At 39.5% G+C, this 129,572-nt stretch overlaps 2 protein-coding genes across 7 annotated transcripts; one reads left to right on the forward strand and one right to left on the reverse strand.

Moving 5' to 3' along the window:
- Nucleotides 1-19,781: 19,781 nt before the first annotated feature.
- On the reverse strand, nucleotides 19,782-101,428 carry CTPS2 (CTP synthase 2). 5 transcript variants are annotated; one of them, XR_009485479.1, is made up of 20 exons: nucleotides 101,126-101,428; nucleotides 99,528-99,733; nucleotides 98,015-98,185; nucleotides 97,589-97,689; nucleotides 95,689-95,805; nucleotides 94,911-94,994; nucleotides 92,318-92,398; nucleotides 91,961-92,112; nucleotides 91,202-91,334; nucleotides 89,023-89,111; nucleotides 88,158-88,252; nucleotides 87,284-87,346; nucleotides 86,620-86,663; nucleotides 58,852-58,948; nucleotides 56,991-57,046; nucleotides 56,163-56,259; nucleotides 54,615-54,759; nucleotides 46,265-46,375; nucleotides 32,118-32,198; nucleotides 19,782-21,417 (listed from the first exon to the last, which is right to left on the reverse strand). XR_009485479.1 is itself a non-coding variant. In XM_059839820.1 (19 exons), exons 2-18 carry the CDS (start codon nucleotides 99,709-99,711, stop codon nucleotides 46,306-46,308), a joined length of 1,779 nt encoding a protein of 592 aa, XP_059695803.1. In that variant the 5' UTR covers nucleotides 99,712-99,733; nucleotides 101,126-101,428; the 3' UTR covers nucleotides 19,782-21,417; nucleotides 46,265-46,305. The 5 variants fall into 5 exon arrangements, 4 of the variants coding, with proteins under 4 accessions (XP_059695803.1, XP_059695802.1, XP_059695801.1 ...); XM_059839820.1 differs by lacking the exon at nucleotides 32,118-32,198; XM_059839819.1 differs by lacking the exon at nucleotides 19,782-21,417 and having other exon boundaries at nucleotides 32,107-32,198.
- Nucleotides 101,429-101,463: 35 nt separating this feature from the next.
- SYAP1 (synapse associated protein 1) lies at nucleotides 101,464-120,512 on the forward strand. 2 transcript variants are annotated; one of them, XM_059839824.1, is made up of 9 exons: nucleotides 101,468-101,727; nucleotides 104,886-105,004; nucleotides 107,297-107,363; nucleotides 108,721-108,794; nucleotides 109,092-109,231; nucleotides 110,791-110,936; nucleotides 114,757-114,815; nucleotides 115,783-115,927; nucleotides 117,382-120,512. In XM_059839824.1, the coding sequence occupies exons 1-9, from the start codon at nucleotides 101,535-101,537 to the stop codon at nucleotides 117,507-117,509; spliced, it is 1,071 nt and encodes a 356-aa protein (XP_059695807.1). In that variant the 5' UTR covers nucleotides 101,468-101,534; the 3' UTR covers nucleotides 117,510-120,512. The 2 variants fall into 2 exon arrangements, with proteins under 2 accessions (XP_059695808.1, XP_059695807.1); XM_059839825.1 differs by lacking the exons at nucleotides 114,757-114,815; nucleotides 115,783-115,927 and having other exon boundaries at nucleotides 101,464-101,727.
- The last annotated feature ends 9,060 nt before the right edge of the window (nucleotides 120,513-129,572 follow it).

The following is a 129,572-nucleotide window of genomic DNA, read 5'->3' on the forward strand; positions in this document are numbered from 1 at the left end:
TATATCAAAGACAAATTAATCATTTGAGTTTTCCACTAGAAAATCTGATGTTTGATTGTGAACCACATTTCTGAGGGCTACACAGCACACAGAGATAATAAAAATATTTTCTCTGAAACCCAAAAATATCTTTAAACATAGGTTCTAGAGAATTAAGGAAGACAGATATATAGATGCACTTGCCTTGAACATTAGAAATTCCCTAAACCCTCCATTACTTTCAAGTAGTAGTTTTAATCTCCAAGGAGTTTTTACAGCAGATAAAACTAAAATCTACTTGGAGTAGGTTTTTACTTTCCTCTGATGCAAATTAATAAATTGTTCTGCTCACATTTCACAACAATTCCCAAGGCACGTCCCACAGAAAGGGCATGCAGACACCTTTGGAAGCAGAAGACTACAAGGAGCTCATCCTGTGGCCGTGGCTTCCACTTCACTAAAAGCTGCAGACTGTGTTTCAGGGTGCTGGTATCCCCCCAGCTTCTTGGGGAATTTGGAACACAAGCCTCTCCCCAAAGCAAGGCGCTGCCAGTTTGCTGCTGGGCACACCTGCAGCTCTGTAAGGGCAGGTGCCCATAGTCTGAAGATCCTCCCATGCTTTGGCCTGAGCCAGCTCTCAAGACACTGCCCTCCAGGGAGGAGAGAGCTCCTTTCCTACCAGAGCATGTGAAACAGTGAGGAAGACATAAATGATGGGTTTGAACATCTTTCACTCTGAAGCAAGAGTTTTTACTTATGTGGAAATATGGAAACTTCAGTGAGAGCAGCCATGGTTTACAAAGAGAAATGCACTGCAAGATGATGTTAAAGATTTTTTGTTAAAGATCTCACATCTTCCAGAGTGAGGATCTGCTGTTTTCTACAGGATGTGCCCAGGTGAGAGAATATGGCTCCCAGCAGCTTTCTCCTACACCTTCCTCTGATGAAGAGGAAAAGGGTGACTCCCCTGTCCTTGTACCCACAAGAAACAGCATCCACATCTCCCTGACCTTGCAGCCCCAGGGCCTCCCTACTGGACCCCTGTGGCCAGCATGAGAGAAAACCTCTGGTGATGCCCAGCTCTGTTTGTATAAATGGATTAAGACAGGCCTGCCCCAGGCAGCTGAATCACTCCAGAAGCTCTTGTCCTTGACCAAGAGCAGTTTTTTCTCTCCTTAGAGAGCTGTGGGCCACCTGCGGGTGTCTGAGTCAGCCTCATCTTCTAAATTTGCAGAGCTCCTGGCTGTAGCCAGTGCATTGAAAGAAACTGTTGGTGTTCCAGCAAGCTTTAATCTGCAGATTTCCCATGCATGCTGTGATTAGCTTGTTACAAAACTGAATGAACCATTGCAATAATCCCATGTACTAAGGAAAGGAATTTGGCACCTCTGTTCAACCCCTGTTGAGCAGCATACCTCTGACTGCTTGGATTTACAGCCTCTTTTCTGACTGAAAACAAATTTACATATGTCCAGGCTCTCCATTTTCCACTCAGCAGAAGAAAGATGACTCACTAAATCCATTGTCTGCACTAATGAGGTGAGTGCTCATGAAGTTTCTGATCACACTCCCAAAAATACTTCTGAGTGCAGGTATTTAGAAACTGCACTTATGTGGACAGCTTTCATCCTGTTTGTCAGACCTTTGAACTGATCAGTACAATTCTAGGGGACTGAGCTACAAGCCTGGAAGATGCTGAATGTGAAGGAGCAGAGTGCCCGTGCTGTGGCAAGGCAGGAGCTCAGCCCTGACAGAGCTTCTCTGTACATCCCTGCTGCCTGTGGTACCAGCAGCCTGTCAGAAGGGATGCAGGGATCTGAGAACACTGTCAGTGACATGTTAAGTACTCAAATTTATCTTTGTTTTATGCTGCTTAAGATAAAAACCTTTGCCATCTTTTCAATAGACTGCTGTCAATTAATCTACTGCTGAGGCTATCTAAACTTTCAAACAGTGCTGACATTTTCATTATTGGGCAAACTTGCCCTTCATTATCCACTTTGCCTCTCATCCAGGCTCCATAAGGCCTGAGATTTACCCTAAGTAACAGCTAATTGAATACATTTCTCAGTGCAAGAAATCTTTTAATCTGCAGAGATCAAATAACAGAATACTTGCACAGCAACTATTCAGCTGAACATTGGATTGCCACATGCTTGCACCATCCTAATGAGCAACAGCAGACCAACAGGAAGCAGATACTATTTCCCAGCTCTCTTTCTTTAATCTACCAACCAGGGGTGGAACCATAAAACAGGAACGACAGCTCAATAGGTAGGGAGGCTCCCTTTTCATGTTTTCTCCAGGCCCAAGTTTTTACAGCCACATGACAAAGACATTTTCCTGCCTTTGCAGGTTTGCAAACATAAGGATTAATTGTCATCAACACTTGCAAATGGACTGAGGACTCTTGTCTTGACTTTTGGAGAGCAATAATAAAGAAACTTGTTGACAAATTTTCCCCTTATTCTTACATAAAGCTACATTCCTTTTCAGTTTCCTCCTATGAAAAAGTCATTAAGACCCAAATTCCAGGCACTTTCAAATGCATGTGAGCAGCACAGGGAAAGAAAATACAGCCTTGTAATGTATATGATGTGAGTACAAAACCTTGTCAAAATTCTTTAGCCATGCTAAGCTAGAGAAAAGGCAGGAAATTTTGAATTCACATGACTTAAGGAATGCAGTTCAGCTTTCTGCTGCCTTTACTATGGACGAGGTTGTTGATATTTTTCTCACAGAATGATTTTTCTTGAAGATCTGAAGGGGCAAAAGATATCTAGTGGAAACACATTCATTTCCAAGAAAAATTGTTTTGCCCTTTTCTGCTTTATTTTCTCTTAACACATAACTTTCATTATACAAAGGTTAAAAAGCTTCAGTGAAATGCTATGGATTATTTTTCCTCATAGGGAAAATCCACAATTTCAGCTTTTAACTAGACAAAAGAGAGCATGGTTCAAATTCCCAACATTTCTCTTGGGACAGATTTTGCAGGCTCCCTTGGAATGGCAGTGATCTGTGAGAACAACCTGCAGAATGGGCAGTGGCTGGCAAGGGAAGGCAGAGCTTGGCAGGTGCCAAGCCCAGGCACAAGGCTCAGATGCAGACCTGCAGCTCCCACTTCCATCACCCTGCTGCTGTCTGCAGGCCAGGCAAGGGTCCCACTCAGCCCTGCCTCCCACAGCTGGAGGTGGCAGCATCCTTCTATTGTAATATCACCCTGCTCCTGGCTCTCTGCTAAGATTTTGAGCTGCTGTTTATAGAAGCTCTTTCATGTATTTTCTTCCAGTCATAACCTCTAAACAGACAGTAGGAATTTGCCCAATATACACAAGATTTACAATCTAGTCTCATCACTAATTAATTTATTTGCAAACTTTGAGTCATTTATGGAGACTTCTGCAAAGAAAAGCAAAGATCAAATGCTTTTTTCCATTTTTTCTTCTTTACAGGGGACTGTATGGCTTTTAAACACAATACAGAAGGGCATTTTTCACACTGGTCTTCTACTGACCGATAACAAGTGTGGGGAAGCAGAAAAAGTACAACACTGTGACAAAAATCATTCACCCCAACAGATCCAAATCCTCAGGAAACCTATTTTCATTTGCAATGTGACTACCAGCCTGCAGGGTGTAGGGGAGCAGTGTTCTCTCTCCCAAGAGGAAAAGGTGCCCCTTCTTCCACAACACCACAAGAGCTGTGCTAACATCATGCCTGAGACATGACAGAAAATTTCTGCTAGCTAGAAACTACAGTGAACAGGTTGTTGAATATTGATGTGCACCAGATGCTGCTGCATATCCTAAACAAGCAGGGAGTGCCCAATTTCAGACATCAAATATAGGCTGTAGAACACAGAAGGTATGGATAGAGTGAATCCAAATTGAAACTAAGCCACACAACTTCAGTGGGCTAAAGCAATGCACCTTTTCATGCAAAGCCATATTAATTGAAATGGCAAAATTCTAATCAAAGAGTCATTACTAGCCCAGTTCTGATGATACTTATTGTCCAAATTGTATAATTATTACAGGAAGATCAGGAACAGACTTTTCAGGAGAGACCAGCAGGACTGGCAAGGTAAAGCAATATGACTCTACTTAAGGTAAAGGTTTTACTTTAATTCTCTGTAAGGATCCCTTTAGGGATCCATAGCATTTGAGAGGCTGTGGGTTAAATTAGATAGAGGCAAAAGAAAAATGATGTTGTTATTGATGTTCTCTGTGATTCACCAGCCAGTTAACTAACAGATGAGTGAGTTATCCTACAGGCCTTTAGGAAAAATCTCTTGATTCATAACCCTAATCCTTATGGGCCATTTCAATGTCTCACACCTTAGCTGGAAATACTCTGCTGTTACTGGGGGGAAAAGTAAGCAGAGAATTCCTAAAGGTTGTTTACTATAATTTCTTTTCACAATTAGTCAGCAAGCCAGCTAGGAAAGGTGCCCTCCTGGACTTGACTTTTGTGAGTCAAGAAGGGCTCATGGGAGATGCCAGATGAACAGAGCAATCATGCTTCCACTGCTCATCCAGTCAATGTGACTAACTTTTGGAATACAGCTTGGAGTGTGTAGGATGATGTTTTGCTGTTCTTACAGACAAGGGTATTTAGCTTTTGAATAATGACACCTTTCTTGTGGCAGCATGAAAAGTCTCACTTTGCCAGCTGCAGAGGATTTCAGTTTGTCAGCTTGTGTGCCACCCAGCATAGTACAAAGAGACAAGTGACATAATCTTTCTTTCATCTCCTGCTCAGTCTTGATAGTCGCTCCTGGGATTCCTCATGCTGCTCTCAGTCTGTGGTTTTCTTCCCCTGGGAATACCAGTGTAGAAGAGACAAGATAAGTGATGCTGTTGTGTGCCACAGATAGCTCTGCTCTGCAGGACCTCTTCATTGGGTGCCAAGGCCTTTCCTGCCTTTCCTACTGCCATGCTGGCAAGGGAGCTGGGATTGCATGGGGGTCTGGGGGGAGACACAGCCAGGACAGGTGACCCCAACTGACCAAAGGAACATTCCAGACCATCTGACATCATGCTCAGTGTACAAAGTGGGGGGAAGAGGAAGGGAGCAGGAGACATTTGGAGAGATGGAATTTGCCTCCCCTTACACGTGGTGGGGCCCTGCTCTCCTGGAGATGGCTGAAATCTGCCTGCCCATGGGAAGCTGTGAATTAATTCCTGGTTTTGCTTTGCTCGTGTGCCTCGCTTTTTGCTCCCCCTATTAAACTGTCTTTGTATCAATGCATGACTTTTCCAGCTTTCACCCTTCCCATTCTCTCCCCAGTCCTGCTGGAGGATGAGCAGCTGCCTGGGGTTTGGCTGCTGGCTGACCAAGCTGCGATGACACAGACAGGGCAGGGACACTTCCCTGGCTGCAGTGGCCAATCCAGATGCAGAGATTCAGAAGAAGGATGCTCTCCATGGCTTGCAGCATGGAGTGACTAAAGTGGCCTCACATTCAGAATAGTCAGAGCTCTGCAATCGTGCTGCAATCCAGCTTCCTCTGGGAAGATGCAGTTCTAGCACCAGGCTAAAGCTACAATGTTCAAGAAGATTAGGAGTAGTGTTTGGAATATTTTTCCTCATGATAGGATAACAAAATAAATATAGCTGGAAAAGCCATAGTCAATAAGCAAAAGGTGACTGCAGAACTCATTGTTAAGGTGAAAATAGTAATTATCTTGTTTATGAAAGAATCCCCCAGTCCCTCAGTATTTATGATGTGTGTCAAAGTTCACTAATAAACTTTTATGTTTCAGAAATTTTGAACAGTATTTTCACTGGCCACAATATTACCCAATTATAACTTTCACAAATAATATAATCACCTCATTCTTCAAGTTGCTCTTGTTTTTCTTTTCTTTAGGAAGCACTAATAAGTGCACTCAGAAATCAGCCTAAATGGTTTCACTTTTTTGTTTTTATTATTATTCAGAAAATATTTTTTTCTGGACAGGGCAAAGGATTCATGTAGGCTGAACAAACAATGCCAGTGAAATTATCAGAAAGTATTCTTCTCACCCCAATAGGAACAACTTCTGGTGCATTCAACTCACATTCCATTACATTTCCTTCATTGCAGTATGGTGATGGAGAAAGGGAATTAATTTCATATCTCTTCAAGCCTTTGCTGTCACTAAGCAATTGGTAATGTTGATTCCCTTCTTCTTGAGTGGTTAAGTTTTACTGGCAGTAGTAAAATGTTATTATCTTCATTCTGCTGTAGTTCTAGGCTATACCTGGTCTCCCAAACATACCAAGACCATAAAAACTACTTACCAAAGAAATTTCAAACACATATATACATTAAAATTATTTATTAGTTTCAACAATTCCTTTTCCCCTACAGCAACAAATATGGCCTTTAGAAACTAGTATTGTATGAAGAATAAGCTGTCCATTCAAACACAAAGTATTCCTTTGCCCAATTATATTTTTTCCCATTTGAAATCCATTTTCAGGCTTTATTATAAATACCAGGTCCCAATTCATGTTCAGGCAGAATATTATATTAGCATTCCTGGAACTCTGTCTCACTATTGAACCTGCTTATATAAGATGAGCATTTTTCTTTAGACACAGATGTCAACCTAAATTGATGAGATTCTCCCATTCCTAATAATTGCTATGAAATTTTTCAACAGTCCCTGCACAGAAATTCGCAGCCCATGCTGTAATGGGCCATTCAGCTTCACATGAAAAGCTAGCAAGAAAATCACCTTCTCCAGAACTAAAGTGACATATTAACACTTGCAAAATGTGGTATTGTATCAAAGAGAATGAAAATGTTCTCTAAGGCACTGAGCACAGTAGCACATGCACAGCCCTGAGTGTGAAGTCCCTTGATCTCCTCTGGAGTGATACCAAAGGCCAGAATTTAAAATTGCTTATTAAACATTTTAACAGAAGAACAAGTCAAAACTGTTCAAGATTGCACAGGGTCTATATACAGCCCTGGAGTTAAGAACTTGTTCATTTTTTCCTCAGAGCACCATTGTTTTCAATTTATTTTTCCTGTTTTGCTTTGCTATTGTAGTGGATTGGGCTGCTCTACTGGGAAACTGCTTGTGAATACTGCTATAATCAGCTGGGGAGAAAATCACCTGCAAAACAGAAATTCAAGAGGCTATTTGGTCCCTGCCCACACTGATAGAGGGACAGCACTGTCAGATCAGTCAACACTGTCCAGTCACTTCTTGAAATTTTCTGATGAGGGGTATGCCATAGTCTCCCATGTCTCTGTCACTATATTCCTATAGAGTTGATTTATTTTCTCCAAAATCAGACTTACATCTTCTTTTTTGTATTCAAACTGAACACATCTCGCCATCTGTGGAAAACAGCTGAACATGGAAAACAATTAATTGTTGAGCTTATTTTATGTTACCTTTAGAAATGTGAGTTAGAAATCTTGTTTTGATCTTCACCATATTTATCCTTTCTGCCTAAGACTGAACAAAGGCAGTACTTTCAACATATTCTTCAGCAGTGACCTCCTCAAGTCATCCTTCTTACCAATGCCACCTTTCAGCTTTTGGCATGTTCTGGCTCACCCATACCTTTCAAAGGGATTGAAAAACCCAGGTGGGAAAAGGCCAAACACCAGAGTGAAACAGAAGCTTCCTGTTTGGTTGTTAATTTATTCCAGAAAGGATCCTCTTCAAGGCAGTGGACACAGTTCAGTCACCAGCACAGAGGTAGCTGCTGGCCTTTGGACTGTCCTACAGATGTCCCCAGCTGACAGATGCTGCTCCACAGGACACAGCTCTCCCATGGCTGTATATTCCCTTGTTCCACAGAGATGTTTTGGGCATCAAAAGCAGCAGAAGTGACACCAGGTTCAGGTAACTCAATTTATTTCTCTCTGTCTGCATACAGAGCTAGATGAAAAATAATATTCCAAAATACAAATCAGCATCAGTTTACTTCATTCATTTTAGAAATCTTTGTGTCTTTGCAGACCAGACAGATTTCTACTGCCTCATGTAATGAAGGTTTATGCTTTCTGAGGATCTGCAAGTACAAGAAGCATGATTGCCTGCTCTGCTCAAATAATAAATGAGTTCACTTTTAACTTAATCTATATATTCACATATGACTTACTCTCTGCCTGAGTACCTTTTTGTTGTATGACTCATTCCATAGGCTCTAAATATTGCTGATTCTATCAAAGAGTGTTATCCAGCCCCAAAATAGACTTCCATGAAAGTTTTACTGGAGGAACTGGGTGCAAAAATTAGACTTTGCTCTTCATTTGACTGGTCCTCTTTTCTTCCAATTATGCTTATACCATGTTCATTGCCATCTATGTAGCTATGTAAGGATATGGCCTTCCTAATCTTCTTTTGCAGTTAACAAAAAAAAAGATAGACCCTCCATACTCCAGGACTGCCAATGCAGAAAATGCAAAAGCCCAGGAAGGAAGTTTATACACTGAACCTTTGAGCATCTATAATTTTCTTTATCCCTTGATGTGTCTTTATTGTTTCAATTAATCACTCTAGTATTTCACCCATGCCCAGTCCAGATGATAGCAGAATCTCTCTCTTAAATAGATGTCCCACTTTAGGGCACAGATCTTTTACCTCACTCTATGAAAACACAACTCAGATGGTCTAAAACACAGCCTTCCAACTGCCTTATGCTTAGAAACTGAATTAACCACAAAAGAGCAACTCCAGCTTTGGGGCAGAGGAGCATCCACATGGGTCCAGCAGAAACCCAGGGCCAAGTGCTGTGCAGCTTAGATGGGACCAACCTGCACCAACAGTGGGACCAATACAGATATGAGCCAGGAAAGTAATTTACCTGGCCTCATCATTGAAAATTTACCATCTTCCCCAATAGAGACAGCTTAGGACAACAATATGCTTATTTTAGGAGTCACTGTGTACCCAAAAAAAGCCAGCTGAAAGCCATATATTGATAGTGGCTGCAGCACAGTCTTGTGGATCCCATCCAAAGAGATTAAGGGGAAGTTACTAACCACAGGGATTTTTTTCTTTTCTGCTCCTGTCCTCAATGAAGTCCCAGGGAATTTCTGCAGGTAGTTCAAAGGTGAGGGCTGATTAACCATCAGAGAAATATCAATGTAAATTTTAAGTGGAACAAGGAGGAGCTCCAGCTTTCTGACCATCTTCATGGCCTCCTCTGGACTCACTCCAACAGTCCCATGTCCTTTTTCTGGGAGCTCTGGAGCTGAATTTATTAACATGCAGGAATTGCAGTGTATAAAATTACAGTTTTAATTGAAAACTAGCACTGATACAAGTATGTTGCTGAGAATGGTTGCACTTTGATACTGGCAGTGTTGAACTCCATAGTGGGCTGTTATTTGCTAATGTTTATATATATACAAAGCATACACCATTAGCAAGCCACTTCACTAAATAAGTAGGGTACAAATGTAGTTAACAATTACTGCAACTGAGAGAGTAGTGAGCACAGGCTTTTCTCATCTGCTCTTTGGCATACAGACAGCTTATGCATACGTGTGATAAAATGAACTCTTTCTTTATATGTTTTGCCTTTCTCCATTATCTGCAGAATACAATAATAGCAGCAGGTACAAAACCCTCCAGCATGACTCAGAGAGCTAAGAAAAGCCACAAGCCCCCCTGCTAACGTGATGCCAATTCTCTTGCAGAGCTGCTGACTGCTTTGTGCAGAAATCCTGATGCATCTCTGCTCACTGCCTTCGCATCATCCCTTCCGTACGGATGTGGCACAAAAAGAGCCGCCCCACTGAAGGCAGTTACAGAATTCCTGGTGAGTTAAACAGGGAGCAGTTTGCCTCAGGTGCTGAAGTCAGTGTGCCTGTGCAAAATGACATCTTAACTGCAGGTCTGTGCACAGTGTAGGACATTTGCATTTTGGTTAACCCTGAAGGAAATCCCGGGCAAGCCAGTGTGTCAAAAGATTGACATAGTTTGGATACATCACAAGTCTGTGGCTGAGGAATGAAGATCATGGCCCCACTACACTGCTGTGATCCATGAACCACCCATCTTTCCCTGCTGCAGCCCAGCCTTTCACCAGATGGGCTCTTCTGTTAGGCAGAGGATCCCCCAGTGTCAGCTCACCTTGTAACCCCATTTAGTGCTAGACCCATCTCAAGGGAAAAGTAAAATCACAGTAATTGTCACAGAAGACAGGAGTAATGTACTTTATTTATAGAACTGGGAATAAAACTACAAAATAATAAAAAGGAAAAAAAAAGGGAAAAAAAAGGAAATAAAGGAAGAAGAATATAAACTAATTATTAAAGCCAATTAAAATATTTCTCTGTCCTTGTCTGCTCTGTCAGGAGTTGTTTGCAGATGTTGCCATTACTGATAAATTCTCACGAGCAAAACTCATCAGAGAACGCTCTGATTTTGGAGATCCCACCTCTTCCTCTGCTCACAGTGTCCTGTTGAGATGTTTTCTTAAAAGAAAAAAATCTCTAAATATTTATGAACCTCCAAAATCTATTCCATCTCTCCAGTATTCCCCTTTTCAGCTATTATTGTGACAGTTTGCATCATGCCTCAGTTTCATTTCTTTCTTTTCCCCCTTGCCAGTCAGTGCAGACAGGTCCCTCAAGGCTTGGGTTTTTGTGTCACTAGTGCTGTACCTGCTGCCCAGAGCAGCTGGCTGGGTCCCAATTGCTGTTTAACTACTGAAGTAAATGCATCAAGGTAGGTAATTTCACTGAACTTTCATATTTCTGCTATGTGTTTCCACCACCAGTTCAGCCAGAGCTGTGATTTATCACAAAATTTCAAACATTTTATCTTTACTGTTCTTTCAAATCTAGTTGCACTACACTAACACCCAGATCAGCATGTTTCCTCCCCACTCAGATAACAACACCCAAAATGCTGCACAACAGAGACAGAAAGTAGAGCAGAGCCTGTTGCATTGGGCTGGGTGCAATCTGCCCTAGGCAAGCCCAGGACTCAGGCTGAGGCTGAACAGGCTCACAGCTGCGGAAAGAAGACTGGAAAAAAGAACAGGGCTCATGCACATGCCTTGCCAGGGATGCCTGCAGCCTGCAGACCCCCACCTGCCTGCTGCAAAATCCAAAGCTGAAAATTGGGAAATGTTAATCCCCATTTCCTGGTGTCCTGTGTGAAGTCTTGGCCCTGAGCACCCAGCGAGACAGAGGGAGGTCTCACTGCCCCTCCATGCCTAAGGAGAGAGCACTGTCACTGTGGTTCAACTCATTGTGGTTCAGCAGCCACCCAGGGATGCTCGTGCAGCCCAGCCATGCAACACTGCTGGATGTCCTTCCCTCCACACCAACTCACTGTGTGAAGACAAAACCCATCACTGGGTGCAAAACAAAGCACCTCAAAGGCCAGCCCTTTCTGCAGGGACTATGAGTTTATCTAAGTAGGGCACCTTCCCAGTAACTCTGTTCTTAAGTGCAATGGCAAAAGCCAGTATGAACATTAACAAACCAAATGGAATGGGAGGGCAGGCTTCCAAATAAAAAGAAAATCCACATTACAGGAGTGGACTGAGCAAAAGGACACAAAAGCCAGCAAGTCTAGAACAGATTTAAAATGTGGTATGAAACAGGTTCAAATTTTTGGGTGTAGTAAATAGGGTAGGAGAGGTAAAGGCTTGTCAGAGGAGTCCTGGTAAGTTATTTCCCATCTAATTATCTTGGCACCCTCCCAGGTGTTCACTTGCCTCTGCAGAGTCACAGGACTGTGGCTAGAAACAAGTTGCCTTCTCCATGGCAGCACAGCCACCCTGAGTGTCCATCAGCACTGCTGCCCATGTCCTCTGTCTGCTGACCCAGACCTCCACCAACTCTTCATGAGCTGCCAACACAGAACCTTTGTACCAGGTTCTTGAGCTGGAAATAAAGACTGAGCTGTGTTTTGGCTAGTGATGATGTTTTCCGCCCTATACAGCAGCACAGTAAGAGTAGAATGTTCACAAAGTGAAGTTCTCCACGGTCTACTTCATTGGTTTCAACAATGAACCTTGATCTCCCCCAGAAGACACGCTGAGTCCTCACAGTGCTGAATAAATTAGTATTTAGTCAACATTTCAGAAAAAGAGTTTTATGTATTTAAATTTAAAATTCATATGTATATGAAAGAAAAGGATGGAATGTCTATGGATCATGGAAAACACGGTCAGTTTTGTTTTCTGAGTATATGGGCCCTATGCTCAAGAAGTTTGCTATGTGTAAAGTTTTCAAAATCCCTTCTAACAGATATAAATAACCTGATTTTTAGTTCACAGTGTTCCAAGTTTTATCAGCAGAATACTACATCTCATGTACTCTTCCAAAGTCCAAACACAAACATAGGCTGAAAATAAACTCTGCTACTTTGCTATCTCTGCTTATGGGACGTCCTTGCCTGCTTTTTAAACTCAAGCTATTGCTGCATATTTATGGGTTTGAATACAAGCAGCATGAAAAGGAAGGCAAGGGAGTTTTCTAAGTACCTTCTGTAAAGACACTCTTAAACAAAACTCTGGGAAAGGCTGACCTTCTTGCAGGTTTGCCTTTTCATCTGTCACAGTTGCACAGCGACAATATTTTTCCAGGGTTTGAAAAGGAGATACTGGACAAAGGGAATTTGCTGTTGATGGGTTTACTTTCCTTCTGGGTGAAGTTATTCAACTGCTCTGTTATGTTTCATCTTGTTTCCTCTCCAAGTGTCAGGACTGCATCTAGAGAAAATGCTGCCAGGAGTGATGACAAAAAAGGCAGCACATAACCACTAAGAAAATTTGTGGAATCATTCCCATATTAACTTTCAAATCTGAAGATGAGTCTTAATGTAAAATGACTGGACTTCTTTCAAAACAGGAACTGGCTGCCCAGGGAAGTGGTCATCCCTGGAGGTATTTAAAAGATGTATGGATGTGGTGCTGAGGGACATGGTTTAGTGGTGGATTTGGCAGTGCTGGGTTAATGGTTAGACAAGAGTCTTTTCCAGCCAAGAGGTCTACGAGCCTATGTGCTGTGCAGGACTGCAAAGGTGAGTGCTCCCAAGGAGGGCTGCTGTGGGCCCCTGAGCACTTTGAGCAGAGCTGTTGTGAAAGGAGACCAGCCTCTGAGGTAAGGACACTCTGAGCAGTGGTGTAACCAGCCCAGCTGAGCCCTTGTCTCTGCAGCAGTGCAGGCTGTCCCAGTACTCTTTCCCCTCTGAACCAGGAAGGTTTTCCCAGTTTGCAGCTACCATTAGCTACCCGGACCACAGGCACAATATGTGCTGGGGGCTGCTTCCCTGCCAAGACTGCTCTGGAGGGACTGAGGCATTTTCCCAAAAGAGTTCAGTGTGAGAAGCCACAGTGCCTTCATCAAGCTGCAGCTGTCCCCATAGGTCTCCCCACCAAACCAGCACAACCCTTGCTGGTGGTCCTTGACCTGCTCCCCCAAACCACACAGTCGCAGATCCTCCATTAGAGAAGCAAGGGGGAGTTGCCCTGCTTGCAGCTTTGAGCTAAAGGTGGCACAGATTTCCAGGCTTTCTCCTCCATGCTTCCCACTTTGGGCTAAATTTCCTGTTTCTCACTCCTCAGTCTCTGTTCCCCTGAAGCAGCCCATTTTCCCAGGCAGTGGCTGGGCGAGCTGGCAAAGACAGCCCTGTGCTTGCTCTCATGCTGAGGTCCACAGGCAATCAATCACTGGAGTGTCTGTTTGTTGCTGGCAGACGGATAAGTGCCTCCTCTTCTCTGTTTTCAAATTATTCAAGCAACAAAAACAGATACACAAAGCCAATCTCTGAATGCTACCTGAACAGCAGAGCCAGGGCCTCCAGAGAGTGGAAGAGCAGCCCCTGAGCTGGTGATGTGGGGAGAGATGGGCTTGGGGCAACCTCTCTGAAATGTGACACTGCACCAGCAGGGATGACCAGGGAGCCCCACTTGAGGCATCTGGGTCAGAAAATCACTTACCTGTTTTATAAAGTCTTGACCATAGGAAAGAGTCTTTACACATGACAAACCTGTGGGGAGAAAGAGAAGCAGCCTGTGGGGAAGGATTGTCCACAGCTCTGGCGTGTGGAGGGAGAGGAGGAGTGCAGGAGCAAGAAGATCCGAGAGCTGATGGGTTTGCTACCATACATTGCAGATATGAAAAATCTTACTGATAACAGCTATCATCTAGATAAAAGAGCCATGCTCTGGAAAAGTCTGAAGGCCTTTTGCTGGAAATAAGCTAAAAGGGGCCTAGGGAAGTTTTTCTGTACTTTATTAAATTCTGTATGCTTTATTCTAGTTTTTGTTGAACTTCATGTTCCCTGTAGTTTTAAAACATAAGCTCCAGAATTGTATAGTTACAGTTTGCCTTTAGTCTAAAGAGAAAAATTGGTTCAAAAATTCTTTTCAAATATTCTAATTTTTTATGAAGATTATTGAGTAACATCCTGAAAAAATAATATGGAGAGAAATATCAATTGCATTAACATCAGATATGGATATTTTACAGGTGTGAAACCAAGTGGAATATCTCATATTATACAGGATTCCCAGGTCAAACAATCCATTGGAGGAAATGAAGAATTATTTTCTCTACCAAATGCTTTTTTATAAAATTTCTTTTGACAAATTAAAAGTAAGCATATTAATACATATAATTTGTTCTAAATAAACATAGAAATCTATTTATTTTCTACAACTTCAAGATATCATTCATTACTGTCAGGTCCTGCCACCTCATACCAATTAATTTATTAATTTTTAAGCAACCAAAGGGAATGGATTTAGATGATATTTTGATATATAATAGATGAGCTCTGTATTACAGATGCTTTTCAGTCAAATAGCTGGGCCAGCCTGACTGGAATGTTTTTTAGTGAAATATCACAAGAGCACGTGCTGGGCTATTGCCTGTCCACATTGGCCCTGAGGCAGCAGGTCAGGGCAGGAATGCCCAGAGCTGCCAGCATGCTTGGCTTCACATGAAGAGAGAAGTTCAGGGGCTTGTCTAGACATGGTTGCAGTCAAAAATTCTCCATCCTGAGTAGGAAGAGAGAACTGAGTGACCTGAGACATTTCCAACGCCACTGGCCAAAATTATAAAGGAAATTATTTTTCAACTGGCAAATCCTGTCTGAATATGTTTTTATGTAGCATGGCAGAGGAGGATGGCCTAGAACAAAAAATAAAGTGAAATTTCACAGAACCACTGACTCTTCTGAGTTAGAAGGGACCCCTAAAGGATCATCAAGCCCAAATCTGAAGTGAATGGCCCATGCAGGGATCAGCCACACAACCCAGTTGGTGTTATTAGCACCATGCTCTGACGGACTGTACTGCAAGACATCTTCTGTGGAAATCAAGGCCATGACTGTGGATTCAAATTTCCCAGAAGAGACCTTTAGATAGTACATTAGAAACATTTTCCTAACACCAGCAACCCCCTTTTCAATTTCTCTCCCAGTTCCTCTCCCAGGGAGACTGAAATTTAGCTACTACAGGGCAACACAGAAATTCTCCCTCACAAATCAGGGTTTTATTTATTTGTACTTTGGCACTATTGTCAGTAGTCATGCAGGGAAAAACACACATTTTCTTTTCCATGCACAGGGTGTGACATGGTCCTTTCCTGGAGAAACAGATTCAAGTTGAATCAGATGGGGTGAGGGAAAGTCAAGTAAGACACTCCACAACACTTGAAAGTTTTTCACTGCTCTTGGGTCAGGCAAAGAGATCATCAAGGGGATAAGAAAGCTCTGCCTTACCCCTCTTTTCTCAGTTTGGTCTGACTAGTGTAGTTTAAAGCAATTGTTCTGTATCAGCCAAGGGAAAATCCATCAAGGTCACAGGGAACTGGTGATTTCACAGTGCCATGGAATAGATCCATGTTCATGAAGCTTCAGTGGTCTCCACTTGGTCTTTCCAAGCAGTGTTTGCTCTCACCCTGGCCTCTGACAGACAAAGTTGGTAGAAAGCCTCCTGTCATTACCCATCTTTAAGATGATGTTACATTTTTCTCATTCCCACTGGCAGAATAAAATATCTGGGAATTGTTTGCACTAGTAGCAGCATGAAAAATGTGAATACATTTTTTCAAAAGCATAGGAACAAACTCCAACATTGGCTTGGCTTTGATTTGGTGGTAGGGGGTGCTGATGATCGTATCAATGAGAGCAGATGTTATCATCTGCAGAGAGATTTATTCTGAATAGTGAAAATATATTAAAATTATAGAATAGTGGGGAAGGAAGGAAGGAAGGAAGGAAGGAAGGAAGGAAGGAAGGAAGGAAGGAAGGAAGGAAGGAAGGAAGGAAGGAAGGAAGGAAGGAAGGAAGGAAGGAAGGAAGGAAGGAAGGAAGGAAGGAAGGAAGGAAGGAAGGAAGGAAGGAAGGAAGGAAGGAAGGAGAGAGATCAAGTTGGTCTAGCAGGACCTGCCTTTCCTGAAGCCAAGCTGGCTCAGCCTTATCCCTGGTTAGTGTGTGATGGCACTGAAGATGATCTGCTCCAGGTTCTTCCCCGTCAGTCTGAGTGGCCTCTCATTCCCTGGATCCTCCTTCTGGCCCTTCTTGTTGATGGGTGTCACATCTGCCAACCCCAGTCAACTGGCACCTCCCCAGCTAGCCAGGACTGCTGATATATGACTGAAAGTAGCTTGGTGAACTCTTCATGCACAGGGGACTCTGCTGGCTTTATACAAGATCAGGCCCTGGTACTGTAAATAGTGGAGCAAGAATCTCACTCCCCTTGTAGGAGAAGACAGGGACATGATTTTTCTTTCTGTGTGTTATCTGCCTCATTTGTAGATCCTATACATTCAATTCACTTGGAGCTATTTTATTCCAGCAGTGGGTGTCACACAACTTGCCTCACAGCTGTTGTCAATTAATAACAACGGGATATTATAGTGAAATGAACAGCCTATTAGTGCATATCCTGATTTATTTGCATGCCTCGCTCTTGAGAAAACCAACAGGCAGCTGCACTGTGACTTTGAACTGGTCCCTATTCATTTCCTACTGGGGTGTGCTTGGACATCAAAATGTATTATGCATGCACAGCAGCTCAAAGGAGCCTCGTTCTTGCTTCAAGCCTGTGGAAATAATACATTGGATCGGGTGGTTATACAAATAGTAGTAATTATGCAGAAATCAGCCCATGTTCCCTTGGTAATGGTACCTCATTAATTTCGCTGAAACCTCCCTAAATTATACCAATGAATTCTCCTGTTAGTTTGGGTTTGGAGTTTTTTCTGTTTGTTTGTTTTTTTCCCTTTCATAAGCAAATTGTGCCATAGAAAAGTAAGAAGGGAACATTTCTGCTGGGTTGAAATAGATAAATTTCCCATCAGATAAAACAGCGGTGGTGAGAATAGGAGTTGTGATGTCTAGTACACACTAAAACTGTGGATGATAACTGCTGTAGAGAAAGTATCACTTTGACAAAAAAAGTTCAAGAATAATGGCTTCCAGAAGTGGCAGAGCCCAGTTTCCAATGGATTTCTGTAGGCATTTGAATTGCATGAAGGTTGCAGCATGAACTCACCATGTCAGTAAACATAACAGAACACAGCAGGGAGAAAGTAATAATATTAATTTTGACAAAAACTTCTTTTAGCCAGTTGGGTTTTTTTTTTATTAGTAGTAGTTAATACCAGATAATTTCCTTAGGAGACAATCTTTGACAGAGGAGAGGACTCTTCACTTCACCCTCTGCATTTAGCAGCTGAAAATCAGCCATGAAACACAACTCACAAGAGGCCTTGAAGACAGAGCATCCATTGGCTCTTCACATGGATCCTCTGGCAAATGGTACAGTCTGAGCTCTAGTTGAGTAAGAAAATAAGTGGAAATGCAGTGTCTTTGAGACCTTCAGAAGTCTGACAAATCTGTTTAAAACTAAACAGCAAGTTTGAAAATTATTGATAAGGGAGCTGATGATTGACATATCCCTGCAGTAAAAGAGTTTGAGCTTAGTTTCTTCAGGAACCAGGCTAATTAAAAGATACATTTTATTATTGTCAGCTTTCACATCAAGTTTTCTTCACATTTTGTCACCCTGTCCTGTTGATGGAGGGGGTTGGTGGGTACCTGGCAGCTAGCCAAGGTAAGCCCAACACATTCACTCTTATGTTTACTCTTTTTCAAAATTCCTTCTCTAACTATTTACTCTGATAGTCTCCATATCTGATACCTCTTATTTTCTCTCTCTCCTGCTGCAGTGTTTCTTATGTAAATACATGATCAGCCATGTTTTTATTAAGCTTTTGGTTTTTATTTGCTTATTTTTAATTCACCAGCTGTACTTAATAATTTTATTTTGCTTCGCCTTTCAAAGTCCATATTCAGTCTTTACAAGTGCAACACAATATTAATTTAATTCTTGAGATACACATAGTACTTCCAACAAATGTAACAATAGTCTTTCCTCTAACAAGCTTACAGCTCACATGATAGATGATAGAAGAAGCCTGAGCTGGGGGCAATCACAGAATGATAAGACTTTCCCTGTACACTTGAGAATGAATTGACCACAGGATGTACATAGATCATCACATCCTTGATGGCATGTAACCATGTAATCAGTGTCTGATAATGGCTTCAAGACATCAAAGCAATGAGGTTTTAGAACAACCTTCTTGTTAGACTTGTGGGAACAACAAAATAAGTCATCCTTAAGCTGGAGCTTGGTGTGTTCCTGAAAATGACTGCGAGATGATGCTGCCTGCAGCAATGGGAGAGTGGATGTTTTTTTCTTAATTTTACTTTTTCCCACAGTATTTTTTGTATTTGCTTGTTGTGAGCAGGGAGGGAAAGGGGCTTTTCACAGTGTAAGCTTACAGAAGGTGAATGTCAAAGCTGCATGCATAAGGGACAGCAGCCAAGCACAACATCCTGGGAACAGATGAAAAAGTGCCAGCACAAGATCTAGCAAGAAAGCAGGGTCATTAAATGCCTTTCCACTACCTTGCCCCTTTCCACCACCTGCCCACGTGGTAGCTCCCATCCATGCCTAAGAGGTGAAAGTATTTGGTTACTGCACAAGAGATGGACATTGTGCATGAGACTGATCCCAGTCAGTCACAGACTAACCCAGTGACAGCTGTCAATCTGCCTGCAGAGCAGACAGCACCTGGCACTGCTAACTTGCCAAACCACATTAAAATAAACCATAAACTATTTTCCAAATGAGCAGTTGTTCTAGCTTTTAGAAAGCAAATAAAAGCAGGGAGGAGAAGGAAGGTGGTCTGCCGGTCAGAAAGAGAAACAGGGACACATGGCCAGAAGATGATCTCACAATTGACTGTGATCTGCTCTTGAAAAATAGTTTCTACTCCATCTGCACCAGTATATTTGATGATAACTGGTACTCCTGGAAGAGTGGCTAGACATCCTAAGACAAAATTAAAGGGTTTATTTGATTATATGGGGATAAAGCATTTGTGCAGGCAAAGCATAATTAAATACCATGCTCTCTTCAGCCCTCGGAATGTTGCTGCGAGGTTAAGGTATTGTCTTTTTGCCTCCCTTGTGCACTGATTGCATATTGCCTACACACATGCTCACACACACACACACACACACACACACACAGAGTCTGTCAGCTTGCTGGATTTGCCACTTCTCCTAATTTGAAATAGTCTTTCCTTACTGGAAAAAATACTTTTGTACCAATGCTGATAGCTTCCCAAATACTGCTAGTATTCAGGGAACAATGACAGGGAATGGTTTATTCATCCTGTGTGTTTCTGTCACTGATCACACCTAGAGACTGAATCCTGCTTGAAATACAGACATGCTTCCTGACTGTCTGCCTAGAAAAACAGATATCTGAATGACAAAGGCTGAAAGGGAACTGTGGTATAACTGTTGTCTTTACAATTTTTATTGGATTTTAAGTAGGAAAAATATTTCTGCAGTGCTATATGGCAGGGAAGTCAAGGAGTTTCTGCCCAGCACCTGCTTGATGGCTTTGGAGCCCCAGATCCCAGGAACCAGACTGTATGGAGTCTGCTTTCTCCCTGTGTTCTGCCATATCTGACCTAACACAACTGAATGTTTCATCATCTGTCACTGCACAGAAGCCAGGCAACATTGTTTTGATGGAGTTTTTAAAGCACATCTAAGAGCTTTGGCACATAATTATTTCTACAAAAGCTTTCCTCAGCTTCTCCATTCTGTGCCTACTTCACTGTCCTTTTCAAGTTGCCTTTTGCAGCACGGCTGCTGAAACTTTGACACGGGAGAAGGCACCTGCTGTTTCTGCAATCGCTGTCTACCACCCCAGCCATGCCTATCCAGGGAAGCTTGTCAGCTTGTTATATTGTCCAGTGGGGGGCAAGGATGGCCTTTGGTGAGCACCCAGCATGCAGGGATCTTTCTCTAAGCAAGCACTTCTGAGCACAACAGCAACACAAACATATTGACAAAACAGTATTTGAAATAGAAACAGGATTCTGCCACAAACACTCTCAAGAGCTGCTTTCCCCTCTCTGTTGTGAGGAGTTTGATCTCTCTGTGCACCACTTCCACAGCACACTCAGGGGTTCTGAGTAATTTTAAGAGTTTCAAGTGCATTCCTCCTATGTTTTGAATGCAGACCTAATAGTAACATCTCCTCCTTGATTTTCTTGAAGAGTTTTGTTAATGCATTTCATGGTGATTTGACTTGCTCTCTACTCCATATTTTTAGGTGGTTTTCTGGCAATAAAGACATATTTTCCCTCATGAGAGAGTGAGGAGTGTTTATTCCTCAGCTCTTTAGATCTGCTTCACCTTACTCCTTCTCTTTCAGGATAAGCCATTGATATCAGGGTAGGGGAAATACAGTACATTAAACTTTCTGAAACAAGGCAGAAGCAAAAAAATCTGGGGTATGCTGGTTCTAGCATGGGGTGGCACAAAACTGGTGCCACATCTTGGTGATGGAAAGAAGGATTCAGCAGTCATCACAGCTGAGGCCCTCAGAGACACTTCTCCTTCAAATCTGGAGTTGGCACCCACAGCCTGTTCCCCAGAAAATCACCAGCGGTGAAACACACGACAAACTATAGCATATGTCTCTAAATTCTTGAGAAAAAGTACTCAAAATCCCTTATGGAGGGATACAACAATCCAAACTCCCTGAAGGGATGGAGAAATGGGGTAAAATGCAACATGGATGAGGAAGCAAGAGAACCAGATGGGACATCCCCTGCCAGCAAGGTGTGTGCTCAGTGAAAGGGTCTCCAGAACAATGACCTGGCATCAAACATCACCTTGCTGTTGACCAGATATTTTGGCAGTCAATTTGGTGGGGAGGTTTTGTCCTGAAAACTGTTTCCTCATTGCTTCATGTCTGGAATAAAAGCAGGGAGCCTGAGGGAAATTTCATCCTCGTAGGTTCAAAAGCCTTCACATAAAGCATGACTGGAGGTGCCATCAAAGAAAGTTCTTCTTGCCCAGCCTCTGTTTGGTGATCCAGCTTCCCTCTTGCACTCCAGATTCCACTTCATTTCAGTCACCTGGAACAGGTAATGCATTATTCCTTCATGTCCATATACAGATAATGGCCCAGAAGTCTCAAAAATAATGTTGGTTTCAGATTAAGCCAAGCTTAGCTTTTGTCCTGAGCATGGACTTCAGACCAACCCAAGTTACAGGTAAGCTCTTTGGGAGGCTGGTTCTGAACTTTCCAATAAGCAAAAGGCCTCTTTGGATACAGACCCGTGCCAGTGTGTCTGCCTTGATTTGAAAGAAAAAGATTGCTAAGCTCTTGAATCTAAAACATATTTTTTGCTTCTTAAACTTAAAAACAAAAGAAAAAAGGTATGTTGATAGCTGCTGTTAGGCAAGAAGAGATAAAAATGTGCTAAAATAGAGTTTCTTTAGCAGTCTGCCAGAGCCTTCAAATTTTTTTCACCTAGTAAGAATTTGGGATAGTAGCAAAGACTGATTCAATCCAGGCAATGAAGGAATTTTTATAATGTTTTGCCACTTTTTGAAGTATCTTAAGCCATATGTAATTCACCGTAGTTCTAACATCTGTCATTTCCTTGGGAATACTTCACTTGTCAGAAATTAAAATGCATTACCACTAATGAGATATTCTGATTTCAGATTGTCATTTCCGATTCTAAATATAAAAGTAATTACCAGCACATATGACCCCCCACAACTGAACAATTTTATCATCATTCTCAGAAGCAGCAACAGTACTTTTGCTTTTTCTTGTAAAAGAAAAGCCTTTACCATAATGACACCCTTATAGTCAAGTGGAAGACATTGCATAGACACAAAGGAATGAAATAATTGCATCAGTGATTTCACTATATTTTCTACATAAAAGAGAAAAAAAATACAAAAGGACAGTTATTTTAGTTCTTATGTACAGTCATATAAGACAGCTTTTGGGTTTGTTTCCAAATGCATGGAAAAAGTACCTGAAAGAAGAGTCTCTGAAAACTGAGTCTCAGTTTAGTCTCTGAAAACTGCAGCAACAGCAGGCAATGTATGTGCTATTTGTAAATCTCAATAAATGAAGTGTTGTTTCTTTTCATCATACCAATATCTCAATTTGCAAACAACACAGCTATCCATGAGAGAACTTTTAAAACACAAGCAGCAGATTCATGAACAAGCTGGATTTCAGGGATAAATTTTGCCATATGCAAACCTCATATCCATCTCCTGCAGTGCTTGTCCTTTTTTAGCAGACCCCTTGCAGTAGGCAGAAGTTCCTGTTGGAATCATCATCCATCTTACTGTTTGGCCCTCTCAACCCTGGATACTCTATATTGGATATCCTGCATTTGATATAGAGTATAAGATGTCTCAGAAGGGAGTCAACCAATAAGCAGACTTTTAAAGACTCTTCCTTTATCTAGCACATGTAGTTGGAATTATCTAAATAATTGCTGCATTTAAACAGCCTGTTCCCATTCTGTAATTTAATGCCTCTGCACATGTCTATACATTATTACACTCCTCTGCACAGCCCCTTCAGTGTTTTACAAGTAGTTTTTAGATGAGTATTAGGAAGTGTATTGATAATGGTGACTAAATAAGTAAGAATATTTCTTCACTACTTACTACTTGGTACTGAGAAACTGTATTTTGAACAAACTGCTCAGGTTTATACTCATAGGAAAATATTTCAGAATAAAGCAGACTACTGGATATCTGGTTACATCAATATTCAGACAGACACTAACTATGTCCCCTTTTCCCATTTCATGTCCATTTGAAAGACAAAGGGATTTGGGTGGATTTTTGCCCAAATTCTTCTCCTTTTCCTGAGGATAAGACCATGTGAGGAGATTAAGAGAGAAAGGATTTTCTTGGGTCATCAGATCTAGCTTTCTGTTATCCCTATTAGCCATGTCACACACATTTTTCCATACAGAGACAAGTATCTAAGTTTATTTTTCACTTATATCAGTGATTATCTACTGGTTAGGAACACTGGGCTCATTTCCACTGGGAAATTATTCTTGTCCTTGTTTATTTCCAGTTCTTGTATCAGCATTTAGGTCGGTTAAATGCAGTGAGGTCCTTTGGTTAGCTGCCAGAAAATGGGCTTTCCTTTCTTCTGATTCTCCTCTCCTTCTTAGCCCTTGTTCTTCAGAAAGAACAGATCATCACAACCATGTGCTGTGTTTTGGGTGGGACCTTATCAGTGGTTCTCAGAGGGTAAATAAGACTTTTCCAGTGTCTGCTTGATCCAGCCACAGGCCCCGTGTTGGCCTTCCCACAGTTCCATCTCAACCTGCTCACCCTGCAGCTGCCTAGAATAACAAGGTCTTGTTCCTTCTTCCTTTGTTTCCAGCTGATGAGCTCCAGCCCACAGCAGGAATTTTAGCTACTTAGCGACCTTGTAATTTTGACTTCTATAATGTCATTATTTCTTTATTACGTCAAGGTTTGAAGTAATCCTTTTGTTCCTGTAGTGTTCCTCCCTCCCAGCTGTCACCACCAAGAACTCATCAGCATGTTTCTACTTTTTCTGCCAAACTCCTAGATATTTCTGAGTCCCCATATCCAGTACCCAAGGAATTCAGTTCTTCTTTTTTCTACTACTGATTAATTCCCCTCGCCCTTTGCATTTTGTTTATCAGACATTTTCTTAGATATCATATACAAATTAACACACAAAACTGCACCCTTATTAATAATTTCCAGTGAGGAAATGTTTAACCTAAGTCCAGGCAGATTGAAGCTATTTCACTCCCCTTTTATCAAAATTTAATTGAATCATGAGGGAAAAGTATTAAGTTAGACTGACAAAATCTACTGTCAGGAGATGGCAAATCTACATTGTGTTTTATACCATTCCCCATCTAGTTCCTTGCCTTTAATTATGCTTTTAGAATTATGAGATGAATATTGCCTAAGTTTCTAGCTTGAGTGCATTCAGCATTTTGAATTCAAATTTGTTTATGGGAATGGACATTTTTTATCATCAAGTTAAGAATTACTGGGCTCACTTGAAAGCACAATAATGCTTAATTATTTGTGTGGTTTTCTGTGATGTAATATATCTATTTGAGCACCTATTCTGCTGAATAAACTTCTTATTTGATTTAAAGTACATTGTGAAGTCTAAGTGAGTGCCATTTTTCCACTGTCATAGCCTTCTTGATTTTCAATTTGTCTTTTTTTGTTGTTGATCTGCTCTTTCATTTTTATCTGATCAGTCTAAAGAATGCCTGCTTCTCTATACAGAGAAAATTCAGGAAAATTGTGCCTCACTGTTTTTTCAATGGTTCTTCTTTCTGCATTTGAGAAGGCAGTTTCCTCATTCATATTGCAATTCTTGAAATGTTTTTAACTTGAAGAAGTACTCAAATATTAATCTACTCAAATGCATTCACACAAGCAAGCACGGATATTAACACAAGGGGAAAAAAACCAGCCAAAGATGTATGTGAATTAATTGTGAATCACACAGTACAATAGCACATTTGTTTTTTTAAAACTAGCACAAAAAGCCTTTCTCACTGCCATCCTTACAAGTGTCTCCATAATCACCTGGAGCATTTAGCTTCACACTTTGGAGAAGTGGAGGATTTGACCCAGTTGCTAGATTTAAGGGAAACAAGATATACAAAGGAAGAAGCTGGAGGTTTCCAAGACAAGATGTTGCCAGGGTGACAGGAATTTGCTCATGCAATCCTCTCCATCACACTTGAACTATTCCAGAGCTGCTTCATGTGCCTGCACACAGAAGTAAGTGCATACACCCAGGTCTTGAGAATGTTATTTCCAGACAAGGAGAAACACAAGATGCTGTGTTCAACAGTGTTTTCAGCTCATTTTGTTCCTTATTCCTTATCAAACCAAATATTCTATGGAAAAAAAAAAAAAAAAGAAGAATGAGGTGATCTTGGTTTGAGAGAGCTCTTCAGGTGGTCAAGGTTTTTTGTTACTATTTCCAGAATGACATCATTTGAGCAGAGACTTAATATTTCATACTGGACTTCATAGTACTGAAGAGCTGTAGAAAAGTAAACATACTTTTTAAGTGTGTATTCATTCATATTTCACCTTATCAGTATCCAATCAGAATAAAATATTTGTTATAAAAGACTACATGGTAAAACTCCTTAAGAGTAAGACAAATGTTAAGATTTGAACAATGTGGAGCTTCCCTGGCCCTGCCTGGACTCATACCACAGGTCCCTGTCTCCTGTGGGACACTCAGCATCCTGGGCATTGTCACGTCCCAGTCCTGACTGCCCCTGTGTCTTGTGTGAACCTCAAAGTCACATTGCAGCAGTTCCTCTGCTGCTGCCAGGTGGATTCTAGATGTGACTCACTACCTTGCTTCCTCTGGGACTGTTGGTGGATCCTGCCATGGTCACCAACCCACCCCTGCTCAGAGCCTGTGGGACAGTGCCCAATGCAGGGGGCAAACTAAACCCGAGCTCCAAAGGCACCAAGGGATGGCAATTCTGTGCAAAGAAAGCTCAAGCCCTGTGGGAGCTGTGATGAGAATGAGTCTTCTTCTCTCTTTCATTCCTCTGGACAGCTCTGATTTTCCAGGCTGGGGATCAGTCCAACTCAGCCCAATCTGTCGGGAGCCTGACACAGGTTTTCTGTTGGTCTGTCCTTTGAGCAGGAAGAATTATGGTGGCATACACCTTGCAAGCCTTGCAAGCCAGTGGAGAGGTTTATTCTGCCTGGGAAGGTGCTTCTCTTGTCATATTACAACCACCACACCATAGCAGCTACCAGTCATGCTTCTGAGCTGCCCTGGGCATCCACAGGGCCCGGGAGAAGCCAGCAGCATGTGAAGCTTGATTTCATCTCAGAAACACCCAGGGAGGTCTCTGCATTCTGATTGCTACAGACATTAGCACACCACAGGGTGTAAGAAACTAACCCCAGTTTCCATAGGTGCCCCATAAAGCATCCCTTTCCTCAGACTGTTCTTCTAGTTCCAGTCTTTGCTTTGTTTTTCATGGCCAGTCATTAATTACCCCATTGGGTGGTGCAGAAAGCAGTGAGGATGGGGTGCTTTTGGCATCAAGCAACTTTTAAAAAAAAACTTCATTAGGAAAGCCAGTGATGTGGTTTGTCTGAGGCCCATATGGACAGAACCAAAAGACCTGTTAGACCCCCCCAGAAAGGTTGAGACCAGAATGATCTCACATGCTATATTTTCATTATGAAAATGCACCTCAGCAAAGGTGCACTGCTTGAGCATGTCTTACCTGGGTTTTTGTGAGAACTCTCAGTGAACTTCTCAGCACACCTAAGTTTTGAAGGACTCACACAGAAAGGGGCAGAAACAGGTCCAGCCTGCTACAGGCACTCAGCCATTGTGACTGTATTGTGGTGTTACACAAATGCAATCCAAACAGTCCCAGAGCTGTTCAGGCACGTACATCCAAACAAAATGCAGTGTTCAGAACAGGGGCATTACACCTTGCCTTGCATCATGGCATACAGCCCAGCCCAGCTGCCCCAGAGCCTCTGGATTCCTGACTGCACAAGGAGCTCCCAGTGCTCAGCAGCAGAGCAGAAGGGCAGAACACAGCTGTGCATTCCCCACCTGCCCCTAAAGGCAGCTCTCCCAGTCCCCAGCCCTGCCTTATTACGGAGCAGGGTTGCTGTAGGGCATAGAGGAGGGTTTCTGAATCCCTGGAGGAGGAGGAGATGAGGTCAAAGATGATGCTGGAGTGAAGAGCTGGGGCAAGAGAACTCATTGTATGACCTTGAATTGCATTGTTCACTGTGGAGACACATCACAGGCTCCTCACCTCTCCTTTGTTCCTGCTCCAGCTGAGCACTCAATGTTCCAATTCTTCCTAATCAGCATCACTCTTTGTAAGCAACACAAAACGTTTCCCATTTTCTAGATACATCAAAATAATGCCTTGATTTAATCTCCTTCCTGCAGAGAAACAGAGGGAGAAAGACCTTCTTCCATCTCTGTCCCTATACTAAGAGCTGTTTAGTGCAGCCTTATTGACAACACTCAGGAAAAAATCTAGCTCACTGCCTTCAAAACTGGAAAACAGGACAGTCAGGAATAGCATAAAATCTATGCTGTCACCACTTAAAAAGCCCTTTAACAGACAGCTCTTAAACCCAGCATCAGAACAGAGGCATGTCCAGGCAGAGAATGGCTTAAGATGCTGTGTGACAAGGTTACAAATCCTAGGCCCTCCATCTCATTTGCTCTGAAGTTTTTCTCCATAGTCTTGGACTCACTAAGTAACTGCAAACACCCACTGAAGAGAGATTGTCTTCTTGAAATGAGGGTCTAGTACTGGGTGACACTCAGCTCTGGTAGAACCATAGTCAAAATACTCCAGCTGGATAGAGACAATACATGTCTGCTAGACAATAAATGTATTTTTGCAAGCATTTTGTATTGGAAGTCTTGAAAATGATGCAATATGGTTACTTAAGTGCTTGGCTCAGCTACTGAAAAGAGACAATTTCAGATATAAAAAGACAGTGTCAGTTTGTGGGAACTTTATTCCATGGTCTGATGGTCTTTGGGGCAGCATAAGAGAACATAAGCATAAGTAAACAGGCAAGTAAGCAGTGATCCTGACAAATGGCACAGCAACTTATTATAATTAACTAAATTTAATTACTGCAGTCAGACAAACTGTCTTTTTACAACGAGCCAACAAAATCAATACCAAGGATTAGTCATAGCAAATTTAGTAGTGCTGCCTGTTAGGAAAGTGGCCGGACATTTCTTATTAGAAAACCTGCTTCTGATCTAAATATTCCTTGCACAGCTTCATCTGTCTGAACTGAAATTGTCCATATGTGATATCTAATTTTGACTAATTTTTCCAGAAAATGTTATCAAAAAGAGTATAACCATTTCCAAGAATCAAAGCAGTGAACAGGATACTGCTAAGCCATGTAACTTTCCAGGACAATTATTTTCACCTTCTTACCCTCTGCTTCAGAGGGGGTACTTAAAATGCAGTAGAAAGTGGAAGCTGGCATCAGAAACTGGAACTGTGCTTCCCAAGGGTCCAGCTAAACTCATCTAAGCTTCACAGTCCTCAGACACTCCACAGATGCTCTGAAGTGTTTGACAGCTGAAATGCCCAGAGGTACAGCCCTCCCTGAGGACAGTGCACCCATTTCCCTCACTGACGCAATCCAGGAAACTTCTCGACATGCAGGAGCTCTGGGAAACTCCCCTGAACAGCTGCTGTGAGTCATTTGGGACCTACCTGGGATAAACAAAGAATTTGTACTTAATTGTACCTTAGGTGGCACTCAAGCAACACGAGGGAGGGACCAGCTCTTTATGAATAAGGGATGCAAATCAAAATAACAAGAAATAAAAAGGCTGGCCAGGTACAGCAGATTCAGACCTAGGCCTGGGACAGGAAGAAGAGGAGGCTGGGGCAGAGGAGCCAAAGGACCAAAAGCTCAAGAGCTGGGCCCATGGGAACCTCATGAGGTCAAACAGGGCCAAGTGCAAGGTGCTGCACCTGGGTCAGGGCAATCGCCAGTATCCAAAGGAAAGCTGGACACGAGCTGGCAAAGTTAGACTGACAAAATCTACTGTCAGGAGATGGCAAATCTACATTGTGTTTTATACCATTCCCCATCTAGTTCCTTGCCTTTAATTATGCTTTTAGAATTGTGGGATGAATATTGCCTCAGTTTCTAGCTTGAGTGCATTCAGCATTTTGCAGCCCAGAAAGCCACCTGCAGCCTGGGCTGCATCAAAAGCAGTGTGGCCAGCAGGGTGAGGGAGGGGCTCCTGGCCCTCTGCTCTGAGCTCATGAGACCCTGCATGCAATGCTGCATCCAGCTCTGGGGTCCCTGGCACAGGAAGGACATCAGCTTGCCAGAGTGAGTCCAGAGGAGGCCAAAAATGACCAGAGAGCAGCAGCACCTCTCCCATGAAGACAGGGTGAGAGAGCTGGAGTTGTTCAGCCTCGAGAGAAGGCTCAGGGGTGACATTATGGCACCTTCCAAAAGGGGACTACAAGAGAGCTGGGGAGGATGTGTAGCGATAGGACAAGGAGTAATGGCTTTAAACTGAATGATGATAGGTTTTGATTAGATATTAGGAAGAAATTCTTGACTGTGAAGGTGGTGAGGCACTGGAACAGGACGTCCAGAGAGATGGTGGATGCCCCATCCCTGGAAACATTCAAGGTCAGGCTGAACAGGGCCCTGAGCAACCTGGTTTAGTTGAAGATGTCCTCGCTCACTGCAGAGGGGTTTGGTCTAGATGACATTCAAAGGTCTGTCTCAAACCATTCTATGATTTTATCTCAAGACAAGCACCCAGGTGGTGTCTCTAGGCCATACTCTGTGGAGGCTCTCACACATATCAGGGTCTTCTCCAAGGTGCTTTCCATGTGGACAAAATTCCCTCAGCGAAAGCCAGACAGAAACTTCAATGCAGTCTAAGAGGTTCCTGAGTGCAATGAGGAACTCCAGGACAAGAGGAAGAACAGGGACTGGAAGGAAGGAGAGAATATGGCACATCACAAGGCAGGAGAAAATCCTGCTGTGAGTGACAGAAAAAGATTAATATTTCTTATAAAAGCAGAATTCTAATCAATACTTGTTAAAATGTCAGGCAAAATAAACACATTAATTTTATTAATCCTCTTCTCTTCTAGCATGTGTGCTGACTATTCTTGGCCCACAACACAAGAGGCAACCAAGCTTTATCCAACCAGGCAACGAAGCCATCAATAACCCTGTCACCACTATGCCTGAGGGAATTCTCTCCTAACCCATTTAAGTCTCAGTGAGCTTAGGAATAGCTGTCAGAGCAGACCTTGACGATCTTTCTAGTAATCTTTTCAGGCCACTGGGGAAGAAATAAAATTGAACATTTTATTATCTGACGTGCTGGGGGTTTGGGCTTGGTTGTTTTTTTCATTTCATATTTGAGAAATCCAGCCTTCTAAGGACTGTCTTCAAAATCTTTCTATTCATCTCCTTGGGTGATGCCTTCCAAGGGAAATATAACCATGATCATACATGTCTAAAGAAATGACTGTTGAACCATTTTTTGTCACTTCCCTGCTGGAGAGAAACACTCCTCCATCCCAGTGAGGAGAACTGATTGGAGTTCTTAATCAGTACCACCTGTTATGTTGATTAAATACTCACTAGAAGACAATTTAACCTGCTCTGGCTTACTTTACCCTGAGGTGGACAAAAATACCTAATATTTCTCCACCTGGGGGAGCAATCACCTCTGAAATGATCACAGGTGTTCCAGCAGGAATGATCTGTCTTCAGCCTCAACATATATTGCGCAAATTCTTAGGACAAGTTTGTGCCCCAGAGCATCTCTTTCCTGCCAAAATTTAGTCCTAGCAATAAAATAAAAAATTAAAAAAAAAAAAAAGAGAGAGAGAGAGAAATGAGGAAACCACAATAGGTGCTGCTGTATTTCAGTAGTTGTCCAACATTTGGGCTGGAAATGTTGGGTGGCATACAAACACTGAGAGGTGAACAAAGTAATCTCCAGTCTTTATTGATACTAGGTTTCCCTGTAATATCTACCTGTTGTGGGAGAAGGCCAGCTTATTTCCTGTCTCTCCTCTCCTGTGAATCTAAATCCTAAAAATGCATGAAAAAAAAACCCAGCAAAAGCAATTCAAACATGAATTAAGTCATGCTTTGTAAAAAAGTGACATAAATTTGCATGGACAAGAAGGCCAGGCACAGGGAAAGCATTAGAATGCAGCACACAGACAGGCAACTCTCTTAGTTTATTCTCAAAATAATTTAGCTTTAGTGTTCTTAAAAAGCAGGTGTCATTGTACAATACTGAATCAGACATGCAGAGCTGTGACTGATGGGAAGCTCAGCCAGCAGTCCAACCTGGCATTCCTGCTATTTTGCTTCATCAGACAGAGCCCCTGATGTGTCTGCTCCTTGTCCATAGCAGTGATGAAGACAGGCATTGCCAGTACTACACCATCTCCCTTCAGCTTCCCTATCTGCACTGGTGGGAAAGGAGCCATGAAACACCTGGAGACACACTTAATGCTCTGAGAATCTCAATTCATTCTTCACAAAATAGATTGAAAACCTGCAATTTTGTTTAAATGGATGCTAGCTATCAGATAGCCTGATTTTTTCAGGGCAGGTTTTTAGCTGACTCCCATCTTGGGGAAAAGCCATGGGGCAAGGACTGTTCCACAGCCACCATTAGAAAACTGCTGCTGTGGTTTCAGATGCAGCAAAGGACTAATCCCATTTCAGACAAGTATAAGGAGAGGGAGGGGAGAACAGAAACCCCCTTTCCTCTCTTCATCTCTAATTGCAGCATTTAATGGTGTCAGAAGTGCAGTGGTCAAGTCTGGCCGAGAGCCCCTCACATAAGTTGCTCCATGGCAAAGAAGGAACCTCAGGAGATAAAAGCCCAGGCAGGCATCACACCTGTGACTGTCTTCCCTTGGCAGGCACACCTGGCTCTAGGGAGTGGAAGGGTCTCCTTAAGGAAACTACAGCAAGCAGTGCCAATAACTTTTTTCCCTATGCTAGGTAGGTTTAGATTTGCTGCCAATTTTTTTATTTGGAGTATTGTTACAACACTTTGATACAAGAAAATAATCGCTGATGGGAGCTAGTAATTATCTGTTGCAGAGATCACAAAAAAAGAAAGAAATGATCAAACACGGCTGCGGCGTAGCCCATTAACTTGATGCCTTCAAATTCTTCTCAGCTTTCATCTCTTTTTATTTTAGTTACTGCTACTCACATCTGTGTGGCCTCCTGTGGTTCCTGATCCCTTCCATCCAAAAGGCATATTTTAAACCTTAGAACAGTGTCAGGCTTTTTCCTAATGAACAATTGTCAAAAAAAAAAAAATAAAAAAAGAAAAAGAAAAATAAGAAAAATACAAAAAATTGACAACTTTTTAAAATCACTGCATAGCCTTACCCTCTGGCTTATCTTACTTCCAGCTCCCAAACATCTCCTAGTCATGTAAGAATCAAATAGGGATTATTTTTGCTTTCATACAATGTGTCTTCCTCATCTTATTCCAAAATACATTTGTTTTCATCCTTGTAGAAATAAAAAATGCAGCTGCTCTTTATAAGAACATGAAGCTTTAGCAGAAAAAAAACCTCATGGGGCTCATATGTCTCTGTTCCCTCTAGTCCTAGTCTCTTCCTTTCATCCTTGGGAAGAGAATACAGACAATACAGCTGTTTGAAGGACACTAAAACCTTCTCTTTTCCACCCCCAGGTGGCTGAAATGCTCCCCAGTTAATGCCATGAGGAGTCCTTCCTTGCAGCTGTCTTGATGCACAGGTGCTTGGCTCTCTGCACAGGACTGGTTTGCTGGTGACAGGACAGGGCTGTGTGCTCTGTGCCCCACCCCTGAAAGCCCCCAGATGAAACAAGAGCAAAGATTTGGATATTTAAGCAGCACATGCTCTCTAACCCTGATGCCTGTGAATAAACACAAAGTTTAAATGCCAAAGCTCTCTCAGCCTCATACTTTTGTGATCATGAGCTATTTCACTGTGATAAATTGCATTAGTGCTTCTGTGTCTCTGATGGCCAAGGCCAGCCTTGATCTACAGACCCACCAGTTTTGGTGACACTCATGCCCAGATTTTCAGAGTGTGCTAAAATCTTTGTAATATCTCGTTCCATTTATATCAAAGAGGAGATCTGGCTTCTTAATGGGCCTATCATAGTGAGACCAGAGAAAGTCTAATGAAATCCATGCTGGGATATTTCATTATCTTGCAGGCAATAAAACCATCAAAACAAAGCCATTCATTATCTTTCCTATTAGGGAAGAAAACAAGTGATCTATATCATTTAGATTATCTCATTGTCCTCCCTGTTCAAAAGTGATGGTGGCATAATGAACATTAAAAAAGGCAATGTATATTATTCACTTGTTTCTTTCCACAGTAAGAAAGCAGTGCCTTAGAAGGAAGAATAAGCTGGAGGGCTCAGCTGCATAAAAATTGCCTATTTTACAGCTCATTGCATTGTTAAGTAACATTATAGTGTAATTTGGCCTTTGGGATATAGTTTTACATAGGGTAGACTAGCACTTGCAAATTTTTTTTAATATTCTTTTCACCCAAATATGTTACACAGAACCAAATTCAATATTTGGATTTTCAAATCTGCACTAAGTGGAAATGATTATGAGCATACATGACAGTAGGCTGCTTCTGGACTCCAAAACCATATTTTTTTTCTAAAGTGATATATTAAACACTTCAGAATTGCTCATCTCTACTGTCTATCTTTTTAAAACAGATTGTAGCATCTTTATGATAAGAGCTCTGTCACATTGACATGCCATAAGGCTGTGATTCTAGTAAGATATTTGGGAGGTTAAAAAAATACAATTATTAGAATAATTTTTGTCCTGTTTTCATAAGAAAAAAATTATTTCTATGACTGCAGCATTTTCCCCTATCCCTTCCTCAGTCTGTCAGTTCTAACAACTTTCAGGAAATTTTCAAACAAGTGCAGCAAAGAAACATGTGTGTCAGAAATGTTGAATTCCTCCAAGCTTCATGGAAATAGGTTAGAAATACCTAGGTAAAAGGCAGGTATTACTGCCAAAAGACACCAGAGAGTTGGGCAAGTGCATTGGCTACACTGCTACCAAAGCAAGCCTTGGTAGGAGCACTTCTGGCCTGAAGTCACAGGCAACTGCTCTGGGGCTCACCCCTCATCTCTGATAGCAATGAGAATTTTAAAAAAAAAGGGTTTTAAAAGGGCATTTAATGTGCTCCAAAGCACACATCTTCCACAGCAGTCTAGAGCACTGGGCACAAATAAAAACAACACCTCAGCTGCAGAGTCACCACTGGTAGATTGGGAAAGAGACTCAGTATGGACCCTGTGTTTAATGAAGATTACACTAGAAGTAGACAAGGCAGCTGTGGAGTAGGTTTAGCCAGAGTTTGAATTCAGCAAGGCTAGGATTTTACATCTAGGGAATGCCTTTTCACAGTTTCCATGACATTTTTATTTCAATTAAGCCAAAATGAGATTCTAGTCTCCTTGGCTGTGGGAAATAACCTGCAGCCAAAATCTATTGCTTAGAGGCAGTGACTGAAATCAAATGGAAACTCAGAAGAATGTGTCATTATATTGCCCATTTCTAGATGACTAAAGAAAACAGCATATAAAAGAGCAGAATCATATATTTTACTTTCAGACTGGATTCTCCTACAAATAAATAGCAAAATCCCCAGCTGGTAGTAAGGACAACCAGACTGTGTGAAAGCAAATATGTTCCAGGTTCCCCCTAATAATAAATTGCCCTACAAAGTATATGACCAGCACACATCATTTTTTTAGAAAGCTCACTTGCAATAAGACTTTTTTATTTAGTAGAAGAAATTTAAACTAGGAAGCAAATAGTGATATTTCATCTCAGAAGGGGCGGGGAAATTCTGGGTTATGTTCTGGAATTCAATTCTTAATAAACGAATGCATTATTAAATAATTAGTAATTCAGGCATCTAAAATGATTATCCTGTGGTAGCAACTCAGTCCTGTGTTACAGATTCACTGTAATATACAGATCTTTAATTGTAAATTGGCAATAGAAGGTCCTTTGTGGTAATTTACCTTTAAAGCAATTAAGTTCTTAATGCCACAGCAGCATAAATTTTTCCTACCATTTTCAGCTTAGCTGAAGGGAGAAGGCCAAATGTTGCCTTTGAGCACCTGAAGCTGGAGGTAAATAAACCTCTGCCTTGGATTTCTGGAGGTTGTACTTTGGGCTGTTCAGGACACTCGTTCAGAGAGTCCCTTGGGAAACAGCCATTAGGGGTCCATGGAGGCTGGACATACTTTAAATAAGGAAATGGAAATCTTGATGGCACAGGAGCAGCTCATCCCTATGTGCCGAAAAATAAGCCAGAGAGGAAAACCAGTCTGGCTAAACAGGAAGCTTTCCCTTGAACTCAGGGGGAAAAAAGAGAGTTTAAGGTATTTGGAAGAAGGGGCAGGCAATTCGGGAAGGGTACAAGGATGTCATTAGGTCATGTAGAGAGAGAATTAGAAAGGCAAAAGCTCAGCTAGAACTCAATCTGGCCACTGCTGTGAAAGATAATAAAAAAGTGGGTTTATGAATGCATTAACAACAAAAGGAGGGCTAAGGAAAATCTGCATCTTTTGTTAGATGTGGAGGCAAACATTGTAACCAAGGGTGAGAAAAGGACTGAGATGGAAAGGCTGGAAAATGCCTTCCTTGAATCAGTCTTCAACAGAAAGACAGGTTATCCTCCAGGCAACTGGCCCTGTGAGCTGGTAGACAAGGATGGGGAGCAGAATAGACACCCTACCATCCAGAGGAAGTAGTTAGTGACCTGCTGTGCCACTTAGATGCTCACAGGTCTATGGGGACAGATGGGATCTGGGGAACTACAGGCCTGTCAGCCTGTCCTCAGTGCTAGGAAGGTGATGGAGTGTTGCTGGCTGGGGGCTATGTACAAACTGCGAACGGGACGGGACTGCTGTGGAATGTGTTTTGAGTTGTTTTATTTTTCAGTGTCAGTCTCATTACATGGTTATGACAAAGGGAAGATGCCAGCAGCTCACATCTTAAGCAGCACACAAAGAACTTAATGTTACAACTTACTTTATAACTTTTTTGTCTAATCACACAAAGCAAGAGCATATTGACAGTGATTCTATCTAACTACTATAAGCACACGTACTTTTGGTTAAAACAATGCTTCCTTATTTCGAATACAATGCCTACTTGTAAGCCTTAAAACACAATGCACAGAGTTTTATTATTAAACTTCAAACTTTTTAATATCTTGTTAGATAAACTTTTTTGCAGCTTAGGAAGTTATCTTAAACAAGCGTTAATACGCAGACCATTGTTCTACTTGTCCTTGCTTTTCTACTTTTTAAATAATTTTTCTGCTGACCTATCTCATAGCTATTGTTTAGCTCTAATCACAGTTCTGCTGTCTCTGAAGCCTGCCTTTTGCAGCTTTACCAAAACCCTCTAATTTTGTAGATTCCCACAATGGAGCTGCTCATCTTGAGTGCCATCATGTGGCACACACAGGTCCACCAGAGGATCAGGCCCAGCCAGCACAGCCAGCCAGCACAGCCAGCATTTAGGAAAGGCAGGTCCTGCTTGACCAACCTGACCTGCTTTTATGACCAGGTGTGACCTGCCTGGTGGGTGAGGGGAAGGCTGTGGATGTGCCTGCCTGGAGCTCAGCAAACCCTTTGCCACATCTCTCACAGCATTCTTCTGGAGCAGCTGGCAGCCTGTGCTTTGGATGGGTGGCCTATTCACTGAGTTGAGAACTGGCTGATGACTGAGCCCAGGGAGTGGTGGTGAATGGAGAAAATATCCAGCTGGTGGCTGGTCACCATTGGGGTCCTTCAAGGCTCATTATTAATCCTATATAATACCCTTATCAATGATCTAGATGAGGAAATCAAGTGCACCCTCAGTCAGTTTGTAGATGACACCAAGCTGTGCAGGAGAGAGCGTTGATCTGCTGGAGTACAGGAAGGCTTTGCAGAGGGATAGGGATTTTTGGAGTGAAGCTGTGTTTTTATTAGATCAAGATGTATTGCTGGGAACAACAAACTCAATTTCAAGTACACAAACTCTCCTTCAGATAACCCAAAAGCTTGTCAAAACACTTCTAAATAAGTATTTCCATTTCATGAAAACAGTTACACCTGCCATCAAGTTTGCTTCTCCTCTAACTCCACAGCCAGTGTTAACCCATGTGCAAAAAGTCAGCAAAGCAGAGGGTATTAGTTCAGACAGCAGCAATAACTCATTCATTTATCAAGCTCATGTCCCTGAACACTACAGCAAATATTACCAGAATTTTTTAAGCCTGTTCAGCAGAAACAAAAATGACATAAATTAGCAGCCTTGTAAATCAAGGCTCCATGCTGTTAATGACCAAAACAAACAGACTGGGTAAGGGTCTTTTATCTTTTTCACACTCATATATTCTTCTCACACAATGAGATAACCAACAGATGCTGAACAAATCAGCCTGGGAAAAGCAGTTTCAGAGGACTGCCAATGGCACATTTTAATTTGTGCCTAGATTTTTACTTTATACAGCCATATTTTAAGCTGTGATCTTTTACATTTGCAGCACTGCAACAATATAAAAAGCACACAAGCATGACCTTTGTGTGATCCCTCTGACCCACACCTACTAAGCTTTCTGTCAAAATTCTCAAATAAAACAATCCCAGGAGTTCTTCTACATGCTTCTCAAATTAATAGGCAATCATGTCTCTGCTCCCCAGCAAAGTCAAAGCTGCATTACCCTGAGTAAAAAGCAGATCATTACATTTATAGTTTCATCCCTAATTCACTTAGCTATGTGAGTAGCAAATCTCCTAGTCCCTGCCCCTCAGGAGATCTGATTCTCTCCTGCTCACAATATTGCACTGCTATCTAACTTTGTGTAGCCAGGAGAGCTCTTTATCTTCAGTGAGTTGGAGAGAAATCTTTGTTGGTCAAAACCTATCTTTCTTAAAGCTCATGTAAAACTGAAAGGAGATAGTCTCAAGAGTGATATCCCTGTAAGTTTGTAAACAAAAGTTTGGCAGTAAGATAACATACACAGAACAATCTTTAAATTGTTAACCTGCTTCAAACTCAACTATACACTGCCACTGTCCAAACTTTGTAAAAATGGCACATTATGTTCCCAAGACTAAACACAGGGGCAGTACATTAGCCAGCCACAAGCCTTAAAAGTCAATGTTTTGACTGTTCAAAATTTTGAATGCCTTTTCAATTTCTCAAACCTAGAGACTCAACCAAGGCATATTATTAGGCATGTTAAGAAGAGTTCAAGCTCTTCCAGGCATTGGAACTATGCTGAGAACAGTTTACTGTTATGTGTACAGGCTTCCTTCTATACCTTTTTGGGATAAAATAAATTAAAATCCTGGGTAGGACAGATGATGAGTAGCACATCCAGCAGAGGAAAAGATAATAAGCTAGTGCCTGAGGCTGGACTAGCAGCAGCACAAACTGGCACAGGCTCTCACAAGCCAGCAGGGACAATAACTGGATGGACAAAGCAATGATGCAGCAACTTCCATCCACAGGGGAGAAAAAAGAGGGGAGGTGTTGTCACTCCTTCCTGTTCAGACGGGTGAGTTTTTTAGTCCCATAGGAAGAACTACTCAGTGGTATCTTTGTAAGGGTCCTGGCTGTTGATACTTGCAACTGAAGAGGGAAATGGAGGAGCATCCTCTGGATGAAGTGAAATGTTGAAAAAACAATGCTTCAAATCAATGATTACAAGTGGCCACTCTCATTGAAAAAGAGGGATGTCCAAGTTGAAGTGGTCCCATTTCCTCTATGACCTCGTTAATTCCTCTAAGGTCATGAAGTAATCTCCAATTAGAAGTTTTCTTGTGAATAACAAACACTGGAGGATTCCAGGGACTGTTTGTTGGATTAATGTGGTCTTTCTGAAATTGTTCTTTCACTAAATGTTTCAGAACACTCATTTCCTTTTCTTCCAGGGGCCACTGGTCCACCCATACTGGGTCATTCACTTTCCAGGTTAATTTTAGGGTGTGCCACCCCAGAGAAAAGGGTTCAAGACTGACTTGCCCAAAACCAGAAAGCCTCTTTTTTATGGCACTGGTTTAAGAAAGGGGAGTCCTGTGCGCGGGAGCTCCCTTTCCAATGACAGTCTCTGTCTTTTGTTCAGTATCTATTTAAAATTCATACATAGCCTAAAGACATGGGCTCAGGTGCTCCCCCACTCCCTCCCTCCCTCTCAAGGAACCTTGTGTTGCATAACCTGCAGAATCATATCCTTGCTGGTTTTCCAACACAGGACCAGTGGGAGCAGATGGCCCTGGTATTATGAGAGCCATGAACATTGATACTGAGAACTGGCTTTAACCTGGAGGCAGCCCCCAGAGGAGGGGGTGGGGGCCTGGCTGCTTCTGAAAGTCAGGAGGAAACTGGTCATGTCTCCTACATCCTGGGGGAGTGCCCTGGGAAAGAGATTGTTATTTTTCCAGGGAGGGAAGGAGGCACTACATGATAACTCATGATGACAGATTCTGCTGCTGCTGTGTCTCGTGTGGAGATGGTCCCAGCAAGGGCAGTCAGAGATGTTTACCCAAGCACACACACTGGGGACACACACAGGCCCCTGGCTGGGCTTTAACAAGAAAGGGTTGCTACATTCAAGGCTTTGACTAACACAAAAATGGGTTTGAAGCCTAAGAGAAGAATAAATTTTGTATTCTGGGGAAGTTCAGGCTGTCCGGGGGTGAGACAGCTCAACTGAGCCCCCAGAAACCAGGGAGCCAGATACATCTAGCTGATTACTAACACTGAGTAGATGGTAGTGACTGATTCCCAGTTCAGCACCTACATCTATCAGGACCTATCAGGAACAGAATCATCTGACCAAATATGTGTATCTTAGCCATTTGGGCCAGGCTCTTTTTAAGGTTCATGCCAAGAAAGAAACAATACCCACAGGTAATTCATCTGATCTGCTAAGGCTGACTGAAAAGTTCCTGGTTTGTCTGCTGAGGACAAAAGGAACCTGTGGTGAGTAGCTCACACATAGGCATCAATATTTAGCAGTACAGGTGCTGATACAAGCATGGCCCAGAAGGCCCAAAGGACTGTCTGTGATGCTGTATTTTTGCAGTGCCCCATCACTCAAGTAGGACACTTACCAAGCTCAAAGAGGATCAGATGACTCCAGGATTGTGCTGCCTGGTTTCTGTGAGAACAAATCCCCAGAAACTTGGAGCATGGTGCCTGTGTGGAACCTTGAGGAAGATTTCCACAATAAAAAACCAACCAACCAAACAAACAAGCAAAAAAACCAAACAAAAAGAAAAAAAAACAACAACAACAACAACAAAAAGGCTGATAGGAAGGTGAATACAACACCCATACAGAAGCATTCTGTGGCAGTGTTCTTTCCTGGGTGGGTCCAGAACTGAAATACACCAGGAGTGAATCTTTGAATTTTATTTCCTGAACAGGATCTGAGGTCTGGCACACAACAGCTGCTGTGGGAAATCAATCACGAGTAGTGAGAAAATCTGCTCCAAAACTGCACTATTTCTCCAAATTGCAAATCTATATTTAGGCAATGAGGACCACGTTCCAAAGGTAGCAAAAGTGCTATTCAAACAAAAAGACACTTGAGGCCATATTTTTATTGCTCAGATTGACTCTGTGAAATCAGGAATTATTGAAGCTGCTATTGGATGAGGATATGTTAGGCAGAAGCTCAGAGCAGACTATCCTGACTATTCCTTTAAATATATGGACTTGGGTCAGTCCTTAGGTTATCCAAAGGATGCTACTGTGAACTTCACTAGCATCTCCCCGCTTTTCCTAAATTATTAACTGAGGGTCCATAGAAGCAGAAAAAATAGCCTTACTTTCCAGGAGCACTCCTGAAATACAGAATGTTGTCCACACTTCAGGAAAAACTGGTTTTCTAGGCTCTGATCCAATTTTGTGAAAGCAGGTTACCAGAAGTCCAATAAGGCAACCAATTTCTTCAAATGAATTAGAATGTTACAAGCAGGGAAAATATTCCATATGCAAACAAATCATCAAAGTCTTAAGATTAAAGTACACAATTTTTACAAGATGAAAGACATTTTAATAGACTTCATTCCAGCAGTAGTTCAGCTAGGTCACAGCAGGATGTTAAATCCTGCAATACATGAGGTATTTTCAGAGAGGAAGAAACCAGACAGTACTCAAGATTACTTACTTTTATATGAATAAAGAACAATAGAACTGATGCACTTCTGTGTTCCATGAAAAGTTAATTCACACTCAAAAAAAAAAAAAATTAAAAAAAATGTTTACAGATAAAATCAAGACAATCAACCAGAGACTGGAAAATCAGCATTTCTGGAATTGCTATTCAAAGGGAATTTTCAAGTAAGGCAACATAGATATTTCCTTTGGACAGCTAATAGACGCTGATGTAAATATTCTGAACCATTTTAGGGCAGCTATACAAATATGAGCCTGCTGCACAGTAGAGCATATGCACACTCTTGTAATGCAATTATTGTCGATGAGCTCTCAATTCATTTCGCCTTGTTAGCATATGCTAGTTACCAATTCAGACACATTCTGAAAAATCTAGACAGTACCCAATAAAGGGAGAAATATCTGAGTCACTAAGTTCATTGTCATCAAAAATACAAAGGCTGCTACCTGAGAAAATGTGAACAAAGTACCAACCATGTCAACAGTGGGACAGGGTGAAGTGACAAGAGGAAGAGTTTGTCTGGAAGTTATCTCAGAGCTAACAGCTACCAATTCACTTTGCAAGCAGGGAAAAATGAAGTACTGTATGGGATAAAATGCTGAGGCACAGAAATGAACCACAGCTCTCATGCAGATGTCCCAGAGAAGAAGCCTCCTTCTACTTGTGTGCAAGGATGAGCTGTTATTCAGTCCTAGGTAAAGAAACAACTGTTTAAACATTTGTTTATTTCCCTTTCAAGCTGAGTCAGTGAGTTCTGCAGAATGCTGGAAGAGGCCACATGTTCTCCCAAGAGCAATGTTATTCTGATTGCCCCCTGCTCCACCTCACTCCCTTTCTCAGCAGATTTTGGTCACCTCACGTATGCAGACAGCAAACCTGAAGAAAATAAGCTTCAGCTAGTCCAACATAGGTTTCCACAGCCCCTGTTCACTTGTGCTGATCTGGCTTTGCTGCCAGCTCTGAAGTCCTCTAGGCTGTAGTCACACTCCCTACTGTCATTGATAAACACAGAGTTTGGGGAGGAACTTTCCTTTGCATTGCCATGCAGCTGTAACAGCTCTCCTGAGGAGGTTAGCTCACATTGCTAAGTCATTTGATGACTCTCCCTTACCACACTCCACATCATTTTGGGCAGCAAGACCCTGCCCTTATGATTGTTGACAATCTGCCTCTTCTCTCCTGAAAAATTCCTTTAGCTTTAGGCTGCAATTCCTGCTTACACAGGTTCTTGCAGAAAACTCAATCTCTACTTTTAAGATATTGCTCAAAACTTCCAGGGTCTTCCTGGAAAGCCAGGACTTAGATGCCTCTAGAGGATTTCAGAGGTAGTATGCCAGTGCCATGAATCTCAGGCCAAGTGAGCCTTTTTTGGTCCTACTCTGAATCAGTCACACTCTGTCTGATATTAATATGGCTTCAGAAAAACAGCAAACTAACATAGCATCTGGCCCACCCTCCCACAAGAACTCTGATGAGGAACAGTCTGTTTGGTCAAGCAAACCCTCCTCACTAGATCCAATCTCTGCAGGCATTACCCACTAGCACATGCAAGTTATGTCCCCAAGCAGTTAAATAATGGGAAGCAACCTCAGCTTTGGGGTAGTACACATTAAGTATGCTAGGCAGGTGCTAAAGGAGCTCACCTGCAAAGCTGACAGTGAAACAGGAACCCACACTGCTGAGATGCAATACTGGACTGCAGGCACTCAGTAAGATACAGCTCTGTCCACAGAATCAGTGAAGTGCAATATCTACCATGCAGTTCCATCCAACTTGGATGCTGCTCCCCTTCCTTACAAACAAGCACAGCTTCATGATTAAATGATGAATCCTTTTTTTAACACCACAGTTCACAACTAGCACCATGATTTTTTAGCAAGTACCCAAACACTTCCAAATAACACAATTTATTGAAAATGTTTTGAAAATACATTTGCACATTACAGACAATCTTAGGAAATTCTTCACTTTTCACAAAGCAGTGGCCAGTGTCTCTCATTGGGGAAGACATACAGTGACACCAATTCTGCTGTCAGTATTTCTAAGGCACATATTCACAAACTACTTTAGGAAAGTGCAGCCATAAAAATACATTTTATGTTTCATTACCATTAAAGCTTCTTTAGTGAAAAGACAAATTTGCTGTGTAACCTGAGATTTTCTAGAGCAATGCACAGCCCTCAAACTTGCTGTTTCACAAAGCTGTAATAAGGAACATGGTGCTTCTTATTTTTGTGCAGATATTGACTTTTGATGAATTAAGTAAGACATTTTGCCCAAAACCAAAATGAAACACAACTCTGAAAATTCAGAATTTTTCTTTATAGGAAAGTGTGCCCCAAGCACCTGGAGCCCATCAGTTACATAGTTCAGGTTCAGCTTCTGTGACAGGTTTGATGATGCCCCAATGCTAAAGGGATCCTTACACCCCTTACACCTTAATGCTGCCTTACACCCAGAGCAGCTCCTCTCACCTTCCTCTTCTGTCCCAGCCCTGGCTTTGCAGGGCTGCCTGAGTTGTGATGCAGTGGAATAACTTGTGATTTCTAAATTAAAACACATCATTCCATTCTATTCAGGAATAAGTGCTACGATGATGGAGTGGTCACAGGATGCAGGAAAACGAGGGTGAACCTTACTTAATTTGCTTCACACTTATTTACTGCAACTAACTGGGTGTGGCACAGCTGGAGCCCAGATAACACTCCAGGTTTATGACTGATTTTTCTACAACTTTCACAAAAGTGTTAAAACTGGAGTTTAATATATGAGCGTATTTACTTTCTCTCTTACAAAATATAAATATGAAACCACCTTCTAATATCACTTCTGTAATTTTGTAGGTCAGAATTATGTTCAGCATTATCAGACTTCCAGGAGAAATAGAGCAAATGAATTTATGTGAAATCAAGCAAAGTGAAAAAACTTGTATCCAACATTAATTACTATAATTACATAGAGATGAGATACAGCAACCATTTTTCATTTCTACATATTGAACAGCAAAAAAGTAATAAAAATATATATATACAAGCTTAATAGGAAAAAAAACCTGAAATGGTTTTCTACCGCTCAAGAGAAAGACAATTTTCTCTTAAATGCTTTAGTGCATTCCCCCCCTCATTCCCAAGAGCTAATGCATTTTTTCTTCCTGTTTCAGGGCAAACTGAAACCAGTCAAATCTTTCTTCAAATCAAGAAAGCTGTGAACTAGTGAACTGATACATTTTCACCTGAGATCACTCTGAAATATAGGACAAGATAATAATGATTAACAGCTAAAGTGCACAATCGTTTGGTAACTTTTGAAACAGCATTTACACAGAACAGTTTTTGCTACAGAACAGTAAAACTGTCTTCTGAAATGAGAATTATTGAACATAGCAGAGGAAGAAACAGTATGAGAACCGCAAGCAGCTTACTCTTCTACTTTATTCAATATTGTCCTGTTCCCAAGTTTTCTGTAACATAAAAAGAGGGAGAGGAAGGAAGAACCAATTAAAAAATATCAATCACTAAAAATATTTCATCTTTACCTTGGTTTATTTCATGATTATGTAATTTTCACTGAAATTTGTTGTACTTTACATTTCAAAGTAGTCCTATGTAAATTCTATGAGTAGATGCATTTTATCTAAAGTGAAACCACAAAGTTGAATATAATCTACATGTGTATCCAGCTCTGATTAACAGGTAAAATTAACCATGAGGTTAAAAAAAAAAGCCAATGCTTTTCTTATTTTTTGATATCTGGATTAATTATTTAATCTTTTCTAGAGTAATCTTGTTGAATATCAATTGTTATCCACTAGTGACATGTTCAAACAAAATCAGCCAGGCTACTGATAACCACTTAAAAGCATCACAAAAGTACATTCATCCAAGCACTGAACAAGTCATGCTGCAACAGTAACCAGAGAACTATCATCAATAAATTCCACTGAGGAAAGCAAGGGCTATTCCAGAGGGACTGTCCCATACCTTGTGTTGGTCTCGAGAAACAGAACCATTGTGATGTTTGGAAGTGGGAAGGATCCAGGCAAGAGTGAAAAGGAACATCTTGTCTACTTATTTTTTGGTTATTTTAGCACAGGCATCAGTACTGTATGCACATGTACCAGATCATTAAATCTCTTGACATTCTGTTCTTTTCTCTCATGATTTGGGGAGGGATCATTATCTTTAACATGTAGTACAGGAGAGTGGAAAAGAATTCAATTGAAAATCACAGAAGAAATCCACGCATCTAAGGACTGAACTCCAATTTCTAGTATCTCATGCCACTACTTGGATGAGGAAGCATCAGGCAGAAATGCTGTTCATATGTAGCCTTAATTGTCTGCTCAGCAGAGCTGCCCAGTGTCAACACCATGTGAGACATAATCAGAGGGGAAGGTTGTGCCCTCCTCACAAAAGTGCTCAGAAATACTGAAAAGCTGAATGAGTCATACCAGCCCCAGCTCTGATGAATCTGCATAGGAAAAATAAAGTAAGACCAAGTTTCAAGCTCAGATCCTGCAGAGATCAGGTGTCTCACAGGAAATAAAACCTACAAACTAAAAGGAAATCTATGACTATCATGTTTACAGGTGAATAAACAACCAATCCAACATCACTCTGGCAAAGCCTATGGCAAACAGAGCTACAATTTGATAAAACCTGTTTGTATCTCTATGACTCTGTAGATTAAATACAAGTATTTATGCTGGGATGTCTTTGTTGTATCAATGCACCAGATGCAATTACAGGTGAATATTAAGGCAAAAAAAAAATAACATCTATACAATGTAGCTGAAGTGATTCTGAATTGTAAACTGAAGACACAAAAAAAAGAAATATAATTTAAAAATGCATTTTTAATATATCTCCAAACACTTACACAACTTGGTTTTGTACAGCATTCTACATAAAAGCTGCACTCAAAATATTTAGCAGACTTTAACATCTCAGTTTCAGAGTTAAGCAGTAGAAGAGGAAAACAATTAAATGCTACAGACAAGAAAGAAGACATAAGCTCTCAGATGGGACTTGAAACAAATGGGAGAATTAAGTTAACTTTATTTCCTGATTTAAGTCTAAAATAAATCAGTGTCATAAAGCAGAATGAAAATATTTCAGTTTACCTCAATAGCATCATCCATTTCTGTGCTCCCATATAATCATTTCAGCTTGTGTCCGAATAAGGAAACTCTTTTTCTGGAGAGCTGTCATCACTTAGGTCACTGTAGCTGTCACTGTTGGAACCAATAAGAATTCAGAAAGATCTAAACCAAATATTTCATTTCAAGCCCTCCAACCCATGATGCATATGATCAACACTTTCCTCAAATGCAACCCATTTCCAGAAAACTTCTTTAGGCTCATGCTAAAAACATGGTATTTTAGAATACCTTCCTCTAAAGGAATGGGCCGAAGTCTGGAGTTTAAGACCTGATGCAAAATAATGCTCTACCTGATAAACAGCACATTCAATTTCTTTTTGCTTGACTCCTGTACATTCATTCTGCATTTTGCTGGTGCTGTGTGTCTAAGATCATGGTTAACAAGATAGATGAAAACAGGTGTTCAGAGCTAAAATAAAAGGAATTTCTGCCTTATGGTTTAACAAAAAAAAAAAAAAGTTAAGACAACTTTATTAGCTCACAATTCTACTCTTAAATTACAGTTCTTGCTCTTTTAGTAAGAACACAAATAATTTTCATTGCACCAAGCAACATCCGGACAGTTTTTCTAGAGGTTTTATCTCCTTTTGTTGTGTCCTGAGAGAAGCAGACTGGTTTTCAGAGACCAAATTGCCATGCAAGTGATTGTTTTATAAGTGGTAAGAACAAAGAAACAGTGAAGAACAGGAATCACCACAGTGACTGAGAGAAAGTGCCCAAAACCCACCTTTTCAGTCAGTGTGATGTCTATTGGGTGTCCAAGTTTATCTTAAATTTAAGTGCACTTCAGAAGTGCCTCCAGCCTCGACCCCTCCCTATTATACTTCATTCTACAGTCTGTTTTCCAGATATTCTAATTTCCCCAGATGAGAAGCCTGCAAAGGCAGCTCAGGGAACAGAAAAGCACATTTGAGCAGCAATAACTGTGGTCAGTCCTGTGACCCTCCAAAGCCCAGGCCATGGTTGGCACAGAACAGTGGGGATCTCAGAGCTCATTTGTGTGGGAACACCATGACAGCCTTGGGTGCCAGCTCTGTGCCAGGCACTGACTGCACAGCTGTCTTGTGACATCTCCCCTTTACCACACCCCTTCATCCTCCAGACAACAGGACCCCACTCATGTTGTGTTCCCCATCTCTGGGCATGATCTACTGAGACATCAAGCACATGGCCCACCCAGACAGAGCCTTATCAGGGCCAGAGCCTTATCAGTGACTGCCTGCTGGGCACTATTTCAAGGGAGCCATGCAGCCCCATAGTCTCTGATGAGACTGCACTGTGGAACAGTGAACAAACTGCACTCATCTACTCTGCTGCTTGTTACTGAGCACTGCTTTGTAGCCTGAATTCCACCCTCTCTTCTTTGAGTGAAAAGGAAAAATCAAAGAAAGAATAGGTAAAAAACCAGACACTTAGACAGAGTGGGACAGAGGGAATGGCACCAACAGTCACCTCATTTAATTTCTACCTCTGTTAGGAAAGCTTCCCACAGTTACAGCAAGTCACTGTACCGAATTTGTGTAAAACAGCATAGCTATTCTGGCTGTCCTAACATGAAGACTTTGTCCACAGCATTCTGCCCTTGTCTGCATGACACACACATTGCTGATGTGGTTCTTATAAAGGGTGTGTCCCATCACGCTGGTGTGAAATGCCCAGTTGGATCATTTCATCAGCTGGTGATCAATTACACAGTTCAAGTGAGGAAAGTGTTGTTAACAGTATGATCAAGCATGCCAGATGCACACAGACAAACACAACATCACCAATGTTGTACTTACTTTTTTCTGAAAGTACCCATGGAAACATGGAACAAAAATGCAGTATTATTAAAACAGTTTTGCATTTTCACATCATAGCAAAATAGCAAATACTGGCCACAGAACAGAGAGTAAAACTGATTGTACAGAACTGCACAATCTTATGACAGCCATGATTTAAGTCCAAACTCTTCAGAGAACATTTTTTTTTTAAATTAGTTCTGCTGCCCAGTGGCAATCCCAGCCCAAAACCATGCCAGAGCTCTGTAAACAACACAGTATGGGAGTCAGGTGCTTAAGGATAAGTGCTCACCAACCAAAGGGGTGAGTGGACAACTGCCCAGCTTCATCTCTTGGAGGCAGTCAGGTGCTTATCCCTGATCCCCACCCAGCACTCTCCTCATAGCTCCTCCCCCACTCAGTGACACAGGTTTTAGAGGGATTTGCCCACAGAAGTGGATGCTTCTGTGATTTCACTAACTTACCACCCAAACTTCTTAAGCCTATTTTCAGGCTTTTCATTTGCCAAAGCTGAGGCTCACCTGGCACTAGTGCAGAGGCTAAAACACTTAACTCAGCCAATGACAATTTTGTTCCTGTTCCCACACTGCCCAGTTGCACTACAAGATTTGACACCAAATCCCAGAGAAGGGCTGACATAACCACATTCTTGACTTCTGCAGTAGCACCTCACCGTCTCCCCTACTTTAGGGCTGCTCTATGGGGTGTATGGGGTTCTATGTCTCACAAGCAGGCCACAGGGCAAGAAAGGCAGGGGAAATACCCAGGTAAGGATCAGCCCTTGGACTTCAGACTCAGGTAGCTGTCAGCCTCTCAGTTTCAGCTGCTTGAAGGATTTGTCTAAGCATACTCAGAACCTGTGGCATTATCTTTAAAATAACAACTTGGGCCCCAAAAAAACCTGAACTTCAAGAGTTAGGCTGCCAGTGGACTTGAAAGCAAACAGGGACTGGTGAAACTTGGTGTATCTACACCTGTGTGTTACAGCTTCAAACCAGCACTGGTGTCAGGTTTCTGAGATTTACTCTGATGTCCAACACATTAGTATCATGTGTAATATGAAGGAAAACTGTAGGTGGCATTACCCAGAAAAAAGCCATCTTTTCTCTTTGGAATAAATGTGTACTTTGTTCCAAATTACAAGGAGTTGTACACAGATATAAACACAAAACCCAAATGGATGCTTCGTGCTCACAGTTGGTAATATTAAGTAACCTTACTTAAATCTGCTGGCTGTGAAAGTGGTGGTGGTGAGAAACCAAATAAACCCAGCTTTCTTTAATGAAATTCTTTTTCACACTAAGCCAACCACTGAAAAAATATGCTTACATTTGCTTCAGCAAGTTTTCTCTTAATCTGTGTTCAAATTAATAAGTAATTGTCTTGTGCAGGAGCCCGACACCCACTTCATCTTATTTGTAACAATTCTTACAACAGTGGACAACAACAAAAAGGAGCTACTGAGCAGACCTGAGGCCACCAGTTTGAAGACTTAACCCCAACAGGTTTTGTTTGTTTATTTGTTTTTGTTTGATTGTTTGTTTTTGTGGGATCTCAAGTATAAAGTGGCGACAAATTAAAAAAAACATAACAAAACTCAATGCAGTGTCACTGGATCTAGCCAGTCACTTCAGATGAGGAATTTTGGTTCAACTCTGTGAGCTTTCTGGTTTTCACTTGGAAAATCCAGATCAATATTCTTTAGAAACAAAACAGCAGTTTCAGGGAAGCTTTTCTTTCATTCATTTTTAATGTACAATTGACAAAAAACTCCTTTTCCAGAAACATAAGGAATGAAAATAATTACTACAGTAATGCTATACCCTACAAGGTGCCAAGCTAAGTGCATTTCTTCCTCAATGCAAATTAAAGATACATGAAGTACAGATAAATTTAGTACAGGCTGCAGTTGTTTAAGTTGTTTAGCTTTTGAGGACTCAGCAAAATGAAATCTGCAAATTATAATAATTTATTTCCCCACAAAAAAGCTGAATTATTAAAACCATTGAGTCATTAAAACATCATTTTGAATAAATGAATATTTGATTGTGGAATGGTTATAATTGCAGTCACCCATATTCTTGGTAGATATCTTTATGATTATTATATGGTCATAAAAATCACAGATATCATTTACGGTCATAAAAAATTTATCTATCATTTAAAATCATGATCATCATTTAAAATGATGGTCATCATGATACAACCCTATGCCTCCATAAAACATCACTTCATTTGGGAATCTCTCAGCACAAACTCCCCAGTTCTGACCTGTGAGCCACCTGCCCTCACATAACTGGACCTAGGATAATATCTTCATCTGGGACAGGCACCAGCAGCTCCCTACAATCACTGGAGAGAAACAGGCTCTGGCAGGATGTAATGCATAACTGACCCACAGAATAGTTATAATGAGCTATTTGGTTCCTTAAAGTGCATTTTCACTCAGCAACTACAGAAAAAGACTTGAGGTCACCAGCTCAGACGGGTTTTCACTGTAAACATCTAACATTTTAATGGCAAAGTTAACTGACATAATTAGCCATTACTAAATGCCAGTATGGATAAGAAAGGATTTCCTTTGAAACTTCTCTGTAGTTTTCTGTAAGAACTCTGAGGGTAACAGGGTCTTTGCTGTCCCAACCATCCCCAGCTGGGTCCTGCACCACTGGAAGGTCACTGGAGCCAGAGCACTTGCCTTCTGTGGCAACTGTGGTACTGACTGAGGACACCATCCTCACCAGGACAGCTCTCACCCCTTGCTCCTGGAGTGCCATCTTTCACAGAGTAGCCTCTCTCTTGCTGCTCTCCTGACTATCTTCAAATCACATTTCCATCAAATCACTTCTGGATTCAGCCAATGGCAGAAGCATGATGCTGTGCCAAATGTGTTCTCAACTGGGCACAATGTACAGGGGACATCAGGCACCAGAACTCGTCACACAGGCTGGTTTCTGCCCTGTTCATAGGTGCTTTCCTCCACAGCTGATCTGAGAGATTGCTGGACCATGCTAATGCAGTAAGCACCATATGGGCAAATTTTCTGAGGTTTTTGGTGTTTCATTGAATGCACCATTCCTTCTGTTCTCTGGCCACTTTTGTTCTTTGTCTCTGAACACAGCTCATAGGTCATCCTTCATTAATATTTTTCCTAGAACTCAAGAGTACTCTGTGACTAGATGGCATTGGATTGGTACTTCACATTAGCATATTCACTAATGCTTTGGAAAGGTTTTTTTTGGCAGTAGTCAGTGTTGCCTACACTTACTCACCTAGGAAAACTTCTCATTTCCTACATTTCATCCCTTGTACTGGATATTTGTGTTTAAATTATTTATCTTTAGTTTCTTATCTTCTTCCTCCAAAGATGTCATTATATTCAGCAGAGATTACTAAATTCCCTACATGTTTTTTCATTACTTCTTTGTTCTGAATAGCACTTTCAGCTCTTATTAAAATGACATTATTTGCAAATATAATTAAAGCACTCGGGCTTACTCTTGCAGGCCATTAATAAAGGTGCTGGTTGTAGACAAAGAAGAAATAAAGCCTGGTGATGCTAAACTGGATAAGGAGAAAAAAACAAACCAAAACAAAACAAGCAACATGGCTTTATTGTACACCAGTGATTTTGCAACCCATATTATACTGTTCCCAAAGACAAGTCAGTTTTTATTAATTTTTTCAAACAAAACTACATAAGTCTCAATAAAAGCCAACAATATTACATTTAAGTTCCCCTCTTCATCCACTAGTTTCCTATTAAAACCCTTTGTTTTCTCTTTTAAAGCAGCATATTTGGGGCTATTGTACACTTTTGAGTCTCATGTAGTTTTGGTTTTCTCTGTCCTTGAAAATGAAAATGTAAACTGGCTGCCTCCCACCACATTCCTCACTTCTATATGAAATGGTGACTTCAGTATTTCCATGGAAAGGTTTGGAAAAGGTCATGATCTAAAGCCATTCACAAGGAAATGAAGTGCAGGGCTTTGATGGTTGGGCACTCATGCCATAAAAGCACAAGATGCTGAAACCACAAAGGCAAATCGGGAGCCCAACTACCACTTCAGGTAAATAAGTAACAATTAATCACTGAGCTACTCTGATCCTTTGGTCAGTTCTTGACTGTCTCTTGGTGTATACACTGACTTTTCTAGGAACTAAATTTTCCCCAGAGGATGCATTCCAGTCTCAAACTAGGCATGCCCATGCCTATGTGGGCCTATGTCTGTACCTGACTAGGCCATAAAAAAATTTAATAGACATCTTATTCACTTTCATTTATTTAGGGCACTCCCCCAGAAGTTGTAATGCATCCTTGAAGTTATTATTAGCTTTGCTTACAAGCTAGGGCTTCTGTCCAGGTGTCAAATATTCTAAAATTGCACCCTAATTATGGGACTATTAAATTTTCTGGAGCAATAGTTTCCTGTTAAGACTCTCATGCTGAAATACCTATTTCCTTTTGTCTCAGGACTTCAGCATTCACTCCCTCTTTAGTTTTTTATGGTAGCCTTGCTTTGGTAATCTGCTCAGCTTGCTGGTCTCCACAAATTCTCTGCCAGCTTACTTTGCTCTAGTCCACAGCACAACTAAGATTCACGTGGGTGGTGCTGGATGAGGTGTGCAGAAAATCCTCTCCTCAGATTTCTTTCAGCCTTGCTAGGACATGCCTTAGCTTTACAACTCAATGACATCACCGGCATTCTGGGGTTCAAAGGTTTACATTGGAAAGCTTTCCACTCAGCAGGTGGGTATGTTAATAGGAGTGTGTGTGCTGTAAATAACACTGCAATTCCCTCCTGAACATTTTTCCATACAAAATCTTCCTCTTTTAGCCTCAAAATGCCTTCCTATTCCAGTGATCTTTCTCAAGACACAGGGGTATTGCTTGATTGCTGCATAACTAGGTAAATAGCAAAAATCTGCAATTTGATAAATTAAGTTTTGGAGTATGGATTTTTGTCTTTGCTAAATGTTTAAAATTTGGTAGGAGTTTATTCTATGAACATGAAGAAAAAGAGTTGGGTATACATTTTGAATGATTAATTCAAATAAGTCTAAGTGGGGTAAATTCAGTAATGGCTGAAACTTTAGATCAGAGTTAGATAGCATAGTTGTTATAACACTAAGGGATGTAAATTAGCAGGAGGCATGCAAATCACTTATTAAATAAAGTAATTTTTCTTTATCTCAGAGAAACAAATAGGGTTACTTATGGGACAAAGCAGTGTAAGAAAGGATATTGGGGCCTGTGAAGGGAGATGAAGTGTGACTCAGAGTGCCCACCAAGAGGGTAAGGCTGAAGATCACTGTGATGGAAGACTCTGCCTTGCCAGGCAGCACAAAAATTTGATTTGTGTATTGTACCAGCACATCTTTTAAAAGGTAGCTAATTTTATGACTGCTTCTAACAATAACAGGCTAAAGTAACAGGAGTGTTTCAATCATGCTGATCTGCATGAATTTGCAGATCAGAAATTCATTCTCTTTATATGTACATCACTGCACAACCAGGCAGTGAATAAAAACTGATACCCATAAAGGAGTAGGGAACCACCACAGATTGGTCTGGTCTGGCTTGGCTGTTTTCCCATTACAACTCAAACTTGAATAAAATTTCTATTTCTCTCTTAACAAACAGATTTTATTTTAATAGAACACAAGACTCAGGGAAAAAAAAAAAAAAAAAAAAAAAAAAAAGCCCAACCCAGAGAATTAATAAGTTTGGTGTCTTGTTTAGAGGGAAAGCCAACATCCCAAAATTGGATCTGTTCAATGTTATTATTCAGTCATTTCAAGATTTATTTTTTAATTTTTTGTTACTGTGCCCAAGGCTTTGCTCTGATTTCTTTATTATTGCTATTATAACGAAATTTCAACTGTTATTAATATCATTGAAATAAACAAGAATTTGTTAACCCTGGCTAAAAAAAAAATTGGTACATTTAATAAACCAAAGCCGGTGTGTCCAAGAGGCCAAGGACAGAGTTTTGGCTGAACCATCCAGGTCTGACCTAGATCCAAATCCTTCTGTAAGTCTAAAGGTATCCCAACTGTTTTATTTCAGGCCTGTCTCAGAAAGATAGTATTTATTATTTAGCTACTGCAAAATAAAATCAGTGCTTTCTTTGTTGTTGTTACTATCATTCAAGTAAAACTAGGTACGAATTTCATTTCATTGCTTGATCCTCTAGCAAATCTCTTTCCCTATGAAGCTATTGTCAATGGAAGTTAACACAGAAGGCTGCTATCTTCATTTTAATTTATTAATGTTTTTTTGACTTTTTTCTGATTGTAATGTGGGCTTCTGGCTTTAGCCCTAATAGCCTCTGAAAAGGAAGAAGTGAGGAACTGTGCTTCCTGCTTACAGGTTATTTTATACCCAGGTATATGACAGGCACACAGTCACAAGTAAATCAATACATGAAGAACTCCTTTTCCTCTTCTGGGCTTCTGAATTGAAGGATGGGATAGTCCCTCCAAAAATGTGACTGTCAAACTGCAGGCAAGCAACAAAGAAAGATTACCTTGGAGACAATTTACATCCACGCTGCAGGTATGCATTCAGTGTCCCAGTTGCTGCTAGCAACAGTCCAAGGTATGGAGGTGAAGGTTTCATAGGTCTTGAGGAAAATTCTGGGTGGAACTGAACTCCCACAAAATATGGGTGATCTACAAGATAGACATCAAAGAAAATTACACAATGTAGGAAGAAGAGAGTAGAAAAACTTTTAGGAAAGAACCTTATTGAAGATTTCAGACTAGTGTCCAGAAGCCAGAGCAGCACATGTCAATTTAAGTGTGAGGTAACAGAAAACTTCTTTCCACAAAAAGCAACTGACAACAGAGGCAGAAGATTAGTAGGGCAAACCAAAATAAAAATTATCTTCTGACTCATAAAAACTGAATAATAAACCTGTACCAACATGTAAGGGTGGGGGGAGAGGTGCACAATTGGAGAAGTCACAAAGTTTACATTTATCATGTTATTTTCATGGTATTTTGGTCTCCAGTATCTGTTTATGCATGTCTATTCAGAACACTATGCTCAAAGCAGGGACAAACTTAAAGTTAAATCAGGTTGCTGACAGCTTTGTCTAGTCAAGTTTTGAAGGTCTCTGCTGCAAGGATGAAGATTTCACAGACTCTGTAGGTAATACACTCCAGTAATGTCATATACTTCGGCTATACTGGATGTATACATATTCCATAAATGAAACACAAATTGGGAAAAATGAAAGACATACTGGGACCTGACCAAGAATATTTGAGGGTGTTTAGGGAGCAGGGCACTGTCACTGTGGAACTGGCATATAGATAAAAATCTATAAAAGGCCAGAGGTCTCTGATGACTGGAAAAAGGCAGTCACCATGCCCTTCTTCAAGACAAAAAGAAGGGTCAAAGGAACCACAGAAAATTCCTGACCTTCAGAACATGAAGGTCAGAAAGACTGGCACAACAAGCCTGAGAAGAATCTGTCTTTGGATGCAGGGAGAGCACTGGTTTCCCTTAATTCTGACTTTAGCAAAGCTTTTCATATGATTTCCTACCCTTTAAGTTGGAAGCTGTAGACTATGGGCAGACCACAAAGTGTGTTAAAAAAATGGCCCGGCTTCTGGAGTCAAAGAACAGTCATGAGTAGTTTGAAGTCCAAGCAACAGCATACTTGGAGGTACTCAAAACTTGACTGATACAACTCTAGAGAACCTGACCTATATTTGAAGGTAGCCCTGTGCTGAAGCAGAAGGTTGGACTATATGAGCTCCCAAATCACTCAATGAGTCTACATAGCCAAATCCCCCTGAGCTAGATTTAGGACATTTTGGAAAAGGAGCATATTTGTCCCATATAATCAAATATATACACAGTCTTTGCAAAGTGTAAGACTTTTCCTAACCTACTCCGAATTTTCACCCATTGTAATACACAAGTGGAGTTAGCAGAATCCCCCAAAATGACCTTGGCTGTTAAGGCAGCTAATTATTGTGTCTACATGTCGTTCAACGACCTATAGATTATAGTTCATACAGTTTTAACAGATGCAATAAGTATTACAAACAAGTAAGACACTCACTCTCCAGTTCAATAATTTCCATCCTGTTCCCTTCTGTATCATGACCAACAAATTTCAAACCTTTCTCTTCAAAGCAGTGAGTCAATTCCGGGTTCACCTGAAACATTGAAATCAATAGCAATGGCAGTTCTGTTTATTTTTGGATTTAACAAAAGTAGCAGTTAATTGTAATGGTTTATACATGCATACAAGAATGAAGAGAATTCGGTAAGGTCTGGGAACTTTTGCTTTCTTGTTTCAACAACTCTGGCATAAATTTGTAAAAGTGGACATTTTTATTAAATAAAGAGATGAACCAGTAATTTTAAAAGTTACTATGCAACACTAAAAAATTAAAGCCAGGGTCCCTTCTACTTCCTGCTCTTCTGAATCCAAGCAGCCTGAATTCCCCCTTTTTAAATGACCCACTAGATGAGATGTCCACTGACTTCCCCTTTGAACACTGCATTTCAATGGTTATAACAAAAACTGTGATGCAGCTCTTCCTTCAAACTGGGGAGCTCTGCAGTGAGCTGTCTCATTTCCTTGATGATGTTTTAACCACTCAGTTAATATCCAAACTTGAGCAGGTTTGCCACCATCATATTCTCCTCCCTTTTAAGGAAGGTTAATATTGTCTGAATCAGTTAGAGCATGCACAAATCTGATTGTTCAAGACCCTTTAAAGACACTAATGGAGTCAGATCCCTTCTGAAGTACCTCAAAGATAACTCCAGGAGTCCACCTCATGTGTGTCTCCTTGAATGTCAGTATTCTGAAAGTATTCACGCACCTTATCCCAGATGTTTGCATACGGAGGAGCGGACCCATACAAAGGACAGTGCTTACCTCATAGCGATGCCTGTGTCGCTCCTCTACAAACATTTCATCACCATAAAGCTTCCCTGAATATACAACAAAAGAGAAATGAAAAGCCCATGTGTTGCTTTAATAGTTGCTAAAATTACTCCTTGTAATTCAAACCTCAAGGAAGTCACATTTAACACTTCTTAAACACAACAAGACATTATTCATCTCACTGCATTTTTCTGTTCTTAGTGAGTGATGACTAGTTTCTTTTAATTCACTGTTACCTGAGTTTATTCAGGATTCATATTCAACATTCCTTGACTAGAAATAGCTTAGGCAAACTAGAATCTAAACACACTTTAACTAATTTAAATTGTAAAGCTTTAAAAAAAAAAAGTCTGAGTGAACCAGCAATGTAAAATCCCTTCAGGGTTTTACAACAGTTGCACACAAAAGATGCGAGGAAGGAAGCCTTTTAGTAGCATCTGTTCCATTTTAATAGATTATGCATGGCACCTGGCAGAGTACCTCCAAAGAACAGAGAATATTGCTTTTCTCTGTTTTCCTGATCTCATTACCCAAATGACTCTGGCAGTCTCCTGTGCGTCATCTCAAACACTCTGCCTTTCACAGCAACAAGGAGCAAGTCTGAGATATGCAGTAAACTAGATTTTAATGATATCTCTTACTTATAATCATGGCTCAAACTTTGCTCTCAATTTACACTAAGGTCATGAGAATTACTGTCTTGCTAGGGGATTGGTACATGAACTAAACTGCAAAGAATGTCTTCAAAAATTGTAGAATAATAGTACTGCCATTTTACAAAGTATGGTGTATATCTTAATTTAAAAGGACAACTTTTCAAAAGTATTATTTCCATCCAAGTTGTAAAGCGTAAGAAAAAGAAATCAGATTTCCTGATTAAACTACCATAGCTTTTTCTTATTCTTTCCAAAGATCTAAACAGATCTAAAAAACTCTTAATATTGGTCAAGAGTTACAATACATGTTAACTTTTATTAACTTTTCCAAGAATGTTTAGGTCACAAACAACTTGTACATTATGATATGCATATCTATATCAGACATAGGCAAAGTATCACACAGGCTAGTTAGATCACTAGTATGGGCATCTCTAGAATTGCAGATTTTTCATTAAATGTGCATATGGTATTACACTCTGGTCTCCTGTTGAAGTAGATGTAATTTTTAAGTACTCAGAAGGATAGATTCCATAAGTTTAAAATAGCTAAATAGAGAATACCTCAGATCAATATCAGGGGCAGGGCAATATAAGAAAAACATACCTATTTAGTTAATGGACAAGAATAATACAGCCCTCAATATTACTTTTTACACTTTTGCAGCATCATCTATATTACAATTGTATAATGGATTTATAGGAGACAAGTATTACTTCAATTTCTAAATATATATAGATTTAATTAAATAATTTTTTCTATATTCTGGATTATTTTATTTTGTTATCTGAAGCATCCTGTTACAGCAAATAATTTTCCTTTTCTGCAACAGATACTTTGCTTTCCCAAAACAAGACTGCTTCCAGGATCAGGCTAAAAAACAGGAAGAAAGCACTCTGACCTTCCCAAGAACATAACGAATTAAACTGCCATGAGAAGAATTTCAGTTTTCTCAACATTTTACTCATTGTTTTTAAAAAAGGATTGGCCCCTCAGTGACAGTTTCATAGGGAGCTACAGAGCTCTCATTTCTTTTTTCACTCCAGTTCTCAGTAAATGGAAATAACAGGATCAGAGTGAATGAGCTCAGGGAAGCTGCCACCTAACTGTTTGCTTAAGATTATAGCATTTTTGATTTTCCATGTTGCAAAGCTCCTACCAAAAGGCAAAGTCATAAGAGCAGAAAAATAACTTACTTAAAACAGAATTTTCAGTTTTAAAAACAGTCCTCCTCTTCCCCAGTCTCATTGTTCCTCCCATGTCTCCAGGATTGTGTTCTGGCATGTCAATAACCTGTAGAGAAAAGTTGCTCAGACACTGTTTCATTCAACAAGAAAAAAATCCTAAAACAAACAAGCCTAGCCTAGCAAGTGACATAGAGTTTTAAGTGGCAACTTTACATATTTTACCTCCAACCATTCCAAATCATTATATCTCTCTTGTTTTTCTATGTTTTGTTCTTCAATACTGCATTGTAATAGACTGACAATGTTAATTAGTTCATGACAAATGTTTTCATTTAATGTTATAATTAACAAAAGCAACTTACTAATTTCTTATTTTAATTTTTTGGGGTGGAAAAAACACCTTTCTTTTAAAAATTACACCAAAACGTTACCAATAGGATAACTCTGCCCAAAGCTATACTCTATGCTAGGATAATACAGAGATTTTTAAAAAATTCAAATTCATAGACCAAAAAAGTCCACCAAGTGATAAAGATGCCATCTCTGGAAAAACAAAGTCCCTGAACCTCACAGAGGCTGAAAGATTATACATATTAAATATGGGTAAATATTTTTGGGTTAAAATTTCCTTACACTAGGCCATTTCTTATATTGCTTTTTCTTATGGTAAGAGGCAGAAATAGCTGCGGTATCAAGTGAGAAGACAACTAACTTCTTTCTTGGGAAGTAGGAAGAGGGGAAGGGCGTGCAGCAGCAGAATGAAAAGAGGACACTTGTAGCAAGAGGATAATGTTGTAAAATCAGAGTATGGGAACTCTAAATATGAATAAGGTGACTCCAGTATGTGTGTGCTATTTCAGATTATAGATCTAACTAACTTATCACAGAAAATGGAAAACCATTCCCCCCCTTCACCTCTGCTAAAGGGTTTCTCAGATTGCTGAAGAGTATTAACAGTTTAACAAAATACTGGGTTGCCTTGTATGAAGAATATGCTATTTAACATAAAATTTAAAGACAAGGATATACAAATACTGGGTTTGAGGAGTGAAGCAGATGAGTCAAATGGCTTCTGTGTGCGTTAAGTGAAACCCAGGATAGTGGGATCTGGGGCACGTGAGAAAACACAACTTAGTGGAAGGAGTGCACTTAGTTTTGCTCAGTTTGAAAAATCCTGCAGGGTTTCACAATCCAGTTTAGAGGAAATCTGTCTAAGAGAGGTAAAACAGTTTGAAATTGTAGAAACATGAGCTGAAGCCTCAACCTACGTACTTATATTCACATAAACACAGTCAGTGAGAAATGTAATTGACAAAGAAAAGTTCTAAAAATACAAATATTCACATATATGGGCAATCTCAAAAGGATTTTTATTAACCTTAATTTGCCCTCTGAGAGTAATGAAAACAATATCTGATGATACACTTAATAAAGTGAAGTTATTCAATTTAGGAGGGATGGTGGAAAGTGCTTAACCTTTGGCCTTGTGCCAATGCATTTCAGCTGTGTAATTATCTCTGTAAAACCTCATAAATTCAAAATGTTATTTATAAGCAATATATTCATTATAAAATGTCATGAGCAGGAGTTGTGATCAAACCAATGGGATATTACATTGGTAATCTTCAATTACCTCTCAAATCACAAAAGTGAGGATTGTGCAAGACATTGACCTAAGTCCCCCTCTACAAACACAAAAAAATAAAAGAAAACCCATTCACTGAATCCTTACTATTTTAAAAGTATGAAATTTACTGAATTTATTTTATTTCCTTTCACTTATTTTCACTTTTTTTCCTGAAGCAGTGGCCGCAAAAAAAGAAGGTGTCAGAAGTAGAGCATCTGCTCTGCTGAAGGTGAGTGTGTGAGTGTGTGAGTGTGTGTGTGTGTGTGTGTGTGTGTGTGTGTGTGTGTGTGTGTTTTCAGCTCTCCATCTCTCCCAATACTGCTATATTAGTAAGAAATGAACAAGGTTTGGTATATTAAATTTTGTCATCAGGTGACAAAATGAGCTATTTATGAATTAATGCCTTGGAACTGCTTTGGCTCTGTGGCCTGGATGAGCTCCAGCAGCTACAACAGCACAGCCTTCAATATATTACTTGTTTATATATTACTGAGTTTCTGTGTAAGAAGCTTTTGAAAACAAAGTGGCACTGCTGCCCTACAGCCCAAAAAAAGTAAATCAGAAAAGCAATGTCATATTAATGAAATATTTTGCCATATTATACAGAATTTATTTTATCAGAAAAAGCAGAGGTTTCAAATAGTGGTCATTTTGAACAACTGTGCAACTGAATGGACTCTTCAACAAGCTTATGCTTCCTGGCACAGAATAAATCAGCTCTTCCTATGCATTAGTTCTTTGAAGGGCAGAGAACAGCACAGAACAGGCACCACAAGCAACAAAAAAGTATCAATAGGGAGGATGCAAGAATATATAAAGCATCAATTAGGTCTTTCTTACCCAAATCTCTGAAAACTGCCAACACTAAAGGGATTTTATAGAGGTTTTATATGTATTACACCAGACAGCCAACATGAAATTAAGAATGAATCACTGTAACACAACACAAAGCACATTCTAGATATAAAGCAGTCTGATCACTATTTAATCATGTTACTAAATGAATAGTGACTTTAGCTATCCATGAAGAGAAATCTTCTTTCAGATATCTACTGCTTGGATTGTTTCATTGTTGATGGAAAACATATAAAAGCTAATGAGAAAACCTTTCAAACCCTGACACTCAACACAGAGCAGCCAAGGCTCTGAAAGCCCCACACCTATCATTTTAGCAATCATGCCAGGACCATTACATTTTATCTTTGTTTTGCCTCATGCTCTGCAATGCCATTTTGAGAAATTCATCTACTCTGGTTACCTCGGCAGGGGAAGGGGAGGGAGTGGGGGGGTGTCTGCTTGGGTTTTGTTTGCAGGCTTAGTTTTTGAGGAGTTGAGGAGGGAAATGAGCATTACTTGATTTGAACAACTGATAACTAAGCAGCTCTGAAAGCACATTTCTACAAGTTTGGGATCTAGGTTTTTTTGTCTTTTTACTCAGCCCTTGACTGGTGAGCAAAAGATTTAACAATGCTGAAATAAATTACTACACATATAAGTGCTGATCAAAGCATCAGGAGATGCCACAGCCCTGGAGATTACCTGAGCACTAAGAAGAGGCTCTGAACAAAGCACACAAGAGATTGTGTAGAGGGAAAGCTGGCAGGAGCAGGGAATGCAGTGACAGGTGCTGATGAATACTAATCCCTGCTGAATACAGCTATGAAAAAAAATCCAGCAGCACAAACTGACAAGGACTCAACTCAAACTTAAGGAACTCATCCTTTTATTGACTCTTCCATCATTCTCTGTAGGATCAGTCAGTACTTGGTAGATTTGATCAAATCAATCAGTTCATCACAAGTTCATCAGTAAAAAACCCCAGACACCTACAAATGGGATGTTTATACTAATATCTATTCTGTTTTAGAAACAAACTTAGTACAAATATTTTAAAGAAAAAGTTGACAACTACAACACTACCAGGGGCACTGAGACCTTCCAACTCGGCAAGGAAATCAAAATGACAGACTTTCCCTGTTCAGAGGGTTACATTTTCAGTTACTGAAAGAATATGCAAATATTACATCTGCCTGAATCCCTTGCTCTCTTTTCCCCCAGAGATATCCCACTTCCAAGCAAACTGCATCACTGGCAACCCATCTGAAGCACTCAGTGCCCTAGGACTGAATTAACTGCCAACAAAGCCACTTGCAGATTTCAGACTACTCAGTGCCCCATTACTCTGACTGAAGTAATGTTGTTTTTAAAAGAATGTCCACCATCATGTGTAAGATCAAAGCAGAAATTATCAGTGGCTGATTCATGCAATTACATACTGATACAAGCAACAACCTTGAAAAATCCTGTCCTCTACTCTCTTCAATAAACTACAGCACAGTGTCCAAACACTCCAACAAATACCAATTTAAATTTCTTAAAATTCTGAAAATCCCATAGAATACTACTATCAACTATTTTCCAGTTTGGGTGATCCTCTTCTCCAGAGATCTGTTGTTTCCTATTTTAGAATTAAGTAGCTGCCATGGAGCATTTATTTACTGAAGTCTAAAAGCTCTCTAAGGATTCTGTCTAAGCAGAAATTCTGCTCCAGAATGTTTTGTAACATTTTCTCTAAAAGAATTCATGAAGGGCGTGGCTTCTTTTCAAACAGTGCTTACTCACCTGTAAGCAGAGTGCAATGAACTGAGGAAGTTAATGGAGATGTTGATATGCAAAGCCCATAAAGATATTGCTTAACAGCATTTTGAGAACTCATTCAAGTTATTCCAAACACATGTCCTAGAGTTGGCTTAGACTTAATCAAGCAGAAAGTTTCAGACTGTCAGCATTAGTGAAAAGCACAGGGTCAGAAATACACTGGAGTGTCAGTCACACCATACCACAAAGGACAGGATTTGCCACAGACATGAAAAACTAAAAAGGATGTGCAAGGGTGTTCTCAGACTTCAGACTGGTCCATCTCACATCATAATTAATGACTAAATACTAATTCAATTTCAGAAAGATCAGCAAATTTGTAGCTAGGTGAAATCCTTAATCCTATCATATATATCTTGAAAAAATCAGAACTCTGTAATTGCCTTTGAAGAGGACTTCTCCAGCTGCAATTCCAAGTAGGTGTCATTCTGCTCCTACCAAATGCCCTTAAATCTACACCAGGTATATCAGAAAGAGGAAGGCACAAAGCAAGTCTGTGTCTCTGAGCACCCTAAAGAGAGGGAAGAACCTAGAGTGAGATAGAGTCTGGTGCTCTCTTCATCAAACACCCCACCCACAACGGTGAGACAGGAATCATCAAACACAGCCTGGGACTGCTTGAACAGCACTGTGCTTGGGTGGTCCCTGACTCAGAGAATTAGTATATCCTGCAGGCAACTGCCACAGAAGACTGGGCCACAGAGAAGCCCCATTACCTAAACTACACAAAATAGCCACAGAAACATGAGATTGTCCCTAGTGGACACAAAGCACAGCAGATGTTTTACCCTCAAAATTGTCCACTACCCTATACTTGCTCCTCCCAGAGTTACCATGCCTGAGCAAGCATCCATTCCAGTTGTTTCTCATTCATTAAGAGACCTGTGCTAGTTTGAACTACTTCATTATCAGTTATATCTGCCTTCAGCAAGAAGGACAGAAGGAAAATTGTTCACTTCAAGGAAAGTGAGCAGGAAAGCTGATTATTTCAAGTGGTCACTACTCCAGACCATCACTGAGGAGAATTACTGATACCAGCTTTCAGGCAGTGCTCAGTGCCATGACCTACACTACACTAGTACTTCTTGAAGAAATTCTGCTCATCTGCCATAAAAACCATTATCCTAACAGTGAACATGAGGAGAACTAACAACTGTTTTTCATTCCATTTCCCTAAAGTAATCAGACCACCATCAGACTCGTAAGAGACATTGCCTGGATTCCAGCCACTGATCCTTCTCACAGAATGGAGAAGTCACCACCCATTAGATATTTTGTCCACCTTCCAAATCTGCTCAGTGATGATTTGGTACTCGATAACCAGAGACACAGAAACAGGCATTTCTTTTAGAAAGGAAGTGAACGGGCAGCAAGTAGAAAATTACAGATTGACCCATTTGAATTCTTTTTCTAGTTGGAAAGTGTTTTTGTTGTAGTGTAAAGCTCCCCAGCTAAATGTAGAGCTGAGAAGAAATCCCTTGAAGATCAGCTGAAAGACATCTGTGGACTATTTATTTTATTCACTGGATATGGAAAAGCATCCTATCAAAAGGATATATATTTGAATAGAAAAAAAAGATAAGGTCCCTTAGTAGAAAAGTTGAAAAAGAGACTGAAAATTTTCAAGTAAGAGCTCTACTCAGAGAAGAAAGAAGTGCAAGTGCTATCTAGAGTGTCAAATCTATGTCAGTTTTAAGAACACAAACCTGAACATCCGTATTTTTTGTGGCTTTTCTTCTGTTTTAAGAGAAATTACTTTATTCTCTTTTTGATTCAGCCTGATCATTCATTTTTACATTATCTGACAACACACATTTGACTGAAGCTTAAACAACTTTTAGCAGCTAAGATGATTTCACCAACTAGGTTTAGTTGCATCTGATTAATGTATCATTAAATTGAGGTTTTAAACTGAAGGACAGAACTATACAATCACACTGATTGATACTGACAGAAGAAAATTCCTTACTTAAAATTTGGAGTAAATGAACGAAACAGAAAGAAAGGATTCTAGCTCCATAAGGATTTCTCTGCTACAGATACGTAGGAAGCAGCCCAGTACCATTCCTTCTAATTAGGGTATTATGCTTCATATTATGCCCAAAGATCAGTGGCTGACCATCACTTTAATGGCTGATTGATCATCTTTTGAAATAGACACCAGAATTTAAAATCTGACATTTCTACATCAAAAAGAATTTTCTACTAGTTGGGCTAAATTGATATCTCTGATAGATGAACATTCTATGAAAATCGGCTGAATGGAAGGAAGAACAATGCACTTACTCAGAATAAAAAATGCTAATTTTAATAATGTTAAAAATGCTAATTTTTAACCCATATGAAAAGCAAAGTAGTGAGAAAATATCTTGAAATGTGTTAAAAACTGAGCAAGCATGTTAAACTGCTACAAGGTATTATGCAAGCTGTCTTCAGAAAAAAATCCCACTGAAGACAACTGCAGACAGTTGTGAAAGTAAATCTTGATCTATATCCAGTGCCAAAATCTTGTGCCAATCTGACTCCTTCAACAAGCAGCTCAGCTGAATCCACTCTGGAAAACCACACAAAGCAGCCAGCTCATGTCCACCACTGTAATCTTTAATTGAAGCAATTTGTTCTCATGTGCAAGTCTATTTTCTTTTCAGCTGTTCTTTTACATCTAAGCTGTAACTTTGTAGAAATGCAAATAGATGTAGATAATGAAGCTCTCATGCTAATTAACAGTATAGCCATGCTTCTTCCTACGTTCCACTCCATTCTCTACTTCATTTACATTTTTGCATTTTGAAACAGTATCTCACAGAGGACCACAACCAGGAAGAACACTGTGCAAGCTAAAGTAACTGGTGTTGGAAGGCATGCAGGATCACTTTTACTGTTTACACTGATTCATATCTACCATGTAGAGATCTTGAAATATTTTACACGCATTTTTGTAATGCCATCCTTCTCTCTTCCTCTTTGAAAGCTTCTGGTTTGATTTAACTCCTGTTTAAATATCATGCCAGTTCCCCCAACTCTACTACCTACACCCCATAACAAAGCATACAAAATGAAAGTCCCTCTAGAACTGAAGCTGACCACTTCATTACTTAGTGGTACTTCTACTTAATTTACTAATTTGAGAAATTCTAGTCATGTTAATCTTATGGATTAAGAGCAGAACAGACATATTTTAACAGGGAATATCTAGGCAGAAAGCCTCTGGCTCAATCATTCTAATTTTAACTACTACTCTTGTCTTCCATTGCAGGCTCAGAATAATAAATGTACTTTGACATATCTGGTCTTTCATGTCTATAACTTTTCCTAAATTATAGATAACATGAATGCTGGGTATCTTTTTAGGCATACAGTACTGGCATTTATTTTTCTGGAAAGCTCTCCAGCAACAAGCAATGGGATTTGCTTTCCCCCATGAATTCAACAGCAGATGACTTCCTTGAGTCCTTATCCTCCCTCCCACACATACATCAAAATGTTTCTCTTCTCATTCTGGAAAAACTAAAGCAAGAGCTGGATATAGTGCTCATCAAGGTACTGAATTGTAATTCTAGGATTTTCTAAATCCTATAGTTTCCTATTGTAAACTATATTAGAAAAAAAAGATAGCATAGGGAGATAATTACAACACAACTTTAAACAGATTATCTTGCAAGTACTTTGGTATTTCCATTACTGTCTATCCAACAACAGTAAACATCTTTTCAGCTTCAGAAAACCAAAAGAAATGCTGTATATTAATATCATAGCAGAGATTAATTACCTTGATTACCTCTGCCAGGCATTTCAGGGATGCTTTGAGACACATGCTCTACATTACATTTAATAGCTTCCTGCTTCCATTTCAGAAAAGCTTCAGTTGGCCAAAGACCATCTTGTCTGGAAAACCCTTTATTCTGATAAAACACTTATGACCTACAATACTTTTTTTTCTTTTCAAGTAGAAATCATGAAGTCTTCCTTCTGAGCAGGATCCCTCCCATCTCATTTTGTCTGTCCTACATCCTCCAAAAACATAATAAACATCACTGTTCAGATCATAATTTAATTCTGCACTTCTTGTGATCTTCTCCCCATGTCATTAACTCTATCCTCTTCAACATGAAATGACAAGAATTCTTTAGAGATTGCTTTCATAACTGTGTTTATAAGGTATAATCAGAGGGTCAGGTTCAGATACCATTCAAAGGGACAAGTGGCTTGACCAGTTGCACCCACACCACATACATCAAACACTAATCACTTCCTCTCCCATTCATTAACGAGGCCCAGAGTTAACATGACAGTACAGACGTGCCTGTGCAGTTCTGGCTTGCTAAGAGATCATAAAACCAGAATTGCAAATCTTCATATTCATTTTTAGGGATGGACATGGTACACGCTTTTAGAATACAAACCAAAAGGAAGAGCTACCTGTGAGGAAGTAAGAAGAGAGAAGCAGAGAGGATGTTTGTATGCATATGGAAAACCACTAGCAAAAAGGTCAGAGAGGAAAAGAAATGGATCTTCACATCACTTCTTATTTAGCAACAAGATGGTGAAAGCCTATAGGAAAAAAATTACCAATATTGTTTCTAAGAAAGTAACATTTATAGAATTGACTTTATACTAGTGCAGATCAAGCAGGCATTCAATTAGCATGACATCAGCCAAACACACCCAGCAGAATTTTTCCTCTGTGAAAAGTGTGGGTGGCCAGGTACAGATTAATTCAACAGATAACACAGTGCTCTACTCAAATGCTACAAATGTTTACTGAGCAACCAAAGGACATTGCCACACAGCCAAAGTTCCAGGCTACATCACCACAGTGGCACACAACAGGCACCTAGCACAGCCAACCTCACAAAGTTTCCCAGTGGTACCCATACAAAAATCATTTTTATCCTTCACCTGCACCTCTGATAGACTCCAACAGCAGAATGAAGAGACAGAGAGCATGAGAAAGAACTTTTAGTTTAAAAGCACAGATCTACAGCACATCACTGTCAAATCCATTGCAAATGTAGTTCTGTTTTTCAGTGCCTAACCCCCCAGGATGGAACAATGTATTATCACATACAATGAAGGATGGGAAGCAAACAAATACAGAATTAAGGAAACAGAAAACCTTATTAATAAAAAGGTCTTCCTTTTTAAAAATTAAATACTTCACAATATAATGAACAGGCCGCTCACATCTAATAAAATACACTCTCCAATACATCCAATCAACTCATTTGAATCCCTTATTTTTCATTGCCCATGCACTTCTAGGCACATGTTCAGCTCCAGTTCTCACACCTGGGTGTCTAAAAGGCTGTTAGGAAAGGGGTGGAAGTCCTCAGCTGCTGCACAGACCCTTCTCGGCAGGTATTAAGCCACTTTACAAAGGCAAGTGTGTTTCATTACCTCCATTTGGTATGGGAAAAATAAGGCAAATTAAACAATTTTTTTTTAATCTAGCAAAACCAGGATTTCTGTGATATCTAATCTTGTTCCTACACTTTAGAAACAAGGCATCTAAGCATACAGAAACCACACATTCCCAGGTGACCTTCTAACAAAGCCAATGCCTTAATGTCACTTGGTCCCTTGTCTGAGTGGGACAAAGGTCTACAGAAATGGCATTCATAAAATTGGAGATTTCATGTAGTTTTCAACATATGAACTCCAGTAATCTAATGAGTTATGCAGGAATCTGTGAAGAGGTAAACTATTTCATGTTCCCTAATTTTTAGATTTTTTGTTAATGCACAATTTCTGCAAGCTTGTTTTAAGGCCAGTGGGTGGAGGAGATGTTTTGGAGTTGTTATATTAAGCAATATAATCACAGCATTAAGGGATCTGGACAATTCCCCTTTACATTATTGACTTGCCAAACAGAACAATGGTGAGGAACTAGTTCACTAGTTACAGTGTTTCCCCTGTGTGTGAGAATCATCTCACATAACTTCAACTGCATAACTTCTAGATAAATAATTAAAGGGAATCACCTGAGTGCTTCTCTCTGTAGGGACCACAGCACAGACAGGGGTCAATACATTCAAGCTGGAGAACCTCACCAAAACATATGGCAGCTTGAAATGCTCATCTAAGCCATGAGGTAAGCACTGCTGTTCTGTCCTAACATGTACTACACACCTGCACAGAAAGAGTTTTGTGAATGTCCCTTCAACATCCGTTCTTTGACAACACTCTACAGCATCCCAGAGCATCCTCAGCTCATTCTGAAGTGACACACAATATATTGCAACATTACCAATGCAGACTCAGGCATACAGTTCTCCATTAGATAAAATGTTCTCTGCTTATTAAATCAAACCCTGACAGACACTCACCTACATCCACTTCATCCAGAAATGTTTTGTACACAGCATAAATTTCCCTATTTGATTTACGATTAGTTACACATAATTCCTTTTGTAAGTACTGGAAAAGGCAAAGCTTTTTTGATAATCCAACATACATTTCTACTTAGAAAAATGCTTTTTATGAAGAAAATTTTAAGAAAGGAAAGAGGTGGGAGTTCATTAACAGCAAGAAGGCATTCTTCACAGAAACTAAATGTTCAAATGAAGAAACACAAATACCTTTAAGTTTATACATATAAATACCAAATCATTAACCCCATCACCCAAATATTTAAGACAAAAATTGTAAAAGACATCAATAACTGAGAGTCAATTATTTTTACTCATTTTTATTTAAGGAGAAAAATGGCATTGTGAAGTTATTCAAATATCAGGACTAAAAGATAAAATAAAGCTCATACACAGAACAATGACTATGGCAGAATAAACAGGAGCATTCTGCTTGTGTGCAGTGTCAAGGAGTTGAATGACATTGCCAAGCTAAAATCCATCTTCAGGGGAAACTCTCAAATTGAAGTGTTAAAAGAAGTGGAAACAAAACAGACAGAGTAGACCATAAAAAAAATCACTGAAAACAGGTGGTACTCATTGAATTTTGAAGAGACTGAAGGGTGAAACAGCTGTTCCAATACCTGTGGTGAATAACTACTCATCAGCCTTGTCACCCACCCAAGTGGCAAATGCCCCAGTGGAGATACAGAGACCCAGGGTCTGAACCATCTGATGGCCATGCCAGGCAATGTAGCTGATGCTTTAACAAAAATGTACAAGTACAGGGCACCTGGGCAGCTATGACAGGTTGGGACACTGCCAACAAAGATTTTGTAAAGGGAGAGACAGGTCAAGTCTGTCCAAGGGGGCCTTTGGTCTAGATGGAGCTGTAGTCTGACCCAGTGTGCTCTTGTTAAAGTAAAGGTGATACCATAATATGCACTGTAGAGCACCACACACATTGCCTTCCTGTGAAATAATTATAGGTGTGCTTAGTCACAAATGTATTTCATCAGCTCAATCTGGGTTCTAAGAGGAAAGCAGGCTTCTCTCCTTTTAGTTCCTTATCTAAAATAAAGGTGCTCTCAGTGCTATTTGTCCTCCACATTTTGTTGAGTTTGTAAGTATGTGGTGAAATGAAGAAAAGAAATAAGTTCAGTGAAAAAAATTATTTTTAGAAACTTTTTCAGTTGGTTGCTTAAGTACTGGCTCTCTCATTTCTCCAAGAAAAATAGTATTAAATGTCTCATTACTTAAGATTCAGCTCAAAAAAAACAGGTAAAAATGAGTTGTGTGAGAAGGTGATAATATAAATATATTCACCGCACAATGGTGTTAATGATACTAAATCTCTAAAATGGTAATTTACTCTGTATTAGTTAATTCATACTGTTTCTTTATAGTCTCACTTAAAATTTCAGATTCACAGTGAGAGAAACAGCAAGACAACACAAACCTTGCAAGAACTCTATTTATCACTACTTAATATGGATTATTCTGAGAAAGATTTGAATATTTCTTTGCCACAGGACAAAAAAGTTGTACACAAAGTCAAGCTGTGCAAGAAAGTACTGTCGCTGATCTGTGTCGTTTGCAGGCACAGCATGTCTGCTGTGATTTGTCAGAACTAATTTTTCATTTTACAGTTTGAGCAATACTGAGGTTTTGGTGGTTTTCCCAGGCTCTTGGGCAACTTCCTTCTCATCAATGAAGACCAAAGTTAACAGTTTCAAGGCAAGTTACGTCTCTGATGCCTACACAGGCTCTCTCTAATTAGGCAGGCCAAATGACAATGCCAATGGAAGCCACAGCTAATAAATCTGTATTATCTCTCAGTGGCAATGCAATAATCACCAAGTGGTTTTAGAAATATATTTTCATTTTTTTCAAATGTATAATTCCAGATTCTTCACAGCTAGATATGAGGGATTTTTAATACTAGGATCCAATGGGCAATAGAAGATGACTGTGCAGAGCTGCTGGAAAAAATGGACTTCTCTCAGAAGATATCCAATGTCTGGGAAAAATATCTCAGAGGAAAAGCAATGTTTCTCCTTTTTTGATGTTTCAGCATAGCGTGCACAGGTATCTTGGGGTTACACAGGTCTGCTCCAAAATGGTGCCAGCCTTAAGGCTGAGCTCCACATGATACCTGGTGCATTGCCTCACAAGTTAAAGACACTTAAAACCTTCTTATAAAATTCTCTCCACTCTTGATTATGAATCCTGAGAAATTACTTAAAGCTACATTTTGTTGCAGCTTAGCAGTGAACTGCTGTGTATTACAAGAAGAAAGAAAAAAAAACAAAAACAAAAAAAGAGCAAAGTCCTTTTGTGTTGAAGGGAAGACTAGTCACTAACCCAAAATAAATGAAACTGGCTTTAAGGTAAATTCAACTTAATTGATAGTTGGTTTCCTCACTAGCACAACTGAGAAGCGAGTTATGGCTGAGGTGGATAATTTGTTAATTTCAGTTTACAAAATGCAAATCTACTTCTTCAAAGCTCTGGGTTACAGATGTTTATATATGATGTACTTGTCTAAACTGAGAAATTTGAAACTACTACTCCAGTTACTTATTGAACCTAGAATAATTTGGATTTGATTTAATATTCAAATTGGGAAATTAGAAAATCTAAAATTAAGCAAGTATACAAGCACTACCCTTTCTTAACTACAATTTCTATAAGTAGCAACAGCATAATTTCTTTCAACAGGCCATAATCACATACAAAATAGTTAGAAAACTGCTCTACACTGTTTGTTAGACAACTACTACTCTTCTCATAGGCCTCACTAGTCCCTCTAAATTCTTCGATTTTCCCTCATGTCCCACTCTTACTTGGTCAAAATAGAGGATAGAGGGAGAATTTTCTAGGAGCTTCTTGCTTCCATTGTCCTAAACTCCCATTAACCTTTCAGAGAGACCTGAAAGTTATTAATGGTAATTTTGACAGTTTTCTTTTGGAAGTAATTAAGCAAACATCTATTATATCGAGACACTAACACATCACTAATACATCAAAAAATCATCAAAATCATCAAAAATCATCAAATGCTAACAAGATGAGGGATTTCTATGCCAAAGGTAAAGCCATTACTTTGTAGCATTGATTTTGTTATGTTTCCCATTGGTAATGAAACATACCCCAGAATACCACTAATAATCTGATTTTACAAGGCATGGCTCACTTGCAGACTTCTCACTGAGAATTAGTAACTTCTGGAGCTCTACTGGTGCATATAAGCACCTCTTTCTCCAAATCAAAGAGAGAGGTCTAAAGTTCTTACCACTGGTCTATTTATTCCTCTGCCTCTGCATTTTGTACTGCTGAGTCTGATCAGGCCAGCAAGGCTGCCCATCCAGATAGACAGTGCTGAAGGGGAAGAAATTGAAGGGATTCAGATGTTTCTATCAAAAAATGACCTCCTTTTTTTTCTGCCTAAGGGCACCTCTCATGGTTGCTGCTGTTTTCCCCAAACTTACCTTTTTCTGGCAGAATGTAGGGGGCCATTATCTAGCACAAGCACCTTTAGCTCAGTATTGTGGCACTGCCTCAATAATTCCCTTCCACTTCAGCAGCAAAGTCAGCACAGCTCCAGCAGGGTCACAGGGACCTAAAGGGTCACTGCAGCACAATTCTAATAAAAGACCTCAGTCACTGATTTATAGGGGCTGGAACATGGTTAACTGCTGAGAGCCCCCTGTCCCTGCCCAGTGTACATCCACAGAAGAGTGCACACTGGTCCATGGGGTGTAAACACCAGAATATTCATTCTCCCAGCTTCTGCTCTTTAATAGAAAAGCCACAACTGTTTTAGAGAACCCTGAACCCAGGATTCCCCATCTTTCCCACATGCACACAAAGTGAGTCAAGAGGATCCTATCATGTCACCACACCATCACCACACCATCATCTCAAGCTGTAGGCTTTATAAGAAAGCTACACAAACTAATATGGTATCAGACTTCTGCCTGTCTAGTCATTTTCAATAAATTCTAAGAATACAAAATGGATTACACCCTTCCAGGATCAAGACAAGCAGATATGACATTTCTTACTCACCAGTAGGATTATTACATTGACAGACAGTAGTCCTAGACTCGCATGAAAACAGATTATAACTATTTCTAGCTTAAAAATATGCTGGGCAAGGGAGTTTCTTAGTGGTACATCTCCCCTTTTGAGATCAGGCATCTCAGTGTGATGTAATCCCTAAATTAGGTGCCCATATGTCTTATTAGATGCACCTCTAGACCTCTTTTGAACAATCCATCAGGTTTGCACTGCTAAGAGCAAAAACAATGCTCTGAAAATGAGCTACAAACTTGATTCCAACTCCCCTCATAGATTTTTTCTTCAGGATTAAGAAAGGCTTTTAGATACAGATGTGACATCTGGACACTCCAGGCACCTCCAGTGTCAAAGGGCAGCTGAGAAAAGACCTCATCTCACCAGAGAGATAAACTCACCAGTGCCTCTTGTACAGAATTATTGTACTTATACTTACTTTGCTCTGCCTGAAACTCAGCCAAAGCCAGTCCTCCATAAATGCACATATGCTTTGCTGGAATGGAGATTTACACATTTTTGATCACTCTAAAGAATTTCAAAAAACAATTCTGAATTTAGTATACAACCAAAAAGGTGTAGGGTTTTAGCAACTACATAACTGTAAATTTCAGCTGTGGCACTAACAGCCAGATTGCATGGCTGCACGAGTCAAGATTCATAAACAGAAGGATAAAACCTCTTACTGAAACACATTCTCCCTCAAAACTATCTTGTGCAATACAGAATATCTACATCACAGGGAGTTTCAGTAATAAATTAGTCTGCCAGATGTGTACATATGACAGTAACAGCTGACACATATAGTTACAATGAATAACACATCACCAATTTTAAGCTGACTACAAACAATGCATCTTATTGAATAATTCATCCCTGTAGCAGTCACACCCAGTCCTGTTTAGGGAGACACCTTCAACATCTCATTAGGTGTATGTCACAAGGGAGGGCCTGCAAGAGACTCTTGTCAGGATAACCCATATAGCTCAAGTTTAATTTGTGAGATGAGACAACCCTTTTACACGTCACCACTACAGGTTTTACAAACAATGACAATTTTAACATAGGGAATGCATCACCTGTGACACATAAAGGATTTTACAACTCATCCCCAACTTCCATCCAACAATTCCATCCCTCAAAGCAATGCCATGCTCTCTACAATGGCTGTAGTGCAGTTTGCTGAACTTCTAACCCATAATTATTACATCTTTTTCAGAAAGTTTGTTCACCGAATGTTCCTTTTCTCTCAGTCAGTCCTTTGTCTCCTCCTAGGCTAACAGTAAGAACCAAGTGACAACAGTGAAATGTTCTGTCACAACCCCCCTATTTGCACTACAGAGCTAGCTCCCACATCTGCTAGCCACCACATATCTTGGAAAAATTACCCATGGGTTACACTGGCTTTCAGTATCCCAACTTTAAAGCCCGTTCCTTTTGGTAGACAGGTCAAGAATGCTTGAAGATGAGTGCCTGCAGTTGTGGGACTGATTCTGCAAAACTCACCTTAGAGCTGAAATGAACACAGCAGCAGACATCTGCATCTCCATGGATTTCATTATTTGCAATCTACAGCACAATGTATCCCATATTTAACTTCAGATGCAGCATGGGGATTGGTAAATTACATAGGCATAGAAACACATACATTCTTTATACCAGCACTAGTTCTATACAAATTCTGCTCTGCTTTTCTACTCAATAAGAAATCAAAACTTGACACCTTGCAAGATTTCTTTGCAAATCAGATAGGACTCGTACATTCCACAGAGTCCCCAGTCCAGCCCAATTTACTTTAATTGTCCTATCATTTTTCTCCCACATCTCCCATCTTTCTCTGCTACAAAAAATAAGCAAAGTTAACAAAGGGCTTTGATCTAGTGATGGATGTCTGTAAGCCTGAGATGATGCACAAGCACTATGTAAGTAGAAATAAGTGAACACAAAGCACAAAGCCACTTCCTGCTCTTTTTTTTCAAGTGCTCAACATCCACAAAAGTATGTTCTCCATTGCAGCAAACTTCACCTTGACAGGACACATTTCAATACTCTGGCTAGGCTGTAAAATAAGCCTCACAGAGATCCCTCAAATTGCTTAAAGTAGCTGGGCTTACATACAAGTGGGCCTGGTGCTGCTACAATAAAATATACCAAAGAAGGTGGAAAAATACTGGAGAGTTAGGGCGTTAACCCATCACCAGGGGATTAAACAGGATAATTTGAGATAGTCACTGCCCTCAGGTGACAGCTCCACCCCTGTGGAGGGTGCCCTGTCCCTTCAAACAGTGTCAATGAATGGCATAGAAACCCGCTTTCAGACCAACCCAAATTATTGTCCAGCACCATAAGGAAAACAAAGAGCACAGATTCACATAACATTCAGCCATCAATGGTGGCAGGAAGGATGTGACAAGGGCAAAAGAGACAACACCTGGGTTACCATCCCATTGAATCCATCATTAAATGCACATGACTGTGATGCCATAAACTTCACCCCTCCTACCACTTTGGCGGTGCCCAGACTTCAGCCATCCCTGCAGCTTGTGCTCCCTTACTCCCCAATGCGACTGGAACTGCGTGCTCCAAGTATGACCACAAACCAGATTACTAGGGAAATATTCACCAGTAGCCAGTTTTGAGTGAATATTGAATCTGCACACACTGAAAGAAAATGACACACAGCCATCACAGGGACATACGTGAGTCCATGTTTAGGGATGTGCATCCCTAAACAAACTTACAAGACATCACCAACTTAGTCCTCTTTTTGCTAATGGCTTCGTATCTAAGCTAAAATAAAAATGTCAATTCCAAAAGGATACTGTGCTTACTATGACTTCTCTAGACCAGGGCAAACCCAACTGAATTATGTCAGAAACTGCAGGAATTATATATTTCCATACCTGCAAGAAAGAGCAGCAAGGCCCTGGAACCAAAGTTGGATTGTTGCTTCTACATTGGAAGTCAGCGTGCACAGACATCAAAGGTCCAAGTGCTGTTCTTTAGCCCAGATTAATGCTGCTGTCTGCTAGTCACACATCATCAGGGCAGCAACAGTAACATATTATCTTCCCCTACTTTTGCTCAGATTCTTAGTGGGCAACCAGAATTCCTTACACCTGGATATCATTCTGCCATTGCTGGGCTGTGCTGGGTGAGATGGATATATTTCAGAATAGCACTTAAGGCCTTCAAAAACGTCTTCTGGAAAAGACAATGTATTGGGGCCTGTCAAACTGAGTTCTATGGCTGATTCCAGCGTTCAGAGATGCCACACAAACTACTGGAGGAGGACAAAGAGTCAGGAGATCAAACTGCAAATCCCAGTTCTTCCAATCTCTCATTCAAATAGCCTCATAGATAACAGTGCCTTGTGAACAGAGCTGATCTGAGGACACTGGATTCATCCCCGTATTTGGCACACAACTCTTGAGGAAATCACCCACATTTCCAGACGTTGGTCTCTCACTTTCCCAGAAAGATGTTTCAGTAAAACTGGTTATGCTATTTTGCAATTAGGTGGTGTTCTTTAATGAACCCTTAGCAAATTAACTAGGCTAATGTGCTGAATTCTGAGTTGTGATCCCTCGAAATGTAGCTTTTCCATAGCACTAAGCATCTTACTACTACATTTTGTACTCGGGGAGGTGCCTTAGGTACAAAGAGAAGTCATTTGAATACTTAAAACAAATCTTGTAAATACTGTACTGTCAACAATTCAGATCAGGCACACCAGCTTCCCAGCACTGCTTCCAAAAGGGATAAAGCAGTAAGGATGGTGAGGCCACCAGAGAGGAGCTGCAGGGAGGAATTAGCAGGTGGGGAACAGAAGCATTAGCAGATTACCCAGTCACACAATACTACTAAAATTTGACCACCTACCAAAGGTGGAGAAGAGGATGAAAGGACAAAGAAGCAGATATTTCTTTTTCAGTTTGTTGGCAGAAAGAAAAAGAAGACAAAAAGACTTATGATTATCTTATTGTCATGAACAACCATGGAGTTCATGCCCCAGTTTGGTGTAAGGGACTCACCCTAACTCATACAATGCATTCCAGGCCACAAGCCCCATGCTTGCTTGCACTGCTACTCCCATATCCCATAGCGGCAGGAGAGGTTCTGTTAGTATAGACAGCAGCAGCTCCTGAATTTCTGTAGAGCCAAAAAGCAAACACAGGAGAAAGTGCATTTCCAGCTTTGTCCCTCAGCTGGACTGGGCAGATACTGGGGGAGGCCTTGCCCCAGTTATGTGATTTTCAAGCCAATGCCAAGCTTTACCACTGAATTTTAAATCACTGTATTTGTCCTCTCCACAATCTTGAAATTAACTGTCAAGAAATTAAGTGACAAGTCTTCCACTGTTAAAACCCTGTAGCTGGACACCTCCCTGCAAAACAGCACAGAGATTGTCCTCATCACTGTGCCTCTGGAACTACTTAAATCTGCAACACCATGAACACCCAGAGAGGTGAACAAGTGGCACAACTTTGGACATCACATCTCAAGCAGAATGGGAAACAACTGAAGAAAGTCAAGAAGAAATTACTAGATAGATCTAAGTAGCAGGACTCACAAAGGAAGACTAAACTAGCAAAGATTTCTGAATTTAAAAAAAAAAAAAAGGAAGACAGGGAATTTCACTGATGTCAAAGGCCATTTTAAGAAGGAAGATGTCTGTTCTGCCTGTCTGCAGAGACAGGAGAATCAAAGGGCTTAAGTGCAGCAAGGCTTGGGGACACACAGTAATACACTCTAACAAAACCCAAAAGGAATAGACAAGATAAGGAGGCTGTAGATTCCCCATTATTTACAGCACTTAAGAATAAGTGCAGACATCCAGTATAAATATTGATGACCCCACTCCAGTGAAAAGGAAATAATTAGCTATATGATCTCTAGGAACACTTCTAATACTCTCCTGACACTTGGAAGTGAATGCAAGCACATTCAAATGGGCTGCTAATGCAAGGTGTATATCTACATAATTCATCTACCAAAGTTTGCCTGGTTTTCTCAGGAAAAACTCCTACATACCTGTTATGGAATCCTACACCCATACATCTGCAATTCCAAAAACATCCCTTCTGCCCCATCCATCTCCAACAGACCCACAAAGCTCTTTGTTTAGAGTTATAAATGATGAAATGACACCTGATTCTGAAGAAGTGATGGGCAGGGTGAAAAATCTAGTCAGTGGGCCTGAAGCCAAGCACAAAAAAATGACAACAGACAGCAGGCAGATTAGAAACCACAAGCAGAAACCACAGCCAGAGCCAGCAACTCTGCAATTGCAAAATTAACAGTGTTGGGTCATGAAGCATCTACCACAGGCTGATTATCAACTCCAAGATGTCCCACAGACCATCAACGGAACATGATAAAACCATTGGAACACTCAGAACCTGCAGAACACAATAGTCAGTTATAAAGGTGTTCCCAAGAAGAGACTGTTTTTCAGAACCTCACATTCAACTTTCTCATTTAGAACACTTGTTTTTTACCATTCATATCATGCAATGTTTTGTTTCTTACCACTAGCAACCAAAGTTTTATTCTAAAGGAACTTCATCTTTTTACTGTGCCACGAAACAGCACAAAACGTGAAGAAGTGTGATTAACTACTCACAAAGAGCAAGTAGCTTCTTAATATTTTATTTACATACCTGGATATGTTTAAAAACCCCTTATATTTTCCATTTTCTGAAGGCCACTATAATAACAAACACTATACACATCGCCATAGGAGTCTTTTCCACACTTCTCTGAGTGCAGTTCATCTTGAAGTAAAGAATACACAAATTCAAGCAAGAAAACCTCTCCAGTATCACCTATAAAGACCAAGGAGGTATACACCAAGTGCAGTGGAGGATGATGACATATTTCAGAGATAAAAAAAATATTACTCATTTCTACTGCTAAAGCATCCTATTCCTTTGACTACAGAAAACACAATAACTAGTGCACTGACTCAATGACACAAGCTAGTTTCATAATTAGGGTGGAGCATGCAAGCAACTATAAAGGTTGCCCCAATCTGAGACTCTCACTGCTGGATACATCTGAAAGCTCTGGGTTCTGAGTGAGGTAAGCATAACCTAAGTATATTGGGTCTTTCAAACCTTTAAAACTAACTTAGATAATTTCCTTTCTTGGGAAAGTTGATCAATTTTACAGGGAAAAAAAAACAACTCTTTTCATCTAGGTTAAGTCTTGCTCATTAAATGGTTAATTAAACAATGAAGAGTAAGATATATTTCAAATTGTGATTGTTATTGTCTGTTTTGTTTGCAGTTATTCTTCAAGACAACATCTGAGAAACATGGAACATTTATTCAACGAAAACCTTCTGAAGTATTTTACCCAGTATGCTTTAAAGGAGGGCAGCACCAGTGCACTGTCCATTGGTGGGCTGAAGAGTCTACTTCAGAATCAATTTGCACAGTACCTGAAGGTAAGTTTCACTCTCATTGTATTCACTGTGCTTCTATGGAATGCATGAGAAAAAGGAAATACAGGCAATGATGTTCAGGGCAGATTACTGTGTCCAAATAGTTTCACTAAATCCATAATTCTTAAACAAGGTTTTGCTTATAAAACTTCATTTACATTGGTAACAGTAGCTTTGAACTGATATTTGAGCACAGAGTTTATAACAAAGTCCTATGAAATCAAATGCAAAAAAAATCTAAGAGCTGTTCTGTTTGGGTTTGTTTGGTTTTATTTTAATGCAAGCTGTATTTAATCTGAAATATTGTACCTGAATCTTATAAAATATTTTTCATTTCAATCTAAATAATTAATCTTGAATCTATAAAATATATAGAAAAAAATCTAGAAACCAAGTAAAACAGCAGAACACATTTAAAAGCAAGAGACTTCAGCCAATTTCTATCTAGGTTAAATTACCACCATCACAAAATAAAAGAAGTTTTGCTATTCCAGAACGATGCCAAGTAGAGAAAAGAGATGCCACCAAGCTAGAGAGAGAAATACCCATTTCTTGTAGCTAGGAAAAAAAAAAGCTCTGTTCTGATTTTATATATATATTGTCTGCCAAATCTTTCCTGAATTGTGTTAGGACTCAATTTAGATTTTTCTGCTAGACTAATCTTTAAATACTGTGTTTTGGATATCTCAGAAAAGCAATTTTTGCTGAAGGTCTGAAATAAGTGGCACTCCCATTGAAAAACAGTATTTTGAGAACTACAGTAATCCAATTTAGTCATGTCAATTAACATGAAATGGCTTATTAACAACAGACTCCCCAAAAACCCAATAAAACACAAAGGGTTTTTTCTTTCCCCTAAAAGACAGCCTAGAAATTGATAGTCAAAAATTAACAGAAATGCGATGGCAAATTCAGAAATATAATGCTTTCTATAACACTGAAGACAATTCAGCATCATACACATTTTCCCAGATATGTGGAAATGGAACTGTTCAGTAAAAGCAATATTGATGTTTTCTGTCTGGACCTCAGACATTTTCAAGCAACAAGTCTGTTTCCAAATATTTATGGCACCATAATAAATCAATATCAAAACATAACAGGTCATTAGAAAACATGCAGAGATACATGGTATGAACAAAAGAAAACATTTTATGAATTTAAATTATAACTCCAAATTTGGTTTATATTATTTAATTAGCCGGATCAGGGTTGTTATCAGAATATTCACTGCATCAGGATGCTACATGCACTCTTACCAGACACAACATATAAAAGAAGCTAATAATCTAAACTAAATGTATTACATTAGCAAGATGTTTTTAACAGTGAAAACAGTATTCATACTAAGGAGAGAGAAAAGAAAGGGAAAAACACCCTCAGATCCTGGCCCAAAGCATAAAGAAAGTAGCAACCTTTTTTCAAAACGTGCATGCAGGGCCCAATTTAGTGTCTAATAAAGGAGTAGGTCATACACATATTAATTTTTACAGGTGATTATGCACCTGCTGCAGCTATTTCACCTGCTCCATTTCCCAGATTCCAAATTTACCCAGAAGGCTAAAGTAACCCATCTGAGTAATACTTCACTTTTCTCAAATGGTTATACATCTTTGTTAACATTTTTGGGAGGCAATAGCAGACACAGTCCTACTAGTTTAACCAGTCATACCAGTAAAAACAACACCACCAGTAACACCTTCAAGTAACACTGACTGTTATGAATGCATAATTTCTTGGCAACATGCTTCACAGAAAAATGCTCATGGTGATCTAATAATTTTATTCTCTTTTTCTTTTTTCTTTAATTCTTGTCTTATAAAAACAGGATCAATTCTCACTTGATAACATAATTAAATCGTTGGACAAAAATAATGATGGATCTGTCAGCTTTGATGAGTTTATCATGATTGTAAAAAAGATAACTAGTTCAGGACAGTGAGGCATCTGCAAGAACGAGTATCACTGCTTTGAAGAAGAGCCTGGCATTTGTTTACATGACATGTACATCTAAACCCACAGATTTGTTACTATTTTAAAGCATATGGAATAAAGATTTAACAGAAAAGAAAGCATGTTTGTTTTGTGTTTCATCCACAGTCACCAGCCACACATTCCAGCTAAAATGCCTTCCAGCTAGTTCCGAACTACTGTTTCTATTTCATGCTACATTTGAGGTGTTATTTAACAAATCCTGCTCTGCCTGGGCTATTATTTGGACCTCTAGAGAAATCAAATCACACAGCTTCTAAAACACACAAAAAAAAAGGTGCAGCATTCCATCTGAGGAGTGTTTCCTAGAGTACACTATCCAATACTCCTCACAGTTCAGTTTCATCATTCACAAAAGATGACACTTCATAAAACAAGCAGTTCAAATTTTTCAAAAATTAAGCAACTATTTTCAATAGCAATGTAGCAATGCCAAGTATGATAACTGCAACATGAGATGCTCATTTTAAATTATATTTACGTAAGGATGTACTTTTTTTTGTTATGACTCTGTGAATGGGAACATACAAGTATATATATATAAACTGAGTGACTGTTGTTGCAGTTAAAGTTCATTAGCCTTATTTGGTGCAGTCAATCTTTTCTTTGCATGATTCCTGTAACAGATGTGTTTTCATGGGAATTATTATTTACTTCAAGAAGAAATTAGTGAAAGAGAAATATGAAGAATGGATATTTCGAAGACAAGTAATCCGTGGATTAGGGACTAATCCTACTAAAGAACTTGGAATTTTGGACTGAATTTTAACACCAACATCATCCATTATATTGATAAATCACATAAATCTCTCAAGTTACTCAAGGACTTAAAGACTTGGCTTAATTGCAAAGCCCGTGAAGTCCATTCAAGATCCCATACTACTGTGGTTCCTAACCCTGAATTTCCCCTCAATGAAATGAGGAAAAAAGTACTCCACACCAGTGATGCATGAGTAGAAGCCTTAAAAATATGATGTTTAAACATTATTGTCCTAACATGCTCCCAGGCCATTGTTTTACAAAACCCCTTTAGTTGTTGAAATATGTTATTTCTTGGAAGAAAGAAAATCACATGTATTACTTTTTTCCTGGTTTACAAAAATATTTTAAATTAATTGTATGCTTTGATTTAAAAAGTAAATACACCACATGCACATTATGCTAACCAAGCTCCACTAGCAACTTTACACACACTCCTAAGTACAATCACAGAATTTTAGGACATGCTTTTTGCATGTGTGAGACATACATTCCTTTTCATCTCCTAGACAACCTTAGAAATTTTGGAATTCAATCAGGTTACTGACATCCTGAATAGGAAACATGGGCACTAGGAAATTAACATGTTTTAATAGTGTCACCTGCTGGCAAAAAAATACTTCTGCACAATTTCTTGAGTATATAGAAAGTCCAGTTATTTTACCCAGTGCAGTAAGATCAGGTTCATGATCCTATACAAGGTGTAATTGTTCATGACGAACAATGATCACAATTAAAATTAGCTTTTTCAAATCAAAGGAAAAAAAAAGGAAAATTATTTCCAGAATTTTTTTTTTCCTTCTTCCAAATCAGTATTAGATACAGTTGCAATAAAACTGTCAAAGAACATAATTAAAAGGATCATTTAAAAAAAGCTAAGTTTAATAGTAGAGGAAGATGAGAAAAATGGAACAAAACAAATAACTCTTTATCCATCCAGTGAATCCAGTTCACTAGCAGTTCAGACCATACAGTTTCCTTTTAAAGGAGTTATTTGTGAAATTACTATTTGCATGAGAAAATTCATACCAAGCTCTACACTCAAGCAAATACATTACCTTTCTGAACAGCCATCCTCCTGCACAGAATAGTAAAAATTTACCTATCATTATTTTTCAAAAAGGCTAGGAAGTAAAGCAGAAAGCTTCAAAATATATAAAGGGAACATCACCTGCAAATAATCAACCAAGAACTGATGAACTCAGAGCTCATTTACCTTCCTCATTGCCCTACTGAGCTAGGGCAATGCTCCAGGAAAGAGAGGCTGGAAAGCTGTTCTGGGCAAAAGGGCATTGAGGGGCTGGAGTATGTCCAGAAAATGGCAACAGACCTGAAGAAGAGTCTGGAGCACAAGTCTGACATGGATCTGGGGTTTAGCCTGGAGAAAGGGAGGCTCAGGGGTGACCCTATCAATCTCTACAACTGCCCGACAGCAGCAGGGGGGCACCGAGTGATTCTCCCAGGCAGCCAGCAACAGGATGAGAGGAAAGGGCCTCAAGCTGTGCCATGGGAGGTTCAGGCTGGAAATCAGGACCAATTTCTTCTCTGAAAGGGTTGCTAAGAATTGGAAATGGCCACCCAGGGATGGTGAGGTCATCATCTCTTGAGATGCTCAAGACACAGATATATGTGCTACTGAGGGCTGTGGTCCAGTTGACAAGGCAGTACTTGGTTTAAGGATGGACTTGATTTTGCAGGTCTTTTCCAACCTGAATGATTCTGTGATTCTGTGCAATACTGAGTTACAGGGCTACCTGATAATTGTAGTTTTTATTTGCAGCAAAAAGGTTCAAATTTCCATAGATGCAGTCAACAAAGAGAAACACAAGAGACCAAAATATTTTCTAAGTCTTTTAGAGGAAACTATCAATTTTAGTAGTACAATTCTGAGTAACTGAATGCTTAGCAAATTAAGAAACAATGTAAGTAGCTGCTTCTTTTATGATGCCACTCAGTTCTCTGCCAAACTACATGTCAAGTTCTAGCTCTTTTTTAAAAAATAAAAGGAACTGTAACTACTGCCTCACCAGTATCTTTCTTCTCCCTCTTCTGTTTTCAAAGGAGGGAAAACCAAAAGAAAAGCAAACTGCTTCAGTCCTAAGTTAGTGCGCAGTGGCATCACAAGATATTATCAGTGCTGATATACTCCAATTAACTTTCTTGGATAATGAAACATCTACATCAGTTTGATAGCTCAGTAATCTGCTTCTCTTCCAACTGTTTTTATTGATTATATAGAATATCTAAACAGCTTTCAGCACAAGATGAACTCTGCTAAGGCGGATTATTTAGTGGCTGTAATTATTGGTAGTGCAAATATCCCACATGGAATGATTTACATCTGTTTCTTGTCCAGAACTGAGGTGTCAAAGATCAGATTAAGATGCTGAAATATGACTGTCAATAACCAATTTCAGAACCTTAATGCAGCTCAGAAAAACAGAATATCCATTATACATACTGCAATGATAACACTTCCATCGTCAACAATGTATTAATCTTCTATGACACATTCACTCCATTATTTTCTTAACTTTATGTACACATAATTTTCTCTTTAACATATCTACCTTACTTGCCCTTGAATGTAAACTGCAGATCACCCAGTTAAATACCATTAAATAAAACTGACACTCAAATTAAATAAATATCATTACATAAAACTGACACTCAAAAAGCTCTAGAAATAAGGATGCCCCAGAACCACTCTTCTGTGCTCTATCTTCTCACAACCTAAAATTCTACAGTAAGCTTTCAACATCTTCCACATTTTACAACACATTGCTATTATGAAATTGACTCCTGCAGTGAAAGAGTTCATTCTTGCATAGTCAAGGAGAAAGGAAGAGACCTCTAACTATGGTAAGGCTACAAATTTGATGCCAAAAGTTTACCTTCACTCACCTTCTCCAAAAACCACCAAATTCTAGCAGCAAGTCTCACCCTGAAACTCTGAAGGTCTTTAATTTATCTTCAAAAGTTCAGACTAGATTATCTCTCCTATGCAAACAAGCAACTTTGACAAACAGAGCAAATGCTCTAAAAACCCTCTTATTTGCACATTTCAGACTAAGTGGACATGAAAAAAAGTATGTTTTACTTGCAAATCCCAACAAAATTCTTTTGAAGGAAATTCATACAGAAACAGTAGGTCACATTGTGCAACCCACTTAATTTGCCACTAGAGCAAATGTTTACATCTCACACCAAGATACTGCTTTATTTCTCATATTTACTTCTGTTCTTTTTCATTTTCTTAAAAACCCTCTTTCCCTGATCACTTAAAAGTTTTACTACATTAATAATGTGGTGAATTCCACTCTAAAATGCTATCATCAGCATATGATGCAGAGAGCCCTGCCATATTTGGGGCATTGACATTTTTGTCAAAAGAAGGACTGTAAGACGCATGGGGAGGATGGGTGTAGTGGTTATTTATACTATATACATAGGAAATAAAAGAATTTTTCAGCCCATTTCCATTTAATCCTTATCTTGTCAAATTTTTATTTGGTAATAGCTTGTGCTACACATTTCAGCTCCCTTTTATATTTTATTCCCTAGTAAAGCCAACTTAATAATTATTGTCTACTTCCAGCATGAGTTTACACACAAGGAAACCATTAAAAAAAATTACAAAAATAAAGCTAAGGCAATTCACAGAAGCAAATAGGCAATGGCAAAAGACTATCAAAAGAAAATACCTTTCTAAACAATACTAAGTATTGTTACTTAGGTGGTACAGCAGGTACCACCTCATGTCCTACCACACAGAAATATAGATAGATTTTAACTAACACAGAGTAAACTCCCTTTTATAAGAAAGATGTATGTTCACAAAACACATGCAGGGAAAAAACAGTACTTACAACTGGGTTTTTTGTGTCTGGGTCAAATTCTGTAGAATTTGCATCTGGAACAGAAGTTCAAAGTAAACACAGTACATTTGCTCTACATGCACTATAAACTCATAACAGCTCTGTGGCATTTCAGGGCTTGTCTACATTTATGTTACAATCTCATGAGTTGAAATGCATTCTGCACTTTTGAAGCAAACACAGGAAGCATATGACCTCAGACACATAAGTTCCCTTTCCTGCTTTCCAAAATACTTTCCTCTCAGCTCATAGTATTAGAAATTATTGATAAGTTAAATCTCTTCATACTACTACTGAATGGCTCTTATTTAGCCACTCTGGCTAATGAAGGCAAGTGAGAAAACCACTTCTCAGCTTTTACTTCTCACCACCAGCACCCTTCAGTAAGAGGCTACAGAGGTGAACTCTAAAGCACACTTTCTCTACACTCTTTAGATCAAAAAGCAGGTTTCAAACAATGCACATAACAAAGAGTTCTTACGCCCTTGCACAGAGAGGTAGCACAGGGTACTTAGCTGAAAATGATCTTGCTGCAAGGGCTAAGTACCTAACAACCACAGGATCTGTAAACAGTTCTAATAATAGACATACATTTCACACAGAAAATAAAAATTCCTCTAAATAAATCATATTCACACCAGCCTACTGAGCTCACCTTCCCAATTCAAACAGTTTCTTGCGAATTCCACAACTGCTAACTGCATTCCCAGGCAAACTCCTAGAAGAGAAAACAAAAACTCCAGAATTTTCAGGCCAAAGAGTAGAATTGACTAAGTACTTGCTGCTTTGTCTTAAACTTGACTGCTTTGAAATCTTGGTATTCATTGCATATACACAGACTTACCAAAAAACTAAACTAAAAGTGGCTGCTCAATGTAAAACTCACACTTCAAACTTGCACATTATAAATACACGTAACACAATGTGCTTTAAGACCTTTCAAACATACTTTATTCCTCTCATCTATTTTACCAATAATTATTGCAAAGACAAACAGAACCTAAAAGCCTGGGTATATCCAGATTCAAAGTTTGCTTCGGCAACTACTCAGACACTTAAAAGTAAGAAATGTGGAGTAGGAAGCAAAGCCTCAGAAGTACACAATCAGCACTTAGCTTATAGGCCAGATTATGTCTTTGGACTTTACTGTAATAACATATACCAGTAAATCAAAAAAAAAACATTTAATATAGCAAAAGTGGTTCAAAGACATCTATGTTTTCTGCATACTGTTTAATAAAGAGAATTATAGTAATATAATTACAATGAGAAGCAAAGACTCTCCACTTTCGTACATGCAAATTAAACCTTTGCAGAAGGGATGGGATTTTTTTTCCTTCCTCATACAGCAGATGTGGTACAAGACTATGCTCCTGGGGATTCTTTACATGTCAGATAGTCCCAAATTCACACACACTTCCCTAAGACAGGACCCTTCTCTAATGTGGGGGTTTGTCTTTTTTTAATCAAATCAATTAGCTTGCTATATATCTCCTAACCACAGTAATTTCTCACTCTAATGATCTTACCAAGAAAAGGTTTTTTCTTTGTTCTTGCCCAGGAGATAGCTTGGAGTTTGCCTTCTGTTCCCCTAACTCCAAAACCTCCTGGGACCAGAATGCCACTGAAATGACAGTCATATATAAAATAATTAACGTGTAGAATCAAGCCAGCAGAGGAATCCACACAACTTAAAGACTCTTGAAGTTATAACTAAGCAAGCACAATTCATGAAAGTCATGTTTTATATGACCATTCAGAATACAAAGACATTAAATTTGGATATTTGTTTCATCTACCTACCCCAATTCTCATCTGACTAATATCACACTTCACAGTGAAATTCCCACTGCTTAAATAAATATTGCTCAAATAAACTAGCTATATATTCACTACTTAAAATCCTAACCCAAAGTTTAGATATTCTAATACCAAAAAACCTAAATGTATCTAGACAAGAAACAACATCACTTGAAAAATACAAATTGAAATCCTAGCAATGATTCTTAAAAAAGACATTTGCAGTGTGCATTTACAAGCACCTTTCACTATGCTGCATGTTGACAACAAAAAACCTTTGACAACTGATCTGCTCTGTAAAGAAAAGATATCCAAAAAAGCAAAACAACAACAACAAAAAAAAATCAAAACCCTAAACCAACAACCAAAAAACCTGCAATTTGTCTAAAGAGATTAAGCAGACTTTGAAGATATATGTTGATACTTCAATTGGCTGAAGCTTTTCACCACCCATTCAATTTATCCTTTCACATAAGTAACAAAAGTCTGGATGCATTGAGAAATTATTTAATTTACTGAAGGGAAATTTTCATAATTTTCATGAAATAAATACCATGGTCTGCATTGGGATACAGAATGCCCAATGTCACTTACTCTGCTTTGCACAGTTTGTGCCATGCCTGATGATATTTCACTGAGTTCTCTGCTTCCGTAGAACGTTCAAGTTCTGTTGAATCTATGTACTAATAAAGAAAAACATGCAATGAAATGGTCTCTTCATCCACAGAAGGAGCAGCAGACAGTATATGATCAAGTACTAAGAGAAATTATTAAGAGTTTCAAGTGAATTTGCCAATAAACCTGTAACAACTTCACTGAAGACCCAGTATTTGCTTTCAAGACCGAGTGTTTGCTCTAGCTGCAGCAATCTGTGCCCTTTTCTTTGCACACAGCTCAGGAGCTGTGTCTGCTTCAAGCCCTGTTTGGCACACTCCAGGTAAGCAGATTAACTAGAATGCTTTGCAACTCTGAACCCAGGTTACTTTCCTAGGGCAACCAGGACCAAATAAGGAGTGGTCCTGACCTTATCCTGCCATCCCAATGGGATGTGGCTAGGATGTTTACTTTCCGGGCTTTTGGGTGCCACAGCTTGTCCAATCTTGTTTTAAGACTGGAAAAATCTGCATTGTCTGTGAGAAAGGTGTTCCTGGGGACTCTTGGGTAGAAAGGGAGAAAGAATCATTATCAATGGAAATATCAATGGAATTACTGGAAATAATGCATTAGCATCTCTAGTGTCATTAAAAGGCTCAGGTCCTGATGCACCACTAGAGTGAAGTGAGGGGACAATGTACTGCCCTGGGGACAAAAAAGATCAGAGTTTGATTCTGGGTTCTGTCAGCCTTTTTCTCAGATTAACATAATTAACCACATTCTGATGTAGAGTCCATCCTCCATAAAAATGAGATCATCTGAAATGACAGAACTCACCTGTATTCAGAGAAAGGCAACTGACAAGGAGATTGCTGAAAGTTTCCCAGACAAGACTGCTTTCTAGCAAATATTTTCTACTTTTTTCACATTCCAGAAGGCATCAAAAATACAACAGAAAAATAACTACTTTTGAATCTTGCTATTCTTTACTAGAAGAATATTACACAACCAACTAAAAAGACACTATGATACTGCAAGGTTGGAAAGAGAAACTAATGACAGTTAACTGTAGTTTCCTTGCCAAACATATTAAGAAGAAACATTTATCAGTTAAACGTTTCCTCATTCAGATTAAGGAGTTCCTTCAGAGCATAGGATTATACTGACAGCCTTTGGGCATAAACACTAAAAAGAGGTTTGGACATGCAGTAAAGTACAGTGGGAGCTGTGTCTGTTAACATTTCAGCACTGCACTGGAGCTCAGCAACCATCAGTTTTCATGCTTGTTAATGCAGAAGCCCCACCAAAATTAAGACCAGCTGCAGATGAAGCTTGCTGTGCATTTGCAGACAGGGCACTTTTCACCTTTTTTGCTAAAAGAAAAGCTATTTTTCATTTCATAAAAATTTTCCCCTCTGCAGCTGTCGGTACGAAACACTACAATGACATAATCATGTAGGCCAGGAAGGACATTGGGAAGTCTCAAGCCTCACTCCCTGCTCAAAGCAAGTCAAATTAGAGCAGGCTGATTAGGATCATTTCCAGTCAGGATCTAAAAATCTTCAGGGATCAATTCTGGCTGTTCCCACTTCCTTGTTTCTTCATGCACACAGAAACAACTTTGTTATAGTGTTAGCTAATACTCTTCCCAGGGAACAAGAAAAGGCTGACCATCTGCCATTTTTCCCAAATCGTAATTTTTGCCTTTTCTTTTTTTTTTTTTTTTTTTTTTTTTTTTAAGACTGGTCCATTTGCCCTTTTCTAGTCATAAAATAATTAGGTTGGAAAGGATGGCTAAGATCATTGAATCCAACTGTTAACCCAGGACTGCCATAAGTTCACCATAAAAGTATGTGTCATGAAAACAAGTGAAATCTAACTATGACAGTAAATACAAATTTGCAGATAAAGTCTGCTTTTTCATCAGATCCAGTTTTGGGTAACTTCATTATTCCTTTCAGGTAAGTTTAGTTCCAAATAAAATAATTAAATCTGTAAACATTCCTTTTAAAAAATGAGATGCTTGGCCAGTCTGTATTTATCTGCATGATGCATTTTCTAGTTTTCACATGAATTAAAACTGCCACACATGATGTCAACTAGTAGGTTACCACAGAATAATAATATACAACAATAGAATCAAAGTATTCCTGAAAGCAAAAACCAGAAATAAGCTCACCATTAAATCCAGTTTGTAATTAATTGCCAGTGCAGAGTGTTCCAGAGCTTTGAAAACAGATGCATAGCAGTCACTTAGTTTTGTGTACTTGCCCACGAGAGCTATGGAACACACCTTCAGCAACCTCTCGTATCTGACAAAAACAAGTTCTTCAGTTACTACACCAATTTTCACCAAAAAACCCCATTTTAACAGCTTTTCCTTTTTCATAGTAAAAGCAGGATGCTCCTGATGCCTGGGAATGATTGGCATCTGACTCCATTGATTCAGAAGGCTGAACAATTGCTTTATTAAACTATATTATACTATACTATACTACATCTATACTATAAAGAATACTAAAAGATACCAAAGAAAACTCATGACTGTCTGAGACAGCCAGGACACAGCTGTGAGCCAACCGGCCAAGGAAACAAAACAATCCACAGCAGAATCCAACTGACAAATCACTTCAGGTAAACAATCATCCTAATACATTCCACATGTGCAAAACAACAGGAGCAGCAAGAAGAGATAAGAATTGTTTTTCTCTGGGAAAAAACTCTGAGAAAGAGAGTTATATCTCTCTGTTCACAGAATGTGAATGCCACAGCTTTTTCTTTACCTCTACAATTTCCAAACTGCCTGTGGTTTTAAACCCAGACCATTCACAGGTGTCCACCTCCACTAACCCAGTCAGTCCAGTTTGGTGACTTCAAAGCAGCTAAAACCAACCTTGAATTACAGCACTTCTAGAGAAAGCAGCAGGATGTAGAATACCTGCAAGCCATTTTCTTCCACTTCATTAGAAGATCACTTGGCTGGTCATCAATAGGTAAATTTAGCCTCTGTTTAAAATACTTAAGGATGCCTTGCTCCTCCAATAGGATTGGTACTCGGTAAGTAGAAGAAACATCATGAATAAATATCACCTAACAAAAAAAAAAGGCAGAACATAAAACTTAACATATATACTTAACATATATACTCCTGATATTTTGAAAATGCTATAGCATCCATAATAGCAAGATAAAAACTATAAAAACAACCACATATGAATGAAGCTGTCAGAAGTTGAAAAGAGAAATGCACAGAAATATTTGTATACTTTCCCACATGTAATATTGAAGTACAGACCTGCTCAGGCTCCACATGACAAAACATGGAAATCTTCTCCTTCACAGCCATCTCTATAGGTTTTGCACTTCTACAGACTATCTGTCATAACAGAAGGAAAAACTTCAAATATTTACTACGCAAACTAATAGAAGATCCTCAATATTTCATAGTGAAATTCATCTCCTTTGAAAGCAGAGCACAAACAAGTGTACCTTTTTTTACTCTTTCCCCCCTTTTGGAGTTCTAAGATATAACAGAGCTCACAAATATCTACTAGCAAGGCAAAAGCAAATCCATCACCTGCCCACACTGATCAATTTTCATTCATCTTTCATTGGCATTCTCTGTAATATTCCTTCCTCATATTCTTCTTTCTTGTAGCTACTATTGCAATACTCTTTGTCTCAAGTCTACCAGCTCTAGAAGTATGAATATGATGAATCAAAAGAAATATTGTAATCTTATCAGTAAGATCAGATTTAAATTGAGAGCAACAACACTTAGCTTACATGCATGAGTATTTCAGTATTTCAGCATCTTCTTAATGTAGACATCATGACAAAAACAAAGCCAAAGAAGAGAAAACTAACTCGTAATTGTATGGAGTTTTTACTAGTGCTAGCATTTTGTTGTAAACCCCAGTAGTTTTAGAAAATATTGATAATTTGTAACCAATGAAAAAAATAATTATATGCTTTGGTGTTTGTTGGAAGGGGTCTTTTTGTGCAGTATGTAACTCCAGGCAACTAGATCAAAATGCAGAACTGCTCTAGTAAAGTGCCTACTGATTACTCAGTCTACTCCCTTCACTTATTTTGAAACCAGAAAGTATAACAAAAAGTGGGATGATCCTGTTATGAGGCTAGTTCATTACTTTCCCCATCTTTCAAGCAAATGCAACTACATAATCCATCAAGCCCTTTTGCTCAGAAACTAGTAGCTGCCCTTTGATCACCTTGCTAATGCAGCTTAGCTACATTGATACTGATGGAGTCTAATTAACTTACCCTAACCTTAGAAGTAATTCTAGAAACAGAAAAAAAATGCCAAGTATAAGGGAAAATTGGTGTGCTTTTAAATCAAAAGGTAATTAGGAAACAAATTGTACATTCTATTCAGTTAAGTACAATTCATTTGTAAAATTTGGTACAGTTTGAAGCTGAAGGTATAATTTATAAACCTTGATAGTACAAGCACATGAGTAAACCCACTTTGAAATCTATCACCCGTCTTGCGGAGACAAATTTAAAGTTAATGCAGACACAGAAATCAAAAACATCAGAGCCAGCACAAAAATAGCAAAGTTACAATAAAAATGGGAGAGATGCACTGCTTAGGAACATAACACAGAAGATGAGGAACAATTGAATCCAACAGGGCAGCTCTGACAAGTACACACTCTAAGGGCTGCATCAGAGCACAGGATCTCTGCAGCCACAACACAGTGTCCATCTGGCACTCAGAAGAGCCTGGGCAGAACAGAGAGGCTGGGGCACCCAGAGCTGAGCAGCCCCCCAGGGATGCCTAGGAGCAGGCAGGGAGGCAGCAGCGATTCAGAACTGGATGGAACAGGCTCAGCTGTAGGGCTGCCCCACATGCTGCCTGGCCAAGCCAGCAATCATTTAAATATTGTCCTGAAGCAGCACTCAAGGAACTTTATGAGGGCACCAAGAGGCTGCACCTCGAGTGAGATCTGTTCCTGCTTCAGGTGTCAACAGCAGCAGTCAAAAGACAAAAATGATACTGTGCTCCTGGCAGTCCCAGAACTGCCCCAGGCAAGAACCCAAGATGCAAGACAGTCACTATGTTTTTCTCCTTTTATTACACACACCCACTTAACAGGCTTTTTAAAGAAAATCATTTTTTGGAGGGGAGGGAGAAGTCAGGCCCTGGCAATTGCCTTAAAGGCCTTCAAAAAGAACAGGCAACTTTCCCTATGCAATTAGCACTTCGGGAGGGATTTTGGAGATTAGGCCCTGAAACTTGGAACACAGTACAGCATTACATTAATAAAATTCTTTCCTTCCACAAGCTGGTTATGATTATCATGTTACAGCCACTTGACACCAAACACATCTTTCACATACCCTATTTCCAAATCCATTGGTTTTGTAGTTAAAAACTCATTCATTCATAAATGTAAAATTAAAGAGCTCAAAAAAATACCCAGAAAGAAGCACAACAAAAAATTTAGTTGTGTGACTATCTTAAGAATAATTTTTCTGAGGATATACACATTGCTTTTTCTTAATAATGCAAAAATAAAAAAATCTGAATGTTACAAGACAGAAACATTCTAGGTCTTGCTACAAAGTGAATTGAGATTTCAATTATTTTTAGCAGTGAAGAATTATTTTTGTAAAAAAGATGCCTTTAGAAGAACCTAGCTACAGTCCCAAGATATTGCAAGAAGTTAGTTGAATTAGTTAGCTTAGAGTGATTTTGACTAATTTGATTTCCTGTGGCTTTAATGGAGCTATGCAGCACATATTTTGCATTTCTTCTAAAATTCTCATCTCTCCTGAGAGACTAAGGCTTATTCTTTGAACACAAGTTATGCAAGGATATTTCTAGATGACCTATAAATAAAAATCTGTATTTATTGACTCACCAAATCTGGAGACAAGCCTAGACCCCTCAGTGCTCGAACACTGTTCTGTGTTGGTTTTGTCTTCTGTTCACCAGTAGCATTAGGCTGAAAAGGCACATTTTGAAAGCTCAAATAGCAACTAGCATGTGCTAAAAAAGCAGTTACAGATTAAAAGACAAAATTCATTGCAAGTAAATATATTTGCAAGAAATAAACATATCCAAAGAGAGCCATAATATGCCAGAAACAGAAATGACACCACTGTTATTGACACCACTTGTATATGAAATACTGTGATGAAACCACAGGGTTCCAATTCAGGTCAAGTTTATTTTGTTGTTTTTGTTTTCAGAGAAAAAGTTCCATATAATTGGCTTGGGCAGAAGAAGAATATTCCAATAGTTGGATTTGGCTAAAAAATTGAGAATGTCCAACACAGCAAAAAGCCTCCAGTGACTCTTTCTGAAATATTCAGATGTAATAAATAATTCTGTTCTCAAATACACAAAATTAATCCTACCAATTGCTGTTCAGTCCTCTAATCTACAGCTGTAGTTGATAACTATCTTATTGTCCATAGAAGGTGAAATCTATCATCATTACAAACCTTTGCTTACCAAAATACCTCCATTGAGTAGTGAAGCAAAATTTAGAGTTCAAATGAGGAAATACTTTCAGTCCTGTACAAGGAGTTACAGTGGTCTTGACTTGACTCCAGCATGAAAGGGTTAATGAGACAAGTGAACAAACATAAAGCCAATATAGAGTAAAATTTATATTATTAATTCTAAAAACTTACCTGTGGTACTAGGCTAACATGGATATTACAGAAGTTCTCTCTTTTTGCTTTGAACTGAAACTGTCTAAATGCTTCAACAAATGGCATTCCTTCAATATCTCCAATGGTTCCACCCAGCTGAAAAGGAAATTGATATGTCAGAGTGGCAGAATGCAAACACAAAATAAAAAAAAAGTCTCAAAAATTTCAAGATATTTTCTGAAACTTTTATCTGAAAAAAAATCCTGTCAATTGAAATTTGCAAAGATACTCTACAAAGTGCTTTCACCTACTCTGCACAGTTTTTTTCTTGTGGAAAACATTAAACAATTTTCCAGTTTTGTTATGTTCACTTTCCACGAAATACACAAGCTTCCCATGAGAAGATGTGTGGTGCTGCTGAATAATACATGCTTCACACTGCCTTCAAAGTGGTGAACCAGTAATCAATAGTTAAGCTGATGCAAAGGTTTTCGTATAGGAAAACTTTATTTCCTGTCAGATTAACAAATATTTGTGATTAACTAGAGACAGACATTTCTCAGTATTATCACGGCTTCCCAACATCAATAATTGTTTATTACCAAACCATAATGCAAGACTAAATCCATGCTGAAATTTATTTATAAAGACAGAAATCAGATGCCTTTCAAGGACACAGCGAGCAGACTAAGCACTGAATAAAGCAGCTTTGCACACAAGTCTGATGAAATAGTTGTATTTCAGGATGATCTTTTTGTGCCACCAAGTGGTTTTCAACAGAATTACATATTTCTGTTCATCCAGTACCAGAAAAACTGACAACTATATTTGTACATCACACATATTTAATCTAACTCCTTCAGGATTTTACAACAGAAAAATGTTACAATTCTTTTTAGAATACTAAAGAAAAATAATTTTATCAGGCTGGAGGTATAAATGTAACAAAAACAAACAAAAAAACCCCACCTCCAAACCAAAACACAAAAAACCTGAAAAAACTGTAGTTAAAGGACTGATATGACCATCACTTATTAATGGTGCAACTTTTGTATTTACTTTTTCATATTTGTTTTACATGAAATATTTGACTCCCACTGCAAATATCATTTAAAGGTGTATAGGTATACTGGTAAGCATACCTCAATCAAGGCAGGTTCTTCTGCATAAGAAACACGGAGTAATTCTGCTGCTGGGTCACAAAGTTTATGGTACTATTGATTGCAGTGGTCACTTCTGGCATTAAATCTGTGACATCTTCTGTCAAATTTTCAACTATAATCTTTTTTCATTATTTTCTGCTATAATAGTACTACTAGCAATTACTGGCTTTCATCCAGCTGTCCCAGTGCCCTACTAAGGGTGGGTCAAACTCCTTGTTTCCACTGCGCAGAAAATCAGCAGCTTAAGTAATTAACAAAGTTGCCACCAAAGATCTTAAAGATAACATCAGAAAGTGGGAAACTAACTTACACATTGTTTAAATATATTCCTTTAAGCATGACCACAAGCAACAAGATGAACATTTGAAGTTCTGTGGAAGCTACAATGTTAAAGGCTCTCCTATGGTCCACAGGCGATTTCAGGTATTACACAAGTTTTCTCAATACTATTAACAGTATAAACTTCAGTCAAACATCTGGATCTTGGAATAGACAGTTCACATTACAGCAACTGCTTTAATTCTCTAAGTTAATGAACTCTTAAGAAGCTCAATTTCAGCTGTATTCTAGAGTGGATTTAGTCAAGTAAATGGAAGTTGTAGAGATAAGACCATGCCTGTCTCTTTCAGACCAAACCAAAGAACATAGAACATGTTTTTGAATTTCTGCTCTCCATAAAACTTCAGTCTGACCTCTTTATAGTAAGGAGCAAAGAGAAAGCAAACAAGCTCATTGTGTTCACTGTAGGTATACAACCTAAAAGGTTCTATACTTGCCTCAATTACACAGATTTGTGGCTCTTTTTTGTCATCATCCACAGGAACTTTTGCCTGATTCATTACCCATTCCTGAACTGCATCAGTAATGTGTGGAACAACTACAAAACAAAACCAAAGAAGGCAAGCACAGCTTACTTTAGGTCCATATACTAATTTTTGCATGCAGAAGGGGTAAAGTGAACAGAAAGCCAAGAAGAAACTAGTAGGTCCTTTCTCTAGATCACCTTTCCTGGAGCCCAGAAGCCAAACTATACAAGAATATGCCCATATCTTTTGGAAGGGAGAAAGGAGGAAGGTGGTGGAGCAAGAAGCAGCCTGTTCTAGCTGATCCCTTCTTTTGAGAAGACTGAATGGATTAAAATTTAAAAAAATACAAAAATTTAAAATTAAAATTACAAAAAAATACAAAATTAAAAATATTACCTTGAACGGTTTTTCCCAGATAATCACCATGTCTTTCTTTGTTAATGACATGCTGATATATCTTTCCAGTGGTGATATTGTTATCTTTATAGAGACTGATGTCCAAAAATCTCTCATAATTTCCCAAATCTAAGTCAACCTCTCCACCATCATTCAACACAAAAACTTCACCTAAAAAAAAAAAGCAAAAACAGACAGAAAAACAATAAAATAATCAGAAATTATGAAACACACAGCAGGAATTCCACAAACATCCTAAAATAGAAGAAAAAAAATTTAAATTACGTATGACAACAACATACCAATAAAGCCCATAATGCAACCCAATCTGCACTGTCATTCTGTATGACTTAATATCCAAGTCAGTTTTACATCCAAGGTCCATCCCTCAGATACATATAGTTTTGTAAATAAAATGTAAATTACATTGCCAAAATATGTAAGCAACATAAATATTTAACCAGCATTTCAACAGCAGAATAATCCTTCACTGGAAGAAAACAACCTCTAGGAATCATAAATCAGCCACAAATAAATTTTCATTTATGGGCAGGAGAGAAAAACTATGCTTTTGTTAGCATGAATTATTACACATGTTCAAAGAATTTCACTATAAATTCTTGTTGATTGGATCTATTTTAAAGATTGAGACTTCGATCAGGAATAAAGTTATGATGAAGAAAAATGCATCTTCAAACATAATCACCATTTCTGAGTCAGTTGTTTCATCCATGTCCACAGCAAGGGTTATTCCTGACCCTGAAAAATCCACTTAAAATACCCTTCAGGTTCACACTTTTCTCAGCCCTCCAAAGAGTCTTGAAATTCTGAACCTAGTCAACTTCTGACAGAACTGAAGTTACTAGATCTTGAGGTAAGGCTGGAAAGCTCTTCAGAAAAACTGTAAATATTTTGCCATGACCCAATAAATCAATGGCAAAACAAGTTACATGACTAATGCAGGGGAAAAAAAATGGACAACAGAAATTTATATCCCAATAAAGTACAACACTCCACTTTAATGAACTTAGGTTCTCTAAGCTTCACTAATGTTTTTGAACAGATTTTTTTTTCCTAAAACAAGAACTTAAGCTAACTCTCATGAAGGCACTTCCATTAGAAGGCACTGATACCCAGAGAACAGCATTCTCAAGTAACTCCTAAGGATCTAAGTTTCAAGTAAATTTCATAGCACTATTTAAAAGGGGTTTTTAATCAAGTTGAACTGAAGACAGCATTAACTGAACAAGTCTTACAGCTAGGATTTTCCCAGTAAAGTGGTATTTTAGAGAAAGGAAGCATCTGCTCATAATAGTATCTTCAAAAAACAGGCTTCTCTTTCTTAACTTAGAGCAGACAGTGTCCTTGAGAACACAGAGTAAGAAATAAACTTTCAAAATAATGATAAAACAACTTGTAAACACCATACTATTGGTTTTTAAAAAATAAAACCAGAACACATTATTGTAAATACAAATGTTTATGTGAAAAGGAATAGCACTTATCTTCATACCATGTTCATATGGTGAAAAGGTTCCAGCATCTATGTTTATGTAAGGATCAATTTTGATTGCAGTGACACGAAGACCACATGATTTCAGAATGGTGCCAATGCTGCTTGCAATGATCCCTTTGCCAATGCCCGAGATGACACCACCAGTTACCAGGATGTACTTCATTGGAAAATCAGCACACATGCACAGACCTTGAGCTGGAAATCTAAAACAACAAAGATGTAGATCTGATGAATGTAAATTCATGTCTGGGAAAATCACAGACTCAATCTGCAAAGATCTAAATTGAAATGACCTTCAGCAACATACAATAAAAATGACCATTCTGGAATCTGGGAGCAGAATTCACCTCTCTCAGGTTATAGACCAATCTGTAAGATAAACACCTGTCTTGTCCTGATGAGGCTAATCGACACACAGAGCTGAGGTATTAATTTACATTTCTAGACAGAAAGGGGTGTTGGGTGGCAAATCCACAAAAGTACTGCAAAACTTTTTACTATTTATACATTTTAACAAACAAAGGCACCAGTGTTGATCAGCTACAAGCTGGATTTTTCCACCCATCTGAGACAGGACGACATGCATCTATCTCCTCTGTAAACAAATTTACATTCCATTCCGGTGGCTGTGGAGGCTATGCACTGAATAATTTCTGAACAGTGACAGCATGGCTAAACATAAAGCAAGAACTCTAGGGCCAAGAAAATCTTTCCTTACTTAGATACCCAATTCACCCAAAACAACATGCAACTGCACTTGATCTAATGGACCTCAATATAAATCAAAGCAGTGTGGTACTTTAGCTGCTGGTATGAAGCAGTAGATGCCCAATGAACATTTTAGTTCTTCTTTTTATGATACTAAAGGTAAGGCTGGATCTTCAGGAGACTGAGTTCAGGAATGTAACAAGGCTTGTTATCAACACTCTCACATTCCTGTTAATAGGAATTAATAAAGCATTTGCTTGTAAATATGATTGAAAAGATGACCATAACCATTAAGTGCATTTAACTCAGGAGAAAAAGGAACACCAGGGATTAACTTTCCCCTGCCATTTAATTTTAATATGTAATTCTTTAATAGCAAAGATTTTAAGACTTGGACCATACTACCTCTGTTTCAGGCTATTCCTTCAGAACTCAGCCAACTTAGCTGTCAACATAAACATCACAAACATCTAAGCCATTTTCAAAGCTCTTTTCAGGAGAACAGGGGAGATAATTTCAACAACGGTATAAATCTTGAGTACATGCCACTTTAGAACTCTTAAGTCTTGCTTACAGAAGGCAAAATGAAAATTTTGCTGTGATTTTAGCAAAAGCAGCTATATCCCAGCAGCTTCAGGAAACGCGTTTACTTGAAATAGGTACAGAGAACCGCAGGTGGTCTGGGAGGACATTTGTAAAAGATGAAGGAAATAGAGTTAGGGGAGGGAGCGCTGGAAGCGAATACTGGAAGAAATCATTTTGCCGGGAAGTAACACACGAATTACTCTGTCCGGCCTCATCCACAGGAGCTGCCGCCTCCAGCCGGGATTTGTGGGCGCTGCACCACAAACGCGCCGCACCCGAGCAGGGAGAGGCCTCAGACTTACGTAGGTGTTAAAGGCGGCTGCTTCGACCAGAGCCCGGCAGCGCAGACCAGGAGAGCCCGCCGCCGGAGAGCCGAGCCCGAGCACCGCCGGCGGGGCGGGGGGCACAGCCCCTGCAGGCACCGCGCCTCCGAGCGCAGCCCCGGCAACGGGGACGGACACACGCGCGGGGACCGGGGACCAGCGACAGCTCCGGGGACCAGCAACAGCCTCGCTGGGGACACCCCGGCCGGGACCGCCCCGCTGGGGACACCCCCGGCGCCACAGGTGCCGAGAGCCCCGCGCCGCCCCTCCCTTAGCGGCCCTTCCTCCCGGCGGAAGTGGCGCACGCGGAAGGGAAGCAGCGCGCAGCGGCCGCCGCCGTTCCGCAGCAGCGCCGGCCCGGCCCGAGCGCGGCCGCCGCCCCTGAGCCATGTTGCGCGGCCTGGGCAGCTGGCTGGGGCTGGAGCGGGCAGGCGAGGAGCAGCTGCTGCCCGCCGGCAAGAGGAGCGGCCCCGCGGAGCAGGAGCATGAGGAGGAAGAGGAGGCAGGGCCGGCCGGGCAGGAGCAGGGCGAGCTGCAGGGGGACTCGGAGGCGCTGCTCAGCCAGGCCAAGGGATTTGGCAGTGAGTGTGTCGGGGGTGCCGGCTTTCAAATATGAGCTAAGGAAACAAGGCTGCAAAATGCCTTTGGATTATCGCCTCTTTCAGAGCTGTTTTTGAAGGAGCAGCGTTTCTTAAGTATCTATTCTGTTGGCACAGAATAGAGGTCTGTGTGCAGAGAGAGTAAATCTGTCTGCGTAGAATAATGTACTACGTGGATTGCAGTGTGGGCATTTGTGGTTTTTTTCATAGGAAAATAAGGGAGCTTGAAGATTTTGTTGAGCATGCCTGCAGTCTTAGAATCACAGAATGGTTTGGCTTAGAAAGGACCTTGAAAATAATCGCATTCCAACCCTGCTGTGGGCAGGGACGCCTTTTGCTAGACCAGGCTTAAAGCCCCATCCCGCCTGGCCTTGAACGCTGCCGGGGATGGGGAAAGCTGTAACTTGCTATAAGTAAAATTCCTGCTTTACTGTAGCAGTGAATTCTTGGATTAAATTAATCAATAGTATAGACCTATACTCATTACTAAAGATTTTTTTAAGGAAGGAATTTTAAAATTGATGCTTTGAAATTCTGAATCAGTATCATCTGAGAGGTTAATCTTTACTGTCCATTGTCTTGGGCAACCAGAACTGCAGCAGTTTAGTCTGTGTAGTTTGGTCAAATACCTGTCTTGTTGTGGTAAATTGATACTAGCCTGCTGCTGACTCTGATTGTTCTAATCTGCAAATTGCTCTGATAGTTCAGGAAGGATAAAGTTTCTGGGGAAGAAAAAGTATTGACTATTATCTATATAAAGGTCCATCCCATAACTTGCTCTGTAAATGAAATTGTGGTTTAGTGGTCAGTGGGTCCATTGTCTGTGACACCAGAATAGATTGTGGTGGAAAGCCTTTCTTGCTATTTTAGCACATAATCCTAGAAACTTCTGCATGGCCAACAGCCTGGGTAGCTGTGTAAAAAGAATGTCCTGGCAGATAAAGAATTTTACTGGTAAAACTGAAGCCTTATAGAGATTATTTCTGCTCATTATCATGTAATTACAGAAATTATGAGCGTTTTGCCAATGTTAACTAATAATAGAAGTATTGCTAGATACATATTCTTAATACTTGAAAGATGGAAGATGGGTTTCTTAGTAATTTGAAAGTGTTATTTTCCACCACAAATTCTATTTTTCTAAGGCTAAGTACCACCCCCTCTGCAGTTTTATAAGTACCTTAGTCCAAAAGAATATTTGCCCTTAATGGAAGTAAAAAGCATTTTGCTCTTCAGCATAGTTCCAGGGGTGGCCAAAACCACCTTGTGCAATAAGGCCAGAATGTCACCAGACAGCAAATGCCTCTGCACATTTTGCACCTAAAACAATTGCATAGAGGAGAGGTTCCAGGGATACATGAAACAGCCAATAAAAGCTGGTAGGGAGTAAGCAGTCCAGTAGGTTGCTGCTTCCTCTGCTCTTATAAAGGGAATAATATATGTGTCTATGTCTAAAATGTAGAACTTAACCTTTTTTTATACCTGTATCATGTGATGGGTTATAAATGCCTGATAACAGGTATAAAAGATTATAGTAAGTACTTGAAGGATGTTTGGTTAGCACCATTCTGTAACTTGTAAGTGAAAGTTACATTAAAAAAATTGTCTTAAGGCTTGGCTAGACCTCTGCATATTTTGGTATTGATTTGCTGATATCATTGCAAAAGCGCATTTTATCCACCACAGAGAAATAGTCAGCTTTCCAAGAGATGACATCAGTGTTCCAAAGTAATTCATTCTACTGGTGGCTAACAACTGTGTGTTAAAGAAACTTTTTCAATTTTTTAATTTTTTTTTTTTATTATAAGATTATTTTTTACATTTCTTACCCATAGGGAAGCTGGATTTTTTGAGAGTTCTTGAGAAGGAGCCTGGTCTTTTGTTTGGAACAAAAGACCTGGGTTTTGGTGGGATTTGTTTGTTTGGGGGATTTTTTTTTTTTTGGTTGGTTGGTTGATTTTTTGACAACCCCCTGTATAAAAGTCAAAGGTGATTTTCTGGAGTAATTGAAATATGTGACTTCTTTTGAGCTGACTACCAAGCAGCACCTCCAGATCTCTTTCTGCAGGGCTGTTCTCCAGACACTCCTCTCTCAATTTATATTGATCCCACATGCAGAATCCAGCATTTATTCTTGTTGAATTTCATGCCATTGATGTTTCCCTAGAAGTTCCAATCTAGATCCCTCTGCAAGTATTTTATTTCCTGTGACACTGACACAATGTATGTACTGGAACTGAGGTACTGCAGTTGGAATGCAGCCATTCATATATAATTAAGTGCTTGTGACATCATGCTAGCTGAGAAATAGTACCAATGTCTTAAAATCACTTGTCTATAAGCTGGTACTTGATGTTTCTGAGGGTTTAAGATGTACATCTTGCTTCTTGCAAGTTTGTTCTCCTTAATTAAAATAGAAAATACAGTGCAGATGGTCATGCTGTGTGTATGTAGTTCTTTCCTTGCCACCTCTCTTCACTTCAGCGCTGCTAATACAAAGAATGAGTCTTTGAGAATAGTCTTCATAGCAGTTCTGAGACTGAATGTTTTCAGAAAATATGGCTCAGAAATATCAGTGAACAGGGTCACAGTGCTTTTCTCAAAATAGGTAAGGGCAAACATCAAGAGCAAGCTTTTATGCTAAAACTTTTAAAGGAGGTGTTAGCTGCCTGAGATTTTTCATGGATTTGCTGCCTCGGTTTATTAGACTTTATTGTGCATGTTGAATTTCTTGAAAAAATATAATTCTGTTTTAATACTGTGGCTAAGTTACTTTATGGCTTAATGTCTCCAAAATACTTAAATGAAATCAGGAAAGACACGTTGCTTCAGAAAACTCATTGGAAAGGAGTATTTTAAGGACCATTAGCAATGTTTGATTTAGTAAACAAGGTTCGTGTATAAATATTTGATTTACAGAAAGTTGTGATCATCATCATCATTATCATTGAAGAATATAAACTAGAAAAGGATAAATAGAATTTTAGGAGTTTTTTTGTAGGCCAGAAGCTGGGTTAAGTTATTTTGAAAGAAACTTTTAAGTAAGTATCCAAACATCTAGAGAAGATAAAATAAATGTAGAAAGAGAAGTGGATGTAAAGAAATCTATTCTCAGGTCTTTGTTTTTTTGTCTGTGAAAGGTTACCTCTTCAATTTTGCCTCTGCTGCTACAAAAAAGATATCTGAATCTGTTGCTGAAACAGCACAGACGATAAAGAAGTCTGTGGAAGAAGGAAAAATTGACAGTATCATCGATAAGGTAATTTATTTCTAGACAGTTGATCTGAAAGATCTATTTGCTTACCATTGTTACAACATGTGGCAAATCTGGCATTTGATAACATTTCTTTAAGCTGTCTTTGGATAATATGTCTTTCAAGAGATACTATCCATCTCTTGTCATGATGAGTGATGTGAGTGAAATGTGACTGAAATGTCTGCGTGGTAGAGTTTCCAAAAAATGGTCACCCTGCTTTTCTCAGTGCTGCACCCGTGTTTGTTCAGTTCCTTCAGGATATTGATAGACTGGAAAAAGACCAGAAGAAAATATGAAAAATGCTAATGTAGGTGGAAGGGCTGGAAGAATTTGAGACAGGCAGTTGGGGAATGTCTGTCCCAACATGTCTGGACTGATTTCTTTTTGCCTGGACTGATTTCTTTATTGCCTTAAATAAAACAGCTTATTTAGTTGGAAAAAGGAATGAGGTAGCTTGCATCTTAAAGGCAGAAGTCAAAATTAGCTTGGCATTGTATATATTGTAACGTAGGACCCTAAGGGTATGCAGATACAACTCCATAAGAACCAGTGAGCTTATGAAACACTTTGTTACCATCCTGTTCTTTTCCCCACCCTGACCCTGCCCTCTTCTTGCCTTCTCTGTTCCTGTCTGTCAGTTCCAGTTGCTTAACTTGTGCCAGCAAGTGTTCTTCCAGTGCTTCAAGCCACAAACCTGGCAGAAGGAAAAGAAAAAAGAATAAGGCAGCAATAAGTGCCATGAAGTGTTCTGTGTTTGCTATTGAGAGTATCTGGGAAGGGAAAGGTAACTGGTCAAAACCATCCCAGAAGTAGTAGGACTGTGCATCCAGGAGTGTCTGACACAGCAAACCCCTTTTCCTGCTCCTGTCTCTCAGACAGCCCTTCTAGGGAACTACAGCATTGCCTGTTTATTTTTTTAATACAACAGAATCCTATTTCTTGATATAATTATTTTTCAGGTTGCCTTCCATCAAATGACATCAAATTAATTTCTATTGTGATCACATTTTACATTTTGTCTTCAGATTTCATAGACACTTGTCTATATAATAATAGCAAAGATCTATTTCCTTCTATGGTAATATCAGAGTCTAATGTAATTTTGATCTACATCAAAGGGGAAAAATCAATTAACAAGGTTATTTGTTAATTTAATACACTAATAATGCTCCTAAGAAACTGTAGCCAAGTACCTACAGTATATTTTATGCCAAAAATACCATTTTCTTTTTTCTAAATGTTTTAGAGGAATATGAATTCCCTGTTTCGATTAATCGGTATTACATACAGGAGAAACAGGATTATACCTGTATCATCATAAAGCTTTCTCCTTATACCATATAAATTATTTTATTCCATAAGCAGAAAAAATTAACACAACTTTAAACCAGAAGGAAATGCAATAATCTGTTTGTATAACTGACACTGCTATAGTTCCCTCAGTGATAGTAATCTTAAACTGAAATACTGGGTCACTGAAGGAAAAAAAAAATAAGGAATTTATCAGGATTTAGCTTGAAGACTTCTATACATTTTGGCAACTTGTTAATCCATAGACCTCACCACATAAAAGTTATATTTTTGTGAGTGGTTTAAGTATTCATTTCTAGCTTCATCTTTTTTGCCTCTGCTTTTAAGGAGAGAACATTTGCATTGTTAGTTCTAGATTATGGCATACCGAATCCTGAGACCCTTCTCCATTTTTAAAATTCTAAATTCAATATAGACTATTTCTAAATATGATTTTTTTAAATGAAAATTTTTCAACAATAAAAGGGGAGAAGTTATTTTGTTTCAGCTAAGCAGGTGTTCTGAAATTCAACTTTACAATTTTGAAAGTCCAGTTTCTTGCCATGGATATATTTCTTAGGCAACTCTTAAAACTTCTGTAAGGCCAAGAGTATTTCAAAGTGTTAGTGCTTTAAAAACAAGTTTAAATAAGTCTAAACAGTTTGCATTGGCTCTGTTTTATACAGTGAGCCAGTAAGTGGATATGCATAGTATGCCAATGTTCAAATTATCAGCTAAGATTTTCCTTATATTTTTCCTTTTCCCCTGAAATTGATAAAACTATAAATATAATTTTGAAAGTATACACAATAGTATTAAATGCAAAATCAAATGTTTCAGTAAAAGGACATGTATGATTGACACGAAACACCTTTAACTAACAGGAAGGGCCACCACAGATATAAGACTATGCACTGTATTTGAAAGCACTTTCTGACTGAACATAAAACAAGAAGAGTGATTTTTAATTTTTTTAAAATTGTGGTTCCCTAATTTTTATTTTAGACAATTATTGGAGATTTTCAGAAGGAACAGAAGAAATTTGTCCAAGAGCAGCAAACCAAAAAATCAGGTAATGTATGCTTTTTTTGATGATGTTTAACATCACATAAATGAAACCTTGCTGAAAGCTGGATAATTGAGCTGTATGTAAAACTAATCTATCAAAATACTATTTAATGAAATGCATCATTACAGGGCTTAATGCATGTGGTGGAATAGGAAGATTATATTTTTAAGTGAGGTTAATGTTACATTATGTAGGTGGTTTAGATTTGCTTTTTAACCAAATTCTGCTTTGTGAAATAATCTCAAAGATCACCATGCTAGCTAAGTTGTTTTCTCACATTGAATTTTATTTTTTTAATGTGTTACCTGAATACAATAATTTCTGACAGTTTGAGTATGTAGTGTCTCTGTTAATCTTTAAAATGAGCTGGTTTTAATGGATTGTGATAAAATTTTTCATGGTGTTTTTAGTTAGTATGTTAGTCCGGTTTCTTCTTGCAAGATTGTTTATGGGATTGTGTTGCTGGTATTTCTGTCTTTTTGTCTGTTAGTAAACTTGGGATTCTCTTAGTATATTTCTAAAAGCTTAATGAAAATAGGTAGCTAGATTGGCCAAAGGAGGAGTGACAGATGGTCTGACTGAAAGAAGCATCAGCATCTCATGTGGATCCATGTGGGTGAAAGATCTTGCTGGTATCAGCTGCACAGGCAAATAAGTGCTGTTAGTTTAAGGGCACAGGAATTATTTATCTGCTACAGATGCATCAAATTGTCTCTGCAGGCTGAATTTGCATTGGCAGTGAAGAGATTGATAAATATCTATACAGCTACAATAGTTTATTTTCCTCTCTGTACAGCCCAGAGAACTATTTTGAAAGTATCAGCAATAGACCAGCTGAACTGGACTAGGCTTACTCAGTGTACAACAGGTTGTAATTCATAACAAATTTATAACATTTTTCTCCATTGTTAAAGAATTGGTGTCTTCTGGGTGTAAGTTACTTTGCAAACTTAATTTAGACAAAGTTTACACATTTTAAGTGGATCTGGGAATACTTTTTGCAGGCACCTTAACCAGTTATACAGCACTACTTCAGAAGCTTATACTAAGAAGCACCAAATTCTGACTGGTGCATGCTGCAAAGAAATCCCCACAGATTTATTCTTACAATTACAGAGATCAGCAACTATTTAGTTGTTGATTTGTTTTGGTTTTTTTTAACCTCTGATAAGCAAAGATCTATTCCTAGGGTTCCTCTCTTACGCCAGGTACTTAGTTTAGGAAAAAGACACAATGACTTGGCCTACTGGTGTAACTCTGCTTACTTTTGTGACACTGTTACCTTATATAAGGTCTGTTATTTGGAGTGGGGTTTTTTCTAGTAATATACATGCAATTATCTTCTTCCTTTCAATACTAGAAGCAGCAGTGCCTCCCTGGGTAGACAGCAATGAAGAAGAGACAATTCAACAACAAATACTGGCTTTATCAGCAGTAAGTATTTAATTTCCTGTAAGATTTGAAATTTTCTCGTGGAGAAATTTAAACTACTGGGTTTTTTAAGTAAGTTTATTAAATTATGTGTTTTCAAGATACTTTTAATATGTCTTTCACCACATAAATAATGTACTAGAGTAAATAGCTCTATCATTTTCAACTTGAACCTAAGTAGATTCTCAATATGTGTTTTATTTTTATAAAGGCTTTACAGATTGCTTTGCTGCTCTTGTGTGTGAAATATGGTGTACTTTTTCTGATATCATTTAATGGCTATAAATATGTTCTTCAAAGGATAAACGGAATTTTCTGCGGGATCCTCCAGCGGGTGTGCAGTTTCATTTTGACTTTGATCAAATGTACCCTGTTGCACTGGTCATGTTACAAGAAGATGAGCTTCTCAATAGGATGAGGTTTGACCTTGTTCCCAAACAGTAAGTAATTTCTTCTGGTAACTGTACCATCATGCTTTTAATGTGTCTGTAAATACTCATAAATTACTCTTTGTTCATTTCACTTCCTTCAGTTCTTTATGTTCTTCCAATGTGTACATATATTTTTATGCTAGTGCCTAAGACATGCAGTATCACACGTGTGTTTCAGTTTAGCAATTTGAGGTAAGAAAAAAAGTGTATCTGTGAGACAGAACTAGTAAGGACCTGTTGACTTAAGTGTGGGAGAGATCCTCAGTATTACTATGTCCAGTGTGCTAAATTTTATGAGTTTTTTTTTTCTGCCAAAGAAAGGTAAAGGCAACAATCAAGATGTTCAGATGTGTTGGTGTAACTGACATCCCAGACAGGTGATTACAGATAGTCAGAGACCGCCCCTGGAGAAATGGTAATAGAATGTGTCACAAAAAAACAGCAACGCAAGCGAGAAAAACTGGATTTGGTTAGGAAATGGGAAAAGCTCTGTGTTTCAGAGCTTTATTCTGGAGCTGTTATTCCTTGTCCAGTCCCAGACTCTGTTCCTAATGCTTATTTCTCAACTCAGTTTTCTATTTAAGTGGGAATTCCTACGTTAGTCTCCTTGTTTAGAGATGAAAACAGAAAGAACATCTTTCCTTATGACATTTTCTGTCTTAAATCTCCTCCTTTTATAAACCTTCCTAGCTCCTCATTCTGTTTACCTTCTTCTTTGTTGTCAGTTCTGAAGATCTGCCCGTATTCTCTCAAACTCCCATATTGTCTTCAGCCTCTGGTCATGCTATCCTTGCCTTTTCTACCACATTGCTTAATATTTTTTTTGCCTGTTCTTAGTCTCAGTCACTGTGTGCCTGAATAGGTGTGAAGGTAACTTCTTTGACAGGCTACACAAGTTCCTCCCCACAGATCTTGCCATTTCTGCCTTCTGTTTCCTGTGAGGTTGTTGGGTCTTTTCTTTCTTGCTAGAGGAATTTCAGGGGGAAATGTTACCTGAGGCAGGGGATAGTCTGCCACTTACCAGAGCTAGTTATTTCCAAGATGGCAGTTTCTGGTTACTGTAGGATCTGTAGATGTGCTAAAAGATGTGCAGGTAGTGAAATAGTACTGCTGCAGTCTAGGATTGGCTTCTGCCACCACAGATGTTCCAGTTCCACCTGTCTAGGGAAGATGTAGACAATTATAGTTTGACAGTAATAAGAGTGTTTGGCTTAGAGGGGAAGAGAACGGGGTCATTTGGCTTGTTGGGTTTGTTTGCATAATTTGTCAGGAGAGATGGAACAGCATAATATTTTTCCATACCATGTATTACTGCCTATTGTTAAGCTTTTTCAAGAATTATAACATTACTATTGTAGGTTCAAGTCAATTGCAAATGTCTTGTGAGAGATCAGGAACTTCTAAATGATAGACTTCTTAGAATGTGTTAAAATTTCTTTTTTAAGATTTTACTTAAATATCAGCTATGTCTATTCCACCTCTCTGCATATTTAATTTTATTTCACAGCTAGATGGTGAAAGGAACCATATTCCAAATGTAATAATCAAAATCTGTTTGTTCTCTCTAGTGTAAAGGAGGAGGTATTCTGGAGAAATTATTTCTACAGGGTGTCCCTAATTAAACAGTCTGCACAACTCACAGCACTTGCAGCTCAACAGCAAGCAGCAGGAAAGGAGGAGGGCAAAGGCAGAGAAGGGGACAGTGAACTGAAAGGTATGGGAAACACTTGTTTTAGCACAGTTCATTAACTTAGTGTAACCCTGTTGTCTAAAATCAGAAGAAAAAATTTTCAAATACTAAAATTGATAACATAAAGAGCAGTCCTTTAATGAAAGCTTTCAGTTGCACATATAATACCTATATGCATGTGCAGCATCAAATTTTCACAATTTTTATAAGTTTAATTAATTAGCATGTCTAGCAAGTACATCCAATTGGAGAACAGTTGCCCTGTAACCCACCCTTGGATCAGCCCCATTGGAGCCCCTTCAAGGATTCTTAGCCCTATGTGGTGTTATATCTACAAAGTATCTTATTATTTTAGCCCAGGTGCTAGTGCAAACCAGGATGTCCTTGTAGAAACTCTTTTTCTTGACCAAACAGAATTTTAAGAATGTGACATAATATATGAGAAAGGGTAACTACTGTTCTAAAGTGTGAGAAAGTGCTAGAAACTATACAGCTGTATATTAAAAATGTACAAAGCTACAATTATGTTAAAAAAGCTAAAAATCATTAGGCATCAACAAATGTTCACTGTATACACCAGGTGCCATCACATTTTTATCCTGGATTGCTTGTTGAATCAGGGCTTCTCTCACCACACTTGGTGTCTTTGTGTAATTGGGGAAGAGGAGGCTCCTGGTGCTTTTAAGCTGTTTTCCAGTTTCAGCCAACTTTGTCAGAAGAGAGGAAGTCTCAAGAGGAGAAATGTTGTATTTGGCTTATGACAGCTCTTGACTATTAGTGGTCTTAGATGTGATTTTTGACTTGTCAGAAAGAAGTAGGAGATAACTTTGGTTCACTTGATCAGACAATAGGTACTAGCCAACCCAGCCAGCTGGCATATGGATTGTTCTTGGCTTTTGCTCATCCCTCAGGCCAAACAGAAGTTAGTGAGTGATACAGGGGTAGAACTACTGTGGTGGTACAGTGCAGGGTGTGCAAAGGCCCATAATGTATTGTGGAAACAGAAAAAAAGGGGGTCGGGAGGCTACCTGGGATTCAACCTTGAGATGAAAAAGCTGCTTCAACTAAGGTGTCTTCAGTTACATTGATCAGTTTCTACAGGTGATTCTTACTGACCCTCTTACAAACCACTGGATCTCTTTGCATGCTAACACATTCTGCAAGCAGGAATATCTGTGGCTTAAAGAGTATAAAGCAGGTAATTACTGGCAGAAACACAAAAGATAACCAGGAGCTCATTCACCACCCCAGTAAGACACCTGAAGGATCTTGGCAGGCTGGGTAGGCACTGGGCAGAAGGCGAAAGCCTTTTCTGCACCTTGGAATGGTTCTCATATGCCAAATACCAATGAATTGTCATCCATGAGTTCCAGTAATACTGATGTCTGTTGACATTGCTGGCCTGACTTTCAGTCAGGTAATTGCTGCCAAGTTAACTTCTTTTTCCTCCTCTTTGAATATATCTTTCCATATAGGTATTTTTCCTCTTGAGTCACCTTTCTTAGTATTTTACAGACTTTTTCACAGGTCTTTTGCACAGCTTAAGTAATCTTCTGCACAGTCTGAACTGACGTTACTCAGTCACACCTTAGCTGCCCATCCAAGGAACAGAACCTTGGGGTGAAGGGGAGGCTACAGGTGGAATTACGAAGCTGGGCTTCCATGTTGCCTATGTGCCTTTGTTGTCAGTTTGTCTCATGCTTCTCATAGGTTTTGTTTGGAGTGTGCCTGTGTCAGCCTAGGCAATGTCCCCATGTAGAGTGGAAAAAATAGTTTTCTCTGAGTAGATTCTGTAGTAGCCTGTCTTGTAGCATCATCATCCAAGCAATGCTGACAGATCAGGCGACTCCAGAATATACTGTAGACCAAGAGGCACCAGTTCCTACTGCTTTTACTCAGGACAGTTGTTTACTGGCCAAAACTATGGCTGCTTTGACTGATGTGTCTCAGCTTTACAGGAGAGACTGCATCTGATCCTATTGAACAACAAAAACATTATGTTTGAGTCATCCAAACCCTTGGAAAGTACCATTCAAAGTGAAAGTTGCTGGATTCTAGTAAAATTCCCATTGTCACTAAAGCAAAACATGTCTTCATTCAAGAAAAACCCAAAAGCTCTATTGTCTTTGGCCTACAGTTCAAACCATCAGTATGGGATATGCAGATAGAGTTACTAATAACTGCATGTTCTGTAATGGCAAAGATACATTTACCAGACTGTAGTAAATGCATGTTTTTGTTTGACTCAGAAATTGCATAGATTTGGGAAGCTCTGAATCATACATGTTATTTTTGGTTTAAGTAACCTTTTTGAAATTTGGATTCCCTAATTGGAGGCTAAAACTGGAAGTAATTGCCTGTTGGTAGTTCATAATGTTCAGGGTTTCTTCAGAAAGCTGAGTGTCTATAAAATAGAATTGTTAGCCTTCCATTTCTGTGTCTCCTCCTTAGCTGCTATTTTCAGAAAGTTAAATAAGCGTGGTTGATCGGAAAGGAAAAGAGACAAATGGAAGAAATTCCATGTTCTACTGTAAAAGCTATATAAGATCTATAACAAAATGCCAAATTCCAGCCCTTCTCTAGGTATTAATAGCTCTGTAGTTAGGGAGTAAGTCACCTTGGGATGAGAGCACACTGCCAGAATGATACGTCAGTCACACCTGATGGGGGCATGGCCCAGGGCAGAGCAGCTGTGTCCCACCTGCACAAGAGCAGCAGGTGGGGTCTGAGGCACCTCTCTTGAGCAGCAAACAATTACTGCCATGTCCTAGAGCTTCCCCAAGCAGAGAATGCTGGAGCCTCTTTGGCTGCACTGTTGGGTGCAGTGAGAGATCCTCTGGAGATAGGAAAGTGGAAGAAAGAGAGAAGATGAGACAGAGCAGTAGGCATTGAGTAGATGAGCTATAAAAGCAGGACAGCTACCAATTAGGGAATGATTTTAATTAAAACTGACCTTAATTTTAAAAATTAAACACAAAGAATGAGAAATTGCTGAGTTAGCAGGAAGGATCCAGCTGAGCACCCTGTAGAAAGCAGAGCTGCAAGCTCAGAGCTGCTTTGCATGTTTAAGCAGGGAGAACTGCTAAGCAAGCACTTGACTACTACAACAGTTTCCCCTGAATGTAAACTGTTCTTGCAGCCACCTGGCTCTTCATTGTAACTCCTCTCCCCTGAGAGTTGCATGAGGGAAAAAGCTGGGATGTTCCTTTACCTGCCAGGGACAAGATCTAGCCTTGCTTGTAAACAGTCATTGTCTTCCTAGCACCATGCTCTAAATACAGAATACACATCAAGTTTTCTTAGGAAATTGAGACCAGCTTCTAGGGTTTGTTTCTCAGTGACTTCCTTTGCCTGTGTGAAAGGTAAGGCTGCAGAACACTGTTCCCTTGTGCCCTTAGGGGTGTGCATAGTACGTGTGCAGTCTGGTCTGCTCAAGAGCTAACTGGCACCCATGTCAGCAGTAGAACCCAGCCAGGGGAGTTTGAAAACTTCTGTGATAGACACTGACTGGATTTTATGAGTTTAAGTTTTCAACTTAAAAGTTTTTAAGTTTATGCACTTGTAACTTTAAAGATCTTGGGATGTAATTTTGAGGGTCAGAGGGATCCTGTCTATTAAGTTTGGAGCCATAATGAGGAAATGGCTTGCTAAATTTGTCTTAGTAAGGAATAGAAAATTGTTTCACTTTGTTTTTGAAAATGGTTCACCAGTAGCTAAATTCAGCCTTTAACCACAAGGATTCCTTAAAATACAGTATTTCCTTGTATACTTAACAGCTATGCAAATTAAATTAGATTTTTAAATATTTAAATGTTATCTACCTTTTTTTTTTTTCCCTTAATAGAAACAGTACGGCCAAAAACACCACCTGTTACAATAAAGCCTCAAATAAAATCACAAGAGGTAAAAATGCTGTTATATTTTATTTGGGATTTAGTATGTGAAGCTATTCCTTAATAAGTAATTATGCATCTTTTTGAGTAAGTTCTGCTATGAAACCATAATAATATAGTATCTGACAGCCCTAACCTGCTGCTGTTTTGCTGTGATATTAATTTTCAGCATATAATCTTGAAACTCATTTTTAGTAGCAGAAACAGTAGTTTCTCTAAAGAATGTTTTCCTTAGTATCCTGCACATTATGATGTGACTTTACTGTCAAGAGTGAAATTTCCAAAACGTTTGGAATAGAAGGTTAGCATTGCATCAAGACATGAGCAGTACCTTCATAAAAATATATTTGTGTGCCATGTTCTGTACAACTCTTCAAGCAGTGGTCAGGCTGAAGTATAAGGAATGTAAATGATGCATTGCAATAGCAACACTGTTCTATTTCACTTTTGCTTGGTACTGCAAAAGCCTTTACCTTAGACACAAAATGACCTTTGTTTATTTCTGGATTGTAAAATTGGTGCCAGAGAACACTCTTGGCAGAAGCAGAGATGTGCATTCACTTGCCAATAATATGCAGCGGGCAAAGATTTCTGAAGAACAGTTGCCTCCTAATCTTACTTTGATGTTACTGATTTGTGGTCAAATTTTTAACATTTAGGTCCTGTTCTAAACTACTCAGGAGTTTATTATTGTTTCTGAAGAGTAAAATTAAAATTAAGACAACACAAAAAGACAGCCTAGAATGTAAAACAAATCATTTTCAGTACAACTATCTAACATTTTTGTTCGCGCAAAAATACTTGTAAGGAAAAGTAGCCAGTAAAGAAAAATAGTTGTGAGAGTAATGCATTTGGGTGAGAGTAATGTGTTTGGGTTTTGACAACTCTAGTTTAAAGCAGTCACATGAGTGAAAGTACATATTGGTGACTTTTTTTACCCTGTTTGGAGAAGTTTGTACTGAAGTGTCTTGTTGCAGGATGAGGAAGAGATTTCCACAAGTCCAGGTGTATCAGAATTTGTGAGTGATGCTTTTGATACCTGTAATCTGAATCAAGAAGATCTAAGAAAAGAAATGGAACAACTAGTGCTAGACAAAAAGAAAGAGACTTCCGTAGTAGAAGGTAAAGCTACTATTACCTCTGTTTCTTACGTAGAGCAATTCTAAGACAAATTGATTTAAAAGAAAAAAGAAAGGTTGTAATTCAATTTAGAAAAGTAGATCTGTGAACATTTTTTCAAAAGTGTATGAAACAACTTTCAGTGAGATATTACAGAAATTAATGATAATTTTCACCATGGTCAAACCACATCTTACACAGAATGTTAACTGTGAGGGGTTTAAATCCAAAGAACCTAACAGTTTTAGGTCACTCTGATGAAAGTGAGTGTGGGGTATTTTTTTCTTTTTATCTCCTCCTTTCTCTTTCATAGGTTCTTCTGCATATGAATTATTTTCTTTAATTGACATCCTTGTAGGTAAAGTACAGTATTTGAAAGTCAGGCTCTATTTTCTTCTTTTGGCACCAGCTAAAAAGGCAACATTTGCACCAGACTATGAGCTCCAAGAGGCCTCTGCCTATAAAGGTTTTTATGCATTTGGAACACTTAAAATTTAACAAATAGTTTGAGAATGATGATAAGAAATTAAGTGGAGCTTATTAATTAAAATAATTCAGAAGAACTAGTATCAGTGTAAAGAGCATAAAAACAGTCTGTGATGATGTGACTCTGGCCATAGATAATTTACTCTGACAACACTTGTATATGCAGATTCTTATCACAAAATTTGCAGAATTTTCTTAGAATGTGCTTTGGATTTTCTTGCATCTAGTTCTTCAATTAGAGTGTTTTAATAGGTCATTAATGTGTTACTTGTTCAGAGCAATCTCAGCTGGCCTGAGCTGATTTGGACTCTGGAATTGCATACCTTCCTCTCCAGGCTGAAGTGCAGCCAACATGTAACACACCAAACGCCCATCTCCTCCCCCACACTCTTGCCTATGATAGGCAGAGCTAATTAAAACAGAGATTAACAACACAGGAATGCCTTCTGACTAATTTTTTGCCCTGAAGTATGAAATATGATTACCTTTAACCCTGATTAAATGTGCTTGCCTAGCTACAAATGTAGGTGAGGAGAGTACCTTTTTTGTTTTAAACCAGCCACAGTATTTGATCTTGATTTCTTTTTTCCATAACAGTATATCCACACTTTTACAAACTTTATTTTTTTAATGGGAATTTAAAATTGCACAGGGAGGTTCAGTTGAAAGTAGAGTGAAAGACTGTAGAAAATGATCTTGCAAAGGGACACTCATAATGACTTAGCTGTGTATTTGCTGTTCATATCTTTATTATAGTATGCATATAGGAATTATATTGTATATTAATTGATTTCTATTTGTGATCAATAGGAAGGGGAAATTTCTGAAGCTCCTTTTGTTTCTAAGGAGAATAGTCCATAAAGTTTAGAGGATATAAGAGAGATTCAGTGCAAATATATATCTAGTTCTATATAAATAAGCAACATACAATATTATCTGTTAAATTCTTACGCATCCTTTGTCTCTTTTAGAAGAAACTGCTGATTGGGAAAAGGAATTACAGCAAGAGCTTCAAGAGTATGAGGTGGTGACAGAATCAGAAAAGCGTGATGAAAACTGGGATAAAGAAATAGAAGAAATGCTGCAAGAAGAAAATTAAACATTTTCACAAAATCACTATAACCCAAAGCTCTTTTGGAGGACTGACATGGATTTCTGCTTTCATATTTTGCTTACAAAAATATCTTCAGAAGACATAAAAGAATCTCAAGTCATTATAATTCCATATGGGAATACAACCAGTATTTCTGTTCTTTATATGAGCAGTTTCTGAACTTCTATATTCTTCAAAAGAAAAAAAAAAAGAGGAGGCAGATACTGCAGGTTATAATTAAGTGATAACATTCATACATGAAGCAGTGGTTCAGTTTGAGGCATTTTTAGGTGATCAAGAAGCTCTTCCAAGAGATTTCTGAATCTAAGAATTGCAATTTTTTTTGTCCACAGCCTTCTGTTTGAGATGTAAAAATGGATGTTGTAAGTAACTTAGTCCTTGAAAACAATTCTCTCTTGATATTTGCACTCTGATCCCTGTATAATCTGTAAATGTGTACTATTTTTAAGGTACTTATAGTTGATAGATTTCACATGTATTTAACTTCCTTAATGTATGTAGCCAAAGAAATTATAGAAAACCCTATCAAATAACTTTCAAGGATTTGGTAAAACACACTAATGCAGAATCCAAAAGAAGGTGATCATTTATCAGTCAGGCAGCAAACATTAAAGCATTTAAATTAATAGAGGTAGGAACTGCTTGAATTAAATTTGGGTTTGTTAATCATATTGAGATACTGCCTTTCCCCACAGAGAGAAATGGTTTAATGCATTCTTTCTGCAGAAGGCTGTTATGTTTCCATTTAATTTTACTGTCTTAGCTGAGAGCAAATTAAATGCTTCTTCTTAATTTTAAGTGCTGAAACATTCATGTGAAAACTTCCACTGGTTTGGACATCTTTATTAAATACTGTAAATATGTATAGAATTGGCTCATTTGTTTGGAGGGAGGGCAGTGAGGAGCAAATATGCTTCAGACACAGATTTTAAAAATACACTTTTTCACAGTGCTTAAGACAGAGAATTTAAAGTAAAAATAGGGGGTTTTTTCTCTAAAAAGTTTTTGTTTCTTCATAGGCATCTGGATGTTTCCTGTGGTTATACCATTAAGTCAGTACCTTTTATATATAGAAAAATGAAAATTTTATGTTCAGTTTGTCATCTATTTCATAAACTTCTATGACAAAGCATTCATGAATTTCCAAATACAAAGGAAAAGGGGTAAAATTAAGTAGGTCGGGGCCATTAAGCAAAATTGAATTATAGGCATGTTACATACAGTAAGCTCTGTCTTAATGACATAATTCTGCAGAAAACTTTTGTAAAGAGACTGAAGAGATTACAGCTGTAATTACTCAGTCAATATTCATCCCGTGGGAAATGAAAAGAGCTAAGTAGTTTCCACTGCTGTTACTGCAAGAAAGGAATATTTTAAATTGTCTCCATTAGCAACTTGGACAGAAAGTTCTCTATTTCTCGTTATGGAAAAGGAATTGTTTTGAACCTGCATACATTTGGCTTCTCAAATTAGTTCATTGCCATACACTTTCTCAACTTCAAACCATTTTAAGCACAATTTGTATTTTTCTAGATTTTTTCACTTAGTTAACAGATGCGAGGTAAGTCATGGTAAATAATATGTACTTAAGGTGCTTTTATATCTGGGATTAATTAAAGATGACAAAAATTAAATTTGTTATACTTATAAAAATAAGTCTATTCACAGCTCAGTGGTTACTCCTGACAAATAATACTGCTGTAGATTTAAGCTGGAGATATTAGGATCTGTCTACTGTACAGTTTGACGTGACACCTTCTAAAAAAATGGGTAGTTCTATTCTGATAGTGGCAAATATTCCCTGGATGACTGAGAGCTCCAAAATCACTGTTCCAAAAGTCTGCTTTCTTAAAAACAAGCCTGATCATTCCTAATGTTTTCAGATGTACAATGGCCTTATTTGCATGGGGCTTGTACATCAAGCCTCATCTTTCTTTTCGTGTAAGCATAACCTATATAGTGGTCATAGCTATTAAATTCAATTTCTCATAAAAGATGGCTCCTTCATATACAATTCATTTTTTCCTTTTTGTGAAAAGCAATTATATCTATAAAATAAAAGAAACCAACCCACTACTTAAATTTGCATTTAAAAAAGACAATAATGTAGCAAGACTGAATCTGACTTGAGCGCTGATATTTAAAGTCTCTTATCAAAAGTCATATTAATATTTTCAAATCTGGGTATCTGGTTTTAAGCTGGAAAACTGAAGGAAATTCTCCATAATCCTGCAGTTTTCAGGCCTGGCCTATGACTTTTATTTAGGTAAGTGCTACAAGTGCCTATCAGTTCTTATTGTGCAAGGGAAGAGGGAGAGTATTTGCATTCCACTTGCCACAATGGAGGAGCACAGGCAGACCTTTTCATGTTCATGGTGAATCTTGCATGCCTTTGTACCCAATGTGTCATATTAGTATATAACAGGAGCGAGTGTGCTGGTCTTTTCTTAACAGCGTCATTCCAAACACTGGGATGATACAGATGCTAAAATCCAGCAAAACAGTGCTACAAAATCAATGAAAAAATGAAACCAAAAATGAATGTAAATAACATCATTCTCTGGATACAGTGTGACAGAAAGTACAGTTGTTCAAAACATTGAGAAGAAGCTTTCTTGGAAGATAAACTTGCAGATTTTTTTAATTAACTTTTGGGAAACAGGGCAAAGATCACTCAGGAATCATGTCGATTAGCTTAGAATAGCTCTGAGATACCAGCATCTCCACTTATTCTGTGCACTGAACAATCATCTTCAACTATTAGTTTATAATTCCAGTTGGTATTAGTTAATACCTGTGTGGAATTTTAACAATTTAATAATCTGTCCTGGAGGAGTAGGAAAGATTGTAAAATCCGGAAATAAGAAAAGTGTAGTGAAAAGTTCCCCTACGTTTTTATGTGATCACTTAGAGATGATCTGTTATCAAAGTTAATCAAAGCTTTCAGTTTCCTGAATTGTTCTAGTAAACTTCTAATTTTTTTTCGTTTTTTGCCTCAGTATTTTTTTCCTTGCTGTTTGGTGATCTTAGTGGTCCGTGGGGTGATGTATGTAGTATTGAAGTGCAGGATGTCAATTTTAACCTCCTGCATTTAAATAACCCTATGTGCAGGAGTGTGTTGCTGGACTGTGAGATGCATCCTTGAACTGTTGGCCACTCACATATTATTGACTTTTACCTTGCAATACCTATTGATAGAAAGGAGCAAAGTGTGTCTGGTTACTTCTCTGTGCAGTGCCAAGCAGTAGCAGCCGCATCAGCCCTCAGTCCCTGGGCTATGTCAGGAATGTGGTCGTACCATTGATGCCTTTTTCTCTGGTCCTAAAAATATGAGTCAGACACAGTTAGGGTGATAAAAAGGGGTACCTTTACAGAAGGACCCTTAGGTGCATGGCTGGTTTGGTGGAAGAGATGCATACCCTGCATGATGCAGGTACAATTTTTATAGATTTTGTAAATTGGCATATCTGACAAGAGCCCTGCAATTAGCAACTGACCCAGTGAAGTAGTCCCCCCAGTTCTAGCACCTTCTAAATTCTCCCCACGTAGAGTGGGGACCAGGCCCTGTTTACAAAAATATGTCTCAAAAAGCTGGTTTCAACCTTGGTTTCTAAGGACAACCAAGATAGCATAGGGATCCTGGAACTTGTTTTGTCTTCCTGCCTAGGAAAATGCTGAAGCTAAGCTTCAATAAGAAGCTACAAATAAATGTGTAAAGAATGCAGACAATATATAAAAAAGGTAAAAACCAAAACTGTTTACCACCCTGATAATGGTCTGGGTTTCAGTTCAGCAGAAGTCTACAGGACGTATTCTCTGGCCTGACACTCTCATGTCTCAGTAAGAACTGAGTGATAGATCTGTAACAGCAGTACAGTGGCCTAGCTTTAAATAACATTACCCATTAGTAGATTTTCCTTCCAAAATACTAATTTTCAAAGCTTATCTCCTTTGTTTTAAACATTTGGATTGTTTGTGTGTGTTAGATCATCATTCTAATTTTTTTTTACAAAATGGTAAGTCAATTAATTTCTTGCTATATTTTCTGTATATATTACAGTTAACTATTGGAGAAAACAACAGTTTCTACAAAAATATCAGAAGTCATGCATGGCTCTGTTTTATTCTCAGTATAGCCCAGCATTTCCCATAGATAGATAGATAGATCAAGACCATGCATACATATAAATGCAAACCCACATGTATCATAGTGTCTAAATATATTAAAGAAGTTATAATGTACTTTTCAGCTGTTACTTTGAACTAGATACCATCGAGAGACAAAGGGCAACCAAAATAATTAGCATTAGTTTGTCACACTATCATTTGTAATGAGATGACTCTCTGTAGAAGTGAAGAATGAAATCACTTGCTTAGTTTCCTAAAACACTGCTTTTCATTATGAACAGGTTGGGGACATTTTCCTTTGCTAATTCAGGAATTCATGAATCTATGACAAACCTCTCCAAATAAACCTGGGAGGTATAATTAACCCAAAACTGCATAGGCAGATAGGTTATTTTGTCTCGGTGTGATTCTGGCAAAGTAGGGAAAGACAAGAAAAACGCCTCTAGTTAAGGGCTGTATATAAAATTAGAAGAATAAATATTTGATGCCCTCTTTGATATATGATGTTCCAAAGAAAACTATGCTTAGTGGGTTTTTTTAACTTGTCTGCGTGCTTAAAACCTTAATTCTGGAGTTGCTTTATTTCTTCTCATGGCTATGGTTTCCGTACACAAATGTGAAGGTTTAAGAGCCAGATATAACTGCTGCTTTTCTGCATTTCCTCTCCTTCCCAATTAAATCTGTTTACCTCACAGTCAAATAATGGCCAGAGAATGGGTTGATACACCCAGCTTCTTGTCCCACTTACTTCAGAAATGCTTTAATGCTGGCCTTGTGCCTTTTGGATGCCAGCAATTTGAACATCAAACAGTTTTGGTTGTGCTGGATCATCAGCACCTTTCATCCTGTATCATGTGTAACAAGATTTTCAAGCCCATCATGTGTTGGGTGGATGAAAGGTCCTGCTGCAATGATGTTATTGGGGTGGAGAGGAGCTTCCACAGATATTTGCTGTGGATGTGGAAACAGCGATCTCATGGTGGGATGTAGTGTCAAAAAATTAGTGGGCATGTTCATGAAAGAGCAGGAACCATTGCCTAAGCAGGCAAAAATACTGGTGCAAAGGATCTTTCAGGTGGAAGAATGTTGTTATCCAACCCACTCTGGGTTTCTCTGGCTGTGGATGTACTTAGTAGTCAGCTGACATGTCTGAGCACATGTTGAAAACAGAATGGTTATAAGCAATTACAAAGACCACTAATAATGTTTGCCCTGAGTCAGCTAGCAAACTCTCCATCCCAGCCACTGCACTGTTCCCACTGGAGCTGGCAAGCACCCCAGCTTTGGAGGCCAGGTGCCAAGGGCTGCAGTAGGGAGTGGTCTGCATCCCCTTGGTCTGGGGAAGCAAGCAAGAAAGAAGAAAATCACCTGCATATTTAAGTCACAAGTGCAAGAGTAGCTTCTGGCTGGGGTGTCAGCCCCCAGTCCTGGCTGCTGTAAGCCAGGAGAGGTGCAGTTTTGGACTGAGCAGTGCTAGGCTCACCCGAGCCCCACACCAACCTCTTGCCTCCTCACTGGGGCCTCAGCTCCCCTTCCTACCCTGACAGCTGGCATCCCAATTCTATTGCCAAGTATGTTTGCACAAATATGCAACTGGCTATTGCTCTTATTCATAAAAAAATACAGCACCTTTTTAGAACTAATTCATTACTTCCCTGGTATTGTGAGGTAAGAATTTATTGATGTGTGAAGGGGAAAAGTCTTTTTATTGATTTTGAATTTACCTGAGAAATGTGTGATGTAGGAAAACAGAAGGACTTGACTTTGCCTTCTTTGTAGGTCCCACAAGTTAACTTTCTTGAGTCAAGCAAGAAGTTTCAAACTTCACTCTTTTCAGATTTTAATGGGGCAGTTTTCCATATACCAAATAGTGTGTAGCAGCTTTCTTCAAAACTCACCTTTGGAGGTCATTTTCTGGAGGTGAGGTGTGACATGCAACAAGCACATACAAGAAAGCACCACCCAGCTGACACATCCTGGTTTCATTTTCTGTATTTCTCTTCATCTCATTCCACATGTACCTCAACTTCTTGTTTCATCTGTAGCTATATAATATGTTCAGCCAGTACATGTTTGTAGTGTTGTCCACAATGGACTCCAGGCAAGTCCCCTAGCCACCACTGAATTTTAGGGTCCTGTAAAACCTGGTGATTTGGGTTGGGATTTTGATTTGTTTGTATTTTTCTATTTTCCTCCTGCCTTCATTTTAATTTTTGATTAGTTATTCTGTGAAAAGTAACACTGGAAGAATTACTGCTCCTACTCAGTGTCACGGAAGAAAATGTTCCAAGAAAAATTTTGATAGTCTTTACCTTCTTCAAAGTTTCAATTGAAGCAATTATCATAATCATCATGAGGAAAGGACAAAATTAAATAGTTTCCTGACTGCATTGCATGTTGTAACAATGCTGTAAGGAAAGAAATAATACCTTTATTTTACAGTTTCTCAGTTGTCTTTGGTTAAAGATTTGAACATCTTGTTCTAGTTGCCACCTTGCTGATATGTTTAAACATAATGGAGGAAGTAATTTTTCACCCAGTTGCCTGGGAGTGCAGCTGCAGTGAGGGCAGTGAAGTACCCAGGAGATGTGTCAGTCTGGCTGGAAAGTGCAGAAGGTTCATGAAGTCAGACTACCCTTAAGCAGGGTGATAACCCCATAACTTGGCCATAGTTCATAAAAAGAGAGTACTCCAAAAATTTGTAAGAAGTCGATGACTAAAGATTTCTACCAATGGATATTTAGTTATATCCTAAATAATAATTTAAAAGACTTATTTTTTCTAGATTTTCAGCTTCTTGCCTGTCAAAACTTGAGACCACTACACCTTCTTGGCAGCGGCCAGTTGGGTGGAACAGCTGCTCCTGGTGCGTGGGATTGCACAAACAACCTCCACCAAGGTCATTTACAGGGCACAGCTGAAAATATGTTCTCAGTACCTGTATTTACTTGCAGGAATGGAATATGAATTTCCCATACTGTTGACATGCACTTTATTGGTAAGTGCATTTTTGAGGGAAAGCATGTTCACATGAGCACAAGAAGAGACACAGGGAGAGAATGTTACATGTAATTTAAAATACTAAAAGTAATTCTTTTCATTCAGTTTTTCATTTTTATTCTCCAGAGGACAACAGCACTGCAGGCAAAGAGTGCACCAGAGATCTGAGTTCTGATGGTACCTCTCGCTACTACACCTAGCCTCAAAAAAACCCCAACTTCTAGAAATCTGACTTACTAGGAAGATTATCTTTCTTCACAAAATAATTAGAATTTATATGTGTCACTTTATCAGCAGAAAAAAAACCTAAAATATGCAGTTCATGTGTGACAAGCATTACTGCTGGAAATATCTGGTAACATCTGGTAATTTTTGAAGAAAACTTTGTTCTCTTTGACAGATCAGCCTTGTGCCTTCTTCTACTGCACAATGTATGCTCACTTCCCTGGCACCCCAAGTCACCAAAATAGGGCTCACAATTAATTTTATTACAGACAGCAAGAGCTCTGTGGTTCCTTATTCCATTCTTTCCAAGTAGCTTGTATTTGCAATCAATCTTCCTTCCATTCAAAAAGTGTTTGAGAGGGGGACAGTGCAGTGCAAAAGTAATTTATGTATTGTAAATTATATATATATATATATAAAATAATGCTTGGAAGAAACTAAAAGTAATCTTAAGGCTCTATTTAAGGATTTCATGACCTGTCCAGGGATCAAACAGAGCATGTTTGATTACTGGATCTCTTGCCTCTCTCAAATGGAAGGGATGCAAGGGGAAAACACTAAAACAACAAAATTCTGCTGGGGAAGAGGAGTGGGCCAGCTTCCTTTTTCCAAGAATTTTTACCAGTATTATGCATGTTTGTAAAATAACAAGTGTTTTGGGGAGACAAACTTCTATCCAACGATCAGTTTCATACAAAAAAATGTAAAATTATTTTTCATCTTGAAATTAACAGTTGAATACTTATTCTAGTAAGTTTAGATTTAAGATGTAAGGAGTTAAGCAGTTACTGCCCCCCTGATGCTACTTTCTTCAACATTAACACTTGACCTATTCTCTGAAGTAGTAAGTGCTGAGGGAGGCTTAGAGTGATATTTTTTATTTCAGTAACTCCAAAGTTCCCGTCATATATGGAGGGGGTAAGTTTATTTTCCCGGAAAGCAGGAACATATGTATACATATGTATTTCTAGGACGTTTGCTTCTACCAGTTTTAAGCTATCCCCCTGCAGCCCCGACACCCGAGGCCCACGTGTGCACATGGCACGGAGGGTGGTTCACGGGAGCGCAAGTGTGCCTTGGCAGCTTCATTCTCCGCTCCGTGTGCTGAATCCCTGTTTCCACAGACACGACCACTCATCCCGGTGCGCCCGAGCAGGAGGAGCCGGTGGCGGGCGATGGCTCGCATGGCATTCCCGGGGGAACGCTGCCGGCAGCCCCGGCCTCGGCTGCACCGCACTGCAATTCCCGGCACAGCTCCCTTGCGCAACTAGCCCTCCCTGCACGCACGCCCCAGTTTTCCTGCAGAAGCAGCAGCCTAGTATCACTGAGTATCTCCAGTGAGCCTCCCTGACTGGAGATACTGCAGAACCGCGTGGACGCCACGCTGTGCTCTGGGATGGCCCTGCTCGAGCAGGTTGAACAAGGTGCCCCACTGTGCTCCCCTCCAACCTGACGCACTCTTTGATTCTGCTGATCCTGGCCGCCCCGCCCGCTGCCCCATCACGGACACGCCGCTGAGTTGGCTCCGACTTCAAAGCCGTGACCGAGGCAGGCACAGAGATGAGGGAGGCGGGATGCAGCGCGACCAGGGAAAGGATGGGCCGCCACTGACGCTGTCCGCCCGGGGCCATACCACGTCCCCGCGCCTCGACGGACAGACTACAACTCCCAGCACACCCCCCCGGCAGGGAGGGCGCGAGCCTCCCACGTGAGCAGTAGAGCTGCCCGACGATTGGTTCCGGCCGGGAGGGAGGCGGGCCCCCAGGGAGCACTTCCGGTGCCCCGCGCTCGGCACTTGTTTGGATGCTGCCGTCACATCATGGCGACGCGCGGGGGCGGCGGCGCGGCGGGACCGACCCGGCGGAGCTCGAGCCTCAGCGGCGGCGAAGACGAGGCGGCGGCGGCCCCGAGCGGCAGCCCCGAGGTGAGGCGGCGGCCCGGTCGGGCCCGACGGGAGGGAGCTCCACCGTCCCCGCCCCGCCGGCTTGCGACGCCGCGTTCCCCGCCTGCCCCGTCCCCACGCGGCCGCCCGGCCCGGGAGCACGGGGCAGGGGCGGGCAGTGCCCGCGCCGCCTCCGCCGCTCCGCGGAGCCTGAATCTCGGGCTGCCCCCGAGGCCGGAGCCGCCGAGGCACCCGCGGCCGTGAGGTCCCGGCGTGGCGCCCCGGGGAGCTGCGCTCGCCCTGCGGGGTCGGTAGCGGCCCCTCGGCGCTGCCCGGGAGTCGCGGGGCGGTCCCTGCCGAGCGCGGGCCGCCGGGGGCGGCAGCACGTGGCGGGCCCGGTGCGCGGGGGGCGGGAGCTGCGGGGCGAGGGGGGGTGCCGCCTCCCCGGGGTCCCGCCGGCGGCCCCCCCGTACCCTCTCGGCACGGCCGGGGTGCGCGGCGGGAGCGGACGGCGGCTCTGCCCGCGGGGGTGGCGGGAGCGTTTGCTTAACCTCCGAAATAGTAAAAAAAAAGCCGTTTTATTTCTTTTTTCGTTTTCTGCCGAAACCACACTGAAAGCAGGGCTGTTCCCGGTGATTTTAGAATAATTTCTGACTGCAGATCCGTGTAGGAAAAGCTTAAAATACCTGTGCCTGGTCACCCAACGGCAAAGACTTAAAATATGCTGTAATTCAGCTGCTGTGTGTAATATCACCGGCTCGGTGTTTTATGTGACAGAACTGCCATGCTAATCTCGTGTGCTTCTGAAGTATCTCATCCTGTGCCCTTACATAAATTGAAGTGGCTTTTTAGTGGTAACTTTTTTCCGTGGTACAAAGGATAACATCTCAGAAATAGTAACTTCGTAGTAGTGGTTTATTTTGGCTGTTAAAAAGGTCTAGGAAACTGGAGCTAGTTTTCTTCACTGAAAAGCACCGTCCTCTGCAGTGTGGTTTTTTTCAGTTCTTTACTAGGAGGTAACTTGTAACTTCTGTGTCTGTTACGAAAGTAGATGATGATGATAAAAAAAACTCCCTATGTTCCATATTATTTCAAACACAGTGGAAAGGAATTTAATTATTTTAAAGAGGTGAAATATGGCAGGCAATGTTAAGCAAATTCTACATTCTCTTGTAGATTTCCCTCCCCCTGCCTTGATATTATTTTTAGGTTCCTTGTGACCTGTTTGCATTGGGAATTCAGAACTTGTCTACCCTGCTTTTTCCAGCATCATACTGTGGGTGACTACAAAACTATTAACTTTATAGTAAAGAGGAAGTGAAGCCTCATTGGTGGAAGTGATTCACACTATATTAAATGTTTTCTTAATTAGCACTTGTCTCAGATGTTTATATTAAAAAAGGTCTTGTTAGATGTACAGCATTTTGTCCTGTGGGTAAATGCCCTGAAAGCTTCCATGTAAGCTTTGGGTTCCTGCAGTGAATTTTTTTCTAGAATTGCAGGAGGTGTTTGTCATGAATTTTTTAGGTTGTTTTAAGAATTTCTGGCAAAAGTAGATTTTATATAAAAGTAAAAGCATGACTGAGTTGCTTGGCAAAGTTCACTCTGCTACTTACTGTGTGGTTTAAGTATGCAGTGAAAAAAATTCAATAAAATCAGTCGATCTAAAACTAAAACCAACCCAAATGATCAGCATGGAGGCTGGGGATGGGAGAAAGATAAGGATAGGAAAGGGTAAGGATGAAAAGAAATAAGGGGACCCTCCTGTTGAGTCACATGGTTCAGAGGGAATTCCCCCTGCCAAACTTAGCCCCAGGCTTGACTGATAGTTTAGGCACAAAAGCACTTGAACTTAACAGCACTTAATCGATGCCACCAGTTAACCAAGTTAACAAAATATTCTGTAGAATTTACTATCAGTACAACAGTAAGTCACTTACAGGCCTCCCTCACTCACAAATGGAAGCACTTCAGAATCTTAGAGAGCAGCATTCACAGTACATCTGCTATGGCAAATATATTTACAAATATATATTTACACTGCACAGACACAGACTTGAAGAGTGTGTAGCAGATGTATATATATGAAAAATTCCCCTCAGATGCAGGGAAATAATCACAGTTGATGCCTTTCCGTGTTCTCAGGGGACAAAGAGCTGAGCCTTTAGGAGTGGTATCAGCCCGGGCTCCATCACCAGCAGTTGGCAGTGGTCCTCCAAGAATGGCAAACGTGGGGGTTTGCTGGGTCTGAGAGCGGCCCCCCCAGAGGGAAATGCTGGCCACAGCCTGCCACAGTCTAGGGGAGCTCAGGGGATCTCAGTTTAAGACCACTGTTTGTAGGCTGTCAAGAGAGAGGGCTTTAATCTAATAATTTTTCATCCTGGTTCAAATTTGGGTTGGTAACTTCCCTTGAAAGCCCCGTAACAAAAATATTGTTCCACTTGGGTTGTTATTCATGTAGAAAAAAAAAAAAAAGGGCTTTTAAGGATATTTGCTAAAAGCTATGAGCTTGTTAGACATCAGTGTTTCCTGGGAGCAGACAGTGTTTCTGATAAGCTCCAGATGAGCTTTATTCCTGGGTGCTGTTTGTCAAGGCCAAGGCCTTGAGATCATACTGTGGCCTGGGGTGGGGGTGTCAGAGATGCACCACCACTGTTTCAGTGTCTTCAGCTAAGTGAGGGAAGAGATGGTGGGTTTTTCCCATTTGTGTTTGAGGTAAATTAAAAAACTTTTCTTAAAAACAGTCATGTCATCTGTGTCATGAGGTCACTGAAAGAGCAAAAAAGCCCAGTGTGGTTAAGGGTAAGAGGAAG

Source organism: Haemorhous mexicanus, chromosome 2 (assembly GCF_027477595.1).
Source record: "Haemorhous mexicanus isolate bHaeMex1 chromosome 2, bHaeMex1.pri, whole genome shotgun sequence".
In the NCBI taxonomy this organism is placed as follows: Eukaryota; Metazoa; Chordata; class Aves; order Passeriformes; family Fringillidae; genus Haemorhous; species Haemorhous mexicanus.

What these genes read in the sequence shown, in the direction of transcription:
- CTPS2 (XM_059839820.1), bottom strand. Translation starts at nt 99,711, where the DNA reads ATGTGTGCTGATTTTCCAATGAAGTACATCCTGGTAACTGGTGGTGTC. An exon ending in CTTTTCACCATATGAACATG is followed by an intron (nt 98,186 to 99,527) that starts GTATGAAGATAA and finishes TTTTTTTTTTAG; the next exon opens with GTGAAGTTTTTGTGTTGAAT. An exon ending in GTCATGTGGAGCCTGAGCAG is followed by an intron (nt 92,113 to 92,317) that starts GTCTGTACTTCA and finishes TTTTTTTGTTAG; the next exon opens with GTGATATTTATTCATGATGT.
- SYAP1 (XM_059839824.1), top strand. Translation starts at nt 101,535, where the DNA reads ATGTTGCGCGGCCTGGGCAGCTGGCTGGGGCTGGAGCGGGCAGGCGAG. An exon ending in CCAGGCCAAGGGATTTGGCA is followed by an intron (nt 101,728 to 104,885) that starts GTGAGTGTGTCG and finishes TGTCTGTGAAAG; the next exon opens with GTTACCTCTTCAATTTTGCC. An exon ending in TTTGACCTTGTTCCCAAACA is followed by an intron (nt 109,232 to 110,790) that starts GTAAGTAATTTC and finishes TGTTCTCTCTAG; the next exon opens with TGTAAAGGAGGAGGTATTCT.